General features: G+C 47.0%; 1 protein-coding gene and 1 pseudogene across 1 annotated transcript; both read left to right on the top strand.

The window, feature by feature from the left end:
- Nucleotides 1–40164: 40164 nt before the first annotated feature.
- Nucleotides 40165–133522, top strand: ANKRD33B (ankyrin repeat domain 33B). Its single transcript, XM_032625798.1, has 4 exons — nucleotides 40165–40707; nucleotides 86751–86880; nucleotides 110851–110991; nucleotides 126704–133522. The coding sequence occupies exons 1-4, from the start codon at nucleotides 40342–40344 to the stop codon at nucleotides 127534–127536; spliced, it is 1470 nt and encodes a 489-aa protein (XP_032481689.1). The 5' UTR covers nucleotides 40165–40341; the 3' UTR covers nucleotides 127537–133522.
- Nucleotides 111006–121072, top strand: LOC116750747 (annotated as a pseudogene).
- Nucleotides 133523–143702: the final 10180 nt, after the last annotated feature.

Below are 143702 nucleotides of genomic sequence, written 5' to 3'. Positions count from 1 at the left end.
TTGCTATGTGGATGAGACGTGCTACTGTATGAACAGTGCCTGGCTCACGGGAACGCCCTGTTAAGTGTTGGCAATCATTTCCAATTTGCACAGGCCTCGGTCCAAAAGCGATCACGGGAGGATTTAGTTCTGGTCTAGAAGGCGCTTATGCTTGGAAAGCAATTCTAACTCTGTCTCAGAGGCTGATGGGGGAAGAAAGACAGGCTAGCTGCTCTCATTGTCTGTGTTCTGGGAACTCGAGGCATAAAGAAAGATGCTATGTTCTGAGGGGGAGGGCCTGGCGGGATCCTAGGGGAAAGCACGCTAGAATTGAGAATAAAGTCAGGCAGGAGAGAAGCAGGTGAAGAGACTGGAGAAAGAGCTGGGCCTGGGCCAGTGGGTGGTGCCGTTTTAGTGGTGTGTGCGTGCGTGCGTGCGTGCGTGCGTGTGTGTGTGTAGGGGGGTCACCCCGGGGATGTGATCCGAGTTGAGCCAGTGAAGGGCCATGTAGGGCATGCTGCATGTTAGGGGTGCACTCTGGACTTGAGGAGTAAAGGGATTTTAAGTTAGGCTGTGGCTGGAATCATGATGGAAGTCCCGCTAGGAAGGGTCTCTGGCAGCAGGGCCGGGGAGACCCGGGAAGGGCCTAGAGCCCAGCAGAGGCAGGACACCCCAGCTGGTTCCACATCATCTGCCCTCACCAGGAGAACCCTCTCCTGTGTCCTCTAAGATGGAGCGACAGAATCCAATTCTCTGCATTTGAATATACACAGACACGGGTCCCAGTTCCCGGGTTAATTTTTCGCTTGGCCTCTCTCCTCCTTGGTGAGTGAGCCAGCTTCACTTTTCCTGGCTGCCAAATGATAACAGTTTCCTCGTAGCCGGGTCCCCCTTTAACACCTGCTGAGGGCTGACTGCATTGGACAGAAAGCAAACGTTATTCAGGTGTGTGAAACGCTGAACAGGTCCCCAGGGGACCTGTTACAATAGTTTTAAAGACCTTGAAATTACTTTGGTGAAAGTGATACTTAAACTCCTATCACGCCTGCAAATCTGTGTGTGCCATCTGCCTTTATTAAAGACGATGATTTGACAGTTTTCCCATAAAGGATCCCAGCCACTGCTCTTGGGCTCAGCCAAAGAAGGAGAATTATGTTATAATCACTTTGGGTTCCCAAACGGTTGAGCGTCATTGCGCCAGCAGTTGGCACATAGCGGGTACTTAATAAATGTTTGTGGGATGAGCGTCAATGCGTAACTGAATAAAAGACACTGGCAGTGATGATGACTGAATTACAATTTTATTCCCAGCCCGGAGCAGCCGTGGTCGCTAATACCACCCATGTGAGGGGCATGCTTGCTCAGTGCCTGGATTTTACAAACAGGATGGAAAAAACCAGAACAAGGGACAGAGGACTGCCTCCTGCCCCCTCAGCAACGGGACCGGCCTGTCCTGGCAGCACCTGCCACCCGGGCCCCGCTCAGCGTCCTTACTGCCAGGTCCCCCACGGGTGGGCCAAGGGATCCCACGTCTCAGGATGTGATAGTGGAACAACTCGTTCCCCTGGAAACAGCACAAAAGTGGCTGAGTTGGCCTGTTGGGGACAATTCTGAGCTTGACCTTACCCTGGCAGCTCCCGACGCCAGATGTGCCCCGGCGCCCAGCCAGGGATGGCTTGTCCAGTTTAGCGAGTTAGTACATCATTTTCTGCACCTCAGCACATTCCAGGACCCAGCCTGCCCCTCACTTCTTTCGATTTGCATTTGGGAATTCTTTTGAGCCTCAAGACACCGGTTCGTCCTCTGAGTGCTTCTCCTGTGGGAGTGCAGACTCCACAGGACGGCCAGCCCCGGGGCAGGTGCGTAGAGCCTCCTCCTCAGCCCGGGAGGATGCATCATGGTCACGCAGCAGATTCCTCCCCCCCTGCAGAAGCAGGGACCTCATCAGGAGTCACCTTGAGAAGCGACAGGCATATTTCAGTGTCTCTAACACTCGAACTGCTTTCAAATCTTATGGCAAATTGTCTAAAATACATTCTTATTAAAAACAACCACACAATTTCAAATGCTGAGGGTTGATCTGAATTCTAGAAAAAGGCGAGTCATTCAGAGCAGAGCCTAGGAGCAAGGGGATTGATCAAATCTGGATAAATAAGGCATTTTTAGGTGAAAAAGGAGGACTGCTTTTAAAGCAATCAAACTGGTTTTTCATATGTGACTCTTAACCTGGATTTTGTAAGCATCAGGTAGATGTCTTGTCAAAGGCAGCTGTATTATTTAAAAGTATCATGGAGGGCTTCCCTGGTGGTGCAGTGGTTGAGTCCCCCTGCCGATGCGCAGGGGACATGGGTTTGTGCCCCGGTCCGGGAGGATCCCACATGCCGCGGAGCGGCTGGGCCCGTGAGCCATGGCCGCTAAGCCTGCGCGTCCGGAGCCTGTGCTCCGCAACGGGAGAGGTCACAAGAGTGAGAGGCCCGCGTACCGCAAAAAAAAAAAAAAAAAAGGATCATGGAGCCCATGACGACCGCCATTTAGATGGGCAAATCTAGGCATGTTTTTCAAAAGCTAGTCCTATTTATTTATTGGGACAAGCTGTGTTTACAAAACAGATATGAATATACCAGAATGATCAAGGCAATGCCTCCCCGCAAAGCATTAGACCATATTGTAAAAATGTCCTTGCTTTAAAAAGTAATAGATTTTAGTGTGTGTGTGTATGCTGATCATTTCCCACTTGCTTTTCTCTCTGTCTTCACAAAAATAACAGAGGCCCCTGAGTAACAAGGCTTCTAGTACAGGACTAGCCTTAGTTTCTGTCATCCCAGAAAGGCACCCAGTTAGGTTGTTTACCAGCCTCTCTCCTAAATGGCTGCACTCAGAACATTCTGAGTTTCTAGGGCAGACCTGTTAGCAATCCATCCAAAATCCAACCCTCCCCTCTGCCTTGTTAGCAGAGAACCACTGCTTGACCCGGCTAAATACATGCCCTTGCAGGGGGAGGACCACTCAACAAAAGCAGAAGTCACCTGGCTTTTGCAAAATCTTTGGCTTTCCTGACAAAAGACACAGACACGGCCAGAGCCTCTGCTTCTCCTGCTTCTTGCTGTCTTGAAGGAAGACATGATGTCTAGAGCTGCAGCAGCCCTTTTGAAATCAAGAGGCAACAAGACTGAGGATGAAAAGTGAACTGGACAAGACAAGGATAAGCCTGGGTCCCTGATGGCCTCGGCCGATAGCAGGAGCAAGGCCAGCAGTCTTAGACATCTGGGCTTCTCAGCACACGGGAACAACAAGGCCGTCTGCTTTGGTGGTCAGGCTCTCTGCTCCCAGCAGCAGACACAGCCCGATCTCCACACCGGCCACTCCTTTACTTAAGGAACACATGGCAAGCACAGCTGTGTGGCCGGCAGGGAGATAGGAAGGCATGGGCATCAGAAGCATTGCCAAACCTGAGCTGAGTCTGTTTGTTTATAGGAAGGGTGAGAAGAACCACAGATCTTCAAGGCTGATAATTCTTGTCTTGACAGAATTCCGGAATCAATAGTTCTAACATAATTACGAGGTCCTCATTTAAAATGCATTATAGCAGTTGTACATGAACATTTTATATTTGCAAGTGACTCATGTGCTTGGGAGGCCGTACTTTTCTTGTGGGTAACAGGGAGGGGATCAGATGATGGTTAAGACCCCTGCTCAGGGGAGGGGCAAACAAAAGGGATCTGGTGTTTAGAGCGTGCCTGTTTTCTGCCCACATTGCCGTGCAAGAGACTCCACCTATACCACTTCATTTAATTCCCACACCCACCATGACAAGGAGGTCTTATTCCCTCTTTTTTCTACATGTTGAACACAAGTCTCAGAGAGGTTGAGCAATTTGCCCAAAGTCACACAGCTGGTGGAACAGATCTCTCCCACAGCCCCAACCTCATGCCTCGTGCCCAACTAGATTTGAGTCACAAGTTTTTGATGGAAATCTATCAGAGAAGAGCCCAGTTCCAACCTCAGAAGCATACGATTTCTCTGGGGGTGGGTGGGTAACGGGGGGCAAAATTGATAACTTTAGAGGCTCCTGAATTTCTCCTTTGGTGTATTAGCTTAAGAAAATTACTGTGTTGCTCTCTGGAATATTTATGGAGAATGTGAATTGGGAACTGTTGAAAGAGACATTAATAGATGTGAGATTTTTATCATGATTAAACTAATACTATGTCCATAAGGAACAGACTGAAGGGGCCATCTGTCTAATCCTCCTCTCTTCTTGAGAGGATTTAGCAGAATTAGGATTAAGTAACCCCAAAGACAGTTACAGCATAGTCTTTCTCAGGTCAGATGTGTGGAAAGAGAGCTCAAGGTTGGAGTCTCAAGTATGGTATAGAAATATCCATTACCTTAAAGTTTTTTAAATTAGCTTCATTTCTACCAAAAGAATCATGAAAGGGCTTCCCTGGTGGCACAGTGGTTGGGAATCCGCCTGCCAATGCAGGGGACACGGGTTTGAGCCCTGGTCTGGGAGGATTCCACATGTTGTGGAGCAACTAAGCCCGTGTGCCACAACTACTGAGCCTGTGCTCTAGAGCCTGTGAGCCACAACTACTGAGCATGGGTGCCACAACTACTGAAGCCCGTGCACCTAGAGCCTGTGTTCTGCAACTGAGAGAAGCCACAATGAGAGGCCCACGCACTGCAGCGAGGAGTGGCCCCCGCTCGCTGCAACTAGAGAGAGCTGACATGCAGCAACGAAGACCCAATGCAGCCAAAAGGAAAAAAAAAAAAAAAAAGAATCATGAAGGCTGTATTGTGGCCCAGTGAATGGATTTAGGGTATTTGTAGGAAAGTTGGTGAACAGATAAAGGTGAGCAAGTCCACAGAGGCATCTTCTGTGTCATTGTCTCAAATGGCCCAGCCAGGAGGAAACAGCAGAGGAGAAAGAAGGTGGGATGCTGCATGCTATGGGCTGAATTGTGTCCCCCGTTCCAAATTCATACGTTGAAGTCCTAACGTCCAGTACCTGAGAATGTGACTTTATTCAGAGATGGGGCTGTTGCAGATGTGATTAGTTAAGATGCGGTGATACTGGAGTAGGGTGGGTCCCTAATCCAATAAGACCGCTGCCCTTACAAAAAGGGGAAATCTGGACACAGACACACACATGGGGAGAATGTCATGTGAACGTGAAAACAGATATTGGGGCAAGGTGTCTACAAGCCAAGGAACACCAAAATGGCCAGCAAACCCCCAGAAGCCAGGAGAGAGACATGGACCAGATTTTCCCTCACAGCCTCAGAAGGAACCAGCCCTGCCCACTGCTGGATCTCGGACTTCTGCCTCCAGACCTGGAAGATGATACACTTCTGTTGTTCAAGTCATCAGGTCTCTGGTGTTTTGTTACAGCAGCACGAGTTAACTAACACACCCCACGAGGAAACAGGTCTTGATAACTAAGATGTCACAAGGAGTTTTCTAAGTCTGAGATACGTTTGCTCATTTCTTCACCTTCAACAAAGAACAGTCATTGGGCCCTTTGTGCAAGTCGGGCACCTTGCTGAGACCTTTAGGAAACTGATCACGGCTTCCCTGCCCCCAGAAGTCCTTATTCTTGGGGAGAGAAAGAGCCCCCAAACCTGGTGTGCCATTAAGGCTGCCTCCATGCTGATTGTTGGGTGATTGGAGAAGTGTGTGTGTGTGTGTGTGTGTGTGTGTGTGTGTGGTGTATGCGTATACATGTGCAAGTGTGTATGGGGGAGCAGATGAGTATATGCAGGTGTATAAGTGTGTGTCCGTTTGTATGTGTTTGTGTGTGCACAGATGTGTGACTGTGTGTGTGAGCAGTGAGAATGGTGTGTGAGTGTGCCTGTGTTTGTGAGTGTGTGTGAATATGTGTGTTAGCATGTGTGTGTGTGAGAGCATGAGAGTGTCATGTGTGCGAATATTATGCCCGTGGGAATGTGTATGTGTGTGGGGGGGAATGTGTGCCAGTGAGTCGAGTGGCGGCTCTCACACTGAATCTGTCGCAGGTTTTGTCCTTGTCACTCTAGAAATAGAGACTGAATTAACCATTGAAGAAAAAGAAACTTGCAGAAGCGTCTCTGGGCTACGCTCAGCCGGGGCTGGGGTCTTGTTCTCTCTGGAGAAGATCTGGGTCTGCAGAGGGGTGGAGTGTTTCTGAGGCCTCTGCAGCCTGACCCCAGGGGCCTGCTGACGAGGGTGGTCCTTGGGGGACGGACCCCCCAGGACATGAACTGTGAAGGAAGGAGAGAGGCTGGTTAATGCATTTCTTTTTTTTTTTAAGAAGGTGTTGGGGGTAGGAGTTTATTAATTAATTAATTAATTTTTGTTGTGTTGGGTCTTCGTTTCTGTGCGAAGGCTTTCTCTAGTTGTGGCAAGCGGGGGCCACTTTTCATCATGGTGCGCGGGCCTCTCACTATCACGGCCTCTCTTGTTGCGGAGCACAGGCTCCAGACGCGCACGCTCAGTAGTTGTAGCTCACGGGCCTAGTTGCTCCACGGCATGTGGGATCTTCCCAGACCAGGGCTCGAACCCGTGTCCCCTGCATTAGCAGGCAGATTCTAAACCACTGCGCCACCAGGGAAGCCCTTGGTTAATGCATTTCTGTAAGAAAAACATCAAAAATGACCTCATTGTTCCACAACTGGGAATAATTTAATTAACTGCTGAACGTCCATATACCAGAATTTTATGCAGCCACTGGAAGTTCCATTCTGAGGAATTTTTTGTTTTGTTTTGTTGTTGTTGTTGTACGCGGGCCTCTCACTCTTGTGGCCTCTCCCGCTGCGGAGCACAGGCTCCGGACGTGCAGGCTCAGCGTCCATGGCTCACGGGCCCAGCCGCTCCGCGGCATGTGGGATCTTCCCGGACCGGAGCACGAACCCGTGTCCCCTGCATCGGCAGGCGGACTCTCAACCACTGCGCCACCAGGGAAGCCCATTCTGAGGAATTTTTAACGCCTGGGGAAGCTGCCTGTGATGGGTGGGAGACACCAGGGTGCAAACAGTGGCTGTGGTGTCGTGAGGCTTGGCCGCCTTCTTGGGGTTAAATTCAGGCTCGCCATTTGCTGGCTGTGTGACCTTGGCAGGCACCTCGGTTTCTTCCTTTGTAAGACAGGAACAGCAGATCACCTACCCCATCGGCAGTGGCGTGAGGTTAAGGGGCTCTTGATACAAGAAGCCCTGATCTGTGGCATTTGCTGATTCCCATGGAGGTAAATACTTCTGTGATGACTAATTTCAAGCTCCCAATGGTTTAATAACTGACACAAAATTCCTGAGAACTTAACGATCACCCTCACAAGCCAGTCGGTGTGTGACGGGGTGCTGGTCGAACGTACCACGGCCGGGGTTACCAGGGGGAGTACGTGAATATGTGCACGAAACACTTGGAGCAATGCCCAACACGAAAGACAAACATTAGCAACCATTGCCATTCTGTTATATTATGAGACACATGGCAAAAATAAAGTAGCGAAAGCAGCTCACGATGATGAGGTGTGAGGAACCGAGGGTGATGATTAACTCAACTCTGTACATTCGAGGTCCAAAAAGTAATTTTTTAATTTTTATATTTTATTGAAGTATAGTTGATTTATAATGTCTTGTTAATTTCGGCTGTACAGCAAAGTGATTCAGTTATACATATATATATATTTAAATTTATTTATTTATTTTTGGCTGCGTTGGGTCTTCGTTGCTGTGCGCGGGCGTTCTCTAGCTGCGGCGAGCGGGGGTTACTCTTTCTTGCGGTGCGTGGGCTTCTCATTGCAGTGGCTTCTCTTGTTGTGGAGTGTGGGCTCTAGGTGCACAGGCTTCAGTAGTTGTGGCGCACGGGCTCAGTAGTTGCGGTGCGTGGGCTCAGTAGCTGTGGAGTGCAGGCTCTACAGCGCAGGCTCTGTCCGTAGTTGTGGTGCACGGGCTTAGTTGCTCCACAGCATGTGGGATATTCCCAGACCAGGGCTCAAACCCATGCGCCCTGCATTGGCAGGCAGATTCCCAACCACTGCACTGCCAGGGAAGCCCCCATATATATATATATTCTTTTTCATGCTCTTTTCCATTATGGCTTATCCCAGGATACTGAATATAGTTTCTGGGGCTATACAGTAGGACCTTGTCGTTTATCCATTCTATGTATATGAGTTTGCATCTGCTAATCCCAAACTCCCACTCCTTTCCTCCCCTCCCCCCCTTGGCAGCCACAAGTCTGTCTTCTATGTCTGTGAGCCTTTCTGTTTTGTAGATAGGTTCATTTGCGTTGTACCAAAAAATAATTTTAAAATATGTATGTGTCTAAAATGGAGCTCACCAAAATGCTGAGTGGTGGGGTTGCAGGCTATGTGTGGAGGTTTGAGAATTTCTCCAAGCTTTGCCCGATGAGCACATAGAATGATGCAATCATTTCACTTAATTTAAAGGTGGGAGGAGTTCTGAAGATGTGGATGCCATCTCTTGGGAGGGGGGACAGGGAATTGAGCCCCGAGGGTGTTGGGGAGGCCCGGTCAGAGGAGGGAGGGCTGCCCAGGGTGAGGGACCTTGGCGGCTGGAGCACCCGGCCCCTGACACTGGCCTTTAGGTGGCTCAGCTTTCATGACACCTCCATCTCCTTGGATCTCAAGGGGAGACTTTCTCTAGGCACATCCTGCCAAAGGAAAGGAGCCACCTTTCTGTTTGGGGCTGTGGGTGTTCTGTTGGGTGTATGGAGTTGAATAATGTCCTCCCTACCCGAATTCATGTCCACCTGGAACCTCAGAATGTTACCTTATTTGGAAATAGAGTCTTTGCAGATGTAATTAAGTTGAGATCGTAGGAGGTCATGCTGAATTAGGGAGGGCCCCTCACCCAATATGACCAGTGTCTTTGTAAGAAGATGGCCATGTGAAGACAGAGCGACACAGAAGAGAAGGCCATGTGATGATGGAGGCCGAGATTGGGGTGATGCAACTGCAAGCCCGGGAACCCCAAGGATTGCCAGCAGCCACCAGAGGCCAGGAAAGAGTCAGGGAACAGGTTCTCCCTCAGAGCCTCTGAAGGGGATCAACCCTGCCGACATCCTCATCTTGGGCTTCTGGCCTCCAGAACTATGAGAATTCACTTCTGTTCTTTTAAGCCACCAAGTGTGGGGCACTTTGTTACAGCGCTCAGGAGACGAATACACTGGGCCAAGGCCAAGAAAGCTCCCATGTGGGCGCTGGTCCTGGCCTGGCCCCCAGGGCGGCGCTGGAGAGCAGCGGCCCCAGCTCAAGGCTGCTCTGAAGCAGCCCTGTGAGTGCTACCCGAGGCCCGGGCAGGGGTGGACCACAGCTTTCTGAGAACATTACCACTTTCTTCAGAAACCTTCTGATTTGCATGGAAAACAAATCCTTCCTGACCAACGCGATGCCCTGCCTGCTTGATCCTAGGTGATCCACCAACGATGCACAAAAGAGAAAGAGAGGAAAGAGAGATGCCTCAGTGTGAGGACCACGATGCTGACTTGGCAGGTCTTTCCCTGGGACAGTGAGGGGATGGGGCGCAGGGTGTGCTGGAGCCCAGGCTGGTGGCTGACAGTGCCTGGCGCAGGTCACCCCCTTCGGCTGCACCTTTCCGGCTCCCACGGGCTCCTCAGAGGCTGAGTGGCACCTCCCTAAGCTCTGGCCCGTACCTTTCCTTTCCTCGCCCTGCTCATCAGGGATGATCGTCCTAACACAGCAGCTTAATAGTCACTTCAGAACTAGATCGGTGGAAGATTAAGGGTTGCTAAGTTGGAACCAGGGACTGATGTTCTATAAAAAGCAGAGGCTTTGGGATCGGTTTAGTTTTTTAAAAGTAAGCCATTTTAGAAACTCTTCCTACACAAAAATGATGCAGTGGAATTTGTCCCTTTCCACACCCGCTTCTTCTTCTGTGCACCCCCTCTTTTCCAGCTTCTCCAACCCCTTTACATCCCCCCTAGGCCCCTGCCCCAAGCCCTGCCCCTCCACACACACCCAGGCCCCTCCAGACAGGTCAGCGCCTTTAAAGAGATAAGCCACATCCTTCCAGGAGTCTAGTGTCAGAGAGGAAGAGATGGGAGGAGGGGACCCCTGACCGTGCTGGGGTAGGGGGACAGTTGACAGAGGGGGTGACCGTCCCAAGGGCAGTGTGACTCACGAAGGCCCTCCCAGGAGTGGCTGCATTTCAGAAAAGCGCTGCAGGGAGAGGAACACTCGGGAATGAGTTGCTCCCGTTGAGCCCAGATGAACCGTGCGGGGAAGGGGAGGCCTTCCCTGACCCCTTGGATTAGCTGTAGGTCCTGGGAAATCGCCCTGAGTACTTGCTCAGGGCTGGCACGAGTCATATCTTTCTCCATGCTGATGCTGGGGTGAGCGGGGACAGGGAACCATCAGGTGTCTCTCTGCCTGCCACCCGAATCTAAAGACGAGGTGGCTCTGTGTTGCAAAAATGAAGAATGCTGAAGCTGGCTAGGAAAAGGAACTTGACTTACTTTTTTATCTCTATGCATTAGAGAGCAACTGGGCAAGCAAAGTAACTGCAAAGCAGCTGTGTGAACACACACACACACACACACACACACACACACACACACACACCCTGAACAGAAAATTTCTGGTTTTCTCAGCTCCACAGTCAGCAAGTTATGTAGAATCTGGGAGGCTTGAGTGAACCAATTTCAGCTCCACTCTGGGACCAGAAAATATGTAGTTTTTTTTGTTTTTTTCTTTTTTTGTCTGCGCTGTGTGATATACAGGATCTTAGTGGAACTCAGTTCCCCAGAGAAGGACCGACCCCGGGCCCCCTGCAGTGGAAGCTCAGAGTCTTAACCACTGGATTACCAGGGAAGACCGGCTTTTTATTTTTGAGATTCACCCTCAACTTGTTTTTCTGCCCCATCATAAGCCTTTTAATGTATCAGCCAAGCCGGTCCTCCCTGGAAAGCTCACTCACTGCCAGGAGGCCTCCACTTTCTCCGTGGTAAATTCCAGGACATTCGTTTGGGGGCATAACATCTTCTGTGTAGCTACTGAGTAAAATTATGATGTTATGAAAAGCCCTTAGGGCAGGAGGAAACAGTGACAGAGCGAGGGGAGCAGAGGTACAGAATTGCCCACAGGTCTGGCAATGATTAGCCGTCCACATCATAATTAGGAGTTGGGACTCCTGGGCTGGGGGAGCCTCTTTGCCTGAAGACCTCCTTGTGGAGGAAACACAGCCTCGGGACAGCCCTGCCCCTGGTCAGCAGAGACTTGAGGCCGCTTTGTCCTCTCAGACACAGGCCTGGGAGGGTCCCCAGCCAGGGGAGAACAGGAGGGGACAGAACCAGATGGATACCTTGGCCAGGGAGACACTTGAGGGTATGGTTGTATTCCAACATCCTTTTATTCCAACTGCGGGGGGGCGGTCAAGTTGTCCAGAGGTAAGTCCAGGGCTAATGCAGATCGTGTGGGTGGGTAGACGGGTGGCAGCTCCACCTTGAGCGACCCTCCCTCCACTTCTGATGTTTTCTTTTTCTAAGGCAGTTCGTTGAAGTGTAAAACCATTTCTACTTTACAGAATATAATTTATAGAATTATATATTATAATTGTTTTGTCTATGCTGTCATAATTATCTAGTATAATTTATAAATACATAATGCATATTTATATATAGTATTTTACAGAGTAAAATGTAATTTATAATATTAGGTCATTTATACCACATACTGGTGAATGATTTTTGACAAATGTGTAAAATTATGTAACGACCATCACAGTTAAGATACAGCACAGACCCATCACTCCCTGCATAATGATGCCCCTTTGGAGGGTGGCCTTCCCTGACCCTCAGGACCTCACAACCCCCATCTGTCTTCTGCCCCATCCCAACGTCCTCCCAAGCCTTGCTTCCCTCAGAGCCGTTGTTGCAGGCACTGAGTCACTGGAACTCCGTGTGCAGGTTTCTCAGGGATCCTATCACCCCCCTCCACCGTTGGTTTTTGAAGCTTAAATATATTATTTATACCCAAACCAGACTTTGTTTTAATTTTGCTTTCCAGACTTTAAGGGAAGCAAATGCAGCCATAATATTTGAAAATATACTTCTTAGCTTATCTCGTTTTTGGCTGGGAGAATTGCCACGTTTGAAACCCAGTCAAGACCTAGTGATGATCTTGAATCGTTTTTAATTCACTTCAGCTTTCTGAAATGCGCTTTGCAGGACCTCACTGTGGCTGGCGTGATTAAAAACAAAACAAACACAAAATAAATGAATAAATACAACATAAAACAAAAAAACCCAAAAATATCGACGTCCACTTCCAAATTTAGACCCGATCACCCTAAGCAAAATTCCTGCAGTGTCTGTTGTCGTTTCATCCTACAGCTGACCTAGAACCAGTACTATGACTGAACGGCTCCCCTCCCCAGAGAAGGGCCCACGGGCCCCTAAACCACGTGGCCGATGCTCTGCCTCTGAAAGGAATGAGGCTCTCATTACTGCTAATTAAAGATTTCACATGTTCCACCGAACTGTAACCGGAAAGCCTGGCACATCCATCCCTGCTGGTGCCTCTCTCCTTGACTTTTTTAAGCAAACGCTTACATAACGCAGCGCTGGCTCTGTGCCGGCTCTGCTCACACACAGCTCCCATCAGAGGAGCCGGGTGACGGCTCCCTGGGGCTCCACGAGTGACAGAGGAAGGCAAACGTCTCTGGAAGGACGCCTGGCCACCAGCTACTGCGGTCCCCTACAACGGTCCCAGCAGGAAGTTCTCTTTTTAGTCCAGTGGAAATCTCCTCCTGGGCACCCCCCCTTCTCGCTGTCCCCAGGCCTGGGGGAGTTAACAGTTTTAGGGTGAAGCCAAGTCCCTCCCCTTAAGGAGGGCCCAGCCTGGGCTATATTTGCAGGGGTCCTGGAGCCAGCAGGGTGCAGAGGGGGTCCTGGGGGACCCCGGTCTCCGGCTCTGTGCTGCTGCTCTAGGTGAGGACAGCCGCATCCTGGGGACTGTCCCTGAGCCCCTCCCACAGCGCCACCCCCATCCCTCCTAGAGGTCCTACTGTCCTTCGCAATGAAACACATGCAAAGCTGGGCTCAGCCCCCTTTGCCCCCTGGGCGCCCGCCCTGGGCGGTGTGGTCTGGGCTCAGAGGAGGGTGGGATTTGGGGCAGCCGAGCCTAGAAGGAGAAAATTCAAGGTGAGAGGAAGGGCACACACCGGGGCGGGAAGAAGAGAGACACGAGGTGTTCAGATGCTTGTGACTCAGGAAGCTTGGCTGTGGCAGCATCAGCGTCGTGAGGAGAAGGAAGCGGGGGAGAGGGAGTGAGGGGAGAGGTGGGGAGAGGAGGGAGGGAGGGGACGGGAGGGGTGAATGGGGAGGGAGGGAGAGAGGGGAGAGGTGGGAGGGAGGGGAGGGAAGGGCTGAAGTGGGGAGAGGAGGGGCGGCAGGCCTGGTAGCTGGGCCAGGTTGGAGGAGGTCTGTGGCCCAGCTGAGGCGCTGGGGGGTGACCACGTGTGTCCCCACCTCCCGTCCCTTCCTTGCATCCTGGCCGCCTGAGGACTAGATGAAGATTTCAGGATGGGGGAGGGGAAAGGGGAGGGGGAGGGAGTACGGACTCGCAGCCCCGCCCGCGAGGAAGCGCTGGTTCTAAGACAGGCATAAAGTACTTTCTCGAAGAACGCGCTGTGCGAGTGGAAAGGAGCAAACCGGCGCTCCCACGCGGCCGCCCGCGCCCCGGGGGCTGCTGGCAGCGAAAGGGGCCGAGCCCGGCTGGGGAAGGCGGTCCCGCACGGCCCTGCATGCTCTTCATCAATGTGGCTGCCTATTACTGTTTACGTCGTGCTGGTTCCAAGGAGTCTCTGTAAACATTAGCTTAAGCATTGCTTGTGTGCCCCGCCCCCCCTCCCTTAACACACACAATACATGCCAAGAGGCTCCTTGAAAAACAGTCTGAGAAAATCCCATCTGGAGGAGCACGCGGCTGACAGCTTAGGTGGATTGTATAAAAGCAGATTCTGGTGAAATAGGTTGAACCCAGGCTAACTCTGCACGGGGAGGGTGACGGTGGATGGTGCCCAGATTGGAGGCGTTCTTGGGCAGGGCCTCCTCCTGGACCGCCGTGCTGGTTGCCCCCGACCCTTCCAACTTCTCTGGATGAGTCTGAAACCTTCCTGGTTTCAGCTGCAAATTAGGCCAGGCTGTTTCCAGGTCTTTGGATGATGTGTAAGCCCGGCTGCTGGGCAGCCCCCAGCCCTGTCTTGGGGAACTTGACCACCTCCCAAGCCCTGCTGGCCACCTTCTGGACCTCAGCTGAGTTGGCCGAGGATGAGTGGGCTGCTGACCCAAGAGGAATCCCTACGGTAGCCTGCAAAAGGCCTGGCACAGAGAGCCTTGACAGTGAGGGGAGCCCTGGGCCCATCAGCTTCCTGGTTTCTGGAATCCATCGGGCAGGAGCTAAAGGCATCACGGGCTGGTGGAGGGGGGCCACGGTGGTCCCAGGCCCATCAGAGTGCTGTGAGTGGGGCCATGGGACGAGCAGGGAAGGATGTGGGGTGTGCGGTAAGGAAGCCAGCATTGCGGACAGCGATAGAGAGACGGGGCAGAGGTGGCCTGACCTGTGGCAGACACCCCCCAAGTCCAGTTCCAGTGAAGCTAAGGCCCAGCCCAGCACAGGTCCTGGCCTTGGACTTTCAGAAGATCCTACTGACATAGAACCTCTATGACAATAAACTCCAACCGCTGACTTGAGGGGCCTGAGAGAGCCTCCACCCCCTGGGGAAAGAAAATAAGTAAAACCCATGTACTTAAATCAGCCTCTTCCAAGTAGGTTGTTTAAATGCAGAATGGAACGGGGTCAGTCGAGATCAGAGCCCCAGCACCTGGCCACTCCTGTGCGAGCGTATTCACTGGCCAAGCCGATCTCAGCTCCTGCAGCTCTTACCCTCACACACCTACCAGCACCCCCTGAGTGGTTTTTCTTAACTGTCAGGTGAAATCCAATTCTATTCCAAGCCTTGAAAGATTCATCAAGCGCCTACTGTGTGCAGGGCACTGGGCAGGGCCTATGAGGGCTGCACGGGTGATGGAGCTACGGTGCTAACCTTCCATCGGGAGAAGCGGGAGAAGCGCAGGAAGGAGGCTGCAGGGGACGCAGGCAGCGGGGGGGTTTCTGAAGGCTGTGTTAGGGATCGTTATCACTGACAGTTCTCTATCTCTGGAAGCAGACTGAATAACAGCCCTGTGGTGCAGAGTGGAAAGGGGGACAGGGGAAGAGCAGCATTACAGTAGAAAAACTTGACAGAGGCTTCCTTGGCCAAACAACCAAGGTCCACGTCAACAGGGATAAATCATGTTGAGAGTGTGGACCTTTGGATGTAAGGAAAATGGAATTTACCTCTACGGCCTTCTTCCCCAAACCCATCCTCCCTATCTAATCATGAGGAAAACATCAGGCAGATTCTGATAGGAGAGCATCCTACAGTATGCCTGACGAACCCCTCAAAACTCTCAAGGTCATCAACAACAAGGAAAGCCTGAGAAACTGTCAGACCCAAGAGGAGCCTGAGGAGACGTGACAACTCAATGCAATGTGGGATCCTGGATGGGATTTTTCATTTTTTTAAGGTAGTTTTTATTTTTAAATTTTATTTATTTTTTGGCTGCATTGGGTCTTCCTTGCTGTGCGCGGGCTTTCTCTACTTGCAGCAAGGTGGAGCTACTCTTTGTTGTGGTGGGCGGGCTTCTCATCCTGATGGCTTCTCTTGTTGCGGAGCACGGGCTCTAGTCTCACGGGCTTCAGCAGTTGCAGCACGTGGGCCCAGTAGTTGTGGCGCATGGGCTTAGTTGCTCCATGGCATGTGGGATCTTCCTGGACCAGGGATCAAACCCGTGTCCCCTACATTGGCAGGCGGATTCTTAATCACTGTGCCAACAGAAAGTGAATATTAGGTAAAAACTTCAGAAATCTGAATAATCTACAGTCATCAGTTAATAATAAGGTATCAATATCGGTTCATTATTTGTAACAAATGTACCACATTAATGTTAGATTTTATTAATAGGGGAAATGGTGCAGGGCTTATCGGAACTCTACACTTTCTGCTCAGCATTTCTATAGATCTAAAACTGTTTTAAAAAATAAAGTCTAGGGCTTCCCTGGTGGCGCAGTGGTTGAGAGTCCGCCTGCCGATGCAGGGGACACGGGTTCATGCCCCGGTCCGGGAAGATCCCACATGCCGCGGAGCGGCTGGGCCCATGAGCCATGGCTGCTGAGCCTGCGCGTCCGGAGCCTGTGCTCCGCAACGGGAGAGGCCACAACAGTGAGAGGCCCACGTACCGCAAAAAAAAAAAAGAAAAAGAAATAAAGTCTATTAAAAAGAACCCTGCGGGAATGAGGTTTGGGATGGCCAGTCTGTGAACCAGGACCTCTGCCGTCCAGGCATTTTGGTGAGCTATTCAGTATCTTTTAATAAAGCCCTTTTCTGCTTAAACTAGCTGCAGTGGGAGTTTGGTTGTTTGCAACCAACAACCTAGAATAATACACACGTTTACCTACTTACGGCATTTGAGAAAAGAGCTGCAGGAGATTTGGTGTCATTTTCCATTTTGAGTTTGACAGTCACTTTACAAAGGCAGGTTAATGTGCATAAAGTGTCTGGGGATAGAATCGGGACAAATGAGATCATATTTGCAAGATGCTTTGAGCTCCCTGGAGCTACTGAAAGGCAAGGTACAGGTATTATCATCATGAGAAAAAAACAAGCTTTGAGAACTTTGGCAGGGAGGCGGCTATAAGTGGAAATCAGTTCACTTACTCTCTCCTTTTAAAACAGACAAGTTCTATAAAAGTTAAAGATAAGTGATTTTTTTTTTTTTTTTTTTTGTAAATCGAATTCCTCCTGACTTCTTCAGTCAAACATTGCTGCCTGTTCTATGATCTTTCAGTTGTTTTTGGTTTTGGGCTCCCTCTGACAATATTTGCAAGCAGCTTGAGTTTCTCTGCTTCTAGATTCTCCAGCAGAATATCCTCAAACTTCAAAACCAAGCTCCGTTTTGAGGGGGAAAAAAATCATATGCTTTCCTTTAATGTTATTGGAAATTTCAAGACAAATAACATGCTAAAAAAAAAACCAACCAATACCAATGGTAATAGTAGAAGAAAATGATATATATTTTTAAAATTTATTTTTATTTATTTATTTTTGGCTGCATTGGGTCTTTGTTGCTGCGCATAGGCTTTCTCCAGTTGTGGCGAGTGGTGGCTTCTCTTGTTGCAGAGCACGAGCTGTACGTGCATGGGCTTCAGTAATTGTGGCACACAGGCTCATTAGTTGTGGCTCGTGGGCTCTAGAGCGCAGGCTCAGTAGTTGTGGCGCATGGGCTTAGTTGCTCCATGGCATGTGGAACCTTCCCAGACCAGGGCTCAAACCCGTGTCCCCTGCATTGGCAGGTGGATTCTTTTTTTTTTTTTTTTGGCAGGTGGATTCTTAACCACTGCGTCCTCAGGGAAGCTGAAAATGATATTTTTGTCTCTAAAGATACATTTTAAAAATTGTCGGCTCTTACAAACGTTGCAGTTTTTGTGCCTCTACAGAAGAGGAGCCCGGGGCTCAGCATGGCCCTTTCGACATCAGGTTTGTTGTGTTGTTTTGTTTTTAAAGTCCATAGTAAGGAAAAAAATCAGATACATGTGGGTAAAAAATGAGATCTCAATAGGAATGTTTTCTCCGTTTTTTTTTTTTGCGGTACACGGGTCTCTCACTGTTGTGGCCTCTCCCGTTGCGGAGCACAGGCTCCGGACGCGCAGGCTCCGGACGCGCAGGCTCAGCAGCCATGGCTCACGGGCCCAGCCGCTCCGCGGCGTGTGGGATCTTCCCGGACCGGGGCACGAACCCGTGTCCCCTGCATCGGCAGGTGGACTCTCAACCACTGTGCCACCAGGGAAGCCCTCTCCCTTTCTTTAAGGAGAAGTATTTTACCTCCAAATGTTCAAAGTCATCATGTCGGTGGACTGTCATGATTAACAGGGATTATTGGCTCTCATTCCTCCTCGGCCACCTTCAACCCAAGTTGTGTTTCTTGTTTTTCCTTTTAAAACCTTACAAGAGGCTATGAAAATTGGCCAACACATTCCAGAACATTTCCTACCAAGTTCCCTGATACTATCTTGGTGGACACATGGCCTGTTTCCCAAGATGTAAATGAAGACAGTTTTACCATTTTGCAAACATGTAGCAAGAGCCGCTAGTTTCAAAACTGGGCAAAAGACCGCTGTACCCTTCTCCAGGCAGTTTTGGTGTCTTAGGGTTTCTTGATTTGCCACACCTGCCTCCTGGCACGAGATTCAGATTTAGCAAAGATTCCTTATGTGACAAGTAATTAGAAATCCAACTCAAACGACAAAGGGGATGCTGTGGCTCCCATAATGGAAGTCCGGAGGTGGACAGATTTCCCTGGAGGTTGATGTGGTGACTCAGGTACGTGATGTGGGAACCCTAGCTGTCTTCCTCTCGTAGAGACAGTTTTATCCTGAGGCCTGTCCCCCTCGTGGACCTGTAGAAGTCAAAGCCAGCTACTTTCTCCTTCATGTCCAATAGGAGACAGAGTGGGTCTGTCTGCAAACCCCCAAGAAGTCAGAGGGTCATGTGATTGGACAGTTTCCATTATATGATCATTGATGGATCCATGATGTGACCAGGATGCTGTGCTGTGCTGTGCTGTGCTGATGGGCAGAAGTCCACCACAGCCCGACCCCTGGAACTAGAGATGGTACCCACACCCCACTCCCCAACACTGGGCTTCCCCAGGGCAGAGGGCGTGCACCTGAATGAAATCTGTTGCCCTTAGAAAGGAGGAAAGGTCAACGGCTGCTCTCAGCAGGCCCCCTGCAAGGACCTCTGTTGTGATTTTCTGGAAATTACCTTTGGCAAAAGCCAGAACTTCAAAATTTCTTCTTGGAGATGTTTTCCAGCACAGATGGTATATTAGGGGAAAAGGGAGTTTCTTGATAAGCTCTGAAATGAGATTTTTCAGCCATGACATCTAGAAAGTAGATCCTGAATTCAGCATATATACGTACTAGATACACATTTATTTTTTTCATGGAATACTTTTCAATAACCTTGTCTTTGAAAGTTTTAGGTTGGAAAAGTATAAAAAGACAGTTTTAGCAATGATTCTCAACATCCATGACTTGGTTTGGGCACTAAGTATTTTCATAAGGGGAAGTTTCTATTCAAACTTTCAAGTATAATTGTCAAATAGGACAAGATTTGCTGAAAGATAATCATTTTAAGAAGTTTACGGCTGTATGTTTTTACCCTAGTATTCCACAAATACGACACCTCCCCCTCCAGCATGTAAAAGTGTTTATTTCCCTTTGCCGATCATCAAACCCCAGCGGAGAACTTTCTGACTGACATTCAGATCTTCATACAGAGCAAAATGAATCATCTGAGGCAGCCCTCAGATGCATAGCTTTTCATGTAGTTGATTACCATTGGTTGAGGTTTTCTTATCAATTCCTGGGCAGAATTTTGAAAGGTAACACTGATGATGCATGATACAGCACACTCCAGAAATGAGTGTTTTCCTTTGATTTTTGCTCGGTATCTGCAAATCCCAGCATTTCAGGAGCATCACCAGGGCAGAACACCATTGATGTTTTTTTTTTCTATTTGACTAATTTACTTTGAAGGATGTTCACATGGCTTCAAAACTGTCATCAGCTTTCACGACGATGTGTAAGACCTGAGAAAACCACATTTCTTTTCCAACAGTATCTTGAGCCATTGGGCCTAATGAAATTATTAAGCTCAATTTCCTCTATTGGTTTATTCAGCACACATAGGGAAAAGAGGGACATTAAATCAGTCTTTTGCAAAACTTGAAGTTTGATGTCCTAAGCTAATTCAGTTAATGATTGTTTGATTGAAAAATTGGACTGGCTTGAACAGCAATCTGAATTTTTTTCTTAGATTCTTCTCCAAAGGAAACTTGAGCAGCTCTCAGAATGCAAATTTTCACATGAGTTTCTCCACTATGAAAGGTTGGTTTTGTTGTTATTGTTGTTTTAATCTTAGTAATGGAAAAAGCTGAATCATACAAAACCTTCTGCACTTTGTTGATTCCTGATATTATGTTCTAGTTCTGTCCAATCTTACGTGCAGCCGAAAATTCTCCTTTGCAGGAAAAGCAAATGTATAAACATAAATGTCCTCTTAAAATATTTTGGCTGAAATATCTTTTAAATCAATAATTTCTGTCAGGGACTTTCCTGGTGGCACAGTGGTTAAGAATCTGCCTGCCAATGCAGGGAACACGGGTTCGAGCCCCGGTCTGGGGAGATCCCACATGCTGCGGAGCACCTAAGCCCATGAGCCACAGCTACTGAGCCTGCGCTCTAGAGCCCGCGAGCCACAACTACTGAGCCCACGTGCCACAACTACTGAAGCCCACGCGCCTAGAGCCCGTGCTCTGCAACAAGAGAGGCCACAGTAACAAGCCCGCGCACCGCAATGAAGAGTAGCCTCCTCTTGCCAAAGCTAGAGAAAGCCCACGCGCAGCAACGAAGACCCAACACAGCCAAAAATAAATAAATTAAATAAAATTTAAAAATATTAAATGTGTTGGCATCTCTTAAAGAAAAAAAGAATTTCTGTCATAGTTACACAATTCTGGAACTCCAACATACTGGAAAAAAAGTACTCCATCCTGCGTGAATCCATATATGACAATAAACATTGCCACAAATTGTTGATGCCATCTTCAGCCACCCAAAGGAAAAAGAAGAGTAAGCAAAAATGAAAGGTTTGATGGAAATACCTGGTCCCATACTTGTAGAGTGATGAGGGGTGTCCAGTGGTGGTGGGTCCAGACACCCAGGCATGTCTGAAAATTGGAATGCTGAGACCCCTTTCAGGTTCCAAGACTGTGTCCTTGGTCTAAGCCCACCACATTTAATGGCTCCATGGCAAGATTTAAATAATCTTTCTGGACAGTAGTCTAATGTTGCCAACTCAAGTTCAAGGATAAGTGCTAACTTACACAAACAGAAGACGGTCCCAGAATCTACTTTTATACTTTATTACAGTATCTATAAAATCCAATGTTATTTTAAAAATATATGCATACTTATATTTAAACAGCAAGCTCACGTACTGTGCAGTAGGAAGCAGCAGAAAAAAATTGGATTTTATAATCCAGGTGAATAGGGCACATTGTGTTAACACGTGAGCTTCCTCTAAAGCCTTTCTTGCTTTATTTTCTGCCTATATGCACCATTCAGGGGACTTATTTGTTCTCTGTAGTTTGTATTATAAAATAAACATCTGTTTTTAATTTTCCAAGTATAACATTAAAATGCTTAATATGTTTCCCCCAATTTCCCATACCTGCCGGCCATATTCTGCCAGACCCCACTCCTACTAAATACTTCCAAAGAAAGAGTGCTTGGGAATTCCCTGGCGATCCAGTGGTTAGGACTCTGTGCCTCCATTGCCGGGGGCCGGGTTCGATCCCTGGTCAGGGAGCTAAGATCCCACGAGCCCTGTGGTGAAGCCAAAAAAAAGAGTGCTTAACATGGAATGACACAGCAATGAATCCCAGAGAAGCAAGAGTTATTTTGTGAATCTCAACTACTCTGATTTTTTTATATGGATATAAAACCAAATTTTAAAGTAGGCAGCCCTCATGTTAGGAACAGAGATGTGTATTAAAATGCTATTTGTCAGGCTTTTTATTTGGCATGGAGAATTATGCCTGCATTAAACAAAATGTTATAAAGGGTGCCTCACCAGTGTCCTATATCCATGTGAAATGAATTATACTAATCAAGGACTTCGGACATATGTGGACTCAGGTAGATTGAAAGCGGGCCCTCCACAGGTTTGGATGCTGAGAACAAGGAGATTTAATGAGGAGTAGGAAAACATCGTCTACCAACAGTACAACCTTCCAGGTTGTCTGATTCTAGTCTTTCATTGTCTTTGAGCTGTTTTCTGTCTCAGTAAGTTGTAGGTACCTGTGTTAGTTTCTTAGGGCTATCATAACAAAGTGCCACCAGCTAAGTGGTTTAGAACAGAAATGGATTGTTTCACAGCTCTGGAGCCTAGAAGTCTGAAGTCAGGGTGTCAGCAGGTCCATTCTCTCACTGAAGGCTCTGGGGGATCCCTCCCCACCTCTTCCAGATTCTCATTCCCGCTGCTAGCCATGCTTGGGCTTCTTGGTTCATAGACGCATCACTACAATCTCCACTCTTGTCTTCATATGATCTCCCCGTGCGTGTGTCTGTGTCCAAACTTCCATCTTCTTCTAAGGACATCAGTCGTATTGCATTTGGTCTCACCCTCATCCATGATGACCTCATCTTAACTTGATTACATTGCAAAGACCGTATTTCCAAATAAGGTCCCATTCACAGGTTCTCGGATGGATGTGAATTTTCGGTGGACGTTATTCAACCAGGTACAGTAACTAATAGCAGTGCAAAGGATTCATGTTTGTAGACATGCACAGTCTGTCCTGTTCAGGAGAGGTGTAATTACCTTCTCTCTCTCCCGGCACCTGGAACAACCAGTGTTTCCTTCATCTGCACGTTCATTTAAATATTCCTGATCTGTAAGTGGGTCTGCTCTTTGGACTCTCTTTTAAACAGATTGGCATGTGTGCCTGATTCCTTCATTTGTTGAATAAAATCTTTAACAAGCATTTATTTTTATATGTATGTGAGAGTCATGATTTTACCTTTCTAAAAAAAACTACTTTTTAACAGTGAAAAGAGGAGGAATAAGAAAGCACAAGGGAATTCCCTTCCCCTTCCATGGACCCTACTCTAGCCCTGAGCCAAAGGCTGAAGTAGGTCAAGGGTGCCTTGAACCCCCTCTATCTTCCACTCAGCACCTGCTCCAGCCTCCCGGAGACGTCTCCTCAGGTTCTCTGTCCTTCATCCCAAGTGGGTGGAGCCCTCACCTGGAGCCCGAGCACCTGATACCAATGCTTCCTCCTGAATCCAACTCACTTCGCCCCATCCAAAGGCCCTGTCCTCAGCGGCTCCCTTGTGAATTGCAACTGGGAGAAGCTGATCCCCTTTTCCCACTGAACTCCCACCTTTTAAAAAGACAGTGCTTGTTGACCCATTTTCACCAATATTCAGCCTGATTTCAAAGAATGTAACTGAGATTCTGCTCCTACTTTTCCCAGATTCTTCTTCTTTTGCCTCCGAATTCACAAAACGTCTAAATCTGCTTCTTTTTTTAAATTTACAATTGCGTCCTATGGCATAGCAATGTGTAGATAGTTAGCAAATCAGCTTTTATAAATTGAGGAAGTTTTCAGATACGTTATTTTTATTTTCAAATTGTTATTTTGGGGGAAATGGGCAGTTTGTTTAGAATTGTTCTTATTTATACATTTTTCTGTTTACCTCTTTGGGAGGTGATTTGGTCTAAATATATTTATGGTTGGAGCCAGAGAGGTGGATTTGGGGTCTGGAAGGTTTCAAAGATGTAAATACTCACTAGAGACTGGGGAATATCGGTGGTTGTACCTTGGGTGGCTTTTCCATCTTCAGGGTTGGGAAGCAGCCCCTCTGGAGGGAGAGATGAGGTCTGCCCCGGGAAGGGATTGGCAGGGCGGTGGAGGAAGGTTCTAGGAGACCAATGTACCCCACTAAAAGCCAAGAGTAGGAATTCAGTGGGCCTTCCAGGTTTCACGGTTGAAGGGAGCTGGTAACTCCAGATCAGGTCTGTGGTTGCAGAACTCTGTAAGGTTTTCCATGTTATTTGTGTGCTCCTGTCCTGGGCCACAAGGAGAGAAGGCAGGCAGACTGGAGGTGACTGTGTCCCACTGCACAGCTGTGGAAGGGCAACTAGGGTTGTGTTAAAGAGGGAACTGCTTAAAGAAGGTGACACTGCTGCCACAGATGCTGGGATGCTGGGTGGTGGCCATGGGCTCCCTGGAGATGTAATAGGGAAAAACCTTTGGATTTTGGGGGTTTTATTGGCTGCTCGACGCAGCTTGTGGGATCTTAGTTCCCCAACCAAGGATTGAACCCACGCCTTCGGCAGTGAAAGCATGGAGTCCTAACCACTGGACCACCAGGGAATTCCTGGGAAGAATCTTTGTATTCTATTACAAGTTAATCACTAAGGGGATATTACCTGTAAGCTTAAGTTATACATAATGGCCCATCTCTGGGAACCCTGACTCCCAGGTAATGAGTGTTAAGCTAAAATACCTTTGTTTAGCTCACAGGAAACGACATGACCAGGCCCACCTGTGAATGACTGCAGGAAGGAAGAAATGAACACATCCCCTCTGAGGGCTGACCAGAACCAAGAAATGTTTGACTTTGTTCCCTCCCCTTTTAGTATAAAAGAAGCCTGAGTTCTAACTCAGGGGAGATGGTTCTTTGGGACATAAGTCCACCATCTTCTTGGTTCCTAGCCTTCCGAATAAAGTCACTATTCCTCGCCCCAATGACTTGTCTCCCGGTTTACTGGCCTGTTGTGCAGCGAGCAGTATAGCTTGGGCTCAGTAAAAGAGATGGCCCAAGGTGGGTCCACCTCGATTTTGTGGCACCTGATGGCACTGGAGGTTTGGAGAGTATGGCAATGACATCCCTGCCTAATCTGTTGACCATCTTTCACTGCTTCCATTTTCAATCTTCCCTAATTATACCTGGGTCTCAGGTGGCTGGTACCCTCTGTGAGCTCCACTCTGCTTCTCCAATTCCTTCTTCTGGAATCTGGTATAACTGGAGGTATTTGGAGCAGAGGAAGACCACAGCTCTCCCTTCAGGACAGTTAAACTGGAGGAGCCATGTGCTTGTGTTCTAAAGAACAACAGTAATCCCAGTACTAACATATGTAAAGCTTATTATGTGCCAGGTACTGTTTTAAGCATTTTACACAAATTAACTCATTTACTCCTCATTAACAAAACTATGAAGAAGGTGCTATTACTATTCCCATCTTTACAGACAGAGAAACTGAAGCCCAAAGAGGTTAAACAGTAGCTGAAAGACTATCCTACTTGCCAAGGGAAGCTCATTGCTTCCTTACGTAGGGCGTTAATAATGTCCCCCTAACAAGGCTGGAACAATGTTTATTTCTAGTGGGCTTCTTGGGGATTGGTAGCTACTGGGCACATTCTTCACCTCGGTGTTATTTTGGGGTTAAAAGGAGCAGCAGTAGGTCCAAGGGACACACAGAGCGAGCGTCCCCGCCATCGCTGATCTGGCCGTGGGGAGTTGGGGGTAAGCAATGATATGAGTAATGGTTAAGCTTCCAAGCCAAAGAGAAATGCCTGAACCATGAGTAGTACTAGAAAGAGTCCTGAATTCCAGATCCCCAGAAGATCTGGAGCTGGGAGAGGCCCTCCTCACACCACAGAGTGGGGTGGAAGCAGGAATTCCATTCTCAGCGGGGGGCTAGAGGAGGGTGGGCTCTACCCCAGAGGGTTCCTAGGAGGCCTTCTGTAGGGGGACAGCCTCCAGCTACAGGGATAAAAGGAATTTCTGGGGTGGGGAGAGAGCTGGGGCTCTGGGTTTATCCTTCCTCTCACAAACCTTTACTGAGTGCTAATCATAGGATATTAGCTATTAATGCAGGGCTCATTCAGTTGCACTTTCCATGTTAAACCTTTCCCATGTATTGCTTTTCTCAATCATCTCTTACAACCTTGTAAGGGAGGTGTTACCAGCTGTAGAGAGGGATATTTAGCCCTACAGCGTTTAAATAACTTGCCCAAGCCAAAAAGAGCTGAGCTTTTAGAAAATTTATTGAGGTATAGCATACATTTGGAAAAGCCCTAAGTGTATAGATTGATGAATTATCTCAAAGTGAACCCATCTGTGCAGCCACCTCTCAGGATCACAAGTAGGACATGACATTCCAAGGGCCCTAAACACCTCTCTGTACCCTTCCCAGCCACTACGCCCCCTCCTCCCCAAAGGTAAACACTATCCACATTTCATACAACAGAGCTTAGTTTTGCCTGATTTTAAGCTTTCTATAAATGGAATCATATGGCATGTGCTCTTTTTTGCGTTTGCCTTCTTTTGGCCAGCAGCACGTCGGTGATATTCACCCATGTTCACTGCAGTACAGTGTTCCACTGGGTGAATACGCCACAACCAATGTATCCAGTCTCCTGTTGGCGAACATTTGTTTCCTTCTAGTCCTTGTAGTTTTGTTTCTCGCCTCATTCTCCTCCTTCCTCCTCTTTCCCGTGATGAAGGAAGCTACCGTGAAGAGCCCAGTCTCTGTCGCATTGGAAGTATGTACACATTTGTGCTGGGTCCGTAACCAGGAGTGGAATTACCGAGTCACAGGGTTGATGCTAAGTAGGATTTTGAACGCTGATGTGCCAAATCTCGACTTAACAACCATGCCATGTGCCCCCAGGTGCAATGGACAGTACCAGGCTGGGGATATGGACCTAAAACCCCAGACAGGCGTCCTGAGGAGACATCTGATGTGGCAGGGGACACAGAGAGAGGGGTGGGGAAAACAAGCAATGCTAGGGGAGGTCTGGAAGTCAGGAGGACGACTGAGGCTCTGGCTTGGGTTTCTGGGCAGGTGGTGGTGTCACTAAACATAAGAAGGGCAGAAGGAGAGCCAATTTGTGGGAGAAGAATGTGAGTTCAGTCTGGCCCAGGAAGACTCCTAAGACGCCTAAGGGACCTCCAGGAGGTGCTACCCAGAGTACATCAGGCTCTGTGTGTTTGTAAAGCTTACCTCAGGAGCCCTGTGTATGGGGGAAAGCCAGGGAGAAGGTGAGATTGCCCAGGGAAGATGAGCCCGGAGTGAAAAGCTTTGTGGACCACTGACGCTGGAGAGTCAGGGTGCCTGGTAAGACCAAGCCGGGGAAAAAGTGGCGAGTGTCTAGAGTGGCAAGAACCAAGAATGCACACAGAATTGTTGAGGGGCTCGAAGACTGGCCCCCACTCAATGTGCAGACCACACCCACATTGTCAGGACCCCTGGTGGGTACGGTACTCAACAGCCTCGGGGATGTTCCAGCAGGGGGGTGGTAGGCGTGACCCCAGGGAAGGGGTTCTCTTGTTGTGGGTGGTGGAAAGTCAAGGGTAAGTTCTGGAGGCAGAGTCTGATATGAGAAGAATTTAGGTGAGACCTTGTAGAATTAACCTGCAACAGGGAAAGAAGAAAGAGCAGGAACGAGGGTGTGGAGCTGAGTGATCGAAGAAGGGGTTGGAGGGTTCTGGGACGTGGCAAGGCCTAGCAACAAGGTCAAGTGAGGCACTAAGAGTCGGGTTAGAGGCGGGGTGGGAAATGAGGCCACCAGAGGGTCCGCAGCTAGAACAAAACAAAGGCAGTCTCTCCCAGATTCGCAGAAAATGAATTCCACTCGATGTGTAGAATTCTACCATCTCAGTGTCAAGGGTCATTTACACAAAATTTTAACTCTACTCTCTAGTGTCTGATTCTGCTGAGGGGCAAGTGTTCACAGATGACCCCACGGCAGAACTAGTGGAAGTAAATGTTACTAGAAGTGATCCCGCTTCATTTGAGAACTCTGAGACCCGAGCACACATTGGCTGCGGCGAGGGACACGTTTTGATTTTCTGTTGTGTGGGTACAGCCCTATTTCCTGCTGCCAAGAGGGATCCCAGGTCATGTGGTGGGATTCAGTGGATGCTTCATCAACAGTGTCCCAGTGAGCACACCTGAAGTCTGGAGAGTCAGAGACATAAAGACAGGAGGTGGGACAGGGGCACTGATAGGATGCCCAGAGCAAAGAGTCCGAGGCGGACTGGTGTGGGACAAACAGAAACGAAGTTCAGTTCGAGAAATTTGGGAGATTTTAGGGAAAACATTTTTAAACATAGACTGGGGACTTCCCTGGTGGTCCAGTGGTTAGGACTCCGCGCTTTCACTGCAGGGGGCATGGGTTCAATCCCTGGTTGGGGAACTAAGATCCCACAAGCTGCACGGTGGAGCCAAAAATAAAAATAAATTAAAAAATAGACTGATATAGTTCAGACATCTTCAAAGGCTAGAATATCTGAGATTCTCCAGATGGAGAGCGATTTGGTTTCATTCCTCTGACAATCTAGTGAAGGGCAATCTGGGTCCAAGAACTGGGACTCAAAGAGAGAGTGGGGATTGACATGATGAGCAGTGAAAAGTCATCCACAATAGAGAGCAAGAGAAGCATTAAGTCAAAACTGCTGTGATCTCTGTCCTCTACGGTACGTGTGTTCCCGCCAGTTCAGCGCCAAAGCTCTTCTGGTTGAGACTGGAGGGTTTGGGGCAGGGAGTGCGGGGACAACCAGAGCCCGTCAGCCTACAAGACACAAAGGAGCCAGGTTCCCTTTAGTGCACCCAGCACCCAGACACACTCACGGTAAGGCTCCACTGAGGTTGAAGTGAGATGAAGTATTGACTTCTTTACATTATTCCGGGTCTAATGCCTGCACATTCAATCAACTGGCAAGGCAGCCACTGTCTGTCTACTCTGCCTCTGGCTGGGGTCACAAAGACTCTGGTCGGGCTGCTCCCCTCGAGACAAGTATCCACTGGGCTCCACTATTGGAATCCAAGACAGTCTGAGAGAGATTTGCCATGGTGTCCTTTTTCAGTAGTGCTTGGAGCATCTGGCCCTCCTCCCCAACCCCAGCGGGCCCCTCAGAGCCAGATCTCCACCACCAGCTCCTCGGGCCCTCAGACCCCCCAGGCCTTGCTGCCACCTCCAGGACACCTGCATCCCCCCGGCAAAGCCAGCAGGACTCTGGGCAGCCATCAACCTCCAGATCAACCTGGAACTCTGTGCCTCGACCTACCCGTGCCTTGACGACCTTGACCCGGTGATGTTGCTTCGAAGAACTTTGCAAAGTCTTTTCTTCACTGATCTCGTGAGGAGAGTGAGAAACCGATGAAGTTGCAGAACCAACGAGGTGGCCGAATCTTCCTTGAGGAGATCAAGAAACCGGGCCATGACGCCTGGGAGAACAGGCTGAATCTGCCAGGGTGTGCATTTTACGTGGATGAAAGCATGAATCTGTTATTACCAGAACCGCACAAACTGGCCACTCACAAAATGACCCCCATTTGGGTGACTTCATTGAGACTCATGACCTGAATGAGCAGGTGAAATCCATCAAAGAACTGGGCGACCACATAACGAACTTGTGCAAGATGGGGGTCCCAACTCTGGCCAGCAGACTGCCACTTTGACAAGTGCATCCTGGGAGACAGTGACGACAAGAGCTAAGCCTCGGGCTGGCTTCCATAGCCACAGGGGTGACGTCCTGGTCACCAAGGAAGTGCATGCATGCTGGGGTTACCTTTACCTTTTCTAGAAGTTGCACCAAAACATCTTCTTAAGTTCCTTTCTTATACCATTCCTTCAAATAAAGTAATTTGGTACCTCCCCCTGCCAAAAAAATAATAAATTTGAGAACTTTATTAAGGTCCTTCTCTCTTTGTGACATTGTTCAGCCCTTCCAATCTGAGCCATCTACAGCCCCAGCGGTTGGTAGCTGTCAGGGGACCCTAGCTGCGTGTGTCGTGAGCACACGGGCAGGTACAGGCATCTCATCGTCGGGAGCAAGTGCAAGCTTGCAGAGCAGACCCGTGCTGAGACGTTTTCTGTTCCACCCATTCCATCAATGCTTACTTAAGAAATTCTGTCAAGGAGAATGTTTGTGAGGGGTAGGAGGGGAAGAGAGAGGTCTGTGCTAACAGAGAAGAAACCAGAAACCAGGTCTCAAAGGGGAGCTGATCCCTAAAGCAGCCTTGCCGTCTGGTAAGGGGGACTCAGAAGCCAACTGCTGCTGTGGGGAATGTGGGCGTGAGTCACCAGCAGGGAGGATTCTGTGGAGGAATCTGTGGTAAAATGTGCAAATTGAGATGCTGGCTGTGCATCTGCTTCCTCCAGAAACCAGGTGACTGAATAACTGCCGATTAGGAGAGGGAAGAACAGAATTGGGGGATTTTTATTGTCGTAAACTGGGGATATTTCTGGTCCAAGGATAAAATGCCAAAATGTTCTGGTGAATTCTCGAGACAATCTATACCATGGGACCAGAGGCAGTCGTAGTCAAGTGTAAAAATATGTCAAAAAAAAGTCATAACTGTGGGCTCACCACAGTTAATGTGGTAAGAGGTGGGTGTAGATCCCACAATCTTTGTACCCGGGGTTGTTTGTCTTTGGAACTGACGAGCTAATGTCTTCCGGGTTGGGTAGGATACTCCAGGTTGGGCAAGGGTGAGTGAGTTGCTTTAGGTTTAGGATCTCAAGAAAGCTGGGATTGCTCAGACATCTTTTATTTACTCAATCAGGAACGTTTCCTGAGCGTCGTCCGGGCCACGTGCTGCTTTAGGATACAGCTGGACAGCTCTCTGTTCTTGAAATTCACAATCTGGTTCACACCCCTTGAGCCTTGCCCCTCGGCAGTCCCACATGGGCAAAACTCCCACCTCCTTCCCGTTCCTGGAGCCTCAGGAAGGACAGGGGCTTTGGAATATGGTGCGGGGGAGGCTTCTCACTTCCCAGCTTTGGACTAGAGAGCTGGGCGACTACCGTGCGAGCAGCCAGCGTGAGTCCAAGTGACGGCGTCTGTGTCTGCTGTAGATGGTCACTGTTCAGGCAGAGTATGGGGCTCGTGCTGACGTCAGATTTGGGTGAGGCTGGGAATGTCCATTGAATTTAAAAGAAAAGAAGCTCCTGCAGGACCCTTGGGAAAGGAGAGGAGGGGCAGAAGCACATGACAGTGATTCAAATAGTAACAGGGAGAACAGAGACGGGAGACGTCTTTACTTTATACACTCAGAGTGTTGGGGGTGGAGGCGCGGAGTGTTTCCAAAAAGCACATACTACTTTTGCAATTTGCAAAGAAACATTATATATATATATTTTTAATGAGTAAATAAAAGATGGAAAGTGGAGCTTGTTGAAGGAGATCTTTCTTGCAGAAGATTTGGCTGGGATGGTGAGGCAGGTGGGACTGAGGTGGGTGGAGAAGGGTTGGGGGAAGGAGCAGAGTCTGGTTTAAGATGCAGAGCTGAGCGGGGTTGTGGATTGCAGAGGACAGCTGCCCCAGGATGACATGAGGACCGTGGGGGGTTGGTTGGTGGTAGTATCCAGAATCCCCAGGGAGGAAGGCTCCAGGTTTAGCTGTAGGGGAGAGGTCTTTTCCAACTGAGAAGTCACAAAGGTCAGGGATGAAGATAAATCTTAGCTGGGAGAGGGGTGTCTGGAGCGCTCCGTCTGGAAGAGATTGCTCCCGTTTCTCTGTAGAGCAGGAGGTGAGAGCTTTGGAGGAGGGTCGTGGCTTAGGCTTGGGGGAAGTCGGGGAAGATCTGAGGCCACCGTGGGGACTGAAGGAAGGATAGGGTGGCGGGTCCAGCACCCTGGGGAGTCCAAATTGCTGGAGCCGGGATTGGGGCAGGGAGAGGACGAGGCTCAAGCTCCTGGTGCAGGTAGGACAGGGATCACAGGACCCTCTCCGAGGGGAGGGATATGCAGACAGGAGACAGGGATGCATGGGGACCCCACCACCTGCATGGCTCACTCCCCCACTTCCTTTAAGTCTTAGCTCCAAAGCCCCTTCCTCAGCGGGACCTTCTCTAGCCCCCTCAACTAAAACTCTAACCTCAGAATCCTTCCCATTCTCTGTCCCTACTTTATCTTTGTTTCTTGGCACGTAATACTATTTCACATGCAGTGCATTTCACGTATTTGTATTCCCAATAGAATGGAAGCCCTCCAAGGGCAGGGGTTATGGATTGAAATGTATACCCCTAAAATTCATATGTTGAAGTCCTAATCCCCCAGAACCTCAGAATGTGACCTTACTTAAAAATATTGTTGTGGCAGATGTAATTAGTTAAGATGAGGTCATTAGGATGGGCCCTAATCCAGTATGACTGGTGTCCTAAAAACAAGGGGAGATTTGGATACAGAGACACACACAGATGGAGGTAGACATGGGGTGATGCTTCTACAAGCCAAAGAAAGCCAAAGATATCCAGCAAATCAACAGAAGACAGGGGAAAGAGCACGGACCAGATCCTTTCTCTCAGCCTCAAAAGAAACTAACCCTGCTGACACCTTGATCTCAGAGAAACTAACCCTGCTGACACCTTGATCTCAGGTCTCTAGCCTCCTGAATTGTGAGAGAACACATTCCGAGTGTTTAAGCCACCCACGTTGTGATGTTTTGTTACAACAGTACTAGTAAACCTATATGGCAGGGAATTAAATTTTACTTCATTTTTAAAATATTTGCCCAGTGAACCTCTCATCATGCACGGCACGTTCAGCCCAAATTCTCTCTGCCCTTAGCTTTGACCCCCTGAGAACATTTTGGCGTGAAATCCAGCCAAGAGAATTAGGCCAAGAATAGGTGTAAGCCAAACTGAATGATTCATCATAGTAATTTTAAAATTCTGATTTAGTCTTTGCTTTGATTACTGAATTTCTGCTCAGTTAGGGAGAGTGATGGGGCCTGAAAGCCCTGCCCTAAAGACACGTGGGTCCAGGCTCAGAGCCGTGCATGTCGCCCCATCCGTCCTGTTTCACGAGATGCCCCTCTAGAAGCAGGACCACCAGCATTGGTTGAGACCCGAGTCTCCTTAGTGTGTGCCCCCAGCAGTCTGATTGGTTGTTACACGTGGCAAGATATTAATCCAGCTTTATAGGGAGCCGCTGATGGTCAGAAGCTGGTACAGAATGCAGACATCCCCAGGGTCCTATGTCTTCCTACCTTTGATAATGTGTTGTTTTTTTTTTCTTTTCTTTTGTTTGTTTTTAATTCCTGAAGATCCAAAGACTTAGATGTACAAGTGGCTAAAGAAAATTCAGTTTCCTGATCTGTGCTTGATCTTGTCTAAACTCAGAAGGTCCTGACAGACATCTGGGCCCTGGTTTAGGATGCCGTATCTTCTCTTTCATTTAATAGAGATCTACTGAGCATCAATCAAGATGCTGAGACGCCCTCTTAGATGCTGGAGATTAAATAAATTAATAATAAACAACAAGGTCCTGCTGTAGAGCACAGGGAGCTATATTCAATATCCTGTGATAAACCATAATGGAAAAGAAAATGAAAAATAATGTATATATATATGTATATATATATATGTATAACTGAATCACTTTGTAGTACAGTAGAAATTAACACAACACTGTAAATCAACTATACCTCAATTAAAAAAAAAAAAAACCCCAAAACCAATAAGACCTGGTCCTTGAATTTGGTGAATTCTCAGTTTATGAGAAGGAAAATAGTTTTGCAAACATTTTTTGGAAAACAGGGTAATAGGAACTATTACAGGTGCATGAACAAATGGGCGGTGATGGGGAAAAAGAGTGTTTGCCCTGTACCAGGGTGGGAGGCCAGGGTGGGTCGTGGAGAAGCCTTCTGTTCAGTAGGTCCTTTAATAGCTTTTCACATCACATATGACTTCCTAAATTGGCCTTAAAAATCCAGCCACTTTTATTCAGATGAGGATCCAAGGCCTTTTGTCCTTGGAGTAAACATGGCTTCCCTAGTGATACCCTTTTATCGCTAACTCCCATCAAGAACAGGAAAGAGGCAGAAGAACTGCCAGTTAGGTGCACACATGCATATACTTCTTCCAAATATTTAACCACAAAGGCAGAAATCCTTCCTAAAAGAAAATGAAGTTCTTACATGTTTACGCCAGTCCAGATTACAATAGCAGGGATCTCGTAGCTGTCCACTGAATCGAGTTAGCACCAAAGACCTGCTAATCTCTTTAACAGGGAGACCCAGAAATACACAGGAGACTTTTTCTTGTATTTTTAAGTAGGTCAGAAGGGTAATCTGGCCCAGCCATTCTGTAGATGGACTTCAGGACGCTTTTAATTTACTTCTATTTACTACAAAAAACTCAAGGAAATTTGCAAAAATTCCCAACCAAAAAAGTTTGGTTTGCTTAAACTGTTTTTTTAAAGAAGAGTGACTAAGAAAAGTCCCATCCCCCATGCACTTCTACTTCTCACGTGAGCAGGGGGAGAACTGGAGGAGCCTGCTGCCAACTTCAGGAGGTGATGAGCTTCTCTGAACTCCATCCTTGAAGATGATTTATAAGAGGAAGGTGAGAGCAAGAAAGTAGAGCGTCTCAGCCTTCAAGCGTAGGGTCTCCCCAAGCCCCCATTTTCTTCCTTGACACCAACCCCAGGCACTGAGCTAGTTTTCTTTGCTTTTAACTGCAGCCATCACTCAGTCTAGACCCTAAGCCTGCCTGGGGTGCCCTCGTCCACAGCCACTGTAACCGAGCAGGACCTTGTGGGGTTCCTGCGTACGGAATTCTTTCTGTCCCCCATTTTCTCATTTAGAGGGAACGGACCCCAACCTCCGTGACCTTCCGTGAGTTCCAAAGGGCAGACTCAACAGGTGCTAATCAAGGGAAGAGAAGCCAAGAAACCAACTGAGGCTACATGAAAAGAACCAGAGAAGCTCATCAAGAAGATTACCTGAGACCAAGTAATTAGAGGAGTGCAGGCCCTGTACACACCTTAATCTTATCAGCGACCCCACCCTTGAACCTTTGCTATCAAACTCCTCATCAAATCCTTCTGGGTTGGGACACATAGTTTTTTCGGGGCCGGAGCCCGATGTATCCTCCTTTCACCCAAAATTCTATCTCTGAGATCTGATTCGGCACCGGTGCACAGAGGCCCAGCTTTCAGCATCACCACCCAAAGCAAGAAACAGGCCTTTTCATTTTGGCAAGCTATATTGTCACTCACCAGGGTTAACAAAACGGATAGATACGCCCAGTGCTTTCTTCTTGATTTGCAGGCAATCTCCCTATATTCCAGCCATCAACCACTTGTCACAGGTGGCACAATGAATGTTTTTCCTACAGTTAATTTTTTCCCCCATTTGGCGTTTTTTGTTGTTTTGTTTATTTTTATTTTTTTAAATTGAAGTACAGTTGATTTACGGTATTGTGTTAGTTTCAGGTGTACAGCAAAGTGATTCAGTTATACATACATATATATCTATTCTTTTTCAGATTCTTTTCCCTCATAGGTTATTACAAAATATTGAGCAGAGTTCCCTGTGCTATACAGTAGGTCCTTGTTGGTTATCTATTTTATGTATAGTAGTGTGTATATGTTAGTCCCAAACTCCTCTTTTATCCCTCACCCCTGTTGTTGATTCAAATATGCTTTATTTATTTATTTTTGCAGAATTAAAGTGCTTTTAGTTGCTGTTATGGAAACCAGCTCTGGAAGCTTAAAGAACAACAAAGGAAATTATTAGATGTGTATTATCTCATGAGATCTGCTTTAATTTGGTTGTGTCTACACCACCCCCAGCCCATGAATTTCCACTGGAATTTGGTGGTTTCTAGAACAGTAGGAGAACAGCAGGTTCTGAAACCAAGCAGGACCCTGTGAGGCTCCCAGGCACAAATCCTTTCTGCGTCCCCCATTTCTTGTTTGTAGGAAATAGGCTTCATTCAGCCTCCTTGACCTTCCCTGAGTCCCAAAGGGCGGGTTCGGACAGTTGCTAATTAGGGAAGGGAGGGGAGGCAGAAACAAAGGAGGAGCCGTCAAGAAAAAACAGTGCAGCTTTGGAGCAGGGTCCTAGGAACTCCTCAAGGAATATATGTAGCAACACCTCTGAGTTTTTCTGCAGAACAAGGCCCTCACCTAGGCGCAGGATGGCAACTTCAGGCTGAGCACAAGATTCCTGGATAACTGCTCTGTTACCTCACCACCAGCTGATCAGAGAAAGTCACATACCCTTCAGCCCTCACCCCAAATTTTGCCTATACAAACTTTTCCCCCAAAACCATCAGGCAGTTCAGGTTTTTGGAGTATGTGCCACCTGTTCTCCTTGCTTGGCCCTGCCGTAAACCTCTCTCTGCTCCAAACTCGGACATTTCGGTTTACTTGGCCTCACTCTGTGCTGGGCACATGAACTTTGTTCAGTAACAATTTTCTTTTCATTCGAGATTTCCCATCTAAGATCATGGTATGGCTCTCCATTGAGTCATGTCTCTTTCCTTGAGAACAGTTTTTATACATTTCTTGAATTTTTTTCCCAGTAGTCTAGACTTTGGGTTACCATTTTGAACACAGCAGTTAAGAAAATATTGAAGTTTAAGATGCTCAAGTCACCTGATGTGGGAGGTTCTCTCAAGAAAATACCAAGTAAGGATGCATTTGGATGTGTTGACTGAAATAAAAACACACAACATAAAAGTTGCAAGTGAAGTTTTATTCGGGGATCTTACTGAGGACTACAGTCTGGGAAACAGCCTCTCAGATAGCTCCAAGGTACTGCTTTGAAAGAGGTAAGGGTGGAGACTGAATATATACGAATTTTTTGCTGGAAAAGAAAATGGAGTCGAACATCAAAAGATCACCGCTAATCACAAAGAACAGCCTCCTAAAATTAATGATTTTAGTGCTTTTCTCTGTATGGGAAGGTGCAAGAATCTGGGATCATTGCAATTTTTCTTTAGATGTGTATTTTAACTATCTAGGGGCAGGTATCCGAAGAACAGAATGCTTCCTCTTCCCCCCCACCCCATCCTGAATTTCCCTGTCAGTGGGTGACTGCAGTGGCTTATGACTTGATTTTTGTAGAACTGGAATGGCAAGCAACATTTTTTTTCTTTACAGATACAGTAATAAAAATGCTGGGAACGTCCTAAATATCAAGACTAGGAAATTGGTCAAATACACACTGGTATACCCAGTAATAGTCAAAATTTAGAACTATTATGGCTGCAACTCAGCAGTGGAGGAGACGGAATTGGAAGACAGTTCTGTCTGATATCACAATCTGCTCTTTATCCCCAGCTACACTGCCTTGCAAAAGAAAAAATAAAAAGCATTACTCATTCACCTCACGTGAGCTACTTCTCCGGCAAATAGAGCAACACATTTGGAGAAGCAGCTCCTGCAGAGCAGTTTATATGATAAGTCGAATGGATACTTTAAATTTAATAATAATGAAAGCTAACAGTCATTTGTGTGCTAAATTCCAGACAATGTGAAGTGTTTAAAATCACTCTGCCATTGGATCCAGGGGTGGGGTGTTATCTGGTGAGCAGTGGGGAGGGTTTGAGTTTGCTCCACCATTAGGTCCCCCATCCCGCCCCCCCAGCACTTTGCCTTCTAAACATATTTGTGGGAGGAGGCCATTACAGGTGCATTTGGTTTTCAAGCTTTAAATACACTGCTTGTAATTTTGAAAGATCTTCCTGGTGTTACAGGTGTTACAGTTAGGTGGTCTCTTTGAGAACTATAAAGTAGTGAATCTTTTTTTTAATGGCTCAAAGTATTCAACTAAATCAATATAGGTTGCTTAATTGCCATACATATACAACACTTAAAAAATCATAAATTAAAATAGTTCATTGAAATTGAACAGTTCTGGATAAAATACAGTTTTGCACAATGTTACTCATTTAAGAGTTATTCTAAAAAAAAGAGTTATCCTGAGTGTGTTGGCAGTTTTGATAAGCTACTTTCACCTTCTTATGTAGATTTTGTACATATAATATGCAACGTTGGCTTTACAAAAAAATCTAAATGCCTAATTTTATGTTCTTTTACAACACTGAGAATCTCTTGTCTTTGTGGTAAAAGGGGTGCATTAGAAAAAATTTTATTTATTTATTTATTTTTGGGTGCGTTGGGCCTTCGTTGCTGCGCACGGGCTTTCTCTAGTTGCGGCGAGCGGGGGCTTCTCATTGCAGTGGCTTCTCATTGTGGCGCACACGCGGGCTTCAGTATTTGTGGCATGCGGGCTCAGTAGTTGTGGCTCATAGGTTCTAGAGCGCAGGCTCAGTAGCTGTGGCACAAGGGCTTAGTTGCTCCGCGGCATGTGGGGTCTTCCCGGACCAGGGATGAACCCGTGTCCTCTGCATTGGCAGGCGGATTCTCAACCACTGCGCCACCAGGGAAGCCCCAAGGGGTGCATTTTTGAAAGAGAAAATAATCAGTTTACATTTGGAGTCCAATCACTCACAAATGACGAGCCCTTATTTGGAGCAGGCTGTTTCAGAAGTTTACCTTTAAAGGCTAAACCATTTAGTGCTATTTGCACCCAAATTTCTGAGGAAGGAAAGGAGGAAGTGGTGAACTCTAAAAATAGAGCTTGAATTTTGTTGCTAAGTGACCAGGGATGAGGACCTAGGTGCTGCCCACTCCAGAAGAGGGTGCCCTGTGCTCCACTCCAGGACTGCAGCCAGGAAGGCCACTGCCCCAACTCCGCCGGGACCCTGTCACAGGCCACTGGGGTTCTTTCTTTAATACCACACGGTACCCTGCACTGGCTGGGGGAAAAAGAGGGCCAGCAAACCCAACCCACCTTGGGGGTGAGGGGGTGTTGGTCACTTCAACTTGTAAATCCCCTGACTTCATTTAACAGGCCTCTGGAAACACCAAAACAGGCATCAACTTTGAAAGGGGGAAATTCCAAGTGGGAATGTGCGTAAATACGGCTAGTTACAGGAAAAGGTAAATAGCAAACAACGATCTGGGGTATTTTGGGCTTCGGAGAGAAAGCCCCGGACTACAGAAGGAGGCCAGTGCACGCAAGTTCACTTCTGGCTCAGGGCTCGCTGAGGCGTCCAACTGTCTTCACGAGAAGTTGCTGTCCTCCGGCCGCGGCCCTCCCTGCCTCAGGAAGCCACGTTAGCCGGTCCCGAGGACACTGGAGGCCGGCGCGATCACCACCGCAGTTGCGGCCCAGCTAAGGGTAACGCCAGGGGCTCAGATCAAGCGGCCTTCGGCAGGCAGTTCAAACTTCACTCTGGCCTCCACCGCCCACCCCGGGTATTTCTGACCGCGTTCCCCACTGTGGCCCTCAGCTTGCCCGCCCGGGGCCTGGGGTCTTCTAGTTTGTCCCCAGTGCCTGCGGCGGCCCGGTTTGCTTCACCTTTGCACCCCGAGCGTCTCTCACGCGCTGGCACCCGGCAGGCACGCTGTTAAGAGCGGTGGAAAGAAAAGAAGGAAAGGAGGGAGAGGGGACAGAGAGAAAGAGGTGGTGTTTGCCTTGTGGTCTCCGCATCCTCCCCTGGATCTGCGATGCTTTCTGTCAAAGATGCAACACCGCCTACCCAGGCTCGGCGCGCCCTCACACCGCGCCTCCACGCAAAGACTTTCCAACGAGGATTTGGCCCACGGTGCATCCTCCTCCAGGAGGTCAGGGGCTCCCCGCAGCTAATCCTCAACCCCTGCACCGGGACCGACGGGGAGAGGCCAAGCGCCGGCCAGGGAGAGTCCGGGGATGGGACCACGGCCGTCGCCTGCAGGCCTGCTCTCTGGGTTTGGCGGCCAGCTGCGAGGTCAGCGCCCCGTCTCGGCTTCACGCAGTTAATCCGTTTCGACTCCGCAGATCCAGGGCACGGTGACATTGGCCAGGGGTGAAGGAGGAGGGAACCCTTCTGGCCTGGAGCCGCCCTTTCCCACCCAAATGTTACCCCCAGAGGCTCCTGGACACCTGCCCAGGGACGCTCTTCTAGGAGTAACCTGAAAGCGACAGCTGGTCCGGGTTCTGAGTGACCTGGGGACTCCGCGAATCCTTCCCCCGCGCCCCACGCCCCGCCCCGGGTTGGGACAACCCCGTGGCAGCACGGAGCTCCCAGTTCAGAGGGGCACCGGGGTGGACACCACCTCCCACGCATCCACTTGTCCTCCGTGCCCAGTGCGCCCCGGGGATGCCCGGGTCTGAAGCCGAGAGTGAAGTTGGCCCCGGAGCCCAGACTCCTGGGAAGATGCAAAAACGGGCTCCGAGCCTCGGACGCTGAGAAACTTCCCCCACCCCAGCCCGGAGGCCTGACGCCCTGGGCGGCTCCGGGCCTCGGGGATCTGGGCGTTCCCGACGCCAGGGCAGGCTCAGCCCGCGGCGTCCTCCGACCCCTACCTTCGCCCTCATCCCCCGGGCCGCCGGAGGGGAGGGGCGGGGCCGCCCGCCACAAGGTCGTTCGGGTTCTGTAGTTATTGCTTCTGGTTCTCCCGCGCGTGCATTTCTCCGCTCCCCGGCAAAGCAGCCGGGTGCGCTGTCCCCGCGGGGCCGAGGAGCAGCTGCTTCGCTCTTAACTTTTGCCAGGATCGGGCCTGCGGGCTCGGGACCCGGGGCGCGCGCCTCCTCCTGCGCGGCCGCCCCGCCGGGTCCCCGCCCCCCACCCCACCCCCAGCCAGCCGGCCGCGCTCAGAAAGCCCCCGCGGCTCCGCCCACTCCTTAGGGGCTTTCTTCAGCCTCCAGCGACGGGAGTCCTGGAGCGCAGCCGCCGGGCGCGCGTTTCCGCCGAGCTGGGGCGCGCAGAGCATTGCTTTTCTGGGGCCACCAGAGACAAGAGGCGGTGACCTCGGTGCGCGCCCCGCGTCCCCGGCTCCTGGCCAGCTCCCCGGCCCCCGGCCCGCGACCCGGCCGCCAGCATGGTGCTGCTGGCCGGGCCCGGGCCGGAGGGCGGCGGGGCGCGCCGCGTGTCCCCGCAGTCGCCGTCCCCACCCCGGGACGCGCAGGCCGGGGAGGACCCAGCTGACTTCGAGGAGTACGAGGACTTCTCGAGTCTGCCCGACACCCGCAGCATCGCCTCGGACGACTCCTTCTACCCTTTTGGAGGCGAGGAGGAGTACAGCTCCGTGAGCGCGGAGAGCGTCCCGGAGGCCGTCCCGGAGGCCGTCCCGGAGGCGGCGACCCTCCTGCGCGCCGCCTGCGCCAACGATGTGGGGCTGCTGAGGGCGCTGGTGCGGCGGGGGCCCAGCGCCGAGGAGGTGCAGGAGACCGACCGCAACGGCCGGGTAAGCGGGCGTCCCCGCAGGTTTCGGGTGCCCTCCGCGTACCTCCTATTGCCCGCGCCACCGGATCCTGACTCTGTCCAGCGCCCGCGGTGAACCCTTTTCCTCGCTCTCTGGGCGTGGGGCACGTGTGGAGCCCTGGGTGGCCTGCCCATCCCGGGCTGGGGGTGGGGCGGCACGATTGATCTGCCTGAGGTCACAGCGCCGCGGGGGCCAACGCTAGTCCCGGCGTGCTCACCGCAGCCCCCTCTCGTTTCCCGCCCCCGGAGTCCTCTTACTCCTGCCTGGGGCCCGCGCCGGGATCCGGGTTGGAAGCCTCTCGCCGGTTCCCTTCACCCTCAGTCCCCTCTGACCGTCATCCTTGCTCGCCTGCCGGGGAGAGCCCTTCTGCCCAGAGCCCCACTTGTCCCCAGTCCTCGGCCCTCGCGCTGCCCCTGCACTTTCCCTTCCACGCCCGAGCGCGGATCGGCTTGTTCCTGCCCCCCGGGTTCGGAGTTTCCTCTGGGACCCGCTGCTTACCCGTACCCCTCCCCCCTCCCACGCCCGGCCGCTCCTGGTGACCCACGCGGTGACCTGCCAGCGTGATGTCTGACTTGGCTGTCTGCACGGTCACCGCGGAGAGCCAGGCCCCGGGGAGGGCCGCGGAGGGGCGCGCGCCCAGTAGGTAAGGCAGGCGGGCGTGGAGGCGGGGAGAGGCACGGGGTACGCATCAGTCAGGGCGAGACTCAGAGACGATGAGAAACACTTAGAAAAAGTTGGCTTGAGAGGAACTGGCTCTCACAACACAACCCACCAAAGCAGCTGGAGGGGAAAACCAAAGGGTGCCCACGGTGGCCAAGTGCCCGTGGTCTGTGCTGTGTGCCTACTGGCAGAGATCTCACCTGATTGTCACATTCCCCGGTCCCCGGGGGATCCGCAGCCTCAGCTTGGCACAGATCGGGAGGGAAAGTGCTTTTGCTCGGGAGCCCACGCCTGATAAGAAAGATGTGCATTTCCTTGGGAACTGGTGGGACCCTGTGCCTTTGGTTTATCTCAGGGGGCCGGCTGGTTCGCCCCCGACTGTGGTCTGGGCCCGGTTTAGGCAGACAGGAGCCCTTAGGCAGACAGGAGCCCCGGGGAGGGTCATTTTCTGCTGCTCCACGTATGGTCTAACTTGACACAGCATTTGAACTTGGGGAAGGTTCTGCACTTGGTGTGATGTGTCAGGTGGTGCCGGCCCTGAGGCCCCTAGGGCTGGGGGAGCTAACCTGGGGTCTTCGTGGGCAGATCACCCTGGTGGCGCTGGGACACCCGGCAATGACTGCACCTCAGCCCTCCCTCTGGTGGCCAGGCAGTGGGTGCTGTTTCTGCTGGCTCTGCTTTCACTTTTACTGAGGTGGCTTTTCACAAACAGATGCTTATGTGAGACCTCACTTTGCTGAAGCAGGTACCCAGGGCTGCTTTAAAGGAGGCCCGCTAAGCATCAGGAAGAACACGGGTGGGGTAGGTCTCTCCCGGGTTTCAGGCAGCCTGGGGTCTCCAGTGGGCAGGGGTGGGTCTGGCTCACCCAGCCCCCACTCTGAGGCTCCACTGGGCTGGGCTTTGTTTTTTCCTTTGGGGCCAAAAAATAAAAGTTGGAAAACAGCTGCATTGGAGACCACTGAGAACAGCGTAAACCATCCCCAAGGGGCTTGAGTTTCTGGGCCACTTTGAAAGCCCCTCCCTCAGTGCAGAGTCAGAGGAGGCTGGCTCCATCTTCTGAGTACCCCTCTGCCTCAGTTTACCCGTTGTGATGTAGGGCTGACAGCAGTTCCAACCTCCCGGGGTTGTGAGCATGAGATGCCCTAACACACAGCACTCTGACATGGCCGTGTTTACTGTCTTGTCCTGTTTTTCACTCACCTACCTTCTCCTTGCTCGGAAGAGCCATCCTCCAGCTTTTTATCTTTTTTCCTTCGGCCAGGCAAAGCTCTTTTTCTCTCTGCTTTTGCCCTTGATGAAAGAGCCTCCCTTTGTTTTTCTGCTTTGAGTCTCCTTTCTGCTCCCCACCAAATCTGGATGGAGAAATGGCACTCGGCCCACCAACAGCAAGACCCCCAGTTCTTTTATCTTCTGATCAGAAGGAGAGCGTCCTGGGTTCTGGGCTTTGAAGGCGTGAGGCGAGAGCTTCTGTTCTTCCCAGTGGCTTCTTGATGCTATTATCAAACAGCCTCTGTCTATTCTGAAACACTTTGAAAGAATAAAGTGTCTCAAGGTCCAAAACGTGACCCTGTAGCGAATGGGAAAATGAGTGGTTATTGCAGACCTACTGTGTGCAAAGCACCGTTTGGCGCTGCAGGAGACTCCAAGGTGAATCAAACAGTCTCTGCCTTTTAGTTGAGGAAGAACTCAGAGTAACAGTACCCAGTGCTTAGATAGTAATAGTACTCAGTGCTTATTGCCAAAGGCAGGATGTGAGAGGGACCCTATAATGATGCAGAGCAAATGTCTTGGAAGCAGGGAGCTGAGGACAATTCTGGAAGCCCAGCAAGGGGAGCCTTTTGGAGATGGTGGTGGGAAGACATTCTAGCCAGACAGATGGAACGAAGGGGGTGGTGGCAAGTGCCGTGTGGTTGGTCGCAGTGCAGGATGATGTGGGTGCTAAAGCCCGAGAGGCTTCCCGGGGCTAGCTGATGAGAGGCTGGCCTGGAGCAGCCGGCTAAGAAACAGGAAATCAGGACACAATGTGGTTTCAGCGTGCCAGGGTCTGGCCTTGGGGCTGTGGTGTGCCTCCCCAGATGGCCATTCGGCTCATTCACTCACTGCCTTCAGGTTCTGGTCTTAAGGGCATCTCCTCAGGGAGACCTTTCCTCCCATGCCTAGCTAAGCCAGTGGCACTGGGAGCTGGGGAGCACAATCCAGGTGTTCAGAGACTAAGGGCTGAAATTGTATATAGGTAGGGTGGTCATCTGAGAGGACACGTGACATTCAAGTAAAAATGTAGAGAAGATAACTCGGGAAGAGCACTCCAGACAGAGGGCACAGCATGTGCAAAGGCCCTGAGGCAGGAGCCCTTTGGGACTGGTCTATGATTAGTAGCAGTAAAAAAGCTTACAGAGAGCCCAAGAGCTTTTGCTGGAGGAGCGAGGTAATTGCATTAACTATAGAATTACAGGTGCTGCCGGCAGCAGCTTCGCAGAAGAAAAATGTCTCTAAATGTTTTTTTTGGGGGGGCGGTGTTTTTGTTGAGCTGTTTATCTCTGGTCAGTTAAGAAGAGAATTTTCCTGAGCTGACAGAGGTTTCATTTGGTTGGAGTAACTAAGGATCATGTTTGTTTTAAGGTGTGTTCTTTCCTGGCTCCTGAGGTTTGTAGAATTTCGGGCGTGGCTCAGCACAGTCTTCTAAAATATTTATTGCTCTAAAAGGATGGCGCAACTGAATATGCAACCTGTAAATATCTGTCAAACAATTCTTCAGCAATATTCAAAGTGTGCTCTGCTGTCTCGTACATTTATGCCTGTTTTGTTCCCACTGACACTGGGGCAATGGAAGCTACCACACTTCTTCTTAATTCTTCACTTCTCTCTCAAGGTTCAGCCTTACAGCCCTGACAGCTCTGCAGACAGTACTGAAACCAAAGGAAGTGTCTGTGCTGTGTTCACTGTTACAGAACGGCAGTTTGAATGTCAGGCAGCTGCTCTTGAACCAAATTAGGCCCAATTATGCTAAATTTAAAATATTGTACTCCTCTCTTTTCTTTTTAATTTATTTTTATTTATTGATTTTTGGCCATGCCCCGAGGCTTGCAGGATTTTAGTTTCCCTACCAGGGATTGAGCCCTGGCCCCCGGCAGTGGAAGCGTGGAGTCCTAACCACTGGACCGCCAGGGAATTCCCACTCCTTTCTTGATGTAATTCTTCTCGTGCATGTTTAAATTCCAGGGCCTCTTGCTGAAGTCTTTTGAAGGCCTCTCCAGCCATTTGCTCTATGGCTCAGGAAGGCCCACACTGCAGACCCAGTATGGGGGTGTCTCCCTTTGCTCCTGGGGGGCTTAAATGTTTCATAGATTTGTAGCAGTGACTGGGACCTTTAACTTGACATATACGTGAGAAATGTTTTATTTCTGTTTTTGTTGGTTTTTTGAATGCCATAGTAAGATTTATAAACTTTGGAATCACCTTTCCCTAAAATGAGAATCAAGTTTGAACTCACACCCGCTTCTGCATTTACCAGGCCTCAGTATTCATGGGCTTGCATGCGCTTAGAACTGGCTAGTTGGTACTGAAAGTGAATTCTGGCCTCAGGCCTCCATACGTCTGTCGAGGGTCATCCAGCAGAGAAGGAGCCTGGCTTTGCTGTTGAGGGATGTATCAGTATGTTAGTGTGTTAGCTGCACATTCTGAAGTGTGGGAAGGGGGGTGAGAAGGGAGAATAAGCAGATTAGACTGGGAGCCCAGGGGGCCAGACCAGGGAAGCTGGAGTGAGCCTGGGAAAGCCTGGGCTTGGATCGGGCAGGCTGACAGGTGTTGGCCTCTTCCTTTCTCCACTGACCAAGATGGCCGCTCTGGGCCCAGAAGCAGTTGAGAGGCTCATTTGTTTTGTTTTTTTCATTTTTTTAAAAAAAAGGACACAGTTTTTTAAAGAGCAGTTTGAAGTTCACAGCAAAATTGAGAGGAGGGCACAGAGATTTCCCATATACCCCCTTACCCAGCCCCCCAGGCACATCCTGCCCCGTGCCCCCATTGTCAACATCCCCCGTCAGAGTGGTACATTTGTTAGAACTGATGAACCTACGCTGACACATCCTAATAGCCAAAGTCCACAGCTTACATTAGGGTTCACCGTTAGTGTTGGACATTCTGTGGGTTTGGACAATGCGTAATGATGCTTATCCATCACTGTAGTATCATATATTGTCCCATGTGTTCTTCATGTAAGTGTATCAGTTATCTATGGCCACAGCAATGCTGCATAACAAATAACTGTGAAACCTCATGGGTGTATACACTGGTCACATTTTGCTAAGGGTGGCCCAGCTCAGCCAGTCTCAGCTGGATTTGCTTTTAGCTGGGGTTGGCTGCAGATGGCAGGACTGGGAAGGTCTTGGCTGGGGTGGCTGGTCTCTGCTGCATGTGATTTCTTGTCCTCCAGCAGGCTGGCCCAGGCTTGTTCTCCGCGGCAGGGGCAGGGCTCCCAGGAAGCAAGCAGAGCAAATAAGGTTCAGCGTCAATTCTGCTGAAGGAAGTTACAAAGCCAAGCCCAGGTTTACCCTCTAAGTGTGAATTTGCTTTTGTTTGTAATGAATGCTATTCACTAACCCTAAGCATTTCTGTTTACCTAAAATTTATTTTTATTGAAAAACATTTCAGATAGGTGCCCAAGAAGAGGATATCAAGACCCTCCCATGTCCTAATCATTCAGCATCAACAAGCGTCAGCCCCTGAAGGCCGGTTTTAATTTTGATGGAAAGGGTTATATAGGATTTAATGCTGCTTTTGGGGTGTGTGTGTGTATGAAGGTTTCAGGAACCTAGGAGGACCACTGTCAGGGGGTTTTGAAGCTGGAATGGATTTTAGAGGCTAGTGGTTCCCATCATTTTGTAGTAGAAGAAAGTGGGGCTCAGAGAAGAGGGCAGCTAGATGTATCAGGGGAGCTGGGTTCTAGAATGACCCAGAAGCTATTCATGATCCTTCTTTTGATCCCCCATGGGCCTCTCCAAGGGGCTTCTGAGCTTCCCCCCTTTACCTCCTGGCTGCCCATGAGGAATGGGCTACCTAGAAATTCTGTGAGGTGGTTTGGGTGATTTTGAACATTTGATTTCTTTTCCACCCTATGCTTGTAAAGGAGACTAAGGCAGGTGTTATAAAAATCTAAAACAATAAGAGAGCTTAGGGACCCTTTTGGAACCTCATTTATTCATCTAACATTCATATCAATATAATATGTGAGCTATTATTCAAAGCTATTTTGAATGACAACTTCTAGTAGATACGGCTACAGTTTAGGAAAAGCTTTAAATGTTATTTAGCTAATTGTAAGTTCAATTCCTCCAGTCAGACCTTTAGATCGGTAACTAATGGTTATAGAATTGTTCAGATTTTCTCTTTCTTCCTGAATCCACTATGGTAACCTCTATTTTTCTAGGAAACTGTTCCATTTTTTTTTTCCCTGAGTTTTAAAGGTTAATAGTATGAAGTTTTTACAGAGTTCTCTTTTTAATCTCTGCTATAACATTATTATATCCTGTTTTTCTACATTTTTGAATTTATGCTGTTTCTCTTTTGTGACATATTGTCAAAAATATTTTATTAGTCTTTTCAGAGAATCAACTTTTGTTCTGGATCTGTTTCCTTCCTCACTATTTCATCAATTTCTGCTTTTCTTTTTATTCCTTCCTTCAGGTTTGTTCTACATGTAACTTTCAAAGTATCACTTCCATTTTTTTTCCCCACAAGTTTTGATATGTAATATTTTATTATTGTTGTGTTCTCATTTACGTTATGATTTCCTCTTTTTCTGACCTAGAAGTTATTTAGAATGGTGTTTAAATTTTTTAAATACATATTGTTAAGCTTTATTAAAATATTTATTTATTTATTTTGGCTGTGTTGGGTCTTCGTTTCTGCACGTGGGCTTTCTCTAGTTGCGGCGAGCGGGGGCCACTCTTCATTGCGGTGCACGGGCTTCTCATTGTGGTGGCATCTCTTGTTGCGGAGCACGGGCTCTAGGCGCACCGGCTTCAGTAGTTGTGGCGCGTGGGCTCAGTAGTTGTGGCTCATGGGCCCTAGAGCGCAGGCTCAGTAGCTGTGGCGCACGGGCTTAGTTGCTCCGTGGCATGTGGGATCTTCCTGGACCAGGGATCGAACCCGTGTTGCCTGCAATGGCCCGCAGATTCTTAACCACTGCGCCACCAGGGAAGTCCCTAAAGTAATTTTTAAAACTTGATTCAGAGACTATGGTCTGCATGATATTTTGAAATTTCTTGAGACTGGCTTTACAGCCTACTGGGCCAGTAATTCTAAATCATAACCATGTGACATTTTATGATTTCTCCAAATTAACTCAAAACAGTTCCATATGTAAAACAATATGTAATTCCCTTTAATTAAAGGAAATAAGAAGGATGTAGAGAAGTGTTAAAATATGTGAACAAAGGAAATAGGCTTCATTCCAGATGGTTGGGAAGTAATTCTTTTAGACAGCTGGTCGAATGAAGGTGTATATATGGCTCTGTGTGTGTGTGTGTGTTCTTACGAGGTCGGATTTTATGATGAAGTAGGATGTTAAGAATCCTTGATGTCACTCAGTGTGTGTGTACAAAAAGAATAGAGACTGTTTTTAATGGTGTTCCTGAATTTGAAAGACAGTTGAAGGTGGCATTTACTTATTTATTTCTTCTAAGTCAGAGACACAGAAATTCGGGTAGACGTGAAATCCCGAGCGACAGTTGGCTTGGTGGCAAAATGGGATTAGAGTGGTGGGATTTGAGAGCAATTTCAAAGTAACAGAAAAGCAATGTGTGCTTACAAAGGCACATCTACATCAGCTCCGAGGAAGTTCACTCCCAAAGTAGGCATGTGATACGGCGGAGAACCAAGCATTTCCCTCTGGCTTCTGTTTCTGAAACTTAACTGACTCTTGGGTTAGAGGCCACCCCTGGTGAGGGACATCCAGCAGAGGGGGGTGTGGAGATGAGGCTGCCGAAGAGGCACGAGCCCTGCTCAGGGGCAGTGCCTGCCCAGTAAAGGGTGTTAAATTCACAGTAGTACATTTTCCGGAACAAGGGAAGACACGTGAAGTCAGTTTAAAAATAAAGGAAGTTGGAGAAATTAGGCTGAGTGAAAAAGAGTCCATCTCTAAGGATTATATGCTGTACGGTTCCGTTTATGTAACCTTCGCAAAGTAATGCAGTTGGAGGGATGGAGAACAGATTAGAGGTTGCTGAGGTTAGAGCTTTGGGGAGAGGAGTGGGTGGTACTCTAACCGGGACAGGCCTGCTTCTAGATTGTGTTGGTGGTGGTTATGGGGAGCTGCACGAGGGTTAAAATGGCAGAGAACCCCCCCCGCCCCCCCCCCCCCACACACACACGTGACTGGGGACACCTGAACAAGCTCTGTGGATTTCAGCCACGGCCATTTCATGATGTTCTTGTACTGTAGTTATGCAAGGTGCTGGTATTGGGGAAGAACGCCCAAGGGGGCAACTTCCTGCCAGTCTATCACTATTTCAAAATCAAAAGTTTAGTAAAAATGAAGGAAGGCATGCATTACCTTTAATCTGCAGCCCTATTGCACGAATACACTGGATTTTGGAAGCTAAAGCAGGATCAGAGCTGGTTAGTACGGCGGAAGTGGGACCAACTGGGAATATTGGGTGTTTGAACTACTGCTACTCGAGTGTGGTAAAACGAGTTAGCAGCATGGCTTCCTCTGGGCGTTTTTCCCAAATGCAGGATCCCAGGTCCTCCCTAGACATACAGAACCAGAATCGACGCTCACTTTAAGCTGGTCTTGGTGATTGGTATGTACGCTTGTTGGAAGAGCTCTAGAACTTTATCCTGAGAGTAGAAAACAAGTGTGGTGGCCAAAGATAGCAGGCTTAGGTTGGTCACGTGATCCTGGACAAATCACATGATCTTTCCATCCTCAATTTCCTCTAGATCCCCATCTAGAAAACGGGGATGCTTTTTACGAGGCTAACAACACCTCACAGAGGTTCTAGGGCCTAAAAAAGTGACTTGCACGTACAGTGGGTACCACGTCATGGGCGCCTAGTGAGTGCAGCTGTTGTTTCTATGGGTGAGTTAGCCTCAAGATGCGTTTCCAGTCCTGCTGTTTCAATTTCAGCCAAGGGAAGAGATGGGAGCACATGAAACCTCTAGCCAAAGAGGAGTGGTTGAGAAAATGGTGTGTCCGCTTGGTAAGGACCCCTTTGTAAATGTAGACATTAGTTAAGAGGGTCGATCTCCTGTTACGTGTTCATACCGCAAGGAAAGTGGCAATTGGAGCCATGGGTGCAGGTGAAGCAGGGCGGGAGCGGGCGGAGGGGCAGGGCAGGGGCTGGGGCCACATCTGGGCACATCTGGGGAGCACCTGTGATTGCGGGTGCGGGGAGGCAGAGGCTTGGAGGCGAATGAGCGGGCTCCAGACTGATGACCAACAAGGAAGCAGAGCACCCCAAGCAGGGCAGAGATAACCATTGTGCCAGGGACGGTCACGAGCCCTTGTCCTTTCTTCAGCATTTCCCGTGAGTTCAAGTTAGGGCAGAGCTCCGGATGGGAGCCCTCGTGCATCCCGGGACTTTCAGGGCCTGATTCCGTCGTGATGTCCTGCCGTGAGCAAGCAGCTGCTATGGGTCCCCAAAGTTTCCTTCCATTTCTGCTTCTCCTCCACTTTGTCAAGACAGGCATCCCCAAGGGGCTGGCCCTGCCCACTCCGATCAGGAGGGCCAGGCTGCATCGCTGCCTTCTAGACCTTCCAGCTCTTGTATTTGGAAAACACAGTAGTCGTGCGCTAAAAATAGCAGTGGTGACACAGCTGCCGGGAAGGTTTCGCGGAGCTGTGAGTCAGGCCTCCTTTCCTTGGTCATAGGAAATGGGTGGGTTTCTAGGAAGTGAATTCCATGTACAGCGGCGCCGGGATGGCCCGATGGCCAGCTGGGGCTGAGCAGTCCTTGTGTCACCTGACGACGCTTCTCCCTGCTGACCGTCGTGCTTCAGATGATCCAGTGCTTTGGGGAGCCAGTTCATCCACAGTGAAAAGGGACACAGGAGACACTGCAGAGCAGGGGAAAGAGTGACTCAGGTGTGTCTTGTCACCTACACGTTCCTCCTCTTTTGAGGTCCCCAGGCTCAACCTCCATGTGCTGTGATGTCCTGCCGTGAACAAGCGGCTGCTATGGGTCCCCATATGGTGGGAGGCATCCACTGGCCCTACAGAGGGATCAACTTGCTCTGGTCTGCCCAGGATTTTCTCATGTTGGCACAGAAAGTCCCACATCCTGGGAAACCCCTGTGCCCCTGGCCAGCTGGGGTGGTTGGTCACCTACCTAGGAAAGCTACTCCCGTGTTGGGGCCACACATAGTGTCACCTCAGAGAAGCTGAAAGGCCCACTGAATGCAGAATTCCTCCTTTAGCGGAATCTGGAAACCCTACTTTGGAGGAAACCTGCTGCATTAAGCTATGGTATCTGGGGCACACCCACTGGGAGGGAAGCTTTTGCCTAAATGCAATCGCTTAGACTGGGTTCTTTGATCACAGGACAGAGCTGTCTCCCAAGGGAGACATTATCTTGGGAGGCTTTGGGGAGACAGCAGAGCCCTTGATCGGGGGGCGCGGGGGGGGGCATGGCGGGAGGGCCTGGAGCGGGGTTAAGTCTCCACTGCCATACATGAAAAGTAGAATAAATACATTTTTCTAAGAAATTCAGCTACTTAAAATGCACCAGGGAATCTCTGGTGAATTTGTTTTTGATAGAAATAATTATTTAAAAATGTTGTTCGGTGTAAACAAATCTAAATCCTTTGGGTTTGTTTAGAATGAGGTACAAGTGTATGGCGTTAACTCGTTTCATTTGTGAAAGGCAGTGAGTTACGATGATTCTGCTAATAATACTGTTGGGTCCAAGAATACTTAAGATACTGTTACATTGTTTTTTTTTAAATAACCTAAGGTTAATTTGGTTGAGGGGCCTTTGAAAATAACTGAAAACTCCTCAACATTCTGTTTGCACCTGGCAAGTTCCATCTGTCAATCTGCAAATGGCTTGATTTCAGCATAAGTGTTTTAGCAAATGCGTGGAGTCTGTCTTTCCTTATCAATAGCATGCATACTTTAGAAAAAAGTCAAAGTAAGAAGAAAAAAGACTTGTTTTTCAAAGAAGTGGATATTCCTGAACGTCGAGTATTAAAACAGGTTTTAGTGCATTTGGGCTGCTGTGACAGTATACCACAGACTGGGGGGCTTATGAAAATCAGACATTTATTTCTTACAGTTCTGGAGGCCGAAGTCAAAGGTCAGGGCCCTGCGGATTCCGTGTCTGGTGAGGGCCCGATATTCCTGGTTCGTAGATGGCCGTCTTCTGTCTGTGTCCTCACCGGACAGAGCAGGGGAAGGAGGTCTGTGGGGTCTCTGTAGGGACAGTCATCCACCCTCATGACCTAATCACCTCCCAAAGGCCCCATCTCCTAGGACCATCACACCTGGGGGTTAGGATTTCAGCATATGAATTTCGGGGGGACACAAACATTCAGTCGAGAGCAAAACACATCAACTACTGAAGGAATCAGTAAAAAAAAAAAAAAAAAAAAAAGCATTTAAAGTGTCTTTCCACTTGAAGAAGAGGTACATAATTTTTCAAAATTTGCTATGTGTATGACTTTCATTCAGAAAATTCCAGAGTCCCTATGTGGAAAATTGGATGGGTTTACATAAAGAGAATCTCCACATCTAAAAATAGGGAATCCTGCTATTCTGTGATTTAAAACAAAAGTTCAGATGAATAAAATGAAATCATTGAAAATTAAGTAGTCACAAGATGCTTAGAAATAGAAAAAAAAAAAAGATTCTCAAAGAAAACAGAGCCTTTGAAGTTCTAAGTGATGGGAAATCCCCAAAATGCCAAATAAAAGGAAATAATCTAAAAAGGAAAGTGAAGAAAATGGATTGTTTTTAAAAAAGCAGTATTGATATATAATTCACATACTATACAATTCACCCATTTAAAACCGTACAATTAAGTGATTTTTTTAGTATATTCACAGATACGGGCAGGCATCACTGCAGTCCATTTTAGGACATTTTCATCACCTCAGAAAGAAAACTTGTACCCTTCGGCTGTCACTCCTCTATTCCCCATTCCCTCCAGCCCTAAGCAACCATTAGCTCCTTTCTTTGTTTACATTACTTATAAAAGGGTTTTTATGAAAGATGAACTATATGCCAACATATCTTGACAGTTTTCTCAGCAAAGGAATACAACGTCCATCTCCACAAGAGGTGCCTGCCAGACAGGGTGACGTGTGTGGGTTCTGCCTTCAGGGTCTTAACTGTAAGTTTCCTATAAATTACGGTGTATGATAAAAAATTACGTTTTTTACAAAGTATGCAAAGCCCCAAACTTGAACCATTTCACGGTGAGCCTTGGGCCGAGCTGTCCTTTTGTTCACCTCTACTTGGGCTTGCTGACCTGTCGCTGAGGTCCTCAAAGTGTGGCCTCCGTTCAGCAGTGTTGGTGGCACCTGGGGCCTCGTGACTCGGGAACTCTGTTGAACAGGTCAGCACTCTGTTCAACAACCTCCCAGGGGATTCTCACGCGCACATTGGGTACCACTGCTCGACTGCATTTCCATCTTCTGTTTAATGTTTCTGCCAGCTCTGCCTAGGATGCTCTCTTTCCACCTGGGCACGGCCTGGCCGTCTAAATATTTTGAAGAGACGATGGAGGGCCAGCCTGGCTTTGCCCTTGTCCGGGTTTTCGGGGCAGGAGACGTGGGAAGTGCCCAGTGAAGGCCGTGGATGGACTGTCACCGCCGTCCCTGCCCCTCTGAGTGCAAACCCCTCCCCCAGTGGGCTTGGTCCCCACTTGCCCCTGACCCGGCCACTGTCCACTGCCGCCTCTCACGGCCTCTTCCCTCTCTTTCCCGTCTTACATCTTTGGATCTCTTCTGTCATAAAAAAGAACACACACGCACAAACTCCGGACAAGCCCAAGACTCACTTGTCTGCAGGCTCCTGAAGTTCTCTGCTTCCCAAGGCCAAGGGTGTGCGGGGCTGGCGGGTGCCTGCCCGGTGCCCAGTCTTGACCCGGGGGCTCGGGGGCTCTCCTGCCCCAGCTCGCTCTGTTCCGGCACCTTCTCTGGCTGCCCCTGCAGCTCAGTCTTCAGCTTCATCGTTGGGGGTTGTGAAAGCGTCCCTTCCTGGATCCCGGCCTCACCCTCTTGATCTCTGATTTCTTCCCTCCCAGCCCACCCCTTGGACCTGCTCATGGCCGTGGCAGGGCTGCCTGCCTCCCCTCCCCCCCAGCATTTTGGGCACTGTTGTCTGCATGATCTTGACTGTGGCCTGACTGGGGGTGAAAGCATCCACTCCCTGCAGCTGGGATCATGCCTCCAGAAGCCACTTCCTGGGACTCCATAGGTCTCCCACACATTGCCCACTTCCGGTTTCCCCTGGGCCTTCTGGTTGCCACTTCTTTGCCCTGAGGCTTTCTTAACCCGCTTCTCTCTTTACTCCCTGTGGTGGCTATTTTTAAGTGTCAGCTTGGTTAAGCTATAACACCTGGTTATTCAACCAGACTAGTGCCATGAAAGTATTCTGTGCATGTGGTTAACAGCCACAGTCAGTTGACTTGAACTCAAGATGACCACGGACAGTCTGGGTGGGCCTCATCCAATCAGTTGAAGGCCTTAAGAGCAAAAGCAGGTTTCTTGGGAAGAAGGAATTCTGCCTCCAGACAGCGGCATCAGCTCCTGCCTGAGTTTCCAGCCTGCCAACCCCACCATCGTGTGAGCCAGTTCCTTAAGTGTCTGTATCCCCTGTTGGTTCTGTCTCTGCAGAAGGCTGACTCGCGTATTTCTTGGGAATCTCACTTGCTTGGCAGAGCCCCCCGGGCTTGTACAGCTGATGCCAGCTCTCAGCCCTCGACTGCTCTCCTAAGAGTCACACTTGCATTCGAGATCAACTGCAGGGTTTCTCCCGCCAACCTCCCAGCATCTTGTACTTTTCTGTGAAGTCATCCCAACGCCCCAGCCCCAACTTTGGGGCACCGTTTCTGTTGCCAAGACTTTGTGGGGATGTAACCTGTGCAGCTCCAGCGCTCTGTGTGTGAGAGGGCCTGTGTTTGGTGTGCTGCTCTGCTGTTGCTGTCTTGACATTCTTAATGACTTTGAACCTCGGGTCCCCTGTTTTCACTTGGCACTGAGGCTACAAATTATGTAGCTGACTCTGATTACCCCATGCTGTGGCTGTTCACATTTGCAACCCTGGAGGTGACCCAGCCTCGCTCAGCTCCCATTTCCAGTCGTGTTCTAAGCACTGCGCAGTCTCCAGTGATGGTCCCCACTTTTCACTGGAGTCTCACCACCTCTCTAGCTTGAGGCTTTGAGACATCTCACTTTAACAAATGTGGTACCTCCTCTCCAGTCTCCCCACTGCATCTCACCACTTTGCGGTCTGTTGTGTGACTACTGGATTTATTTTCATTTGTGTGGCTCGTGTTACAACAGCATCATCTTCAGAAGCCCTTCCTTGAAGGCCCCTGACAATAGTGTTTCAAATGCCTGCCTGATTTTCCACGGTTTCCTTTTGTGTCACAGAAGTGGGTGACTTTCTGTCCCCACAGCCATGGTAGATCCTTATTCTCCCTGGGAAACACACATCGTTCCCTTCTCTCTACTGCAAGGCAGTGTCACCTTCCCCATGAACTCCTGTGCCCCTCTCTGACTTTGGAATCTCATCACAATTTGCAATTTGTTTATGAAACTCCTTTCTTTCTGCTTAGTTTTATAACTATTTGTTGATGATTGCTGTCTCTGAGCTTGATGAGCTCCCTGAGGGAAAGTCCTCAGCATCATTCATTCAGCTTGTGTTCTCTTCAGTCAAACAGAGTTTGCTGCACATAGTAGGTGATTTGTATCTGCTTATTGGATAAAATTGGGCTAAAATTGTCTTTCTGCCAGTTATATAATCTTGATTTGAAAATACTTAAACAGATAGTTTGGGGTCTTACATTTAAGCCATTAATCATTTTGAGTTGATTTTTGTGGTTGGTGTAAGATAAGGGTCCAATTTCATTCTTTTGCAAATGGATACAGTTTTTCCAATACCATTTACTGAAGAGATTATCCTTTTTCCATTGTGTATTCTTGGTGTCTTTGTCTAAAATTAGTTGACCATACATGGTTGGGTTTATTTCTGGGCTCTCTCTTCTGTTCCATTGTTCCATGTGTCTGTTTTTGTGCCAATACTATACTGTTTTGATTACTATAGCTTTGTAATATAATTTGAAATCAGGAAGTGTGATGCTTTCAACTTTGTTCTTCTTTCTCAAGATTGCTTTGGCTAGTTGGGGTCTTTTGTGGTTCCATATGGATTTTAGGATTCTTTTTCCTATTTCTGTGAAAAATGCCATTAGAATTTTGATAGGGATTGTGTTGAATCTGTATACCTCTTTGGATAGCATGGACATTTTAACAATATTAATTCTTCTATATCTTTCCATTTATTTGTGTCTTCTTCAGTTTCTTTCGCCAATGTTTTATAGTTTTCAGTGTAAAGATCTTCACCCCCTTGGTTAAATTTATTCCTAGGCATTTTATTCTTTTTGACACCATCATAAATGGGATTGTTTTCTTGATGTCCTTCTTTGGATAGATCTTGGTTGGTGTAAAGAAATGCAGTTGATTTTTGCGTGTAGATTTTGTATCCTGCAACTTTACTGGACTTGTTTATTCTAACAGTTTTGTTTTTGGTGGAGTCTTTAGGGTTTTCTCTATATAGGATCATACCATTTGCAAACAGATAATTTTACTTCTTCCTTTCTTATTTGGATGCCTTTTATTTCTTTTTCTTGTCTGATAGCTCTGGCTAGTACTTCCAGTACTGTGTTGAATAGATATGGTGAGAGTGGTCATCCTTGCCTTGTATCAGAAGTTAGAGGAAAGACTTTCAGTTTTGCCCCATTGATTATGATGTTAGCAGTGGGCTTGCTATAATTGGCCTTTATTGTGTTGAGACTTCTCAACCTTGGCACTGCTGACATTTGGGGCTGAATAATTCTTTGTTGTGGGAGCTTTCCCGTGCATTGTAGGATGTTGAGCAGCTGCCCTGGCCTCCACCCACTGCATGCCAGTAGCACACCCGCCCTGCCCCAGTGTGACAACCAAAAATGTCCCCAGACATTGCCAAACGTCCCTGAGTGGGTGGGGGGAGCAACACCACTCCCTGCTTGAAAATTACTGAAATAGAGAATAAAGGCAGCAAAATTGTTTGAGTTGTGGACAAGAGTGCCTTTTACATGGAGAAATTCCCGAGGTTGTAGAAGGATCTAGAGTATTTGTCAAGCCTGGTTGCTCTCTCCTCCCTCTTCTCAGTGAAAGTGTGGTCAGGTGTTTTTTAAAGTGAAAGAATTCACATGGCTTAGCAGAAAATTATATCCACCAGCTCCTCCGAGTCCACAAAATGAGAGAAACCTATGATTAGAATTGCCAGCACTTGTAAACACTCCTCAGTTTCTTATTTGGAGTATTTCTGGTTAGAATCTTAACATTTGACTGTATTTTCCTTTTGAAAAATACTCGTAATTGGACAAGTTGTGCTTTTAAAAATGTAATACGAGGAGGTTAGCCCCAGGAGGCATGACACATCCACTCCAAATTTCAGAGTCTGCCTTTCACGATGATCACTCCATCTTTATCCAGACCCAGGAGGACCTTGGGGGCAGCCACTACATGCTCAGTGGACATTTAATTGATAATGAAGCTTATGAGGAGCCAGAGATGACCATTTCATGCCTAGCAAGATGGTGTGCGGTGCATTCTACCAGGAAAACTATCAAACGCTGTGCAGCAGTTCCTCCTTTAAAAAGAAATATCACAAAAAAGTGTGTACCCTGCACCAGGCACTGTTCTAGGGAACAGAGCGCTGAGCAAAGGGGGAAATTCCCATTCAGATGGGGCTCACATGCTTTTGGGGAGGAGGAGAGGTAGACCAGGCAGGGCATGGGTTATGCAGTGATGGGTGGATGCTGAAATTCTCCCTGAGGAGAGAAACTTTGAGTAAAAACACTGTGGAGGGGAGAGTCTCCCTGCATGGTTGTAGAGGAAGATTGGTCCAGGCAGATGGAGCATCAAGAACAAAGGCTGTGAGGTGGAGGACATGGAATGTTCTGGAACAGCCAGGAGGCCAGAGGGGCTAGTGGAGAATGAAGTGTGGGGGAGCCGGCAGGAGCAGTGGTCTCGTGATACTACTCAAGAGACAGACTTGGGCAACCAGTTAGAGCAGAAGAAAAAAGACCCACTTCCACTCGGATGTGAAAGTTTTAGTAATGTCTCACTGAGATCTGGTGCTCTTTCAGGAGGACGGAGTGTTCCAGGCCAGAAATTTTTTAGGATTGGTGTGGTGAACTTGCCTCTTGCATCATACCTAACTGGACTGATGCCTTTTCAATATTCATGTAATTAGATCATCAACTATTTCACGGATGCACATGGCATTTGAAACTGAGCTCCCCAAACACTGTCCTTAGAGTGACAGATCTGTTTTGGGGCTTGTCATCCGGTGTCCTTAAGCTTTGCTTTTTATTATTTGTTTGTTTGTTTGTTTATTTATGTTTTTTGGCCGCGCCGCACAGCATGCAGGATCTTAGTTCCCGGACCAGGGATTGAACCTGCGCTCCTTACAATGGAAGTGCAGTGTCTTAACCACTGGACCTCCAGCCAAGTCCCAAGCTTTGGCTTTTTAGATCTGACTTCAAGTCTGGGGGATCATTTCTTGAACAGGAAATTTAAGAATGTGATTATGTGAGTCTGTGGAGCACGAGGCTTCCCTCTTATGAAAGGAAACCCCGAGAAAAACCCCTAAAACCAAAAAACACTTCCTGGGGGCTTGTGGCTTCCCCTGTTGGCCCGTGGCCTGGCTGCCCAGAGGCCTGTCTGTCTGAGAGGTGTGCTGTGTGCCCGGTCGGAAGAGGAGGTGCTGGGCCGTGGGGTTTGACGGGTTTCCACCCGGGTTTGAGGACACCACATGGGGCATGCATCAAACAGAGAGATGCGAGGTTCTGGGGTCAGAGATTCAGGACGGCACCTCTGAGCCCTGCTAGGCCCCTCCCACATCCTTCCTCACCTGCGTGGAGGCACCCATCCATCCTCCACCCTTTCCAGATCTTCCCTGGTGCCTTCTCAGTGCCCAGGGATGATGCCTTCCGCATGCCAGGCCCTGGGCAGGAGCCTGGAGGCCCAGAGAGCTACAAGGCCTGGGGCCCCGTGCTCAAGGAACCGACAAACGGCAACATGGTCTTGAGGGTTCCTCCATGAGCTCAGTGCCACACTGAGTAGCACAGTTGACCGTTGAACAATGGGGGGTTAGCGGCTCCACCCTCCTGTGCGGTGGAAAACCCACACAACTGCCATCTCTGTCTGAAAAACAAAGGAATTGATAAGTGACTCACCCAAGGGCAGGAAGCAGAAACAGTTTGGACAGTCTGGACTCAAACCCTAGTTGTTTTGTATTCATATGTTGTGATCTCTAATCGGACAGAAACTTTCCCTCACACTTAGTTGATTTCAAGATCTGTAAAATGAAAATACATACTATATTTATTGAAAAAAGTACATGTGTAAGTGGACCTGTACAGTTCAGACCCATGGTGTTAGAGGGTCGGCTGTATTTCTTTTTTCCATTATGTGATAGTAGGAAATCATGCAACTCTACAGGAAGGAGAAAGAGCCAGGGGGTCTTTACCTGGTTGGAAGTCATTGTTTGAATCTGATACACTGTGAAAACACCATGTGTATGGGTTCCTGTAATTCAGTGTGTTTGTGTGTGTGTGTTTACATATGTGTATAATGTTTTCTTATCTCTATTTTCCATCTAGTTCATTACAACATTAGACCAACAGAATGGTTCTTGTCTGGTTTTTTCATGCTTAATTTTTTGGTGTGCTCTCTTTTGTGTGTGTGTGTGTGTGTCTGTGCTCTCTTAATGCGTAATTGAGGAAATTACTGTTGGTCTCCTGTAGTCAGAGCTGATTCAAACGGGAAAAGATTTTTCCAGTGCAAATGTGAGCCTTTTCCACTACATTTACATTTCTCTGGTCATTATCATGTGTTTTCTGGCTCTCAACAGCAGTATGTGCTTGGCTAAGAGGTTGGGAGACCCTTTTGCTTGCTGAATTTCAAGGGGCAATGAAGTTGGGGTACACGAAGGTTTCATTGGGCAGACGTTTCTGATGTTAGTGATTTGTGAAACTCCTTCTGGATAGAGCTTGATTTTTTGCCGTGAATGAATGATCACACCACCCTCTGATCCTTGCTCCTTTACTCTGACATTTAACAGTAATATTTATTAGATATTTCTTTCTGCTTCCAATAGAAATATTTAGGTGTGGAAAATGGAAAAAAAAAAAGTACAAAGGAGAAAATAAAAACAAGTGACCAGTACCTGGAGATAATGAAGTTAACATTTGGTATGATCTGTTCATCTGTTTATCTATCTCTAAAGTTTATCTTATAAATACAATTTTGGATCCTGCTTTTTTCACTTATAAGCATACTCTGAGCTCATTTCTATATTAAAAGTGCTTTAGAATCTTGATTTTTTTCAAAACCCATTTCTGTACACATCATAGTTTAGTTGATCATTTTTGGGCATTTTGGTTGTTTCTGAGATTTTGCTCTGTGAATAATGCTCTGATGAATGGATGTCTTAGTATATCTTTTATTGGCACTTGGGGCATTCCTTTTCAGATCAATTCTTAGAACGTATATTAGCTTTACGAGTATGAGCCTTTTAAAGGCCATTTTACTTTCTAGGAAGATTGTACTAATTTCTCCTTCCACCAGCAGGCAATAAAACTGCCTGTTTTGCTGTATCCTCATCATGTAGCACATTAATTATTAAAAATGTTGAAATGGCTTATTGGTCTTTGCAACATTAAAAATCATACATGCTTATTGTAAATATTCAGATAACATAGATAGGTAAAATGCCAAATATGAAAATCGCTGATCTAGAGATAATTAAATTTTTTCGATATAAGTTGAGTCCTTTCTTACGCCACATGTAATCTAACTTTTTTCCTTAGCAACTTATTGAGGCAATGTTTCCATTTCTGCACGTACACATCATTATTTTTAATTACTGCAATCTATTCTGTATTTTGGATATTTTCATTTTTTTAAACTTTTGACTTCCTGATGGACATTGAGGTTATTTCGAGTTTGTCATTTATGAGCACTACAGCAATTTGCATATATCTTTGCACACTGATCTAATTATTTTTAAGGAATTGTTGGGTCTTGAGTGTGGATCCACGTGGTGGGTCCTGTTACTGTCGCAAAGACTTCTGCCTCTCCCTGGAGCGGTAGACTTCTCTCTCTGTAGCAGCATGTTTGGCTGGGCCTCTTGCTCTGGCAGATTCAGTGTGAGAAGTGACTTGAGTAGCTTTGCTCATGGTTTTTAAGACCCAGCATATGATCTGCCGTACCCTCTTTTCCCTCAGTGATGAAACTCGTGACATCCCAGGTAGAGAGAAAACAACATGGGAAAGAGCTGCAGCCCACTTATAGTGGACATGTCATGTGGGAAAGTATACTTTTGTCATAGCCATTGAAATTTGGGGGTTGCTTGTTACTGCCACATGACCTGCTTATCCTGACTGGCTATAACACATGGTAACAAATCGCCCTTTAGGAAGAGTGAACCTGCTTGCGCTCACCAGCACGATAAGAGAGTGCCTTTCCTTCCACTTTGCCAAAGCTAGTTATTTTAACTCTTTTTAATCTTTTCTAACTCATGGTCAAAAAATGATAACTCACTTTAACGTGTGTGTCTTTGATGACTAGTGAGGTTAAAACATGTTTCCTATAACATGTTTACTAGCCGTTTAGCTTTCTTCTTTCTTTGATTTACTTCTTCATATCCCTTGCTCTCTCTCTTTTTTTTTTTGGGTTAATCTGTCTTTTCTTCCTGAGTTCTAAGAACTTAAAAAATATGCTTAAGATATTATTCTTTGTCTAGCACATGTTCCACATTGTTTTTCAAGTTGGCATGTATTTATTTTTATTTTTATTTTTGGCGGTACGTGGGCCTCTCACTGTGGTGGCCTCTCCCGTTGTGGAGCACAGGCTCCGGACGCGCAGGCTCAGCGGCCATGGCTCACGGGCCCAGCCGCTCCACGGCATGTGGGATCCTCCCGGACCGGGGCATGAACCCGCGTCCCCTGCATCGGCAGGCGGACTCTCAACCACTGCACCACCAGGGAAGCCCTGGCATGTATTTTTTAAATCTTATTTGGGGTTTGTAGAATTTCTTGAATTTTTGGCTTGATATCTTCTGTCAGTTTGGGAAGATACTTTGCCACAATCTTGTCAAATATTGTTTTGTCTCATTCTTTCCCGCCCACCCCCCATTCTATGACACCACATTCCCATATATTAGACCTTTCTACCATGCTCCATGTATCTCTTACGGGTTTTTTTTCCCCCTATCTTTTCCATCCTTTTTTTCCCTGTCTGGGCATTTTTGGTCAACTCATCTTCCAGTTTACTAATTCTCTCTTTAGCTTAATCTGCTTCTTAATTCCTTTTAAAATTCTTAGTTTTAGTTATTATATACTTTATTTCTAAAACTTTTGATTCTTCTTTAGATTTCAGTTCTCTGCTAAAATTCTCCTTTTGTCATTACATGTGAATTATGGTCTCATACCTTCAGTATCTGTGTCTCCTGGAGATGTTTTCTATTGTCTGTCTGTTTTTCTCTTGGTCCTTTCTCCTGATATCTCTGGTAATTTGTTGTTTTTAATGATAGACACTATATGAAAAATTGAAGTAGTTCTAGATAGTGTTGTCTTTCCCCAGAGAAGATTTAATTTGCTTCTGGCAGCCAGAGTGGGGCAGATGATAGTAGGCTACATAGGTCTTGGTAAGGTCTGTCCTGTCTCTGGCTTGCCTTACTTGTGGGCCTAGCCCTTTGGGCTTCCCACAGAAAACGTGGGGTGTTCAGCAGGCCTGTCACCCTTGGCGAGGCATGAACTCCCACTCTGTCTCCTTAACCCTTGAGACTGTGGTCGACTCTGCCTGAGGCCTCTGATCATTGCTGCTGCTCTCTGCTTGGTTTCTCAGCCTCTTAGCCTTTATGAATCAGCAAATACCATGATGGGAAAAGGGATGAGAGTGGAAGCTTATCTCAGGGCGTTCACCTTCTTTCTTGGACATTGGGCCCTCAAGTCCTGGTTGTCTGGGAAGTCTGACGCCACCAAATAGATTTAAAAACAAATGGTTCAGTCTTACTCACTGTTCTCAGTGGGAGAATGGATCAATCAAAGCTGGTTTTTCATAGCTGAATGGGGAAGTTCCTATCATTTGCCATCTTACTTTCTTTATACTATTTTGCTGAGAAGGAATAGATTTTTGTTTAGTCAGATTTATCTGTCCTTTTCTTTATGGTTTCTGGCTTTGCTATCATGCTTTGAAATGCTTTTTTAAAGCAAATTTAATAGTTATCTAACTTTTCTTGCAGCATTTTTACGGTTGTATGTTATTTAATGATTCATTTTGGCATAAAACGTGAGGTAAAGATCCAACCTTCTTGTTTCCCAAATGGCTAGGGCATTTGTCCAGCACCGTTAACTGAGTAATCCATCTTCTGTGAATATCTGAAGTACCATCTTTTTTGTTAGGTATGTGGTGTCTCATTACTATTTTAATTTGTTTACTAGTGATTTTTCTGTTATTTGTCCATTTAAAATATTGTACTCAGTATATTTACGCTGATATTTAATATATTTCTATGATTACTTAAATAATCCTGTATATGTCATTAATTTTGGTTGCTGCTTTTAAATGTCCTTTTAATTTTGCTTATGATTTTTTATATAAATGGAAATTATGTTTTCATGTACAGTAAAATTTTTATTTGTTCTTTTATTCATTGTTATCACACTATTGAAACCCTTCCTTGTCTCATGATCAGTTAACTATTTTAGGATGTAAATATGTATGTATATATTTATTTTTGCTCTTAATTTTCTTTGATCTGTATTTTGATATATGGAATGTGTGTGTGTGTGTGTGTGTGTATTTTTCCTGCATAATTGTCAACTTTTCAACAATGTTGGTTAAATAACCCATCTGTTTTCCAGATTCTTCTTTAAACACACCTTGACCTTTAATGACAAGGGTCTTATTTGCTTAATTTTTTCCCATTTAATATACCTTTTTTATCCTTCTTAGTATTTTGCTCTCCTCTTCCCATTTTTAAAAAACTGAGGTATAATTGACATATAACATTATATTAGTTTCAGGTGTACAAGATAATGATTACATATTTGTATATACAGTCGCCCTTCTGTATCCACGGGTTCAGCACCTGCAGATCTGCATCCATAGATCAAAAATATTTGGAAAAAAAAATTCTGGAAAGTTCCCAAAAGCAAAACTTGAACTTGTTGCCAGCTGGCAACTATTTCCATAGCATTTACATTGTATTTATAGCTATTAACATAGCATTTACGTTGTATTTATAGCTATTAACATAGCATTTACGGTGTATTTATAGCTGTTTCCATAGCATTTACATTGTATTTATAGCTATTAACATAGCATTTACGTTGTATTTATAGCTATTAACATAGCATTTACGTTGTATTTATAGCTATTAACATAGCATTTACGTTGTATTTATAGCTATTAACATAGCATTTACGTTGTATTTATAGCTATTAACATAGCATTTACGTTGTATTTATAGCTATTAACATAGCATTTACGTTGTATTTATAGCTATTAACATAGCATTTACGGTGTATTTATAGCTGTTTCCATAGCATTTACATTGTATTTATAGCTACTAACATAGCATTTACGTTGTATTTATAGCTATTAACATAGCATTTACGTTGTATTAGGTATTATAAGGAATCTAGAGATGATTTAAAGTATATAGGACAATGTGTGTGGGTGATGTGCAAATACCATGCCATTTTTATATAAGGGACTTGAGAGTCTGCTGATTTTAGTATCCGTGGGTGTCTTGGAACCGATTCCCTGGGGATACCAAGGGCCGACTGTCTTGTGAAATGACCACCACAAGTCCAGTTAACATCCATCACCACCCATTAGCACATTTTTTTTTCCTTCTGATGATAATGTTTAACATCTTCTCTCGTAGCAACTTTCAAATATAAAATACCGTATTGTTAACTATAGTAACCATGCTGTACATTACATCCTCACAGCTCATTTATTTCATAACTGGACGTTTGTACCTTTGAACATCTTCCTCCTTTTCAGTTAAAGTCACGCACGTACATGGTAGAAAAGAGGCTCTTACAGATAGTCTCGTATGAACAGCCTCAGCTACTCACCCCAGACCGTTCCCTGTCCTGTCTGCTTCCCAGAACTGATAACCACCCCCACTTCCATTTCTTCTGGCAGCCACTCCCTGCTGATGTACAACTTGTTCATAATGGGCATATTGATTTATCCATTTGGGAGAATACCATTGACTCCCTGCAGTGACAGATGGAGATTTTGTTGAACTGCACTCTTCTATCTCCCCATCTCTCCAATCAGACACACCCACCCAGAATTCTTCATATTTATGGTTCTAATGCCTTGTTGCTTTGTGTGTTCTCAGCCTATTGACAGTGATGCTGTAGGCTAGGCCTGCCTGGGGCACTCACCTGGGCCCACTCTACCTGTGACAGCCTCCACAGACATTTCCCCACCAGAGCCAGGGTCATGCCTGGACCAGCCCTTGTGGTTCTTAGTAGGACTGTAAGACACACGTCAGCCACAATCAGCAGCAAACTTTGAAAGAACAAGTTTTATTACTTTCAGGACCTGTAGGGCACACGGCATGCTTGGGGCCACACAGCAGAGGGGGTGAGGGTCGTCGGGGTGTGGGGGGAGAGAGAGAGGGAAAACGAACACCTGGGGTTCTGCCTTTATTGGCAGGGTGAGGGCCTAGGGTTCACTCTTTATGGGTGAATTTAAAACGAAAGAGTGGGAGTTCAAGTGCAGGAAGGGAAGCTGTCTGTCCACAGCTATCTAGATCACCTGGAGGTTTCTAAAAAGAGGAACATTATGTGCGGGGGCCGCCTGCCTCTTTCTGTAGTCGAATAGCTGGCAATGTGTTTATTCGAGATGGGTGTCTTTGAAGTGGATGCCTCAGCAGTCAAAAGCTTAATGTCAGGCACTTACATTACAGATCACAAAAGCTAATCGTCAGGCACCTACACATGTATTTTATTTCACCCTTCATTTCCTTTCCATCCGCTCTAGTCAGTACTTCTGGATTTCTCCTTTAGGGAAGGACATTCCTGGCCTTTCCCTGCCTCCTCTGCTCCCATCACCTCTTGTTGTGCCCTCCTTATCTTTTTACTGACAAGATTAATGACATTTTTTTCCCTTTAATCTGTAATTAAGCTTATGTACACCTCGATTTTATCTGTTGGTTGATTCTAACAGTTGGAAACAAGTGACATTTATATTACTATTATAACAATGAAACTCTTGTTAACTGAAGAATTGAGTGTGCTCAGACCACCTTTCCTTTTCTATGCAATCCCCCATTTTAAACTACGACACGTATTTACTCTATATTTCTTTTTCATTTCTTTTTTGTAAAGCTTTAGTGTTAACCTGTTACACTCTTAAAAAAATAATAATATAAATACAAGGCTAATCTTAGCTTTTATAGCTGCACTGTTGAAATTTGAATGTAGCATAGGACTTCCTTTGCTCTGAACATCATTTCAGGTATCAAAACTTTATAGCCAGGGAGCGCTTCCCTGGTGGCACAGTGGTTGAGAGTCTGCCTACCGATGCAGGGGACATGGGTTCAAGCCCTGGTCTGGGAGGACCCCACATGCCTCGGAGCAGCTGGGCCCTGTGAGCCACGACTACTGAGCCCGCGCACCTAGAGCCTGTGCTCTGCAGCAGGAGAAGGTACCACAACGGGAGGCCCGTGCACCACAATGAAGAGTAGCCCCTGCTCTCTGCAACTGGAGGGAGCCCACGTGCAGCAGCGAAGACCCAGTACATTTAAAAATGAATAAATAAAATAAATAAATTTATTTAAAAAAACAACCAAACAAAAACCAAACATTACAGACAGGGAAATCTTTGCACCTTCCATCCAGTTTTGCTGTGAACCTAAAACTGCTCTATTTTTATTTTTTTGGCCGTGCAGCATGGTCTGTGGGATTTTAGTTCCCTGACCAGAGATGGAACCCGGGCCCTTGGCAGTGAGAGCACGGAGTCCTAACCATTGGACCGCCAGGGAATTCCCTAAAACTGTTCTAAAAAAATAAAGTCTGTTGCAACAGCAGCGACAAAATGTTGAGGGTGTGTGTTTGGAGCATTTGATCAACTTACATGCTGATTTTGGAAGGACCCAAGGCACATGTCACTCTTAAGTAAGAGACCGGAAACCAGAACGAATTAGAGGCATCAGGGGAGCATCAGTGTTCGCTGTTCATTAGTCTGTGACTTACAGGTGTGTTCCATGCCAGGGCACCATCTTCCCGTGGGTAAATAATTCTTGTGAATGTAAAATTCTCCTTAGTTGGGAATTAGGAACTTGGTGTAGTGAGTGGGCTGAAAGCTGACGGGCTCTGCTCAGAACTCGTGTTCCAGAGAACCGTAAGCTCAGGCAGGCCTGGGGTCTCCCTGCTGTCGATGTGGGATGATGCACTTTGATGGTGCCAGTGGCCCAGGTGGTTTGTTCTCTTTGCATTCAGCCACTTTGAAGGAACGGCATTCATGTCACAGGGCTCTATTTACAGAGTATTCGTTCTGTTCATTTCCCTAATCAGCCACATTTTTCCGTTTATTAAAAGTTGAGGTTACCAGTGGCTGGAGGAATAAAAACACTGAGCAAATTACCAGGCATTTTGAGTATTTTACTGCACAGCATGGTTGGATCTTTTTTTTTGCAAATGCACCAAACAATACTTGCTTCTACCACAAAGGTGTCTCCGACATTCATGGTGCCCTTTAAGGCTGGGGATGGGGGCAGGGGCCAACCTGGGCTTTTCTTCCTGAGGGTAACCAGGGATTTGCAGGAATTGACTTTTTTTTTTGTGGTACGTGGGCCTCTCACTGCTGTGGCTTCTCCCGTTGCGGAGCACAGGCTCCGGACGCGCAGGCTCAGCGGCCATGGCTCACGGGCCCAGCCACTCCACAGCATGTGGGATCTTCCCGGACCGGGGCATGAACCCGTGTCCCCTGCATCGGCAGGCGGACTCTCAACCACTGCGCCACCAGGGAAGCCCAGGAATTGACTTTTTTGAGCTGGGCGAACACAGGAGTGTAGAGGGTGGAGGAGAGTGAGGCAGGTGATCTGATGGGGGCTTCTTGCTGCCATTGCAGGTGGGTGAGGCTGGACCCACAGGTGTCATCCTGAGCGGGAGAGGAGGGGGAAGGTCAGGTGGAAGAGGTGCTCCGAGGATGCAGGGTGATTGTGGTGCTGGAGCATCGATGTGTCAGTTTCCTAGGGCTGTCGTAACAACTTACCGCAAATTGGGTGCTTTAAACAACAGAAATTCATCGTCTCCCAGATCCAAAGGCTAGAAATCCAGAATCAAGGTGCCAGCAGGTGCGTGCTCCCTCCGAAGACTCTAGGGGAGGATCCTTCCTCGCCTCTTCCAGCCTCTGATGGCCCCAGGCATTCTTGGCCTTTAGCTGCATCACTCCTATCTCTGGCCATCTTCACATGGCCTCTCTCCTCTGTGTGTCTGTGTCTCAAATCTCCAGAATGATCTCATCTCAAGATTCTTAATCTAATTCCATCTGCAAAGACTCTATTTCCAAATGAGGTCACATTTGCAGGTCCCAGGGGATATACTTGGGACCTGTGATATACTTGGTATCTCTTGGGTATACTTGGGTATATCTTTTCGGGGGGACACAATTCGTCCCAGGACAGGCGGTTAGTGAGTAGGTGAGGGAGAGAGGTCATGGCTCGGATGCCTGAGGGGAAGGATATGTCTCAGGAGAGGGCTCTGGGAGGCAGGATGGACCAAGGGTGGGGGCGTCCTGACGGGCGCCTCCGCAGGTGGAAGGGATCCTCAGAGGTTCATCACTGCCTGCGATGCCGCCTTCCTGGGCTCGTCCCTGTACCCCCAGTAGATGTTTTGTCCCGTTTTTTCTAGCTTCCGCCATCCGGATGATTATGACGCTGGAAATCTGCCCATTGTTCATTTTTCCCCCTTCTTACCGGACGGGCAGGTATGAGGTATGAAACGAGGACGGAGGGGGTGGAGGCTGCCAGGGCAGGGGAGGAGGGTCCCGAGATCTGTGCCTCGGTACAAAAGGAACTGTGTTCACTGACTCATGGGAGAGTCTGCGGTGATCCTATTTCGCATGTACCTGGGGAACACATTGTTTTTGGCATAAGTCAGGCCACTTGTTCCTGGGCAGAAGAAAACAAATTGAAACACGCCAACAAAACGACTTCATATGCACCAGTACCCTTGGAAATTATACTTTCTACTGTGAACCTCTGATTCAAGTTGAATGTATCTTGTGTGTCCCTGTGATGCTTCTTTTAGTTGGCCGCAGATTTCTGGGCCTTCATTAGTTTACCAAGAGCCCTGGATTTTCTTGCCGTGTTTCTTTGCTTGGCAGATGACTGACATTTTCTTAGGCCCCCAAGTCAGAAGCCATTCCCCTGTCCTTTCGTCCCCTCCCACATCCATGCATCTATTCTGCCTCATGAGTTCGGGGTCGGCTTCCCTCTCAGCCTCCCGAGGCCCTCACCTTACTCAGTGGAGCCATGTCTACCTGGGGGACTGAGAGGACGCTTGTAATTGGTTTCCCATCTCTGGCCCTGCTTTTCCTTCGCCACACCCTTCCCAGCGCTATCAATGCCTTATTGCTTTTTAACCATATTTTGTGGTCATAGCTGTTTAGTGAGGTACAATTTGCATACATAAAGCGCATAATAGATTCTAAATGGACACCTGGATGATTTTTTGACAAATTCATGCACTTGCGTAATCATCCCCCAGCTCAAGATAAAAAGCATTTTTATCACCATGGTTAAATTTCTTCTTAGTCTTTCTCCCCAGGCCCCACCCTTCAGATTTCTATCACCGTGAACTAGTTTCATGTGTAAAGTATACAACGTAAAATCCCTGTTTTAACCATTGTAACCCACTTACAATTCAGTGGCATGAATTACATTCACGATCTTGTGCAATTGTCACTGCTATTTCCAAAACTTGGTTATCACCCCAAGCAGAAACTCTATAACCATTAAGCAGGAACTCCCGATGCCCTCCTCCCCCTAGTTTTGGTAGCCTCTAATCTACTTTTTGTCTTTATGAATTTGCCTAATCTAGATATTTCACACAAATGGACTCATACAATATTCGTCTTTCATGTCTGGCTTCTTTCGCTTAGCATAATGTCTTCAAGGTTCATCCGTGTTGTGGCATGTTTCAGAATTTCATTACTTAATTTAAAGGAATAATAGTCCATTATATGGATGTGTTGTTTATCCATTCATCTGTTAGTGGACACTTGGGTTGTTTCTGACTTTTGGCTATTGTGAATAATGTTGCCACGAGCACAGGTGTACAAATATCCGTTTGAGCCCCTGCTTTAAATTCCTTTGGGTGTACACCTAGGAGTGGAATTGCTGGGTCATATGATAATTCTATGTTTAGCTCTCTGAGTAATGACCAAGCTGTTTTCCACAGTGGCTGCACTATTTTACATTCCTATCAGCAGTGCCCAAGGGTTCCAATTTCTCCACGGCTTTCCCTGTGGAGAAATAACACTTGTTATTTTCTGTTTGTTGTTGTTTTATTTTTAATTGTAGCCATCCTAGTAGGCTTCTAGGATGTAAAGTGGTATCTCATGGTGGTTTTGGCCATTTGTACATCTTTGGTGAAGTTGTGTTTTATGAGATACAGTTTACACACGGAGAAATGCATAACTCTTAAGGGTACGGCTCAATGAATTTTGACAGGTGAATATAAACATATAAATATCACCCAGATCAATATATATGATGTTTCCATTACCCTAGAAATTTCTCACCTATAGTAATCCCCTTCACTGTTTTTTTGTTTTTTTATCACCATAGATCAATTTTGTCCATCATTGGATTTCATTAAATGGAATCAAATAGCATGTACTTTTTTGTGTCTGGCTTATTTTGTTCCATGTAATGAGTTTGAGATCTGTTTGTATTGTTGCCTGTATCAGGATTTTGTTCTTTTTGGTTGCTGAGTGGTATTTCTAAGTTTGAATATAGCAGAGTTTGCTTATCCGGTCTCTTGATGTCGAATATTTGGGTTGTTTGCAATTTAAAGCTTCCCTAAACATCCTTGTACACACCTGTATGTGGATATAGACTTTATCTGTCTTGGGAATATACCTGTGAGTGGAATTGCTGGATCGTAAGGTAGGCGTGTGGTATGTTTTATTAGAAACTGCCAGTTTTCCAATATGGTTGTTCCACTTTACACTCCCACCTGCGGGGAGCCCCGAACCATCACCAGCATTGGGTATTGTCAGTCTTTTTAATTTTAGTCATTTTGGTGGGTGTATCTCAGTGTGGGTTTAACTTGCATCTCCCTGATGACTAATGATATCAAGAACCTTCACATTTGGAAAGGTTATAATTAAAATTTTTACATTAAAGAGAAAATCAAGTTGCAAGACATTAAGGAACACCTGAAGCACAGACATCCCTAAGCCCAGAATGTTCTGTTGAAGCTGTCCGCCCTGACAGCCATGAGTCAGACAGACAGATGTCAGTTTCAATTACATCTTAAATCACAAAGGAGTTGCCAAATCAGTTTAAAAAGGCGAGTGGGGAGGGCACATATTTAATGACTATTTTGGAAATAGAAAGAAGAAAATGGGGAGGCTCCCCCCTTCCACCTCTCCTCTCACCTGAGAAGCAGCATTTTAGAAGGAAAGTCTGCTCATGACACATCTCGCTTAAGACCTTGAGTGGTTCTCCATTATTTTCAGGTGAATTCAGACTTCTTAGCCCATGTCAACCCTTAGGACTTTGTGAGCTATCTTCCCCTCCTGTGTGGGCAGCCAGGTGAATCTACTTGTAACTTCCCCAATTCCCCAGGAGCTCTCAGCTCCCAGCCTTTGCTTGTCTGACACTTGGACCACCGTCGCCGTCCTCCCTGGCACCCTGGGATTCCTGCCTTTGTTTGTCTGACCAGGCCCAGCTGGGTGGGTGCCTTCCCCCAGCCTGGACCTGTTTCCAGTCCTCTGTCCTCTGTCCCCTGCGGGAAGGCTTGTCATCACTGTTGACTTTCCTGTCTCTTTCCTCAGGCTGAATGTCCTAAGGGGTAGGACTGTCTGATTCCAAAGTTCATCTTTGTCTTCTCAACACCCAGCGCAGGTACCTGTGGACCATCTGTACCAGCTTGTTGGATGGAGACCGAATGCTCGGTTGGGGGAGAGGCAGTTCTGGAAGCAGTGCCACCCCCCTCCCCTGGGACCCTGCTTTCCATTGCGTTTGTTCTGTTACATACATTGTAGGGCTAAGAGTCAATCTGTAAGGCAAATTACAAACCACAAAATCTTGCTATCTCACATTATCTCTGTGACTTCTCCATCCCAGCCCAGACAAGAGGATGCGATTCACACTGGTGAGACCAGGGGTGACTCAGGGTGAGGGATCAGGGAACAGGTGGCAGACAAGACCGCTCATGGGGCATTTGAGAGGGTACATTTGGCACCTGGGCCAGGACCAGGTGAAAATCTGATACATGTATGACAGGAACTGGGCATGACAAGAAAGTGGACACACCTCCCCGTGAAAAGGAAAACCAATCAAAACTAAAATTAACAGGAAAAGCAAGCTGAGCTCTGTTTCTGAGATCCCGGAAGATGTGCCCGAGAAGTCTGTACCCTAGGCTCCCAGGCGTGGTGATAGCAACCATCACCGTCCATCGGAGAGCCCCAGCCTGTGCCCCAGGGGCCCTCATACTTTATGTCCTATAGACCAGCTGTGGGCTTGTGAAAATGTAGGCTCTGATTCACTAGGTCTGGGCTGGGGCCCAAGGGTCTGCATTCCTAACAAGCTCCCAGGCGATGCTGCTTACTGCTGGTCCAGCAACCCCCACTTTGAGTGGCCAGGGTCGACCCCGAACCAATCAGAACACAGTAGGTAGATGGTTTGGGGGAATAATTACCCAGGTTGTTTATCCTCCATCGATTGGATTGGATTGTACTAAGTGATGCCACCTTCTGTGTGACCCAACCCAGTACCTGTGCATTACAGACCTAATATCTGAGGAAGAAGTGGCCTTGAAAAAACAGTTGTAGAGTTTTATTATCACGAGTAGAACGTACCGTTGTCTGAGAGCCTACGGCAGAGCAGCTGGATGGGAGCTTTGGGGTGAGAAGCACTTGGAGTAAGTTAAACATCAACAAGGGTTTCAATTCTTTGAGGCCAACAGAATAGACAACTTGGATTTCTTTCCTGAAACTTTATGGAGGGTTTTTGTAAGAAATTCATAAAGCTGATCATAATCTACAGATCCTGAAACGTCCAATTTGTTTTTCATTTATTGATTGCTTGCTGGACGGTCAACTTATTTAAACCCTCCCCATTTCTTTCCGGAAGGGGATAAGCAGCTTCCTCTTGTTTGTACTGTTTCCTCCCAGCCTGTGAACTTGCCATTTACTGCGAGCAGGAGATTGCGAATCTTTATCAGAACTTTGCTTCCTTGAAAATTTAAAATTTTCTGATTATTGAATAGAAGTAAGTTCATGACAGGAAAAATGGGACTTTTTACTACAGAAAAGTATAAAGAAAAAGATGTCACCTATATGTCATCAGCCAGAATCAATCTCTACTGAAATCTTGGTGCATTTCTTGCTAGTTTTTTTTTTTCATGCATTGTTGATGCAGAATTTTGCAGGCTAGTTTAAGTATATATATTTTTCATTTTTTAAGTTAAGCCTTTCCTCATGACTCAGATTCTTTATATACCTCATTTTTACTAATGTTTGATAACATATAAGATTATATAATAAAAACATGTTCTTTAACTTTTTTAAATTTCAAAAGGAGAACATTTTTGAAAGAAGGAAAAAATAGCATTGTTCTCACATCTTCTGAGGATGTAATGAGTCTTGATTTAAGCCCAAAAGGAAAGTTTCCTTAGCTGCTTTGTAGCATTAATTATATCTCTCTTGTAACTAGCATAATATCTAGTAGTAGCTCTTCAATGGCTGAGTATTAATGAAATACTAGTACATTTTATTTAATTATGTATTTCTTTATATAAGCTTATATTCAACCTGAATCCAAGGATCCAGTTCTCAGGATGAATTTATTAACATAAATTGTCGCAGACCAGCTAGAGAATGGACTTGAGGATATGGGGAGGGGGAAGGGTAAGCTGGGACAAAGTGAGACAGTGGCATGGACATATATACACTACCAAACGTAAAACAGATAGCTAGTGGGAAGCAGCCGCATAGCACAAGGAGATCAGCTCGGTGCTTTGTGACCACCTGGAGGGGTGGGAGGGAGGGAGACGCAGGAAGGAAGAGATATGGGGACATACGTATATGTATAACTGATTCACTTTGTTATACAGCAGAAACTAACACACCATTGTAAAGCAGTTATACTCCAGTAAAGATGTTAAATAAATAAATAACTTGTCTCAGTACCTGTGGGCTTCAGAAGACTGTGACTGGATTTTGGATAGTCTATCCTTGGGACTTGTTGGTGTTTGTATTAACTTATCTAATGCGGCATGGCATCACCCCCAAATATAGTGGCTTAAAAGAACAATTAGCATTTATTTTCACTCACAGTTCCCGAGGCTCAGGAGTTCAGGGGCAGCTTGGCTGGGCAGTTTTGACCCAAGGTCTCTACGTGAGGTTGCTGTCAGATGTTGGCTGGGGCTGTATGAGCTGAAGGCTTGACTAGGGTTGGAAGACCAGGCCGCTGGTGTGTGGATAGGTGCTAGGGCAGCACACCCCGTGGAGCTCGTTCTCATCGGGGAGGGTGGTTTCTGCTCCATTTGGTTTTCTACATTTTGCTCTTCCAACTGTTCTCTCTCTCTTCAATGGTCTCTGTTGAGCTTTGTGTATCCATTGTAAAAATTCCAAGGCTGACTTCAAAAAGATTAAGTAAATAAATGGTGAGAGGAACGTGTTATTATTGATGACAATTGACCTGCCTTCAGGTCAGCTGTTAGTTAACAGGTGTGGTTTTCTAGCACTGAATACTTGTAAGGGGACTATCTGAAACTCACAGTCATTATTGGGAAAATTAGACAATCTTCTGAGATATATACCCTTTGCATTAGGAGTATATAAATGAATTAGAATTAGAAGTATTTGGAGATGTGTGTGTGTGTGTGTGTGTGTGTGTGTGGGTGTGTGTGTGTATAAAAAACTGGATTTGAAAAGAGACTATAGTTGAACAAAGTAGTTTCCTAAAATCACTAACAATCTAAGATTATAAATCTAGTGATAGTAAAATTCACATTTTATGCAAAATTTAATCCATAGGGAAATTATTTTGAATTATGACAACCTTGAATTTATTCTACTTCTAATCTAAAGATAAGCCCTGCTGCTGAAAGAATTCTGCTGATAGAATTGTATATGTTTTATCTTTAGTAATGTTTATTTCTTTATTTAAAACAGTTTATTAGGCATCTCTTTATTTAAAGTAGGAAAGCATGAATAAAAATTAAATATCCCCTGTAACCTCACTGCCAATATTACTTTATTTGTATAATGAAAATAAGTGAGTGCCTCGAAAGGACGTTGAAACAGATCCCAAATACATAATACAACTTTGAAGGCTCCTCTCTCACAGTTCGTGGATTGAAGGTGGCCAGTTAAATTTCTTATATCCTCTTTCAGAAAAATAAAAGATCTTTTATGAACAGTGCCATTGCAAGAGCCATGCACACATTTTAGAAGTTCACACAAAAAGAGGTCATATCATACACAGTTGTCCCTTGGTATCCGAGGGGTACTGGTTTCAGGACCGCCCCCCGCATACCAAAATCCATGGATGCTCAAGTCCCTTATATGAAATCATGTAGTATTTGCATAGAACCTACACAATCCTCCTATGTACTTTATTTTTTTTTAATTAATTAATTTACTTATGGCTGCGTTGGGTCATCGTTGCTGAGCGCGGGCTTTCTCTAGTTGCAGCGACCGGGGGCTACTCTTCATTGTGGCACGCGGGCTTCTCACTGTGGTGGCTTCTCTTGTTGTGGAGCACGGGCTCTAGCCACCTGGGCTCCAGTAGTTGTGGCACACGGGCTCAGTAGTTGAGGCTCACGGGCTCTAGAGCACAGGCTCAGTAATTGTGGCGCACGGGCTTAGTTGCTCCGCGGCATGTGGGATCTTCCTGGACCAGGGATCGAACCCGTGTCCCCTGCATTGGCAGGCGGATTCTTAACCACTGCCCCACCAGGGAAGTCCCCCTCCTATATACTTTAAATCATCTCTAGATTATGTATAATATCTAAGTCAACGTAAATGCTATGTAAATAGTTGCCAGAACACAGCAATTCAGGTTTTCCTTTTGGAACTTTCTGGAATTTTTTCCCAAATATTTTCCATCCGCAGTTGGTTGAATCCAAGGATGTGGAACCCGTGGATACGAAAGGCTGAATGTACACTGTTCTGACCTGTGGTTATTATTATTTTTACTTAATGCTACCCTGTGAAGATCTTTCCACATCAGCTCATGAATTTTAGCCTCATTCCTATTGGGGGTGACATAGTGCCACATAGAGTGTGTGTTTCATTAGCCCGTCATCTCCATGTATAGTATATTTGGGTTGTTTTCAGGCTTTTGCAGGTACAGATCCCTTGATGTACTTTTGATGTCCCTAAAATGAATCCTTCCAACGGCTTTCATTTTCTTTGAATGTAGCTGTTGTTTTCATGCCTATTATTATTCAGTCCCAAATCAAAAGCACCAGCTTAGAGCGATACTTACCACACTAAAGGCAACTGTCTTCTTTGAGGTTTTCTTGGGACCTCAGGTCATTTCCTTACTTGAAGGTGGAAGTAAGATAAAAAGCCCGGAGCTCATGTCATTGTGTGTCAGCACCTCGGTTGAGAGTAAGTTGAGTACTTGCTCGAGGTGGGAGGTTCTGACACATCTCAGGGGCGTTTCATTCATTCAGTAAATGCTTATTGAGTGTCTTGCAGACATGGGGCACTGGGGAAAAGTTAAAAAGATGTGGTCTTTCTCCACTTGGAGCTTACTTCCCAGTGAGGAATGGAGTGTGCAGGAAAGCCCAATGAGAGCATCAGAAGATGGGTAGAAAAGGGGTGAACCAAGATGTGGAGGAGAATCGGACGTGCGACAGGCAGGCTGGGTGATGGGGGCTGGAGGGTGGGAGGAAGGGCACCCCAGGCAGAGGTGCCTGCACGACCTGCAGAGGCTTGGAGGCAAGGAAACTGAGGTAGGGGTAGGGACAAGGGATGGCTCTGGGGAGAACCCAACCATAGGGACTTAGTTCAGAAGCCCTGGGTGGCACCACGCTCAGGCACTAAATGGTACCCATGGAACAGTGGTTCCCCGGTTGGTGGACTGGCCTCGTGTAAGATGTTTTTGGAATATGTGGCATGACATGGTTACCAAATTTTTATTTTTCAAACTAAGAAGGAAATTAAAAAGATAACCCTAAAGTTCCTATCCCTGTCATTTTTACAAAGGAAAGTAAGTTTTATGCCCAATCAAGTAGCAAAGACATAATCTTAAAGAACAGTTCTTTCCAAGGAAAAAATAAAGAGTAACTATTGACATATTTATAAATGTACACTACTATGCATATTATATAATAAGTTATGTTTGGATAGGGTATGTTAACTGTGATAACATACAGCCCCAAATCTCTGGCGTTTAAAATAACCAAATCCTGCTTCTTGTTCATTCACGCTCTTGAGGGTTGGCTGGAGGTGATGGTGGGGCTCTGGGCTCTGTGCCTGCACACACCAAGGCTCCTGAGACATTCTGGCTCTCAGCTTCAGGGAGAGTCAAGGCAGAAAAAGAAAAGGGAACGTGGCAGGTCCTGCAGTGTTCCTTAAAACTTGTGCCTGGAACTGACACATGCCATTTTGCTTGCATTTCACCAGCCGATCAGAGAGTCCAGTCGGAGGTCCAAAAGGAGTGATAAACGCAATTCTACCACGTGGCGGGAGGAGTAGATAATGTGGGAACAGTTAGTAATGACCACAACCAGTTGTCCTTGTGTTTTTGTTGTGTATCTAGTTTTTGTTGCGTGCCTTCACCGGCTCCTTCCTGGCCCATCACATACTTGGGTGGGTATGCACCCTCTACATGCCAACAATAGCACAGGTGAAAGAGAATGGAGAATGTCCATAATGACATTTTGGAAGGATCCTAAGGCTTACTCAGGACAGCAGAACACACGAGGTGGTGAGCTTCCCGCTATTTATTTTGCTGCTAGACTCTGAGTTCATTTATTATTTATAGCTTGACATTATTGAGGCAACAACTCTCCACAGCAGTTCCCTTTGCCCCTTTCTAGGCGACAAAAACCTATTCCTGGCAATTTAAGCACGTCTTAGGGCATCTTCTTAGGACCTATTGTTTCATTAATGTCTCATGAAAAATTGTAATGTCGATTACATGTTAAAATCATAATATTTTGGCCATGTTGGGTTAAATAAAATATTACATTATTAAAATAAATTTCACCCATTTCTTTTTGCTTTTCTTAACATGGCCACCAGAAAGTTTTAACTATGTGGCTTACATTTGTGGCTCCCGTTATATTTCTGTTGGTTAGTGCTGACCGCAAATATATAAAGAACTCAGGCTGATCAATAAGAAAAAGAAGCCAATAGGAATTGGGCAGAGGACATAAATTATTCACTGAAGATGGCCAATACACATATTGATTAGATCTGCAATCTGACTGCTAGTCAGGAGAATGCAAGTCAAAAACACAATAACAACGTATACGCATGCAGTTGGTGAAGGTTGAAAAGTCGCTGTTTACTCACAGTACTGGGTATTGATGAGAAAGAAGAGAATTGTAACTTTCACACACTGAAGGGGGCGTTTAGGTAGTTGCAGTCACTTTGGAGAGCATTTTGGTACATGTTCTACCCACAGCTAGTCCACTTATCACAGGGGTTCTCACCAGAGAGGCGATTTTGCCCCCCAGGGGACATTTGGCAATGTCTGGAGACATTTTTGGTCGTCATAAATGAGAGTGAGGGATACTACTGGCCTTTAGTGAGTAGAGGCCAGGGATGCAGCTAAACATCTCACGTTACAGGGGACCGCCACTCAAACTCAAGAGCTATCAAAGGCCCCCAAAGGAAAATAGTTCTGTGGTCCAGAAACTCTGACCTAGGCACGGATTCCAAGGTTGCCCTAGCCTAGGTGCATCAGGAGATACAGATCAAAGTTTTCATTCCAGGGCTCCATATTTACAATTGGGGGAATTTGGAAGCAACTTAAGTGTCCGTAAGTTTAAGGGATAAATGACTAGTGAGGGACCCACCTCTGGAGGTACTATACTAGTCACGATGTGGAAAGATCACCCATCCGGCACTGAATAATTCAAGTTGCAGGCTCACATGTACGTGGAAATACTATTTTCCATAAATACTTAAAATACAAAATAGTACTTTACGTTTTATGTATTGTGTATAGGTGTATGCATGCAGAGTAAAAAATCAAAAGCAAAATCAGGAAGGTTAACCCATCAGCACCAAATAGTGGTTGCTTCTGGGGAGAAAGGTACATAAGGGAATTACTTCTGGAATGTTGACTTTGGACAGAAGTTTGAAGAAATTATGACAAAATATTAGCTTTTGTTACTGTAGCCGATGAGACATGGGTGTTTGTTATATTACTTTCTGTTTTAGTTTTTTTCAGTATTGGATTTTTTTTTTTTCCACGATGAACACGCCTGCGTACTTGCTGAAGTGCGCCGTGGGGTCGGTAGTATCCGGTGCCAGCCGGTGATTAGGTGTTGTGCCTGGTTCTGTTTGGTTCCCCAGTGTCGACATGGGCCCTGGCACAGCTCAGCCCATGGTAAGTGTTTGCTGCACAAGGTGTACATGGGACGCTCCGTGGGGTTCTTCGCTGTGAGCTGTCTGCTGAGAGGTGCTTGGCCACACCCTGCAGTGCGATGACCCCCTCGGGACCTGCCTGCTGGCCAAGTGGTCACCCCCAGGCCCAACCGCTCCGCACCAGACCTGGACATGCCCTTCACCCTCTGAACTTCTAATGGCATAGTGCAGAGAGTAATCCAGCTGAAGATACTAAAAATCACACCTCCAAGAGTCTTGTGTGTGTTCAAAGGGAAATAGATGTCATAGCATGTAAATTGCATGCAAATCTGAATGCCTGGGGAGACACTGCAGAGGGGAAGTCTGCTGTTTGGGCTTTGCTGTTGGGTTCATTCGACAACCCTGACTCAGCCGGGAAGGGTTTCACAACACCATTTCATAGTTCAGTGAGATGTTGAAGAGCAGCAACGGTGGGCTTCCTCACAAGCCGCGTGTTTTAGGATTCTCCACCTTACAGGGGGCGCCCTCTCTCACGATCATTCGAGGTTAGGCCCATGGAAAGGATTTCCGCCTGTGGAGCTGGGCTTGTAGCCTCATTACCCACTATTTTTTCTGTAATACATTGAAATAATGAACTGATGTCATGGGAAAATAGAATTATTAAGGCTTTTATAAGATACCCCTTCCCTTTAGAATCTCAGTGGGAGAACAGCTTAATTAGATGGTCGGAAGGTATTTTCAAAAGACTTTCAGAATGGAAAATCCAAGCCAGTCTTGCACTGGTCTGTGTGTCTGCATCACAGAGCAAGGCTGAACCAGGAATCCAGTCCCTCATGGGGACCTCATCCCTCTTACTGTGACCAAATGGTATAATTGTACCATTGTATTTGCCGTGATCAGATGGTATAATTTATTTTCATGCTGGATTCGCATCTTCATCCCCCAGTGGAATATCCTTTTCTTAAGTCCCGGTATTAATTTGCATCGCCTTTAAAGTTAACAGAGGGAAACTTTGCTGCAGCCTTAGTACTAGAAGGCCAGCCTAGTAGCTGTTTTATTATGTCCGTCTGACAGATTTTCAGGCTCATCAACAGTCCTCCTGAGATTATGGGCTTTGCTGACTACCTCCCAGCAGCCCCTTGACCTCATCAGCTATCCCAGTTGTAAACATGTCTCAAGGAACCCGGAAACAATCCTCAGAGTAAAACGTCCTGTCACACACATCTGCAGAAGTGTTTTTGTTGGTTTGTTTGTTTTGTTTGTTGGGTTTTCTTTGGCCGCACTGTGCGGCACTGTGGGAATCTTAGTTCCCTGACCAGGGATGGAACCGGGGTCCCCTGCAGTGGAAGCGTGGAGTCCTTAACCACTGGACCACCAGGGAACTCCCTGCAAAATGTTTTATGAGATACATAACACCAAAGCCACGTTTACAGAGTGATAGTTTCGATGAGAATTATTTAAAGTCCGCAAGTTCAGGCATTGTTACTGTGATAGTTGCTGGGCTCTTTTGCCTTCCACCAAATGTGCAGGAGTGGTGCCCGTAAGTGTACGTGCCAGGCTGGGGTTGGGCAGTGCCTGCTGCCCAGAGGGTCCCGGCCATGCCCTCGCCATTGAATGCGATGGTGCAAAGTTCAGATCCACTTACCATCTAGGAAGAAACTTTACCAAAGCTCTAGTCCTCGTTCATTTATTCAACAAGTATATATCACCTAGGCTATGTTCTCAGAGCTGGGGACCTGGCAGTAACCAACATAGATCAAATTTTCATCCTGGAATTTTACTTTCTTGTCATGGTGGTCAATCATAAATGAGATTATTGAAACAATGGCTAACACATTTTACCCAACAAATTATGCCCACAGTAGCGGTGACGCATGGTCACCTTTTAGAAACATAGTGTAGCTTAAGAAGACCAGAATTCTCAGGTTCTTTCATAAAGTCACATAAACTTTTCCCTGCCCCCGTCGGTGGTATTATTATGGAGAAAGGCATAGAAATCAATTTTCAAGTAGCTGAGTGTACTCTCGGTTCTGAACCTAAAAGTTGTACAATGAATGGTAGAGTTTTTCCTTACAGTTGGAAATGCCCACTGTCCTGTTTCTTCTGTATGGTCAGGGGAATTACTCCGTTATTGTGCCATATGGCTGTGGGGTTTGTACGTGCATCTGGGTGCCGCAGTCTCCCCCTGGTTTGTCACAATCTGTTTCTTTTGCCCACTGCCCCCCTCCCCTCTTCGCAGATGGTTCTTTTTTTTAGTTGTTTACAGTTGTTGTTATAAAACTGTATTTCCTCATGAGACTCTTGTTAAACACCGTGTTTTCTTTCTTGTTTTTCATTGTGAAGTAAAATCGTGTAAGTTCCTCACGAATATGGCTTTGCTTTAAAGAATTCTAATGGTACCGAAATGGAGTGAAAAGTGAAATTAGTTCTCTGAAGTGTTCCTTCCCCAACTACCCTGTATTAATCAGGGGTCACCAGAGAGCTAGAACCAGTAGAGAGTGTTTGTGTGGTGTGTATCTATAGACATATAGAGATATACATGGTTAGATAGATGCATGTATACATATATTGATTCTTAGAGAGATACAGCTAGTTAGTGAGATTTATCCATAGCTGTCCATTTATATCTGTATCTCTGTATATAGGGGGATAGAGACATTTATTTTAAGGAATTGGTTCACACAATTGTGGAAGCTTGGGCGAGTCCAAAATCGGCAGGGTGGCTGGCAGGCTGGAGACCCAGGGGAGAGGTGTAGTTTGAGTCCAAGGGCAGTCTGCCAGGAGAATTCCTTCCTGGTTGCGGGGGCGGGGGGGGGTGTCATTCTTTTTCAGTTCAGGCCTTCAACTGAGTGGATGAGGCCCACGCACGTCATGGAGGGTAATCTGCTTTAGTCAGCATCTACTGATTTAAATGTTAATATCATCCCAAAAATACTGTCACAGAAACACCTGGAGTAACGTTTGACCAAATATCTGGGTACACATAAAACTAACAGACCTCTATTCCCCTTTCTTCTACAGAGGATGCTAATTCAGTATTTTGGTGCAATCCTTCCAGATGTTTCTGTGCATTTGCTAGTGTGTGTGTCTGTGTGTGTGTGTATTGAGAGGTTTAACACACTTAGACGATGATCTTCTTTCTTCACCCTCCCCTTTAATCTGTTAATGTAATAAATGATGTTGTTTGAATCCTAGTGTTATATCATCCTTTCTTCCTACAAGGAATAGGGCTTTGGTTTGTTTATCTTTGGTTTTTCATGTACAAATGCTTACAATTTTGAAGCAGAAACATCTCAACTTTATTCTGTTATCATTGCTCTGACTTTTCCACTGTATGTAGGCTTTGAAAATTAGGGCTGTATTTCGAGGGCCTAGAGTTTCTAGCTGACCTCTAAATGGGGGCTTCCACTTATAGGTACCTTACTTTTTTTTTCCCTTAATAATAATATTTTGTTCTCATGAATGCTTTGTTTGTAATTTAAAAAATAAGCTGTCTGTGGCTTCAGGGAACCACGTGCTAGTGGGTTTCTGATGATTCGGCGGGTGGACAGTACTTTCCTTTGTGACAGGTCCTTTGTTGAATGGTCTTGGGAGGCCATGGTCAGGGGTTGCTAAAGATTGTAGCTCCCCTCCCAGCTTCCCGTCGGGGGCACCAAGATGACCCAGCCAAAACAGAGTTTAAGTTATAGCTAAACACCAGTGTTAAAAATGGAAATGTCAGGGCTTCCCTGGTGACACAGTGGTTGGGAGTCCGCCTGCCAATGCAGGGGACACGGGTTCGTGCCCCGGTCTGGGAGGGTCCCGCATGCCGCGGAGCGGCTGGGCCCGTGAGCCATGGGCGCTGAGCCTGCGCATCCGGAGCCTGTGCTCCGCAACGGGAGAGGCCACAACAGTGAGAGGCCCGTGTACCGCAAAAAAAAAAAAAAAAGGAAATGTCAGCCGTTTGGAACAGATTCCCAGAAAATAGGTAATAAAGGTAATGATTTTTAGTAGTAATGGAAGTCTCTGTGGAGACTAGAGCTGCTACTTCTGTGTTCAATACCATTTTATCCTGAGTCCTTAAATTGCATTATCTATGTTTTTTTCCTGATAATCTTCATTTCTGACCTAAGGTTATGCTAAGATTTCCAAGGCCACCATCAGAAGGGGCTTACTTCACATTTAGGGAAGGCTTACCTTAGGGGCTGGAAGGGGCTGTGGTTCTAGAAACAGATCCCCTTTTGATTGGGATAGGAAGAAGTGGAGGTGAGGCTGATTCCAAAAGAACCAGGAACTTCAGGAGCCCCGGAGAGCATCCCTTTATTTATTACCTGCCAAAGGGAAGTCTTCCTTTTAACCGGAATCCTTTTTTTTTTTGGCTATACCACGTGGCTTGCAGGACCTTATTTCCCTGACCAGGCATTGAATCTGGGCCCTCAGCAGTGAAAGTGCACTGGACCACCAGGGAATTCCCTGGAATCCGTAACTAATGGTTGGGTTGGCAGGATTGGTGAAAGTAGATGTCCTTTGAGATGTTTCTGTAGGGTGAGTTTGAAATATGTGTTAAAAAACTTTCAGAATAACTCTTTCCTTTAATCCAGAAATACAGCTTCTAAGAATGTCCTCTGAGAAAATAAGAAATGATATGCACACAGCCTCAGCTCTAGGAATTTTCATTGCAGGTTTGACTCATAATAGAGAAAAACAGGAAAAAAATCTCAGAGTCCAAGAATAGGGATCCATTAAATAACTAAGATTCTGCAATATGTATGATACCCCACAGCCGCTGGAAATGTTGACACAGAATTACTTTTATTGGTAGATGTTGCTGTATATTCCTGACAAACATATAGGAAATAATCCTGTGTTTTGGTTTAAAATTTTTTTTAAAAGTGTGTGTGTGTGTGTGTGTGTGTGTGTGTGTGTGTGTGAGATTGTGTGTCTGGACTGAAAATTTTTTTTCTAATATATGTTTCTGGATTTGTTTTCTGTAGTAACTATGAGCTCCTTGTGGAAATATATAAAAAGGAAGTGGCTACATTTTGTACAACATGCCTCATTTATAAGTCAGGAGATGATTGTAGAATATTCGAGAAATACTGTCATCCAAAGAAACTCAGAGTGAGACTGCAGCATTTACGATGCGGGGAATCCCAAGTTTTCTGGACCATGTATGTAGCAGTGAGCTGACAAGTTAGCTGGGAGGATGCAGGTGTTGGTGGCAGTGACCTCTGGTTATCAGAGACACTGAAAACTTAGAAGTAGAGCCTGCCTGGGCTGACTCCATGCTTGTTTCTCCTTAAAATTAAATTATTGTGAAACATTTCATTCTGTAGATAGAATGACCTATTTCAAAGAATGCACAGGCAGGAAGGTATTAGATAGCCTTTACTATAGTCACAGAATTATACAGTTCACTTTGCTGTAGTATGTATGTCAGTGTTAAAAAATGAATGGTATTCTCTAAAACTTTAAAAATTCTATTATTTGACATTTAATATATTGGGCAGGCAACTGGGAGCCTTATTGAGATAAGCGTGAGGGGTTGCCCATGCCCTCTCCTCATTCCATGAACAATTACATTCTTATTAAAAATCTGGTAAAAATAGAGCTGGGCCACTGTGGGATTGCCCTAAACTTAAGGTTTGCGTCCCCGAGCGCTGGTGGGTGCAGCTGGCAGGGCTCAGAGTCTCTTGATCATTAACTCTGGATCTTGAATTCTTACCCTGGGTTGAATTTTAGGATCTCACCGAATCCTTTGTGACAAGGTGACTTAATCAGCTTGGGATGCTATAACAAAATACCGTAAAATGGGCAGCTTAACAACAGAAATTTATTTCTCACAGTTCTGGAGGCTAGAAATCTGTGGTCAGGGTGCCAGCACGTGGGGTTCTCGTCCTGCTTCCTGGTGCATGATGACCACTGTCATCGCCTGTCCAGCATCTGCAGAAAAAAACACCCTGTGGTGTTTTCTTTTTCCTGATGTCAAGCGTTGGGGTTTTCTGTGACACCAAATCCATGTCGTTTTTCCACACCAGTTCTCCGACACCAGCAGGGTGTCTAAAAATTCAGTTAAATTCTGACACTATCTAGAGTCAGCAAGGACCCCATGGGTTAAGGGCTCAGTCCCCCAAGACTGCCCCCAGCTCAGATGCTAGTCACAGGACCCACGGGCCACCTTCTGCCTGACTGGCTATAAATCTGGGATTTCCCGCAGCCCCCCCTCGGGTTCAGTAATTTGCTAGAACGACTCACAGAACTTGGGAAAGTGCTTTACATCCTGCTGCTGCTTTATTATAAGGTCTGTAACTCAGGAACAGCCAGATGAAAGAGAAGCACGGGACCAGGCATGGGGGAGGGGTGCGGGGCTTCCATGCTCTCTCCTGGCACCTCTGTATGTTCACCAACCCAGCAGCTTTCTGAACCCCCTTGTTTAGGATGTTATGGGGGTTTCATCAAGTAGGTATGATTTGCTCAGCTATTACATCATTGGCCATTAGTCCTTGGACTCAGTTTTCCACCCTCTCCTCCCCACCCCAGAGGTAGGAGTAGGGGTGGGAGGGGCAGTGGAGCTTAAAGATCTAACCTTCTAATAAGCTCTCCTAGAGACCAGCCCCCATCCTGAAGCCACCAAGAGTCATCTCGTTAGCATCCAAAAAGCAAACTCTGAGGGTTTTAGGGGCTGTGTGCCAGGAAAGGGGGTCACCACCGCCCCACCTGGTCTCCGTACTCCCACTCTTAGAGTCTGTTTTCCACCCAGCAGCCAGAATTGATGCAAACTATTGACAGCGGACTGCCCCAAACGTTCCCCATCTCGCTCAGAGCAAACTCCAGTCCTGCTCTGGCCACTGAGGCCACCTGTGGTCACCAGCCTCCAGGCTGGTCCCTGGGCAGCCAGGCGTGGCCTTCTGCCTGCCCCTCCCCCTCCAGGTCCCCTTGGCGTCTTCCCCCACCTCCTTGGTCTGTGCCCAGCGCCCCATCTCAGTGAGCCCGCCCCAGCACCTGTTCCAGACTGAGCCGCGTGGCCCCGGGGCTCACAACTGCCCTGATCCAGTCTACTTTATAAAACACTTACACCTTAGGTCTGTAGTTGATGCCTCTTCCTCCCGTTAGAATGGAACACCCCGAGGGCGGGGTCTTTGTCCCTGAATTTCCAAGCATAGCACCTCGCTCTTCGCAGCGCTCAGCACACACCTGCGAATGGACCATGGCCAGCTGCTCTAACCTGGTGCTGAGCACCCGGACTGGGTCCTCACCTCACTCCTGCCCGTCGTGCCCAGCAGGGCAGGGGATGCATGCTGCTGTTGGGTGGTGATGCTTGCTCTTGCCCTCTGACCTGCTTCCCTCTTCATTTTTAGACCGGCCTCATTGTCGCCTGCTACCACGGCTTTGTGGATACTGTGGTGGTCTTAGCAGACTGCCCCCACGTTGACGTCAACTGGCAGGACAGCGAGGGCAACACGGCCCTAATCACAGCTGCACAGGCAGGTAAGACCCAGCTTCTCTTCCCTCCCAGGCAGTGGTGCTGGGGGCTGCACTTGACCTCGCTCCTGAGATTGACGGCAGAAGGATGTAGTTGATCAGAGGTCGTGCTTTACTGCTAAGAGGGACAAGGAAAGGGCTGAAGGTGGGTGACATTCTCTCTGTGTGTTTGGGACAGTGTGTTGCTGAGTCCAAGCTCATACTGCTCTCTGCATGACAGGCCGGTCAACCCAGAGGTGAGGTGTTAGGGTGAGGAACAGTGACTTTATTCAGAAAACCAGCAGACCAAGAGGACGGTGCAGGTGGACTAGTGTCCCAAAGAACCGTCTTCCGTGAGTTAGAATTCAGGCTTCTTTTATACTAAAAGGGGAGGGAGTGTGGCTGGTTGTTGGAAACTTCTTCCTGCCAGAATCCTTTGTCCTTGCAGCTGTCTGAGCAGGTCTGGTCACAATGTTCCTATAAACCTCCAACAAGACAGTTGTTGTTTTCTGTTTTGCAACTTTTTATCTCTACGTGGTTGGGAAAGTGTCACACCTTTAAAGGTCAGGGCCTGGAGAATGAGCTATCCTGTATATTTCAGGCTGTAGGCAACATTCTTTTACAAAAGGTGCAGAGCCAGCATGACTAAGCACAGGCGACAGAGCACAAAGGTGAGAGCAAAAGGAATAGACCTAGTAGGGAGTCAGGTCTGCTGTCTGTTCCAAGTGCAGTTTACGCACTAGTGCAGGACTCAGCGTGGGGCAGAGCTAGCTCTGAAACTGCCCGAAGTCTTTGAACGTGAAGCTGCACCAGAAAGCCAGCTCCACGTCCCCTACCCCAGAGCACTGCACCCCACCCTGTGCTCCCGGGATCTGGGAGATGCTGGTGAACTCATGAGTGGAAGAGGCACTAGTGACAGTGAATGTATAAAAGTGGACATGTTTATGAGGTAACCTTGCACTTGGCTTGGGGATGTAAAGGAAACCAGGGGCTTCTTGCGGAGAGTGTATCAGTGTAACAAGGTGAGGCTGGTAGTGAGAGCACCTTGTAAAGGGTAGGTGAACTTCGTCCTGGGATGTTCATCTCCAGAGGTGGTCCTTATGCCAGCATTGCCAAGTGCCCTGTGCACAGCTCTCCTCTTCTGGAATTGTACTCGGACATTTTGGGGACAAACATGAAACTCTGCTTGTCCCTTCAGAACTGCACTTCCTTTGTAACCATGGTACTAACCGGGTTTGTAATAGACCACTTTTAAAATTCTTGGCCGTCAAGATTACGTCTGTTGCATCACTCAGGTTCTCAGTTTCCAGCAGAGAAGCTACTCCTGGCTGAGTTAGGAAGAAAAGGCGTTTGTTTATTAAAGAATGTGGGTCACCGTTGCTGAGAGTTGTTGAGAACCAGACTCAGGGCCGGGACGCTGCAGAAAATGCCCCAAACCACACAGCGTGTTGATTGTGGAAAGGGAATTTCTGCCGCTGCCACCCAAGGGGGACTTCCCTGTCCTGTCTTGCATCACAGGCCCCTGTGTCTAATCCAGCGTGGGTGACTGATTGCGGAGCCCAGGGGAAGCAGAGACTCAGCATCTTGCAGTTTTGTCCCCATAACGGGAAGTAGTCTGTGCTCACCTGCTTTTCAATCGAGAAGCCTAAGGCAGAAAACCCCCCAAACTTAGCCAGGTGTCAGGGCTGTGCTCACACACGTCCACCTCGTCAGGTGTCAGGGCGTGAAGCTTTCCCTGCATGGAGGCACTCCAGACTTTGAAAGCCCAGGTGCACAACGTCCTGAACAGCAAAAGAGTAAAAGGATATTGTGAGAGGCGTTCAGTGACCGTGACCTTATCACTCATTACCCCCACTGGCCAAGAACCTGGGCAGGGACCAGGGGTGGTGAAGTGAAGGGCACTGCTGCCCTTGAGTAATTGTCCAGCTAAATGGCCATCTGATGGGGCTCTGATGAACGGGTGCACTGAGAGCCTTGGCGTGAGAACACCCCGTCTAGCCTGGTGGTTTGGGACACGGGTCGTGGAGGGGGTGGGCATTGAGCTGGGCATTGCAGAGGTCAGAGCGAGGCCATGCCAGCCGATGCACCACAGAGCTTCAGGACCAATAGGGAGCCAGGCATGTCTTAGGAAGAGCCAAGGACCATGTGTGTCTAGGATGGGGGAGGGGTGGCCCCACGAGGAGGCAGGGGACCAGGTCATCAAGAGTCTAGATACAATGCGAGGGAATGCATTTGAGTGGCGTGAGGCTGGGTGTGTGGTGATGGGCGAGATGATCCTGGTGGGCACAGAGGCTGTTTCAGAGAGCAGAGAGGGAGCAGAAGCTGAGTGGCAGAAGGCTCAGGTTCTGGTGGTCGTGATGGGGGGCTGTAGGGGAGAGGTGGGTCTGGGCTGGCTTTCAGCCTTTGGAACGCCAGCTCAGAGGGGTGTACATGAAAGGAGCGGTGGTCGGAGAAACGTTGCCTCCACTCGGTCCCCAGGCCTTTGAAATGCTGAGCCATCTAAGTAAGAGGTCTTCACGGCAGGAGGAAAGTGTGGAGTGTCAGACTCCAGTCCCTGCCGGAATACAGAAGGGATGCCAGGCGTTCCTGAGCAGCAGGGCCAAGGCATGGACGAGAGCACGAGTCTCATCCCGGAGTATGAGAAAGTACAGGAAGGCGAGGTTACTTATTGATTTGCGAGGGCTCTTTATGTGTGTAGGGATATTAGTGGTTGTTTAATACCCATGAGGCACTTTCTGAATTCTTGCCTATTTGAAAATGTTTTTATTTTGTTTTCATTCAGAAAATAACAACTTGTCTTTTGCTTTTTTTTAAAAAAAAATTTCGTGTTGCAGAGGAATAGTCTGAGTCCAGCCTAATTTTTGTCTTTGTTGATACCCTGTTTCTCAGCGTATAAAGATCTCCTGCCCCCTATCCTTGAGAAGAACCCAACCAACCACCACCAACAAAAAAAACCCCCAACTGTCATTATCGTATATTTCCATTCCTGCTCTCTGTGTTTGACTTATATTAGGCATATTTTTACTTCAGGGAACACTTATCTGTTATCTCTTTGAACACTGCATCTGCCTTGCTTTGTTTTTGCTTTCTGGGGTTCCCTCTTAGGTGTAGGTTAGGTCCTCACGTCACAGCTTTCTCTCATCATTGTTTTTTTCTTTTCTATCTTTTACTCCAGGATCTGTGGAAATGCTTCATATTTCTTCATCAGTTTGTTTTTATGCTATTCTTTGGGTTAAATTTATTTTTTTCTTCATGAGAATATTTATGTCTTAGCCCGTTTGGGCTGCTATTACCAAAATACCATAAATTGGGAGCTTAAACAACAGAAATTTATTTCTTACAGTTTTGGACGCTGGAAGTCCAAGGTCAAGGTGCTGGACCATTTGGTTCCTGGCAAGCATGTGACATCTTCCTGCTGTGTTCTTGTACGGTGGAGAGAGCAAGATCCAGGTCTCTGGTGTCTCCTTTTATGAGGACACCAGTCCTATTGGATCAGGCACCAGTCTTCTGACCTCATTTAACCTTAAGTTACCCGCTCAAAGGCTCCATCTCGAAGTACAGTCACGTTGGGGGCTCGGGGCTTCAACATAGGAATTTGGAGGAATACAACGTGTAGTCCATAACGCTCATCTTTAAGCAGAGCCTGTGCTTCCCTGAACTGGTTTATTTAAGTCAAAGATGACACAGGTCCTTTCAGGGTTAGAGAGAGGCCCAGCAAAGGGAGAAGGAAAGGGCTGCATGTGCTTTCCAGGCTCTGGGTCTGAGGCCTGGGGTGCAGAGGGAGAAATCCAGGTGGGGCTGAGGGCAGTCACAGCGGCGGCTCCCGTCCCTGGGCTGCAGGCGTGCGGTGGGGCAGCGGTCTATGCCGGCCAAGGTTGAGCACCACACACCCCTACCTGGTGTCATTTCTGCTGGCCGCAGGAGCTGGGCGTGGGAGCACCTGAGGTCTCCTGCTTGGCTCATGTGCCTGGGCATTGGAAATGGCATCAGTGGGTCTCTGTGCATCCCCGCAGCCCCCCTTTTTCCCTGGGACACTGCTGGAGTTGCCCCAGGTCTACTCAAACACATGTAATGCACAGACTCATGGACTTTGAGAACGAACTTATAGCTACCAGGGGGGAAGGGTGGGGAGAAGGGACAGTTAGGGAGTTTGGGATTGACACGTACACACTGCTATATTTAAGATGGATAACCAACAAGGACCTACTGTACAGCACAGGGAACTCTGCTCGATGTTATCTGGTAGCTTGGGTGGGAGGGGAGTTTGGGAGAGAATGGATACATGTATATGTATGGCTGAGTCACCTGAAACTATCACAACATAATCGGCTATGCCCTAATATAAAATTAAAAGTTAAAAACAGAAACAAAATCAGAACCCTGTAATGCCCCATCCTTCCCTACAGCTGGCTCCTGTCTCCACTGCCTCTGACAGAAATTCCTTTCTGGAATTCTGGCCAGTGGATGGTGTCCTTCTGTGGTTTCTAGTACCGACAAGGCTTCTCCCTATTGCTTTGGTCATGGGCGGGAAACTCGACAGGGGACAAGACTCCTGTGTTCATGGCCCTCCTGCTGTGACCTCAAGAGCACTGGTGGTCCCCGGTGGAGCCTCCCCTCCAGACAGAGTTAGACTGGAGGGCAGTTGGCAGGACTCACATGGCTGGGGTGTGTTTAAGTATATGGGTACCAGAGGTGAGGGCGTGGCAGGGGGGTGGGGATGTGACCCAGACCGGATCGTGCAGGAGGCTGGCAACGTGGTGGCCGTCCTGGGTGCTTTCTCCACTCAGCCTTGCTGATGTTCTTATAAGCTGATCGTAGAAAACGATACACGATGTTTGGAAAAAAACAACACGTAAGCAGTTAAACACATAAAGCAATTAAACTTAAGGGTGAAGATCTCTTACCTCCTCACTCTTAGTTCTTTCCCATTTTACTTTCTAGAGGTAATAACCATTGTTAACGACTGGATGCGTAGATAAGTTCCTTTCCATCTTCTTTTATAGAAACAAAATACTGTAACGTATTTTCTCTTTTTCCTGGCTTCCACGATCCTCGGCCTATTGACTGATTCGTCCAAGTTCTGTCTGTAGTGTCTGCTTCTTAACCACTCTCACCTCTGCGTGGTCCCCGCTCCCTCCACGGGGGCTCTGAGCCCTGGGACACCCACCCAGGGCTTTGGGGGTGGGGAGGCCTCCTGGCTCTGCCCACCGGAGCTTTAGGATTGAATGTTTAGGGGGAGGGGAAGGAGGGGGAGTATGGTTCTTGTACTACTTTAGAAGAAGTCCAATTAGAAAGCTTGTCCTTCTTTCTCTTAATTGCCTCCGTGTAAGGAAGCGATTTTTCCCTAATTTATTGCCGCAGGTGGAGGTCGTGACCTCACGGGGCTGCTTCCCTCTCTGAGAGCACAGCCTTGAGCTTGTTACTGAACCAAACTTGGGTCTACTCGCCCGCAGTCAGTAAGGCCAGTGTCCTGACACCAGGTGTGGTGGAGGAGAGGGCAGCGTTTATTGCAGGCACCCAGCAAGGAGTCCAGGCAGCTAGTGCTTAAAAGGCCCGAACTCCCCAGAGGCCTTCAGGGAGAGGTTTTTAAAGACAGGGTGAGGGAAGGGGCTGTGGGGTGTGTGATCAGCTCGTGTACGCTCTTCTGATTGGCTGGTGGGAAGAAACTGGGAGTCAACATCATCAACCTTCTGGATCCGACCCATCTGGGGGTCTACATGCCTGTGGGTAGCATACGGTTAACTTCTCCCACCTGGTGGGGACTTAGGTATCTGCAAAATAGCTTAAAGGACGTGGCTCAGATTCTATCGTCTGTAGCCCTTGAGGAGGAACTCAAGGGCCTTGACTTTGTTTAATGGCGAAACCATTATTAATTTGTCTTGCTTGCCTGTTTTCCTTTGTTTCTGCATTTTCTCACTTCTCTGATTAAATTTGTTCTTTGGAACTCGGGGGAGGACCCCGAGGCTAAAGTTTTTCTACCAACAAGAGGAAGGCAGAGGACACAGGGGGTGGTGGTCTGTCCCGTGAAGGCCTCATAGGGTCCTGCTCGGTTACAAGCGGGATCGCTGTCACCCACAGGTGGGTAATCTATGTTTTAACCCAGATTTGGTTAAAACACGGATTTCTGGGCCCCACCCCAGGAGTTCTGGATTGTGTAGGTCTGGGGTGGGGCTCGAGACTGTGCCTTTCAGTGAGTTCCCCGGTGATGCTGATGCCGCTGGTCTGGGGACCTCACTCTGAGAACTGGGGCTTTCCATGTTCCTATACCGAATGATGACCCAGGGTGCCTGTCAGTGGGTATAAGAGCCAGGGGTGGGGTGGGGTAGGGGTAGTTCATGGACCTGGGTGAGATGTCGGAGGGACACAGAGCTGTCACTAAATCAAAGGGGGAGTAAAGGAAAGCAGCTGAACATCTGCTCATGACTTTCATGTACTGTTTGACCAAAGAGAGGCTGTTCGGGCTTTCAGCTGATAGAATCAAATGATGTCCCGTTTTAATCCAGTTCCATAACCAGCTTTATTTATTTGATGATGTCTTAATTCCAAAAGATGTCTAGTAATACATGCTGACAGTGAAAAATCACCACAGAAGTATTATTATATAAAAAAAAGAAGTCCCTTTTCACTCTCCCCAATTCTCTCATTGACTGACCACGTTCCAGCTGGTTACGTTTCCAGAACTCTCTCTCCTTTTAAGCACAAAGGGTGTGCACGCACCTTTTATTTCCGTGAATGGGGTAATTCTGTAGAGACTGTGACTCTAATTTTTTTCACTCAGTCTATCTAGGGGATCTTTCCATGTAGACTTGTGTACACGAGATTTCCCTGCCTCTTACAGCGGCACACCCGAGTGATGGTGTGTTCGGGGCCGTGTCCCCCGAGTCCAGTAACTGAGACAGTTCGGTAATCCATTCTGTACAAGATCCTCTTTTTTTTTTTTTTTTTTTTTTTGCGGTACGCGGGCCTCTCACTGTTGTGGCCTCTCCCGTTGCAGAGCACAGGCTCCGGACGCTCAGGCTCAGCGGCCATGGCTCACAGGCCCAGCCGCTCCACGGCGTGTGGGATCCTCCCGGACCGGGGCACAAACCCGTGTCCCCTGCATCAGCAGGTGGACTCTCAGCCACTGTGCCACCAGGGAAGCCCCACAAGATCCTCTTTTAAAACAAATATTTATTCAGCAGTCACTTCATGTCCAAGGGCTGTGCTAAGTGCTGGGTCTACAGGGCGGGCAAGGGCACACGTAACCCCGTCTCCCAAATTTAAAGTCTAGTGTGCACGGGTTTCTGAATGAGGCTGTTTCAGACCATGCTGGAGTGGAGCCCTTTGTGTTGACGGGCTGGGGACGAGGGGCGCATCTCTGAGGAGGGTGTACCTGTCAGCATCCCGGCCGGAAACAGGCGGAGCGGCAGGTGCGCTCAGAGTCTAAGCTGAGGAATGGGTAAGGGGGCTGTGAGTAGAGGTGGCAGCAGAGCTCAGGGGCAGGCCCTGGGGAGGGAGAGAGCCCGGGAAGGCTGCCCCCAGGAGCTGGGACCTGGGACACCTGAGCCACTCGAGGAGGGAGGTAGGCAGGGGACAGGGGCTCATACCCGCCCTCCTTCCACCGGGCCCCTGCTCAGTCACACCTGAGACTTCAGGGCTAAGGAACCCGGCAGGTGTGGTCTGTGGCGGTCAGAACAGGGCAGAGAAGGAAAGAGAAGAAATGCACAGATAGATTCTTAGAACTCAACCGCTTCATCAAAGGACGCCCACCTTTTAAATGTGCACATTTACGTAGCCCCTGCCGAGTGGCCTTTAGGAAAAGCTGTACCAATTTATATTTCCCACCACGTTCCCAAGGGTTGAGAGTTTGTCAACTCAAAATGGACTTCGCTTGCTCTTTGTGTTTCCCTGATTCTTATTGGAGCCTAGGATCTGCTACGGTGCTTTTGGGTGCCGTCTACTGAATACCCAACAAAACAAGCTTCAACGATGAGGAAACAGTCTTCTCTTGCAACATGATGTGTCTGAAGGCAACAGTTGGGGGGTTGCTTCATTGCATGGCTTCCTGATGTCAGGACCTGGAGCCGGCTTCTCAGAAATGCTCCTGACCTTTTGCCTCATGGTCCCAAGATGGCCTGGCAGCTCCAAGCAGCGTGGCTTCACGTTACAGCACAGGAGGCTTCAGGAAGGAGGAACAAATCCCTGTCTAAGACGGGAAAACATCTCCAGAAGCCTCCAGCACAGCTTCAGTTACAGGGCAGGGTTGCATCACACACCCTGCCCCAGGCAAAACAAATCGCTGGCCAGGGCGGTGGAGTGACCTCAGTCACCTTTGGCCCCCGCAGAATCTGTGTGGTTAAGGAAAACTGTAAAGTGACCACATGTTTCTATTATTTGATATCGCAGCTGTGTAGCTCGTCTGAGAGTCGGGAGTGTAAATGAGGATGCAGATGCCTGGGTCTGCCTGGCCGTGTTCTCTGCGAAGTCTCACCTTCTCAGGTCCTTATGCAGAATAAAGATACAGCTGAATCTAAACTAGGCCTTTACCATGGAGAGGATATATGAAAATAAAGCCTCAAATAATCCCTAAATCTCATTCAGCCAGTAATTTCAATTTCTACCTTACTTCCCCTAACAAAAGTATAAAGTAGGATATAACCAAAGAAATGAATTACACGCCCCAGGGATGGCGTTAGGTGTTTACTTTCTCCGTTTCTTCTTCCCCTTGAACAGAAGAGCAGGAGTAAGATGAAGTGAGAGAACTGCAGGGGTCCTTCCGAACTGGTGATAATATCAAGCTGGTTCAGTACAAGTAACCTCTGGTGCATCCTTAAAACTTGTTATTCCTTGAACTTATCTTTAAGATTTTGGAAGAAATGCACTGAGAGCCAGCCTGGCATTATTCATGTCACTTGTTTGCTGGGGACAGGGTGGCGGTGAGGCTCCCAGGAGTGGCTGGCAGGCTCAGGCTGCCTGTGTGTGTTCTGAATTGTGAACTGGATTTGGGGAGTGTCCCGCTTCCGAGGAGAACGTATGACTTGGCCTGAGGCAGGCCAACGCCTCTTCATTGTATTTATCTTATTATCACTACAGCCGATCAAGATTTCTAGTCTGACTTCATTGCGATTTTTATGGATTTTTGGTGTTTTCCTTTTACTCGGTTTCTACTGTTTTAAGTACATTAGAACTTGGCACGTCTCTGAGGTTTCCTAGCATCACCTCGCCTTTTCCCATAAACTCCGTTTTTTGGAGCCTTTCTGACTGAGCACAGCAATGCCACCTCCTTCGCAGCAGCTGGCCCTGCTCCTCGGTCAGACTAGAGGAAAGCCTGTCTGTGCTGCCTGCCCTCTTCTCCCCTTGTGCATTTTCCCCTCCTCTGGATGGGGACGAAGAATCTGTTCTCTTCCTCAGTGCTGCTGGGACCTGATATTTCCAATCAACAGTTCCCTCTACTGGCTGGTTTGGAAAAGTGTATTTTGAGTACCTGGTGTCAGACCACAGCCCTAACTCCATTTTTAGGTCTGCACAGGTTTATTGTCTGTTTCCTTTCCTTGAATAAAGGAATAAACAAGACGTTTAGCCCATCATTGGTACCCAATTACATGTTGAATTAATAATTGTGATGGCCATGTAATCTTAGTTAATGTGGGTTATGGCTTGAAAATTAGCAACCTTTTTGATAAGTGAATTTTTTCAAGGGAGAAGTAGGAATCCTTCTGCCCTTTTACTTACTAAATATTTATTGAGCTTGCAGTCAGTTGGAAGTTTTGAACTTCTGAGCAAGCGTGGTGGCTGTGGGAATCCACAGCCACATGGAAATGTGGACCATGAGATGAGGCATGATGGTTCAGGTGCCTAATCCAGGCTTGGGGGACCAGGGCAGAGCTTCCAGTGGAAGGGAAGGCTCATCAGGTAATTGGGTAGAAGGCAAAGAAAGAGTATACCAGGTGGGGAACTAGCCTGGTGGGAAGGCCACCAGATTAGAGAAAGTGTGGTACACGGCTGAATTAAAAAGAGAGTTATGATTAAAGAGTCGAGGAGAAGGGCATTGGTGCAAGAGCTAAGGATGAAGCGGGGATATAGGGGAGGAAAAATAACCTTCTCTCTACCCTTCTGGGTTCCCAACTGAGACCCCTGTAATAAAAGACTAACAAGAGAGGACCAGACATCTATAAACATGCATGTGTAAATGGGGGACACCCAGGGAAAAGTGAATAACTCAAGGAAGTGGCTTAGAACTCTGGCTTATACGTCATCTTCCATAAAGAGCAATACATTTGTGGAGAAATGACAGGACAAGGGAAAGCAGTTTTTGAAGAGTTCTCATCACAAAGAAGAAAAACCATCCCCCCCCCCCTTTTGGTACCTATATGAGATGATGGATGTTAACTAAACTTACTATGGTAATGTGTCACAATATATGTAAGTCAAATCATTATGCTGTACACCTTAATTTAACACAGTGATATATGTTAATTATATCTCAGTAAAACTGGGGAAACATAAAGCAATAAAATAAGAAAATGTATGTCCTGCTTTTAGGCAAATGGGGGAGGACAGGGAACTTTTCTTGTAATTGCTTCTTCTCAGTTGCCTTCAGCTCAAAATAAATGTCAAGGTTGCATGTTTTGAGGTGGCATATTCTGCTGGCCTTCAGAGAGCAGGGTCAGATAAAAAAGGAGCTAGCTGGTTAAAGAGTTGAGACTTCATCTAAAGAGTAGAAACCATGAAGGGTTTTAAGTAGCAGTTGTGCTGGTCAGAAGAGTTTCTTGCTGATAGTGTGGAGAATGGGGCAGAAATCGGACCAGGAAGTCCAGGTGGGAGAGGGGTGGACCCCAGGAAGGATGTGGTGGCCCTCATCTAGGTTAGAAGTGGGAATGGAGAAACACGGACAGGTTTGGAAGATGTTTAAGAGGTGGCTTTGGCAGAATTCCATGATACTTGGATGGGGAAGGGGTTAGGGGAGGGCTGAAGAGAAAGCCCAGATTTCTGTCTTGGGCACCTCTGTTAGTTATTGGTGGTATTCATCATTGAATAAGGAATGTGGGTGAGAGGAGCAGGTTTGGAAGAAACATGTTTTGGGTTTGATGTGTTGAGTTTGCTTTGTTGGTGGGATGCCCAAGATGAAATATCCAGTAGACAGATATTTAGGTAAGAAACTCAGAAAGAGAGATTAGCTAGCAATAAGTGATCTGGAAGTTTTAGGATGAGAGGGGATAGGATCACCAAGGGGGCGTGTAGGGGATGAGAAGAGGGCTTAGTCATACGTCTGAGGAACAGTGGCATTTCAGAAAGCAGAGAACAGAAGAATTCACAAAGAAAATTGAGTGGCTGGAGAGAGAGGAAGAAAAAGCAGAAGGGTGAGCTATCAGGACATTTGCAGAAAGAGTTTCAAAAGGATGGAACAAGCAAGTGGTAAATGCTACACAGATGTCTAGTAAGATGGGAACTGACTAGTAACCTTTGGATATTGCTACAAGACAGTCATTGGGGAATGATGGAAGACGGTTTCAGGAGAATTGGTGGGGGGTATAAGTAGCAAGAGTGAGAGTAGAAGACTCTGGAAGTTGGCCTGAAAAGGAGTCAGATGATTGGTGGTGGGTGGCGGGAATACAAAGACAGGTCCTGGGGATTATTGTTGGTCACTGCAATGAACTGGATGTTTATGTCTTCCCTCCAAATTAATATGTTGAATCCTAATCCCCAAGTGATGGTAATAGGAGGTGGGGCTTTGGGGAGGTAATTAGGTCATGAGGGTGTAGCCCTCATGAATAGAGTTAGTGCTTTAATACAAGAGACTCCAGAGAGCTCCCTCACCCTTTTTTCCATGTGAGGACACAGCAAGAAGATACCCTATGAACCAGGAAGCGGGCTCTCACCAGACACTGAATCTGCTGGCATCTTGATCTTGAACTTCCCAGCCTCCAGAACTGTGAGAAATAAATGTTTGTTGTTTAACCCACTCAGTCAATGGCAGTTTCTTACAGCAGCTTGAATGGACTAAGACAGTCATATATATTTTAAGATGGGAGACCCTTGAGCATATATACCAGCTTACTGCTGCATGACCACCCCCAAACTCTAGTTTAAAATATGTTTATAGTTGATGCATCTGCGATGGGCTGGGGATCGGCTGATCTAGACTGCCTTTGCTCGTGTGTCTGTGGGTGAGCCGGACCATTTAGCCGGGTCTGCTCTGCTCCGTGCATTTCTCATCCTCTACCTGGGACCATTGTATCAGCCTGGCACGTTCTTCTTAGGGAGATAGCTGAGGCACAAGTGTAGAAGGAGTCCCATCAGTGAGTGTGTTTCAAGCTTCTGTTGGCATCATGCCTGTAGATGTCCTGTGAGCCAATGTTCTTCTTGACAGAAGAACTTAGAAGCCATGTGGCAGAAGGCAAGGTGAGGAATTTAGGCTGTTAATACAATCTGGTGGGAATGAATTTGCAAGGCGGGAGAGGTTGAAGAGAAAGAGGAAGTAGTTTGTAGCACAGATATATTCCCCAGAAGTAGATGGGGAATGGCTTTAAAGCACTGCAAGGGGAGGAGAGATTGGCATCTTTAAATAGGAGAAGAAACACCCTCCTTTTCACTAAGAGGGATGTGGGGAAGTTTTGGGAGTGATGGGGGAAACTTGAGGGGGTTCCCTTGTGGTTTCAGTTCCCTCTATGAAGTAGGAGGTGTGTCATCTCCTGGGAGAGGGGTTTGCTGTGAGGTAGGTGACTTAAGAGTTGGAAAGTTTAAAATTCCCCCCTTGGGGTTTGGGGGATTGTTGCTCAGTGGAAATCAAGAGTGGATATGATGCTTCTAAGAACATATAGATATTAACCTTTTTTCTTTAAAACCATGACAATGAACTGAAGGGAGCTTTCCTTTTCTTTGGTAACACAGATAGCTTGAAAGATAGTCCAGCTTGGCTACCATGGACTTCTATCCCCCGTACACTTACAGAGAAAATGCCATTGGCCATCCAAAGCGAAGCCAGAACCCTGGGGCTGGGGTGGTACCAGGAGTCATCTTTGACTTTTCTCTTTCTGTTACTTGGCTCAGCCCAATAATCACCAAGACCTGTCCATTCACTTCGCTCTGAGTCAACAACTCCTCTCTACCCTCCGGCCCTCCCCGGGGGCTGGCCACCATCTCCTCTGTCCATTGCACACCCACTTGGTAAGCACCCCGCCCCCCCCACCGCTGGTGAGGCTTGTGGACTGTGTGGACGGGATCCACACCCGGCAGCCAGTCAAGAACCATCGTCCCTACCTTGCAGTCTTATCGAGTGGCCCTAGCCTAGATCTCCCTTTCAGAAGATGAACTTTTGATTACAGAAAAACTGTAAAGATTGTGCAGAGAATTTCCGTATACCCCACACCTGGTTTCCCCTTTCGTTAGGCTCTTACACTAGGATGATACCTTGCACAAAACAAATAAACCCATATCGATGCATTTTTTTGAATTTTATTTTACTTTTTTTATACAGCAGGTTCTAATTAGTTAACTATTTTATACATATTAGCATATACATGTCAATCCCAATCTCCCAATTCGTCACACCACCACCACCACCCCTGCTTCCCCCCTTGGTATCCATACATTTGTTCTGTACATCTATGTCTCTATTTCTGCCTTGCAAACCGGTTCATCTGTACCTTTCTTCTAGATTCCACATATATGTGTTAATATACGATATTTGTTTTTCTCTTTCTGACTGACTTCATTCTGTATGACAGTCTCTAGGTCCATCCACGTCTCTACAAATGACCCAATTTCGTTCCTTTTTATGGCTGAGTAATATTCCATTGTATATATGTACCACATCTCCTTTACTCATTCATCTGTCAATGGGCATTTAGGTGGCTTCCATGACCTGGCTATTGTAAATAGTGCTGCAACAAACATTGGGGTGCATGTATCATTTGGAATTATGGTTTTCTCTGGGTATATGCCTAGTAGTGGGATTGCTGGGTCATATGGTAGTTCTGTTTTTAGTGTTTTGAGGAACCTCCATACTGTTCTCCACAGTGGCTGTATCAATTTACATTCCTGCCAACAGTGCAAGACGGTTCCCTTTTCTCCACACCTTCTCCGGCATCTGTTGTTTGTAGATTTTCTGATGATGCCCATTCTAACTGGTGTGAGGTGATACTTCATTGTAGTTTTGATTTGCATTTTCCTAATAATTAGTGATGTTGAGCAGCTTTTCATGTGCCTCATGGCCATCTGTAGGTCTTCTTTGGAGAAATGTCTATTTAGGTCTTCTGCCCATTTTTGGATTGGGTTGTTTGTTTTTTTAATATTGAGCTGCATGAGCTGTTTATATTTTTTGGAGATTAATCCTTTGTCCATTGCTTGGTTTGCAAATATTTTCTCCCATTCTGAGGGTTGTCTTTTCATCTTGTTTATAGTTTCCTTTGCTGTGCAAAAACTTTTAAGTTTCATTAGGTCCCATTTGTTTATTTTTGTTTTTATTTCCATTATTCTAGGAGGTGGGTCAAAAAAGATCTTGCTGTGATTTATGTCAAAGTGTGTTCTTCCTATGTTTTCCTCTAAGAGTTTTATAGTGTCTGGTCTTAAATTTAGGTCTCTAATCCATTTTGAGGGGTTTTTTTTTTGTGTATAGTGTTAGGGAGTGTTCTAATTTCATTCTTTTACATGTAGCTGTCCAGTTTTCCCAGCACCACTTATTGAAGAGGCTGTCTTTTCTCCATTGTATATTCTTGCCTCCTTTGTCAGATTAGTTGACCATAGGTGCGTGGGTTTATCTCTGGGCTTTCTATCCTGTTCCATTGATCTATATTTCTGTTTTTGTGCCAGTACCATACTGTTTTGAGGACTGTAGCTTTGTAGTATAGTCTGAAGTCTGGGAGCCTGATTTCTCAAGCTCCGTTTCTCTTTCTCAAGATTGCTTTGACTATTCAGGGTCTTTTGTGTTTCTACACAAATTGTAAAATTCTTTGTTCTAGTCCTGTGAAAAATGCCATTGGTAATTTGATAGGGATTGTATTGAATCTGTAGATTGCTTTGGGTAGTATAGTCATTTTCACAATATTGATTCTTCCAATCCAAGAACGTGGTATATCTCTCCATCTGTGTCATCTCTGATTTCTTTCATCAGTGTCTTAAAGTTTTCTGAGAACAGGTCTTTTACCTCCTTAGGTAGGTTTATTCCTAGGTATCTTATTCTTTTTGTTGCAATAATGAATGGGTTTCTTTCCCTAATTTCTCTTTCTGATCTTTCGTTGTTAGTGTATAGGAATGCAAGAGATTTCTGTGCATTATTTTGTATCCTGCAACTTTACCAAATTCATTGATTAGCTCTAGTAGTTTTCTGGTGGCATCATTAGGATTCTCTATGTATAGTACCATGTCAAACAGTGACAGCTTTAATTCTTCTTTTCCAATTTGTATTCCTTTTATTTCTTTTTCTTCTCTGGTTGCCATGGCTAGGACTTCCAAAACTATGTTGAATAATAGTGGTGAGAGTGGACATCCTTGTCTTGTTCCTGATCTTAGAGGAAATGCTTTCAGTTTTTCACCCTTGAGAATGATGTTTGCTGTGGGTTTGTCATATATAGCCTTTATTATGCTGAGTTAGGTTCCCTCTGTGCCCACTTTCTGGAGAGTTTTTATCATAAATCAGTGTTGAATTTTGTGAAAAGCTTTTTCTCCATCTACCGAGATGATCATATGGTTTTTCTTCTTCAGTTTGTTAATATGGTATATTACATTGATTGATTTGCATATATTGAAGAATCCTTGCATCCCTGGGATAAATCCCACTTGATCATGGTGTATGATCCTTTTAGTGTGTTGTCAGATTCTGCTTGCTAGTATTTTGTTGAGGATTTTTGAGTCTATATTCATCAGTGATATTGGTCTGTAATTTTCTTCTTTTGTAGTATCTTTGTCTGGTTTAGGTATCAGGGTGATGGTGGCCTTGTAGAATGAGTTTGGGAGTGTTCCTTCCTCTGCAAGTTTTTGGAAGAGTTTGAGAAGGATGGGTGTTAGCTCTTCTCTAAATGTTTCATAGAATTCACCTGTGAAGCCATCTGGTCCTGGACTTCTGTTTGCAGGAAGGTTTTTAACCACAGGTTCAATTTCATTACTTGTGATTGGTCTGTTCATGTTTTCTATTTCATCCTGGTTCAGTCTTGGCAGGTTATAGCTTTCTAAGAATTTGTCCATTTCTTCCAGGTTGTTCATTTTATTGGCATAGAGTTGCTTGTAGTAGTCTCTTAGGATGCTTTGTATTTGTGTGGTGTCTGTTGTAACTTCTCCTGTTTCATTTCTAATTTTATTGATTTGAGTCCTTTCCCTCTTTTTCTTGATGAGTCTGGCTAATGGTTTATCAATTTTGTTTATCTTCTCAAGGAACCAGGTTTTAGCTTTATGATCTTTGCTATTTTCTTTGTTTCTATTTCATTTATTTCTGCTTTGATCTTTATGGTTTCTTTCCTCTTACTAACTTTGGGTTTTGTTTGTTCTACCTTCTCTAGTTCCATTAGGTGTAAGGTTAGATTGTTTATTTGAAATTTTTCTTGTTTCTTGAGATAGGATTGTATTGCTATAAACTTCCTTCTTAGAACAGCTTTTGCTGCATCCCAGAGGTTTTGGATTGTCGTGTTTTCATTGTCATTTGTCTCTAGGTATTTTTTGATTTCCTCTTTGATTTCTTCAGTGATCTCTTGGTTATTTAGTAACGTATTGTTTAGCCTCCATGTGTTTGTGTTTTTTTTACTCTTTTCCCCCTGTAATTGATTTCTAATCTCATAGAGTTGTGGTGGGAAAAGATGCTTGATATGATTTCAATTTTCTTAAATTTACTGAGGCTTGATTTGTGACCCAAGATGTGATCTATTCTGGAGAATGTTCCATGTGCACTTGAGAAGAAAATGTAATCTGTTGTTTTCAGATGGAATGTCCTATAAATGTCAATTAAATCTATCTGGTCTATTGTGTCATTTAAAGCTTGTGTTTCCTTATTAATTTTCTGTCTGGATGATCTGTCCATTGGTGCAAGTGAGGTGTTAAAGTTCCCCACTATTGTGTTACTGTCCATTTCCTCCTTCATAGCTGTTAGCATTTGCCTTATGTACTGAGGTGCTCCTATGTTGGGTGCATATGTATTTATAATTGTTATATCTTCTTCTTGGATTGATCCCTTGATCATTACGTAGTGTCCTTCCTTGTGTCTTGTAACATTCTTTATTTTAATGTCTATTTTATCTGATATGCGAATTGCTACTCCAGCTTTCTTTTGATTTCCATTTGCATGGAATATGTTTTTCCATCCCCTCACTTTCAGTCTGTATGTGTCCTTAGGTTTGAAGTGGGTGTCTTGTAGACAGCATATATATGGGTTTTGCTTTTATATCCATTCAGCAAGCCTGTGTCTTTTGGTTGAAGCATTTAATCCGTTTACGTTTAAGGTAATTATCGATATGTATGTTCCTATTACCATTTTCTTAATTGTTTTGGGTTTGTTTTTGTAGGTCTTTTTCTTCTCTTGTGTTTCCTGCCTAGAGAAGTTCCTTTAGCATTTGTTGTAGAGCTAGTTTGGTGGTGCTGAATTCTCTTAGCTTTTGCTTGTCTGTAAAGCTTTTGATTTCTCTGTCAAATCTGAATGAGATCCTTGCTGGGTAGAGTGATCTTGGTTGTAGTTTCTTCCCTTTCATCACTTTAAATATATTGTGCCAGTCCCTTCTGGCTTGTAGAGTTTCTGTTGAGAAATCAGTCAGCTGTTAACCTTATGGGAGTTCCCTTGCATGTTATTTGTTGTTTTTCCCTTGTTGCTTTTAATAATTTTTCTTTGTCTTTAATTTTTGTCAGTTTGATTGCTATGTGTCTCAGCATGTTTCTCCTTGGGTTTATCCTGCCTGGGACTCTGTGCTTCCTGTACTTGAGTGGCTATTTCTTTTCCCATGTTAGGGAAATTTTCTACTATAATCTCTAAATGTTTTCTCGGGTCCTTTCTCTCTGTCTTCTCCTCTGGGACCCCTATAATGCGGATGTCACTGTGTTTAATGTTATCCTAGAGGTCTCTTAGGCTGTCTTCATTTCTTCTCTTTCTTTTTTCTTTATTCTGTTCTGTGACAGTGAATTCTACCATTCTGTCTTCCAGGTCAGTTATCCATTCTTCTGCCTCAGTTATTCTGCTATTGATTCCTTCTAGTGTATTTTTGATTTCAGTTACTGTATTATTCATCTGTGTTTGTTTGTCCTTTAATTCTTCTAGGTGTTTGTTCTTTAATTCTTGTGGGTCTTTGTTCAACATTTCTTGCATCTTCTCAATCTTTGCCTCCATTTTTTTTCTGAGGTCCTGGATCATTTTCACTATCATTATTCTGACTTCTTTTTCTGGAAGGTTGCCTATCTCCATTTCATTTAGTTGTTTTTCTGGGGTTATATCTTGTTCCTTCATCTTGTACATAGCCCTCTGCCTTTTCATTTTGTCTCTCTTTCTGTGAATGTGGTTTTCATTCCACAGGCTGCAGGACTGTAGTTGTTCTTGCTTCTGCTATTTGCCCTGTGGTGGATGAGGCTGTCTAAGAGGCTTGTGCAAGCTTCCTGATGGGAGGGACTGGTGGTGGGTAGAGCTGGGTGTTGCTCTGGTGGGCAGAGCTCAGTAAAACTTTAATCTGCTTGTCTGCTGATTCGTGGGGCTGAGTTCCCTCCCTGTTGGTTGTTTGGCCTGAGGTGACTCAGCACTGGAGCCTACCCGGCTCTTTGTTGGGGCTAATGGTGGACTCTGGGAGGGCTCACGCCAAGGAGTACTTCCCAGAACTTCTGCTGCCAGTGTCCTTGTCCCCATGGTGAGCCACAGCCACCCCTCGCCTCTGCAGGAGACCCTCCAACACTAGCAGGTAGGTCTGGTTCAGTCTCCCCTGGGGTTACTTCTCCTTCCCCTGGGTCCCGACGCGCACACTATTTTATGTGGGCCCTCCAAGAGTGGGGCCTCTGTTTCCCCCAGTCCTGTCGAAGTCCTGCAGTCAAATCCTGCTAGCCTTCAAAGTCTGATGCTCTGGAAATTCCTCCTCCTGTTTCCAGACCCCCAGGTTGGGAAGCCTGACGTGGGGCTCAGAACCTTCACTCCAGTGGGAGGACTTCTGTGGTATAAGTGTTCTCCAGTCTGTGAGTCACCCACCCAGCGGTTACGGGATTTGATTTTATTGTGATTGCGCCCCTCCTACCATCTCACTGTGGCTTCTCCTTTGTCTTTGGATGTGGGGGATCTTTTTTGGTGAGTTCCAGTGGCTTCCTGTCAATGATTGTTGAGCCGTTGTTGAGCCTCTGTGGTGCCCCCGCAGAGGGAGTGAGCACATGTCCTTGTACTCTGCTATCTTGAACCAATCTCCTCAATGCATTTTTTTTTTATTAACTAAAGTCCATTTTTTAAATTCAGACTTCCTCAGTTTTTCCCTAATGTCCTTTTTCTGTTCCAAGATCCCAGCTAGGATCCCATGTGACATTCTGTTGTCATGTCCCCTCATGCTCCTTTTGGTTGTGACAGTTTCTCAGACTTTATGACTTTCACAGTCTGGGGAGTGCTTGTTAGGCACTCGTCAGGTAGAGTGTCCCTCAGTTTGTGTGTGTCTGGTGTTTTTTGCATGATTAGAGTGGAGTTGCGGGTTTTTCAAAGGAGGACTACAGAGGAAAGTGCCGTTTGCGTGACATCATATGAAGGGATTTGTTAAAGAAAAATTCAATGACACCTGTTAGAGATGGTCAGACAGACTTTATTCAAAAATCATCTCGATAGGTATGAGGGCCATCACAATGGGATTTTGCACCAGGGGAGAGGGTAGGCTCAACTCCGACTGCAGCATGGATATGTGGGTGTTTATAGACAAGGAGCAGGGTGGGGGGTCTGGGGTGGGAAATGACTAAGAGGGAACGTCAGGGAGATTCCGGCCAAACCGACCTAACAAGATTCTTGCTAAAGACAGGCCAGGGTGATCGGATGTCACCTGGGGGCTGGTGGAGGATGAAGAATGACCAGATAGCATGGTGGGGATGAGGGTGGTTCTCGTTAAACTGACTTATTAGCAGGGTTATTGCTAAAATGAGATTTTACAAGGAAGGGCACAGATGGGCCTGGGGAGAAGATTCAGGGGCCTGAGTGAAGTTTGACCAGGCAGAGAATCTGTCGGCAGAGGCTCTGGACATGACCGTTGACCCTGATCACCAGGCTGAGGTCATGTCGGCCACACTTCTCTCTTGTGAGATTACCGCTCCACCGCCATCCCCAACACAGTCTACTCTTTGGAGGGGAGTCTCTGTGCACAGCCCACAAGAGAATGAGTGGGTGCTTATGTGTCACCTCCTTGGGAGTGGAGCAAGTGCATACGTTTTTTGGAGTTTTTCTGCCCAGAAATTTGTCTGTTAGGCCCTTTTTATACAACACCTTATCTCCTGTCATGTTCACAGTTGTGAGGTTGATATTATCTCCCATTTTCCAGATGTGGAAACAGAGACTCAGTGAAGTTGACCTACCTCCCCAGGCTCACCCAGATTTTAAGTGGCAGGCTGGGAGCTTGAATTTGAGTGTTCTCAGAGCCAGCGCTCTTAAGTACTCAGTTCTCTGTCTGCATGGCCATTTAGTTACTCCACTGAAGCTATGTCATCAAGAATTAACTTATTCCCTGGGCCGCTTAAGCCCTTCTCTTAGGCAGGGTAAGGCTCATGGGGTCGGCAGAGGACGTTCTTTAGCTCTGTGTGGTCAGCCCACTCGTTAAGTCCACTCTGAGGACTTCAGGAACCAAATCCTATACCATACGGTCAAAGTTGGACTAGGCTCAAACTAGATTTCCATGTGGGGCACATTCTGTTATGCAAGGAAGGCTGTGTTCTTCCTATCATCTATCTATCTATCTTACTGAAGAAAAAGAAAAAAGCTCCTTTTTGGTTAATTGGCATGATTTAAAGAAGAAAGGTTGGGCTTCCCTGGTGGCGCAGTGGTTGAGAGTCCGCCTGCCGAGGCAGGGGACACGGGTTCGTGCCCCGGTCCGGGAGGATCCCACATGCCGCGGAGCGGCTGGGCCCGTGAGCCATGGCCGCTGAGTCTGCGCGTCTGGAGCCTGTGCTCCGCAACGGGAGAGGCCACAACAGTGAGAGGCCCGCGTACCGCAAAAAAAAAAAAATAATAATAATAAAATAAAAATAAATAAATAAAGAAGAAAGGTTAATATCTATTCATTCTTAGCAGCACTGGGTCCATCCTTGATTTCAGTTGAGCGAGGTTGTTTCGTGATAACAGGTATTGTGCTGTCATTCTGGGAGAGCCAGTGGGGAGCTGAGAGTGATTTCACGGGTCACTGACAGCTCGAGCCTGTAGTCAGCAGTCAGAACGAGTGGACTGCACGTTGGTTTTTCTGATCTCTACGTAACATGCAGAACGGGTCTGTATAATGGGCCGTTTGTTTTGTGGATTGTCAGTTTTTTCTCTCCCCGCCTGTTCAGAGTGTTTAGGATATGTCAGTGCAAAGGACATCGTGCTGAAAGTACGGCGGCCACGCTCTTTCACGTTTTTAAAGAAACGGCTCCAAATGAATTGCAATTCGTTTCACTATGACCCTGGTTAAATCTAACTGACAGGTGCTGCGAAGTGTTTAGCTGGACGACAAACCCAACTGAGATCAAAGGACTCTCCTCCCCCGCCCCTGCTCCAACAGTTTAGAGCAGTTAAGCTGCTTTGGGCACCTGACAGCCAGCATCGTCCCCTGGCGGGGGGGTGGGGGGGGGGGTGGGGGGGGGTGTCAGCTGCCAGTTGGAACCTGTGAGTCACAGAGCGGGAAGGTCCCACCCATTTGCTTCTGGCTTGTTAACCCCCGGACACGATCATATTAGTCAGTGCTTATCTCAGAAAGTCAGAAAGCTACATGATCTTTGCGATGAGCTCAGGAGGTGGGCTGAGGTCCATGGTGAGGGGAAAACACTGCTTCTGGAGGAGCCCACACTCTAGTTTCTGTTGCTTGTTTCATTTTTAACTTGGAAGTTGAGGAGAAGGATGCACTGTTGCTTGGCCAGCAGCCTGCAGTGTCTGGGTGCCATTCAAGGAGGGTAACTGGGTCCCCGCCTGCACTCTGTCTCGGTCGGCGTGTGATGGGGGGTACGGAGCTCCCGCCGTGGGAGGAGTTACTGGTGGGCGTGCACAGCACTGGCAGGACCCGGAAGGAGGCCCAGGAGACGTTGCTGTGGCAGGGGAGGGGTCGGGTCTCCCCGCTGCTGTGCTGGAGGCCTCCGCTCCCTCGGCCTCCCAGTCTGCAGGGCAAGGGGGGCTGCATCTCGGGAGCACCTTGTGTCCCATGGCTGCCCGCCCTCCGGAGGAGGCCTCACCTCCTCTGCCATGTGTCCAGTCTCACCCATTGTGCTTCCTGATAGCAGCCGGGGACGGAGCCTCAGGGGTCCTGGCTTCTCCGTGGTGCAGAGGCCTCCCTGCGAGGAGCTAGTGGTGCCCAGTTAGCAGCAGAAGTCGCAGTGCAGTGTCCACCAGGCGTCACACCTGCAGCCCTGACAGTGGGGCTTCCGGGGGACATGTATGGGGTGGGGATGACGGCGGGATTTCCGAGCCAGTCCTCGGCGTGTAAGGATGGAGGCTGGGCCCCCAGGCCCTCCATCCAGGCTCAGGTGAGAGCTTCTGCAGACTGCCCACCCTCCCGAGGTGTGTTAGCCGTCACGATTAGGGCCAGGATGGAAATGGCAACCAAGAGGCAGGCTGGCGGGTCAGGGGTCAGGGAGAAGGTAAGCAGGAGAGGACGCCATCTCCCACCTTGGTCCTGAAATCTGAGCCTCTAGGAAGTGGCTCTCAACAGGGGTGATTTTGCCCCCATAGGGGATATTTGGCAACGTCTGGACACATTTTTGGTTGTCATACCTGGGAGGGAGGAGGGTTATGGTAGCTACTGGCATCTAGTGGGTAGAGCCCAGTGCTAACCGTCCCACACTGCACAGAACAGCCCTACAACAAAGAATAATCTGGCCCCAGGTGTCAGTAGTGCCAAGGTTGACACCCTGCTGTAAGGAACTAAAGAGTCGGGGGGGAGGGTGGCATGTCATTTCACTCGAGGACTTAATAGATGTGGCCAGTGGGCTTCGGGCAGCATGGGCATTTGACCCCAGAGCTCTTTATGTGGCACAAGAGTCGTTTGAGGATCTTTCTCTGGGTGAGCCAGGAGTATCCTGGGAACACTGCTTGTTACGTGATGTTCTCCTTATTCACCGCTATCCAAGAGTGCGTGGGCTTTTTGAAAACCTTCTGGGAGTGAGCAGAAAATCAGGCCCTTTTTTGGAAGTGCGAGACGATAAAGGGGAGAAATCTATATTCTGAAATGAATATTCTTACCTGCTTGGGTTTATGGATAAGGGTCTGGGTAGCAATACTCCCTGGGTTCCCTGCCTCTGTGTGTGTGTGTGTGTGTGTGTGTGTATGTGTGTGTGTGTGTGAGAGAGAGAGAGAGAGAGCCTTCTGAGCAGTGATAGGGTGGCAGTGTGCACTGGCATATCCTGTTGTTATGATGATGAGATGAAGACTTTCTCCTCCCTGAGGCTCTGGAGTTCTGGGAAATGGCTCTGAGGTTCATCTTCTGTTTTGCATCGGCGTCTCCTGCTGGGCGCCGACAGCATGCGGGGCCTCCCCACTGACCAGCCAGCGTCTGCGTCAGGCCAGCTCGGGTGTGCCCACGCCACCCCCACAGTGTCCCTGCTCCCCACATTCCTTCCTCAACAGGTTGATGGGACAGCTGAACTTCCAAGTGGCTTGGCAGGAGAGAATAATGAACCAGAGGCAGCAACGGCATGGCCGGGGCAGGGCCCTCTGTCTTCTCGTTTCCTGGACTCCTGAGAATTATTTTTTTGCGGCCTGAGAGGCAAACACACACACACACACACACACACACACACACACACACACACACACCAGAGCGGTGGACCATGCCACGTTTCCCTCTGTCTGTGTAGGAAGGCCGCTGGAATGCCCGCTCTTTGTGGAGTGTGGTCCATACATGTGTGCATTTCTCTTTGCAGGGCACGTCACCATCACCAACTACTTGTTGAACTATTTCCCCGGTCTTGACCTTGAAAGGAGGAACGTGTTTGGGTTCACGGCCCTGATGAAAGCCGCCATGCAGGGCCGGACGGAGTGCATCCGAGCCCTGATGCTAGCAGGTACGTCCCCACCTGTCCCATGCAGTCCCAGGGTCCCGGGAAATGCTGAGTTGGCTCCTTTAAAGATATGTGTTGAAGGGATGAATCCCCCCCATAGAAACCAAGCCTAGTGGATGCATCAAAGAAACGTTTCTTTGTTGAGATGTATGGCTGTCATCATCCGAGTTGAAACAAAAACAAAAGCTCCGGCCTGCTCCGCGGCGCGCATGCTCCGTGCGGGGCTGCTCCAGCTACACGGGGTAATGAGCGCGGGGCGGAGGGGGCTGGCCGAGCCGCGCTTGCCGGGGCCCGGGGCTTGGCGGCGGCCCTGGGGCCTTGTGCGCGGCTGCTGAAGGGGCGGCGGCGAAGGTGGTGGTGGCCAGCACTGTGCGCGCCAGTGTGGCTCTCTCGCCCGACGCGCGCGCCCGGTCTGTCCCCAGGGCCCTCTGGAGGTGACTTGGGTGGGCGGGGCAGGGCGGTGTTGCCGGTTGGGAGGGCGGAGATGAGGAGACAAGCCGCCGCCGCTCTCTGCCTGCCGCGTCCGTAGCGGGAGTCCGAGCAGGGGAGAGGCCAGCTGTACCCCCGCCGGGTTGCGAACCCAGACAGAGGAGGAGGAGCCGCCTGAGAAGCGGGCCAGCGCCGCGGGGAAAAGAGGCCGCACGGGTTCATGGGACGCAGCGCTTCCTCTGCGGACGCTGCACTAGGCGACGCCGCGGAGCCGAGGAAGCTGCCCCGGAGCCCCTGCCCGCCCGCCGGCGCCGTCTCCGTCTCCGAGCCAACTCGGCCGTAGCCGCGGCCCGGGCAGGAGGCGGCCGGCCAGGCTAGGCGGCCCACGCCCTTGCCTGTCAGGCCACCGGCCCGGCCTGTTTCGGCCCGCGGGCCGCCCCCGCTACGGAGGCGCTGCCGCCGGGGCCATGCCGCAGGCGCCGCATACGTACGAGTTTGTCAGCGAAGAGAACAGTCCGAAATGGCGGGGACTGTTGGTCTCGGCCCTGCGGAAGGTTCAGGAGCAAGTACATCCCAATCTCTCAGCTAATGAAGAGTCTCTCTATTATATTGAAGAGCTGATTTTTCAGCTGCTTAATAAATTATGCATGGCCCAACCAAGGACTGTTCAAGATGTGGAGGAGCGAGTTCAAAAGACCTTTCCTCACCCAATGGATAAGTGGGCTACTGCTGATGCATAGTCTGCCATAGAGAGACGAAAGCGAAGAAATCCTCTTACTGCCTGTGGACAAAATCCATCCTTCACTGAAGGATGTTTTAGGGTACAAAGTGGACTACCATGTGTCCCTGTATATTGTGGCTGTACTAGAGTATATCTCAGCTCATATTTTGAAATTGGCTGGTAATTATGTATTTAATATCCGACATTATGAAATATCCCAACAGGACATTAAAGTGTCAATGTGTGCAGATAAGGTTGTTTTTTATTTTTTTTATTTTTTGCGGTACGCGGGCCTCTCACTGTTGTGGCGTCTCCCGTTGCGGAGCACAGGCTCCGGACGCGCAGGCCCAGCGGCCGTGGCTCACGGGCCCAGCTGCTCCGCGGCACGTGGGATCTTCCCGGACCGGGGCACGAACCCGTGTCCCCTGCATCCGCAGGCGGACTCTCAACCACTGCGCCACCAGGGAAGCCCTGCAGATAAGGTTTTGATGGACATGTTGGATCAGGATGACATAGGCTTGGTTTCTCTTTGTGAAGATGAACCTGGTTCTTCAGGTGAATTAAACTACTATGACCTTGTCAGAACTGAAATTGCAGAAGAAAGACAGTATCTACGGGAACTAAATATGATCATAAAAGTGTTTTGAGAAGCTTTTATTTCTGACAGAAAGCTGTCTAAACTTTCTGATATTGAAAAGATTTTCAGTAACATTTTAGATAATACATGAATTGACCGTGAAACTTCTAGGTTTAATTGAAGACACAGTTGAAATGACTGATGAAAGCAGCCCTCGTCCCTTAGCTGGAAGCTGATTTGAAGATTTGGCAGAGGAACAAGCATTTGATCCTTATGAAACATTATCACAGGATATTCTTTCACCAAAATTTAATGAGCATTTCAGTAAGTTAATGGCCAGACCCGCAGTGGCTCTACACTTTCAGTCCACTGCTGATGGTTTTAAAGAGGCAGTTCGTTATGTCCTTCCACGCCTTATGCTGGTGCCAGTGTATCATTGTTGGCACTATTTTGAATTGTTAAAGCAATTGAAAGCATGTAGTGAAGAGCATGAAGACAGAGAATGTTTGAACCAAGCTGTTACTGCTCTCATGAATCTCCAAGGTAGTATGGACCGAATTTACAAGCAGTATTCACCTAGATGCTGACCTGGGGATCCTGTTTGCCTTTTTATAATCATCAATTAAGAAGCAAGCACCTGGCTATTAAAAAAATGAATGAAATTCAGAAAAACATAGATGGATGGGAAGGCAAAGATATTGGACAGTGTTGTAATCAATTTATTATGGAAGGCCCATTGACGAGAATTCGTGCTAAACACAAACGGCATATTTTTCTCTTTGATGGCTTAATGATTAGCCACAAACCCAGTCACAGCCAGTCACACCTTCCAGGATACAGTAGTACAGAATACAGATTATTAAAAGAAAAATTTGTCATGAGGAAAATACAAATATGTGGTAAAGAAGATACTTGTGAGTGCAAACATGCTTTTGAATTAGTATCCAAAGATGAAAACAGCATAATATTTGCTAAGTTTGCTGAAGAGAAAAATAATCGGATGGCAGCACTTATTTCTCTTCATTACCATAGTACTCTACATCGAATGCTAGATTCAGTATTATTGAAGGAAGAAAATGAGCAACCACTTCGATTACCGAGTCCTGAAGTGTATCGTTTTGTGGTAAAAGACTCTGAGGAAAACATTGTTTTTGAAGACAACTTGCAAAGTAGAAGTGGAATCCCCATTATTAAAGGAGGAACTGTGGTGAAATTAATTGAAAGGTTAACACATCACATGTATGCAGATCCCAATTTTGTTCGCACTTTTCTTGCTACGTATCGTTCATTTTGTAAACCACAGGAATTGCTAAGCTTACTGATCACACGATTTGAAATTCCAGAGCCAGAACCTAGTGAAGCAGATAAATTGGCAGTAGAGAAAGGCGAGCAGCCAATCAGTGCAGACCTTAAAAGGTTTTGCAAGGAATATGTCCAGCCAGTACAACTTAGGATCTTAAATGTGTTTCGGCACGGGGTTGAACACCATTTTTATGACTTTGAAAGAGACTTGGAGTTGCTTGAAAGACTAGAATCCTTCATTTCAAGTGTAAGAGGGAAAGCTCTGAAGAAATGGGTAGAGTCAATTGCTAAGATCATCAAGAGGAAGAAACAAGCTCAGGCAAATGGAATAAGCCATAATATTACCTTTGAAAGTCCACCTCCACCAACTGAATGGCATATCAGCAGACCAGGACAGTTTGAAACATTTGATCTCATGACACTTCATCCAATAGAAATTGCATATCAGCTGACACTTTTGGAATCTGATCTCTACAGGAAAGTTCAACCTTCTGAACTTGTAGGGAGTGTATGGACCAAAGAAGATAAATAAATTCTCCAAATTTATTAAAAATGATTCGCCACATCACAAATCTCACTCTCTGGTTTGAAAAGTGCATTGTGGAAGCAGAAAATTTTGAGGAATGGGTGGCAGTACTAAGTAGAATTATAGAAATTCTGCAAGTTTTTCAAGATTTGAATAATTTCAGTGGTGTATTAGAGATCGTCAGTGCAGTAAATTCAGTATGAGTCTGTAGACTAGATCATACCTTGAGGAAAGAAAAAGGAAAATTTTGGATGAAGCTGTGGAATTAAGTCAAGATCATTTTAAAAAATATCTAATGAAACTTAAGTCAATCAGTCCACCTTGTGTGTCTTTTTTTGGAATATATTTAACAAATATTCTGAAGACTGAAGAAGGGAATAATGATTTTTTAAAAAAGAAAGGGAAAGATTTAATCAATTTCAGTAAGAGGAAAAAAGTAGCTGAAATTACTGGAGAAATTCGTCAATATCAGAATCAGCCTTACTGTTTACGGATAGAACCAGAAATGAGGAGGTTCTTTGAAAACCTTAACCCCATGGGAAATGCTTCTGAAAACGAGTTTACACATTATTTGTTCAACAAGTCACTAGAAATTGAACCCCGAAACCGCAAACAGCCACCTCGATTTCCTAGGAAATCAACTTTCTCTTTAAAATCTCCTGGAATAAGGCCTAATACAGGCCGACATGGCTCTACCTCAGGTACTTTACGAGGTCATCCAACACCATTAGAAAGAGAACCACGTAAAATAAGCTTTAGTCGGATTGCTGAAACAGAGCTTGAATCAACGGTGTCAGCACCAACCTCTCCGAATACACCATCTCCTCCACCAGTATCTGCTTCTTCAGACCTTAGTGTGTTTTTAGATGTGGATCTCAACAGTTCCTGTGGAAGCAATAGCATCTTCGCTCCGGTCCTCTTGCCTCATTCAAAGTCTTTCTTTAGTTCGTGTGGTAGTTTACATAAACTAAGTGAAGGGCCACTGATTCCCCCTCCACTTCCTCCTCGAAAAAAATTTGATCAGGATGCTTCAGATTCCAAGGGGACTATGAAATCTGATGATGACCCCCCTGCTATTCTGCCAAGACAGCCTCCTCCTCCAAAGGTAAAACCCAGAGTTCCTGCTCCTTCTGGTGCATTTGACGGGCCTCTGCATAGTCCACCACCGCCGCCGCCGAGAGATCCTCTTCCCGATACCCCTCCACCAGTTCCCCTTCGGCCTCCAGAACACTTTATAAACTGTCCGTTTACTCTTCAGCCACCTGCACTGGGACATCTTCACAGAGATCCAGACTGGTTCAGAGACGATAGTACATGTCCCAATTCTCCAAACACTCCTCCTAGCGCACCCTCTCCAAGGGTACCACGTCGACGCTATGTGCTCAGTTCTAGTCAGAATAATCTTGCTCATCCTCAAGCGCCCCCTGTTCCACCAAGGCAGAATTCAAGCCCTCACCTACCAAAACTGCCACCAAAGACTTACAAACGGGAGCTTTTGCACCCCCCATTGTATAGACTGCCTTTGCTAGAAAATGCAGAAACTCCTCAATGACCCTAGCCATATGTAGTCATTGACACTGGAATGGTATTTGTACAGTTTTTTTTTAAATTTATTCCAAAAAGCCCTAGTATTTTAGTACTTTAAAAAAAATAATGTTCTTACAAAAATGCTACTGATCAAATAAGCTTTTAAAGATTGGAAAAATAAAAGTACAGAAGTCCTTTACCATTATCCTCAGTAGCATTGCCTTGTCTTGGATCCTCAGTGCTGCCCAAAGGCCAGTATAAAGAATTTATATTTGCACTGTAGACTCTGCTAAAATATGGTTTAAAGTGACAGTGATGGCACTGAAAGCGGATAGTGCATTTGTGGAATTTTTCAAATTTGAGTAGCAGATGACTTTTTAAGGCAGTGAATTTATACACATATAGGGGGTGTGTGGTGATACTGATTTTTAAGCCTCTTGGACCATCTTCTAGTTTTTACGTCCAGTTTTTACATTTCGGAAGATCGTGAATAACACCCACTGCTCTTAAACTCTTTAATGCCATGTCTTAAAAGCCAGAATTTGCTGCTGAAGACAAAAGTGAAAAATAGAACGAAAATAATAGAATGCACTGTGTTTATTGTTTTGTCGAAATGTAAACAGACTACCTAACCCAATCATAGAGGAGAAAAGGGCATATATCTTATACAGATGTGCCTTTTTGCAGACTGTGGTGTCTTTAGCTAACGAGTTGCCTGTTGTTTTGGAAAACAAAGTTAATATGCCATACATGTACAGTTTTGTTTATATTGTACATTTAAAGATAATGCTAATAACCTATATAAATTTATGTGACTCAAGGCCTATAGTACGGTCTGCTACTTTACTAATTCATAAAGCTGGAGGATAAGTTTCTTATGGCATAGGAACCAACTGCATTGCCTTCAAAACCAAGTAACTTTCTCTATAAATCTTGTGTTAACTAAAAATTTTTAAAGTATTTTTTTAGGTTGGTAATATTTAAACCAGCAGACACTTAAAGCTTTATTAAACTTTTTAATCAGAGACGTGATAAAAACTTTTATTTGCCATTTGTACTCCTTCACTCTAAGTGATGAAAAAGCGTGTTTTCCTCTTAGGTCCGTAGCAGCAGTTGTAAAGTAGCCAAAACCCACATTGTTTATTTACTGGTCTGTGGCCTTTTACTGTGCTTTGTATCAGAGTTCCTAACAAGATTAATAAATCACCCCAGTCTTAATTTTTAAAAGAAAAAAAAAAAAAAGCTCCTGCTTTCAGGGTGGGTTGGGAGGTCACAGCACTGGTCACCCCATAGGCCAGCCCTCCTGTTTCCTCACCCCCTAGCCTCATCCTGCCTGCATTTTTCTTCACAAACGTGTGCTCTGGTCTTGACGCCGGCAAGATGGTCCTATTGAAGGTGGGCAAAGGGATGGCAGGGTCTACCCAGGAGCCCTCCCAGGTGTCTGCTTGCTGGTGGGTGGAGTCACGTGGTCATATGATGTTGTAACTGAGCGAGGGCTCGTGTGCCTGCAGTGCAGAAAGCCATACTCTGACGGTGGTTGTTCACAGCAAAGTAAGGGTTTATTTGCAGGGCACCAAGCAAGGAGTACCGGCGGCTTAGGCTCAGAAGACCCGAACCTCCCGATGGCTTTTAGGCAACGGTTTTTAAAGATGGTGTTAGGGGAGAGGGTCAAAGGTTGCCTGACCAGCTTGTTGACCTTCTGATCAGCTGGTGGTGAGGTAACAGGGTGATGCTTCAGGAGTCTCAACCATCAACCTTTGGGTTCCAGCCGGTCTGGGATCTAGTGCTTGTGGTCAGTGTAGTCACCATCCGCCACTGGGAGGGGGTCTTAGTTTCTGCAGAACAGCTCAAAGATATGCACCAGATTGTCACCTGTATCCCTTCAGGAGGAACTAGGAGTCCTGTGACTCTGTTGTCCTGGTCATTAACTGCTCGAGTCTGCTCTTTGGAACTCGAGGAAGGCCTAGGAGACTAAAGCCTTTTTTCTACAAACAAGAAACGGGACACAGATGGGCTTTCGCACCCGGGAAGGCCTCACAGGGTCCTGCTCGGTTTCAATCCCCCCTTTTCTTTGATTTGCATCAATCCTGAGGAGAGCAGGAGTGGGACAAGAAAGGGATTAAAGTTTTGGGTAGAGAGGTTCATCATAAATTGCGGGAGTGGGACTCGGTTTTAGGGGTCTTGGTTTCTGTGTGGGGCAGCTTCTTTCTGCCTGGCATCACAGTGGAATGTTCTCAGGCTGGGCCAGCACGGCAGGCCCCCCTTGGCCCTTTTGGCCTCATCATCTTGAGGGAAGCCCCTCCTCTGAGCCTCTCTGTCCTCATCTGTGAAATGGGAGTAATGACTTCTTCCCCACCTCCCTGAGGATGAAATACATCACTTTGTAAACTCTGGGGCTATACATACTTAAGGAATTACTGAGCTGAATTCCTTGTGACTAATCTCTAGTTGTTTTCCCCCTCACTCTAAAATGGAATTAATGATCATTGTTAGGGCACAACCTCATTGGGTTATTCTGGCAATAAAATGAGAAAATGTATGTGAAGCACACACCCAGGGCCAGGCGCAGAGGGAGCATCTCACACGGGGAGATGCTGCTGTCGCCATTATTTAATTTCATGATCTTAGTTTATTTTGGTTTTGTTCTTGGCACTGGGTTCAGCCGGTCTTGCTTGGCCCTACGAGCTCCCAGAGAGGCGGCATCCCCTCCAGTCTCAGTATCTCGAGGACCACGTTAAAATTCTTCCAGGCATCAGCCTGGGCTAGTAGCTCTGTTTAGACAACTTGCTTCTTTTTGTAAATAAACCTTCATTTGGGGATAATCTTAGGTGTATGGAAAAGCGACAGAGGTAGTAGAGAGAGCACCCACAGAGCCCCGACTCAGCACCGCCCTCCCTCCCCCGACCATGTTAGCATCTTACCGAGAGGCAGAAACTGCACAGTACAAGTCACTAAAGTCCAGACTTTATCCAGATGTCACCAGTTCTTCCACAGATGGCCCCTTCTGTTCCAGCATCCCAGCCAGGCTCCCACACTGAGTTGTCACACGTCCCCAGTCTGTTCTGGTCCCCAGAGGTTGCTCAGTCTTCATGCCTTGTCCATGACTTGGTCTTGACACTGGCCAATGATCACTGGTCCCCCAACCTGAGCCCATCTGTCTTTTTCCTTGTGATTAGATTGGGGTTACAGGATTTGTTACAAACCTACTTTGGATTGTTTTTTTCTCCTGCTTTAGCTGAAGTGTTTTAGGGGATGCTGTAAGAAAAATAAACTCACTAAACGAAGACAGAGGCTTCGAAGATGAAAACCTTCTTGGAATTAAAAAAGATCCTAATTAAAATTAATCTCATTGGTTGTGCTTTTGACTCAGTGACAGTTTCATTTTTTTAAAGTGAGATAGCCGTTTCCACAGGGTTTATCAGTGACATCAGGGAGGGATGGTTCCTCCTAATTTAATGGTGATTAGGATGCTTTTGTGTTTTGGGGGGAGCTTCATCTGCTTTTACTGCTTCTGGATCTAGTTATAATTGAGTGTAAATTAGCAATTCCCTTTTACAACCAAAAACTTTCGATGTCAGTCGAGGCATTTTCCCCAATGAATTAATTTGAATTACAAACCCTCTTGTTTTCGGATTAATTGCCTTCTCATCAGTCTGGACCGTGCATGGGATTTGCTGTCATTTTTTCCCTGAGTCTGGTAGAGGTTTCAGGCATTTACAGATCACAGAACCTTTCAGATCTCGCGAGAGATGGGCCTGCTTGAGGGCAGTGTGTTCAATGCTAATGTGTTTCTTTTTCTTTTCCCTTAGTTATTTGGATAACAAATTTGGCCTTAGGTTTTATATACCCTACCTTTCCTGTTCCTGTCAACGTGAGCACAACCCCATCAAAGTCTAGAATAATCCACGTGAGTGCAGACCTCTAGTGCCTCTGTTCCTGAACTGTACCTGGTCAGAGCAGAATGGCCAATAGAACCAACTTGGAAATCAGGACCCCTGGTTTCAAATTCCAGCCCCACCATTCAGCCTCTCTATACCCAGGGCCAGTCACCTCCTGCTGTGGGCCTGTTTCTTCTGTAAAATTCGGTGAATGTCAGTAGTTACTGCAGGAGGTCATGACGTGTATTGAGTTCACACTTCACAGCTCTCAGGGGCTCGCCTGGCATGGAGGAAGCCATCAGTCATTGTTGGTTGTCATTGTTACTGGTGACTTTACGTGTTCACTATTATGTGTTAAATGAATGGAAAACTATGGTATATTTTTCCCTTTGAAAATATCCTTGTGATCAGATACTTAAACTTTCTATGGAGGGTAACTCAGGTTTCTTAATCTTGGCACTGTTGATGTTTGGGGCCAGATAATTCTTCGTGGTCGGGCTGTCCCGTGGGTTGTAGGGTGTTTAGCAGCGTCCCTGGCCTCTGCACACTAGGTGACTGTAGCACCCCCCAGCTGTGACGATCAAAAATATCTCCAGACGTTGCCAAACGTCCCCTAGTGGGAAAGTGGCCTCTTGTTGAAAACCACTGATATAACTAATGTAAATGGGAAATGAAGGGAAAAGTGAAAAGAAAATCTGACACCTTTTTCAGGGAGCTTTTGAGCTGCCCTCTAAGGCTTTTATTGTTTAACTTACAGAATATTTTCCTTTTTTACTATTGCCGCTAAGTTACCTTATACTTTTTCCCAGGAAAGTGGGTCACATTTTCTTCTTACAGATGAGTGTGTATGTTTTAAAAGAAAAAACAATACGTGATTGAATGCCTTTCCTGGGTTTGGTACATAGCAATAGGACACTTGTTGAAATGTTTAAACAATTTGCAACAGTATTTTAAAGTCTTCTTATTTCCGTTTGAAATTATCAATATTAAGAAAAACTAAGCCCGTAAAGATCCTAAAATCTGGGTATTTCTTTTGGATTGATGTTTACAGAATCAGGTCATCCTGTGATCATTTTAAAAGCAAAAGGCACGAGCATTACTACATATTAATAGTTAGGATAAAACTGTGTATCTCATTCTCATTTTTTCAAGTGCCGTGTTCTTCTGAACCTGAGTGTCTTTCTGCACCTGGGTTGAATTTCCGAGTTGCAGTTTCATAATATTCAATAAGAACTATTTCCTTTTGGAAATAATGAATCATTGAATTGAATGCCCCCCTAGACTGTTTAGATTTTCCAATAGTTCATAACCTGTTGGTGCATATCAGCTCTTATCTTACCTTGTTGGGCAGAACGAAATAGTGTCAGAATTACCAGAACTCAGGCTTTTAATAGAAATATAACCAAGTTCTCGGGCTTCCCTGGTGGTGCAGTGGTTAAGAATCCACCTGCCAATGCAGGGGACACGGGTTCGAGCCCTGGTCCTGGAGGATCCCACATGCCGCGGAGCAACTAAGCCCGTGGGCCACAGCTACTGAGCCTGTGCTCTAGAGCCTGCGAGTCACAACTACTGAGCCCACGCACCACAACTACTGAAGCCCGTGCGCCTAGAGCCCGTGCTCCCCAACAAGAGAAGCCATCGCAAGGAGCAGCCCGCGCACCGCAACGAAGAGTAGCCCCCGCTCGCCGCAACTAGAGAAAGCCCGCGCGCAGCAACGAAGACCCAGCGCAGCCAAGAATAAATAAATTAAATAAATAAATTTAAAAAATATATATATATATATATATATATATAACCAAGTTCTGAACAGCTGATATATTGGCTCCTTGGTTTTTGGCATCCCAAGGAGTAACGTCAGCTCTGCTGTTGAGATCCCAGGGGTTGGGGATAGGGTTGCGGAGCCTTGTTAATTCAGTGGAATATTAATGCCCCCAAGTGACAGGTGTATTTAATAAATGCTCTTAGAAGCCGTATGAGGGAAGCCGTGATCATCTCTGAAGAGAAGCAGAACCCGGTGGAGGTTGGCAGGTTCCAGACTGGCTTAAGAGAGCTGGCTTTCATACCTGAGGTGTTGGTGTCACTCCTGCGGCACTTGCGGAGCAAAAACAAGCAAACAGAAGCCTTGAATCTCCCTGGGATTCCGGGCAGCAAAGCAGATGGAAAGGAAGGTGTAGGAGGCCCGTTTACCGAACAGAGAGCAGAGGCACTCCCGCTGTACATCGTGTGCTCATCTTTGTCTTAGGCAAGCCCTGACTATGTGTTTCTGGAAAGCCGAAGGATATGATATCACCAGAGAGGTTTCTTTCTGTTTATAGAGGAAAACATGAATTTTCTGTGACTAAGTTGGAATAGTGTCAAGTAATTAGGCAGAGAAAGGGCTAAAAATAAGGCATTTCATATCACCAAGGGCACTGTCTTAGCCTGGGCACCCACGAGAGCCAACCGTGGGACAAGTGGTTGTTCTGGAAAGTCACCCTTGGAAGCTGGTCAGGGATAAGGAAGCCAGATTGGGAAGACTGGAAAATGAACCAGTGTGAGCTCATTAGCTGGCTACCCTGCGGGCTGTGGGCTTGAGCCCTGCTGAGACCCTCTGAGAGACTGAAATGCCTGAGGGTAGGGTGGGATCACCTGCCCCACCCCCTTCAAGGGCTCTTCCCTGTGACCCTGCGTCCTGCGTATACCCCAAGTGCCCAAGATACAGGCCACAGACAGCACAGGAGGAGGCCTGTAAGGACCGGTCCACAGTGGTCTTGTGGTGACTGTCACCGGCGGAAAAAGGCTCTTCCCTCGGTTCTCGTCCTCTCGAAGAGAAAGAATTCAGTCCAGAGACATAGAGCAGTTTTAAGTAGCAAGAGCTTTTTATTAAGCAAAGCAAAAGTACACTCCGGAGAGAGAGAAGGGGCGCGGGGTTGTTTGGAAACTGGAAGCAGCCCCGCGGTAGGGCTGGGGTTGGTTTTTCAGAGTGGTGGAAAGCCCCTCAGGTCCTGCATCATTTGACTGCCAAGCTGATCGACAGCTTTAGGTTATATAACTTCTTCCTTCTGCGCAGGCGCTTACCCACAGGCACCCGGGCAAAACCCACAGAAGGGTGATGGATGCAGAAACCACAATGCTAATTTATTACAAACACGGCGTGATGAACCCCGGGTTACTGAGTCACCTTTTAGGTCTTGGTATGCCTGCACCAACCTGTGCTGGTGGTTTTATCTTGTTTGGTCTTGATAAGGCTGGAGACTTAACAGTCCTTGACCACAAAAGGGAGGCTCTCTGGGCATGTTCTAATCACCAGTGTCCAGATGGGGGAGGGAGAGATGACCCCGTCCAGGATGGGGCAGGGACCTGCTCATGTCTAACTATCTGACATGACCAGCAGGGTCTCTCGGCAGGAGGGGGACCAGATTGGGGCTCTGAAGGGTAGATAACATGGGGATGGGGGCTTATAGATAAGATAACATGGGGATGGGGGCTTATAGATAAATAGGAAAGGAAGTGACGCACCCTGGGCTCTGCCTGCCTCCTGCTGGTCCCACATACCTGGCCTTGACTGTTGGAGGAAAGCGTCCTAAGAATGAGCAACGGAAGGTAGATTGTTTTCCTTTAGTCCCTTTTAGAATGCTTTCTGCTTCCAGTAACAGAAATCCTGACTTGACGGTGGCTTAAAGAAAGCAAGTGTCTGTCTGTCTCACCTCACTGGAAGTCACCATGCAGAGCTTGGCCCTGGACTCCATGAGGACATCACAGAGCCAGGTTTCTTCCTCTTGTCCGCTCAGCTCCACCCGGCCCCCCAACCACCTGCCAGTGTGTTGACTGGTCACCTCATGATTGCACGATGGTCACCAGAGCTCCAGGCCTCAGATTCATTGGTCCCTTCGATCAGGGTGCCGCAGCCTTCTCTTTGTGGCTCACTGACCAGCTGTAAGGGAGACTGGGAGAACGGGGAACAACGTGGCAGGTCATCGAGGTCAGAACCATAATCCTCAGTGGGGTGGGGATGTGTGTGATCCCCCAGGGGACATTTTTGGTTGTCACAACTGGTGGAATGCTACTGGCATCTAGTGCACAGAGAACAGGGATGCTGTTAAAAGCCCTACAATCCCCAGAACAAATAGTCATCTGGCCCCAAATGTCAGTATGGCCAAGTTTTGAAACTCAGGGATAGACCAGTCATGATGCATTGCCTAGAACTGAGTAGTTGCTGCCTTGAATAAAATAGAGGATTCTGTATAGACAGCTCACAGCACTTAACGTGGCAGCAGATGGACTCATTGGCAGGAGCCCAGCCTTTGCACGGCTGGACCCCTGGGCGAAACAACATGGGGTGGGAGGATGAGGATGCCGGGTGTCTCTGGGGCAGGCGATGGGTACTTTGGCCTGTCAGAGGTGCTCCGTATTTTCTAAAAAGATATAAGTATAACGTGCTAATCGTCAGTACTTGCCTTTCATGATTTAATGACTATGCCCAGGCCTTTAATATTACCCTTAATAGTACTTTCTTAAGGAAGTGAATCTCTAATTTATAGCATAGCTCAGATTCTTGAGCTGCATTACAGTCAGAATGGCCTCCGTTCTTTACAGTGTTTGTATTTTCCAAGGTGATTTTGAAAAGGAAGAGGTGCACTCAACTTTTGACAGCTGTTCCTTTAGTTTTCCATTAGCATTTGAAAAATGTCTCTTTCAAGCAGCGTTCATTAAGATTTTAATTTTTCAGTTTGCTCCTTTTTTAAGTGACGTGCAACGAATTAAGGTTTAATGTGTCAATCTATTTTTTGCAATGACATTTTTACTGCCCCCTTTTCATCTGAGTCCGTTTATAAATTGTACTGTAGCTAATGAGTTCCATCGTGATCTCCAGTTCCCAATAATTACCACTCTTCTGATATGTTCTTTAACGTGTCACAGAATTAAGAGCATTACCGGGCGAGCTCAGGTGAGCTGCGTCTGCCTCAGCCATGGGGCCGCTGAGGGCTATGGGGCAGGGAAGTCGCTGAGACCCCCTGCTGCTCTCGTTCATATTCACCAGCCGTCGCATGCCGGACACCCCGGTCTGTGTGGGATGTAGATGCAGAAGCTTCTGCTGGGCCTGGTCCCTGGGTAGACTAGATAACTGCCCTACTTCCCACATTGCTTTGCCAGTGGAAATATGACTAATGGGACTTGAAATGCTGAATGATTTTTAACTGTATATTTGGCTGAGATTGGCCCAAGATTAATTGAACAGCAATCCCTGGTTAATTTCTGTTTTACTACCGAGCTGAAACTTATGAACATTTTATCAAGTTGAGCTGAAGTTTAACTTTGCAGTATTAAGAGGGGGCAGTGGCTGGTACGGAGGAGATTTATTAAGGAAGTGACCAGTGTAAGGGAGACCGTGAGGATGTAGGAGATGCAGCCTCTGTCCTGCAGAAAGACAGAACCGATGGGAGATATATATTAAGAGATTTATTTTAGGGAATTGGCTCACGTGATTTAGGGGCTTGGTAAGCCTGGAATCTGTAGGACAGGCCAGTGGGCTGGAGACCTGGGCAGGAGTGGATGCTGCCGTCTTCAGGCTGAATTCTTTCTTCTCCAGGAAACTTCAACTTTTGCTCCTAAGACCTTGGACGAGGCTCACCCACATTTTGGGTGGTAATCTGGACTTAAAAGTCAACCAGTTGTGGATGCTAACCGCGCCTACAGAACAGCTTCACAGCGCACCTAGATTACTGTTGGATTAAGTCCCTGAGTACTAGGCCCTGGCCCTGTTGGCACAGGAAAGTGTCACAGAGGAAGAGCCCCCCAGCAGGGTGGTGGGAAGTGCAGGCAGCTGAGGGTCAGGACCCAGGTCTGAGCACTTCTCTCTTACCAGCTTCGAGGTCTCCAGCAGTGCCCTCAGCCACTGGGACCACCATCCATTCTGTAGCAAACATTTATTAAATGCATGCCTCCCACCAGCCAGAACTATGTGTGTTAAGGAAGCAAAAATGACTCAAGTGTTTGCTTAAACTGCCTCTGTCCTGGAGAAGCCCACGACCCACGACCAACTAACCACCAGCACGAAAAGTGAAGGACCACACGTTTCCTGTAAGATAAGAACCATAATCGTCCCCACAAGAGATCTTGGAGGAAAAAGGGAGATGATAAATAAATAGGACACTGAATGCTTTGCCCGTGAGTTACTGTTAGTATTTTTAGAACATTCTAGTATCATCTGCCAAGTGTTACAAAGCACCTTTGTGGTCTGATTGTGTCTCCATTGCTGGAAAGCCATGAAATCTTATTTCTATAAAAAAATTCCACGATTTAGGTGCTGAGTTTAGGGGGTTTTATTTAGGAAAGACAAACCATTAAGTGGAACACTTAAAGGTCGGTTGTGGGGCTTCCCTGGTGGCGCAGTGGTTGAGAGTCCGCCTGCCGATGCAGGGGACACGGGTTCATGCCCTGGTCCGGGAAGATCCCACATGCCGTGGAGTGGCTGGGCCCGTGAGCCATGGCCGCTGAGCCTGCGTGTCCAGAGCCTGTGCTCCGCAACGGGAGAGGCCACAACAGTGAGAGGCCTGCGTACCGCAAAAACAAAAGGTCGGTTGTGTTACAATAGTAAACGCAAGAGGTGACGGTCAGGTGTGGGTTCATCCAGGTGGCCCAGCTCCAGGGTAGGGTCTGTTAGAAGGTTTTGGAAGTTTCGCCTTTGATCCATTTCACTGTCTTTTCGTTTTCTGCCTGTGGAAGGGAGGTCTTATTGCATCCACCCATTCCTGTTTCTTCTTTGCGGTTTTCAGGGGCAGATGTCCACGCCAGGGACCCTCACCGTGGAATGTCGTCCCAGGAGTGGGCTACTTACACGGGAAGGTTCGAAGCGGTCCACGTCATCCAGAGGCTGCTGGAGCGACCCTGCCCAGAGCAGTTTGGGGAAAAGTACAAGCCAGAGCTGCCGCTGGCCCCCGAGGCGGGTCCGAAGCCTGCGGGCTCCAAGAACTGCTTGCAGAGGCTCACCGAGTTTGTGCGGTCCATGCTGACCTCCCGCTTGCGCCAAGGCCTGGAGGATGGGGGCGCCCTGGACCACATGGTCAGGATGACCACGAGCCTCTACAGCCCCGCCGTGGCCGTCGTCTGCCAGACCATGTGCCCCGAGAACCCCCCCTGTGTGGGGAAAAGGCGGCTGGCGGTGCAGGAAATCCTGGCGGCACGGGGGCACCCGGACACGCAAGCCCAAGAGAGGGACAAAGCGGAGGGCGCCGAGCAGCGATTCCGGACCTCGCAGACCGCGGGGGTCTCCAGAGAGGGGGCCCCCAGAGCCAGCTCCACGTCTTCTTCCCAGCTGCCAGCTGCCCCGCGGAAGGCCAGCCTCCTGTCCCTGCAGCTGCTGCGGCGGAGCAGCGTGCGGCCGGGCGTGGTCATCCCCAAGGTGCGCATCAGCAAGGCGCCCGCGCCCGCCTTCCAGCCCGAGCGCGCGGCGAAGGGCAGCACCAAGGACAGCACCCACCTGCAGCTCCCCAAGTGGCGGTACAAGGAGGCGAAGGAGGAAAGAAGGAAGGCGGAAGAGGCAGAGAAGCAGCGGCTGGCCACGGCGCACAAGGAGAAGCGGGCACCGTCCTGGAGGAAAAGGACGTGACGGGGGGGCACGGGGAGTGTCTGGGGGTGGGCGGGAGGAAGGACGCAGAACCTCCGCCCGGCCCTTGCCTTTTACGCACCACACGTCCCCGTGCCCGCAGGCTCCTTCGGCCAGAGAAAACGTTTGTGTTTGTTCAGCCTGCACCCAAGAGTGAATTGGGCATAGCACTAATCGATTTGCCTAAAACCAGTTCCCCCAGCAGTCAGTACACTTAGTGGGCGTTTTACCTAAAAGTTTATCTTTAGAACCTCCGTTAAGAAATTTTTAAGACCAGTTTGTCAGAAGGGCATTTTCTGTATAATTCTGTATTTTTAATCACAGTCAAACGTGCAGCACGTTACCAGCCCCATACAAAGATGGGGCTCTTCGTACGTAGGATGGTTTTAATGCATTTGTCTGAAGACCCTTTGTTTAAAGTACCGTTTCTAGCAATGACTACTTGTGATATCTCTATGATTTCACACAGAATTTGTGGCATTCTCCCCCCTTCTGCTGTTTGTTTGGGTCTTTGCCTTTCCATCTCACGTGGGTGCCCGTGAGCACTGCATGTTCTTAACTGGATTAAGTGATGCAGAATATTTCTTTCCATCTGATGGAGGCATTTACTTTACAGCAAAATGATCAAGTAAGATAGAGGAATCAGATTTCCTTGTGTCTTACTTTTTAAGCTCTCTTGTCCATCCAGTGCTAAAAAATGATGAAAAAACCCAGTTGTCAAAGTATGAGACTACGTAGAGAAGCATGTATTTATTGCTAGGACTAAACTCATTTTAAGCAAGGGATTTTAGATAAACTGTATACAAAGTCTTGAACATATTCAAAAATAGATATTGACTTAAGAAAAAAGAATTTAAGAAAATAGGGTCAAATCTAATAAATTATTACTAGAAATACAAAAGTAAGTTATGTGCTCTTGGATAAATTGAATTCAGATATCCTTAAAATGTAAAGAAGATGCAAAAAGCATAAGGAACCCAGTGTCCTGCAGACTGCTGAAATGGGGGCAGGCGTAAATTTTTTAGAGAAACAGGGATTACAATTGAATACTTAAGCAAACATGTTTTAGGCAAATTTGCCTGGAGTGAGCTGGGTTGCTTCCGCCTCCTGACTCAATTCCAAGGAATCCCTGGTGTGGAATTACTTTCATTTTTCCTTTGATGACTGCCCCTGATCTTCAGTTTACCCTTATGCCGACTTTGTAGAATTTCCAAGATGTTGGGACTTCGGCAGAGCATGTATGTGATTTGCCCCGGGCCCTGAGCTCTCCCAGGGAGTTATCTCCAAAGCACTGAGAAATTCTAATGAATCTCTGGCCATCTGGGTTGCAGAGTCTCTCTCACATATGCACTACCAACAGCACTTTATTTAAATATTATTCTGCTCAGAAGCCATAGATTTAAAATATTACAGACCAGTTTGGAAGCTCTTTATTATAACTCTAGATTCGCAGGGGAAATCGTGCTCCCTGGCTATGCGGTAATGAGCACGTGTCTGTCTCATTATGTGGGCGGGGTAGCGCCACTCTCCCTCTTCTGCCCCATCCTTCAGAGTTGAGCATCTCACACTCACCTTCCCCCAAATCTCAATAAACAGACCATCAGGCTGCACCCAGACTGGTGGGAGACAGGTGTGACGATAATACAGCTCTTAAAGTCAGATTTTAGTGAGTTCCTCTCTCATCCCAGAAGGGCACAAGAAGAAAGGCACAGAGGTCTGGACCCACTTTGAGCATCACTGATGTAGTTGGCTGTTGGGTCACTTTCGTGTCTAAGAGTTGAGGTTGGCCAAGTCCCCTTGGATGAGATGAAAGCTGGTCCCCGACGTGGAGAGAAACACCCGTTTCCCTGACAGTCCAATCCATATCCTTTGAGATCATTTTCGTGTTTATGTATTTTCGTTGCTTTGAATGGTTAGCTGCATTTTTCTCACCAAGGGTTCAGCCCTCCTCCCTCCCCTCCAGTGTCCTCCCTCCCCTCCAGATGCGGCACTGATGAGCAGTGTCCCCCCCCAGCTCCGTCACCACATACATTTCCTGCTGACCCCTTTGCCTCCTTTTTTCCTTATTTGCTTTTGCTTTGTTTTGCCTGTTTTCTGCTCCAGATTTAGCTAAATGCCTTGATCATCCCTGGCACCACTACTCTGAGATCTAAAAAGGGCGGAAAAGCAAGGCAATGCTGAGGGATCAACGGTGCCCCGTGGAATTATCATGTCGTGCCCTCCGAACACCCAAGAGTGAATGAACGGCAGATTCCGCCCGCTGCTTCTGTGCAGTGTTGGCACAATCCCCCCACCTCCACCGCGCACTTTCCCCCTTTTTTTTCTTTAGGGAGGGAGACTTGGTTTGCTCTCCTGGCAGGTGACAGCACCGCCCTGCTGTAGATCCAGTGTCTGCTTGCACTCCTGATGTCTGTTAACTGTAAATAGTGAATTTCAACTTGACAGGTACCCTCTCAGGGATTTATATATAAATACAGTTAGGGGAAAAGTTGAAGTATATTTTAATACTTTTTAATATCTGAGTGAGTTATGATTAAACTAGATAGAAGAAATATTTCTAAGACAATGTCAGTTTTGCTGTTTTCTGGGGAGATGCCTGGGAATCACCCCTCGTGTTGAGATTTCTTGATTATTAGAAACTCGGGACTCTGGCAGCTGAAATGGCTTTGGAGTGGATGTGAAGTCACTTCAGTGCCTCTCAGTTGCCTCTTGTGGATGTGAAGCCTTGTATTAAAAAAAAAAAATTGCAGCCTTCATGTACGTAGAGATGGCTGTGACAACACAGATGGACCATTCATCGCTTTTACCTCTACAACTGTTTCCTCCCCATCTGATCCAGGGGTGTGTGGTGTGACAGTGACTGTTTTCTATCTGCTTATGTGAATCGTGTTCTACAGCCAGTCGAGCGCCAAGCTTACCGCTGGGAGTGGGGAGGGAAAAGCTGGAATGACTGCGTCGTTCAGAGACCTTGCATGTCTTTGGCTACCTTTGAGAAATGCAACACGTGACATTATGGACCTTCGTGACTTTTTCTGCAGCACCTCCCCACGAGCTCCTGGTGGCACTAGATGCCTCAGAAATAGGATCGGAAATTGCAGTAGTTCGTCATCTCAACTTCGGGCACCCCTGCTACTCACTCATTCTGCAGTGGAGGATAGAGTTCGTGATGTCAGTTGGAAAGTGGGATTTGTGGATGCAGCGTGGCCAGTCCAGGCTGCCTCTGTCTGCTTCCTTCCGTGCTGTGGACGACCGGGTCTCTGGAAGTCTGCTGAGTGGAGATGAGGCTGTGAAACAATCCCGTGAGGTGGGCCACACCCCAATCCTGAAGTGGATGCAAAGCCTGCTGTCTCCAGGGAAGAACCATGGGTACCGAGTTATTATGAAGTAAAGCACCCCTGAGGGGCCAATAAATGAGCTAAGACTAAGAAGTAGGGACGATTTGACTCTTGCGGCCTCTGGCAGGATCACAGTATTTCCCCCCTTATCCACGCTGCATTAAGACGGAAGACTGTCTTTTCATCATTCACTTGAGCTCCGCTAAAGGAGTTCTAGCCCTGACGGATGTCAGGTGCAGTGCTTACCCCCAGGTTCACTTGGAGACATGTGCTCGCTCAGTTCCCATCCTGATACAATGCAGGTGTTCCCTGCAGTGCTAAGATTTATCAGGAACTATTGTAAGCTGCTAGTCGCAATCTATCTTTTATAGGATGAAGTGCTGACACACTTTTTCTTTTTCACAGTATTTGGGGAAATCCTAACGCGCTACCCAAGTATTCCCTTGCGAGCCTTTTCGTCCCACATGGGTAACTGTTTGGATTCTGCATTTGGCTGTGGGTGCCCGGCTCACAGGATCCCTCGGGGCCCTGGTCTGCGTCTGGTCCTCGGTTTCCTCGGCGGCAGGCTCATGCTGGGCCTCTTTCAGCTGGGCCTGCTGGACAGTGGTCTTCTAGGGAAGGAATGGCAGAAGACCCATCACGACTGATCCTTATAAAACAAAGTCCCCTTTGCGACAACAGCTGGCATTGGGTACATAATCATGGCAGCGGGAGGGAGGGCTGTTGCCATGAAGAACTTACAACAAAACAGCTCTTCCTGAAAACGCTGGTTGCTCTCCTCTCCATGCATTTAGACTTTGTTTCAAACGTCCTTGTAACTCTTGAATCAGCTACTCACGGCTGTGCCCTTGAATTCACATGTTTCTTCATTAACATTTAAAATAAGAGGCTAAAACAATTCCTCTGGAGGTTTTTTGCTTTATTTTAAAGAAATGGAAAAAAACAAAAAACCACCACTGCCTGGTTTGATTTAGCTCATTTTTGAGGGACTCAGTTGAATGCCAGGGCTGCGTGCAAAATCTCTCCTTACCCTGACCCAGCCTGAAATAAGGCTCATGTGAAAGGCACAGCCCTGCAGTGCTCTGATGGTAGGAGCTCCTGGGCGAGGTTGTGTAGCCGGGCCTGGGCCATCGCTCTGCTTTTGGCTGCGTCCTTGGCATGGAGGGGCAGAATCCAGAGGGGATGCTTGGGGAGCTCCACCAGGCATTCACCCCATGGCACCAGGCTAGCCACAGAGTCAGCATCTTACCCTGCGGAGGCACTGAGATGTTCCCAAGTCTGCCCAAGTATCAGTACTCTAATTAATCAACACTAACACAGTTTGGTTTTTGAGAGAATCATTTCATCATAATGGGACACCTTTATATTGTTTTTGAAGAAAATGAAGACGAGAAACAAAATGAAACCAGCGGCTGCAGGCACGGCAGTGGCCTGTGTTGGTTTGATGCTTTATGAGATTTTGGGAGGTCGCATTGAAGCACTTTAACACCAGTTTTTGAGCAGAAGTTCTAGAAGCTGGTTTGGAACCTCACAGCTCTGTCAAACAGGATGAAAACCAGAAAAGGATGCTATAAACCTGGCCATGTTACCAGCAGCCCTGTGAGCCTCTCGGCCATCCTAAGGAATTTGAATAACAGACCCCATTCAAACAAACAGGCAAAGCTAATCTCATTGGAATTCTCTTCATTCAAATCCTTGTTCTGACTCACATGTACTGGGTGTCTGAGAATGTGTGTTTTTAACCAGGGTGACTTAAGAACTGTATGGACTCTGCACAGGTGCCTGGTTTCAGGTTATGTCATGTTGGTATAAGCTCTGTTTTCTGAATGTAAAACTATTTTCATTGTCGTTTCTAAAAATCCCGTAGGTTTCCGGATATTGTAAAAATGTTGAATAAGGATATAGTTGTGTAAATTTCATAGTGTTTTATTTTGAGGTGAGAGTTTTGTTACAGTTTATAAAAGATATTTTTCTATTTAGACCTCAGGGCTATTTGGGGACCTACAAATAAATGTGGCCCCAGCAGTTTCAATTCTTGATACCCAAAAGGTTAATAATCATCTTTAAGTTGAATAGGATATGTTATTCAGCAGAAGGAATGTGTCTTTCCCTCTTAGCTTCTCTTTTAACAAACTCTGTATCTAAAGTTTAAAACATAGCAAAAAGGATGTGAGTCATGAAGTTGTGGCTACGGAATTTAAAATCACTTGTGAAATAAAGTCTTATGGTACAACGGTGTGATACTTGGATAAACCTAAGTGTGTGTAAATTAGAAAATGACACAATGATACCAGTGTTTTTAATGTTACTTATTTTGATAGAAATAGATGTGCACTTCCTTCATCTGACACACTTTTATTTTTCACATTTCAAAAGTAAGACTTTTAAATTCATGAGCTATCTGTGAATACCTCTCTGCACGTGTTAAAATAATCTCTTTACATTCTGCCTCTTCTCAGAAGTACCCACTGGTAGGGAGGCATCCTTCAGCTGTGTTTCTGTGGATTTATTTACCTGTGTATATAGAAACAAGTTTAGTTTTGTTATTTATTTATTATTATTATATATATTATATAATATGTTATATAATATATACATTTATAATATAATTTTTTTCATTTAGTTTATTTTTTATTAGTTGATTTACAATGTTGTATTAGTTTCAGGTGTACAGCAAAGTGATTCAGATACAGATATACTTTTTCAGTATAAAGTATATATATATACTTTTTCAGATTCTTTTCCATTATAGGTTATTACAAGATAACTGAGTACAGTTCCCTGTGCTAGACAGTAGGTCCTTGTTGTTCATCTGTTTTATATGTAGTAGTGTGTATCCGTTAATCCCAAGCTCCTAATTTCTCCCTTTGCCCCTTCCCCTTTAGTAACCGTGTTTGTCTTCCATGTCTGTGGGTCCATTTCTGTTCTGTAAATAAGTTCATTTGTATCATATTTTTTAGGTTCCACATATAAGTGATATCATGATATTTGTCTTTTCTCTGTTTGACATAGAAATATATTTTTGTTTTCTCCCCTTCGTGTGATGTACAGTGTGGTATATACGTTTTCACCCAGTGTTCTTGTTGATAGCTGTGTAGTGTTCCTCTGGAGAGCTGCACCGTGGTACATTTAACCATGACCTCATGATGGACCGTTACAGTCTTTTCAGTTCTTACCGCTTGTAAGTCATGAAGAGCCTTCATCTGACTTACCTATTTGTATACACAAGTGAATGTTTCTCTAAGACAAGCGTGTAGAAGTGGGACTTGCCGGTAGAAGGGAAGACGAATTTTCTTTCAGTAGTCACTGCTGTGTTGCCCTTTTCAAACCCTGCTGAATATTCACCTGTCGACAATGGACAAAAGAGGCCCCTTTCCCCCTGCAGCACACTTGCTGTTTGCCAGTCCGATGGTTAAGAAATTGTATCTCGTTTTAATTGCCTGAGTTACTGGTGAAGTAGAGCATCTTTTCATGTGTCTTTTGACCATTTTTATTTCCTGTTTAAAAATTTTGTTATATATATCTGTTTCTCATTTTTAAAAAACTACCCTTTGGTGTCATTTTTGCTGATTTATAGGAGTTTTCTATAAATTTTGAGTCAGTTCTTTGACACATCCTGCATTTTTTTCTCCCATTTTATCACTTATCTTTAAGGTATCGTGTGTAAGTCTTAAATTTTGATTTAGTCAAACTTGCCAAACTTTTTAGTTTATATTTGCATTTCTTATTTAAGAAGGCCTTTCCTACACCAAATCAACATTTTTTTAATAGTTTTATCTAATGATTTGTAGCTACTTTTTAAAAAGACATTCATACACAATTCATCTTTTCAGTAATTTTTGATGGGACTGAAGACAAACGGCTATTTATTTGGGAAGTTCTATTCAGCATTTGAGAAGTCTGACACGTTAAAAACCATAATTTTAGTCATTAAATTCTACTCATCCAGAATCATAATTATTAAGGACCTACATAGGATGTCAAATTTTAAATAAGGTTTTGTTCTAGGCCAAGATTGTTATTGGAGATTATTTGTATTTATTGTTGTGAAAGACAAATGATGTGAAGGTAATATACAAGGAACTGTCCTTATTAGAAAATCTGAGAACTAGGGACGTCCCTGTCGGTCCAGTGGTTAGGACTCCGCGCTTCCACAGCAGGGGGCCCAGGTTCGATCCCTGGTCGGGGAGCTAAGATCCTGCAGTCCAAGAGGCACGGCCAAAAAAAGAAAGAAAATCTGAGAACTGACATGAAAAGTGAGGGAGGTGGTCTTTATTCCCCCGACTGGACCTGCGTCGAGCTCTGAGGAGCACAGATGGACGGATGCTCTTCCCGTCCGGCGGCCCGGCCCCAAGAGCAGTGCATCTGCGCTGGGCAGTCGTGCACTCAAGAGCGTTGCCCCCCTGAGGACCTCGAGGGCTTCTGCAAGCAGCCCTTCACGTGGTCACTGGCTCCCAACAGGTCACTCCGGCTGTCTCCCTTGATGATAACCTAGCTGGTTTCCAGCCAGGGACGTGAAAGGTGGTCCGAAAACCCCCAGTCTGCCGACAAAACCAACTTTGATGTGCAGATTGCTCAGGTGAATTGTTAGCTCAACCGCAGCTCCCAGTGCCAGGGGGCCACTGCCCCTGCAGCAGGGACAGGCGATCACAAGCATGGGGCAGCCACCCTGCCCACTCGACACCACCCGCCTGGTCATCCCGCCCAAGCTCATTACTGCTCTCACTCAACCCCCAAACCTAACAAGATGTTAATACGTTTTCCTGGATAAGTATATAAATGACACTCAAATCCACCTTGCTATTTCAAAAGCGTGACACAAAATCAAGAAGTCAGGTAGCTGCAAGGATATGACACCAATTTTTCACGAGCTCTTAGAAGCTTTATTAGGGCCGAGAGCTGAGTGGAGAAGCTGGACCAGGAAGGCCCCTCTCTGGGCCATCAGAGACGAGAGGGTTTGGGCACATGGGTTGTGATGGGGAAGCTGTCACCCTACAGTGAGAAAGGTTGCAGAATGTCCCCGCTCCCCGGCAAAGGAGTCCCTTAGCCATCCCATGGCCCCTTCACGCCCTGCCCCTGGGGGGTGGGGGACCAGCTTTTACCTTCTAACCTGAGTGATCATTGAAAGGTGCAGACTCGATGTCCTTCCTGACCAAACTCCATTGGAATGGGCCTCCCTTGGTTGAAGTGCCTGATGCCCTCTGTAGGGTGAAAGGTCATAGGTTGGGGGTCGAAAAAGCCACCCCTGCCTGCCTTCCCTCCCACTGCTGTGCAGGCGCTGGGCCCGTCCTGAGCCCCAGCCTGTGGTTCTCTAACTCTACACATTCCTAATTCCGGACTCCGGCCAGGTGACTCTAGAGAGATTTGGGCAACCCTCGTGCTCTCCCTGAGCTGGCAGATGGCCCTCTGCGGTTGCATAAAGCAATGGTGCTTGAAGGGCCGGGGTTCCCGGGACAGGCAGCATCAGCACCACTTGGACAATCAGAAGTACACCTTCTCAGGCCGAACCTGTATTAGTTTCGTGTGATTGCTGTAACAAATTACCTGGATGGCTTCAAGCAACTGACATGTATTCCCTCGCAGTTCGGGCGGCCAGACGTTTGAAATCGCTGTGTCAGCAGGGCCACGCCCCCTCTGAAGCGTCCAGGGGAGGGCGCTTCCTCACCTCTTCCAGCTCCTGGTGGTTGCCCGCAATCCTTGGCATTCCTTGGCTTGTGGCAGCCTCCGTCTGCCTCTGTCACCACATGGCCGGCTTCCTTCTGTGTGTCTGTGTCCACACTTCCCACTTTTTTTTTTTTTTTTTTTTACCGTACGCGGGCCTCTCGCTGTTGTGGCCTCTCCCGTTGCAGAGCACAGGCTCCGGAGGCGCAGGCTCACAGGCCCAGCTGCTCCGCGGCATGTGGGATCTTCCCGGACCGGGGCACAAACCCGTGTCCTCTGCATCGGCAGGCGGACTCTCAACCACTGCGCCACCAGGGAAGCCCAACACACTTCCCACTTTTTATAAGGCCACCAGTCATTGGATTAGCGCCCACCCGTCACTGAATTGGCACCCGCCCACCCTAACCAAGTATGGCCTTGTTTTAACTTAATTACATGTGCAAAGACCCTGTTTCCAAATAAGGTCACATTCACAGGGACTTAGAGTAAAACCTTTTGGGGGACACAATTCCACCTACAACACCACGCCAAGCTACTGAGCCAGAGACGCTGCGAGTCTGGGCGTGCACCCTCCCTAACTCTGCACGCCCGCCGGGCTCCCACCCAACACTCACGCTCGCTCCCACCTTGCTGACCACGGGGGTCATGCCATTACCATCACTCCCCCCCCCCACCCAGGCCCCACCCTACCCCTGAGGGCTAGAAGCTGGTTCCATCCTGGGGACCCTTCTCTGCCTCCCTGCCTGGGCCATCTCTACAGCTCATGGCTTTAAATGCCAGCTAGAGGCTGCCGACCTTCAGCTGTGCCCTTGACCACCACTTCTAGGCCAGGGGCCCACAGCCCACGGTTCAAATCCAGCCACTGCCTGTTTCTGTCAATGCAATTGCATTGAAACACAGCCCTGCTCACTCAATGACATATTGTCTATGGTGGTTTTCACTCTCCAGGGCACATAGCTGTAACAGAGGCCGTATGCTCGCAAAGCCTAAAGTGCTGACTGTCTGAACCTTTACAGAGAAAGCTTGCTGACATCTGCCTGGGCACCAATCCCACAGGTGGTGGATGTTTCCATCTGGTGTGGAATAGGCACTGAAGACCTAATGTGCCCAGGCAGCTCTTTTTTTTTTTTTTTTTTTTAATAATTGAGATATAATGGACGTAAACATTATATTGGTTTCAGGTGTACAACCGACTGATTTGCTGTTTGTAGGTATCGCAGAACAATGGCCACAATGTCTAGTTCACATCCATCACTACACAGTTATAATGTTTTTCCTGGTGATGAGAATTTTTAAGATCTACTCTCCTTAGCAACTTTCAAATACGCAGCGCACGGTTATTAACTATAGTCCCCATGCTATCGGTTACATCCCATGACTTATTATTTTATAACGGGAAGTTTGTGGCTTTGGATCCCTTCACCTGTTTCACACCCTGCTCCACGTCTTGCCTCTGGCAACCGCCAGCCTGTTCTCTGTACCTGTGAGCTGGGTTTTTTGCTCTTCATTTGTTTTCTTAGATTCCTCATACAAGTGAGATTATACAGTATTGGGTTTTCTCTGACTTACTTCATTTAGCGTAATGGGTGGGACTCCCAGGTAAGTGAGTGGAGCTCTGAACACCGCCCCTTCCCCCGCCCCATCTCCGCACCTACCCAATCGCTTCCTGTCGGCTCTGAAATCTCCTTGACTTTACAGAGGCCACACCCATGACCTGCCAAACCTTTTCATCCTGAGACTGAAAGTATGGTTACAGCTGGTTCCTGCACCAAATGTACTTAGTGTCCTCCACACCAAAGCCCCTACACCCCATGGAGGCAGGACCAGAGAGAGAAGAGCCTCACTTCGCTCTCCGTTTCTGCCCTGGGACAGCCTTGCGGACTGAGGCTGAGCCTCCATCCACGAGTCATCCAGGGTATCAAGGGCCTCCCCGTTTGGGCTGCGCTGCCTTCTGTGCGTCTCTGGAGGTCATTCCTGGGACCCGAGCTCTGTTCCTGGGAGATGAGCAGGGGCTGGAGGAAGCTTGAAACACACCTGGGGCAGCAGTGCGGCCCTCACTTCATCTGCCCGGGAGTCATGGGACTGACTGGCCATCAGCTGCTTCCCACTGGCTGCGGGGGGTGATGGTAGCTGTCCTGCTACCAGATGCCTCTTGGGACACTGCTGATTAGATCCTGTTGATGAGGGCACTGGTGTTTAACTAGGAGAACATTAAATGACAGCGGAAACGAGCTAAATCGGCTCGGTAGAAGCAGCAGTGTGGAAAATACTCTGCTTTATCAGACTCAGCCTGTCTCTCCTCCCAGAAAAGCATACGGGGAAGAAGATGCTCGGCTTGCTTAATTAAACCAAATGACAGTAGGCATATTCAAAGCTGTGTGGGGAAGGGTCTCTGGAGACAGACAGACAAAGGTCTGGTCCTGGCTTTGCTACATGTTTTCTTTGTGATCCTGGCAGGGTAGTCATTTCCTTACAGAAGAATGGGTCTCTGTGTGAATGCTACACACCCTGCTTGGTGCCCGTCCTTGGCAGAGGGATGCTGGGGGCCACTCTGAGCACAGACTCCGTGCTCATGACCTTGATTGACTGTCCTCAAGGGTTCTCCATCTCTTCTCTGCCTCCATGCCCAGCAGGTGATCAGGAATGTCTCTCAAGAACCCCAGTGACTCCCTATGGAAGGTAGATCAGCATAATATGGCCTGCAGTGGGGATGAGGCAAGATGTGTGTTTGAAAGGCCTTCTGAGTGCTAGTATCCTCCCCAGGGAGAATCAGGCCAGAGCCCTTCAGCCCCAGACCCTGTGTGAGCCCCAGTTCTGGTGAGGTGCCTCAGACCACACATGGTCTCTGAGCAGGTGGAGAGGTGATCTCAGCTCACACTGCAATCACGGTCTAGTGGACTCTATGACTTGTGCTTGACTTAGTTGCTGTGGTGTCCTCAGTGCCCAGAACAGTGTCCCAGACTGTCTGGGTCAAGAGCTTTCCAACCACGGTGAGAAGGAAGAAGGGTAGCCCCAAGGATATATAATGGATTTCTCCCCAGAGCATAAGTGAAGCCTGGCTAAGAGGTCCATCCTCAGGAGGAGAACTTAGAGCTGGATTTCCATGCAGTGAAAGTGAAATCTAGTCTTTCAAGATATTTACCCTTTCCTAATCTGGCCCAATGAAGACCTTCAAGAGGAATGGGTTTCAAATTTCTCCTAGGGTTACCCATCCCGAGAACAGCACCTAGACGTCTCTGAGGTGCCCATCAGGGTTTGACAACCAGAGCACCTTACTGTTCCTCCAACTCTGGGGGCCCTACTCTCACCTGGGGTGACATTTGCTGGTTGATGGGAACTGTGTAAGCAGAGGGACCTCTGAACTCTTCTGTAAGGAGACAGAGGACACCAGAGATGGCCTGGTGGTCAGAGGGTGGCGATGGAAATCAGATGGGTGGGGGATGGATTAAGTGTGGAAATGACAGTGGAGTGTTCTGGTCTTTAAAGATTGGTGGTGGAAAGCATAGGAGTTGGTGTCAGATGGATCTTAGCTTTGCCATCTACTACTTACATAAATTATTTTTACCACGCTAGGCCTTAGTTTCCTCATCTGTATAATAGCAATAATAACAATGTCTACTAAGTAGAGTTGCTATGAGTTCCTGGTACATAGTAAATGCTCAATAAGGTGAGAAGGATGGCAGTGGTGGTGATGATGGTGATGATGACGGTGGTGATATGAAGATGTTGGTGGTAATGATGATGGTGATGGTGGTGTTGGTGATGGTGGTGGTGATGATGGTGGAGGTGGTGAAAGTGGTGAGAATTATGATAACAGTGATGATGATGGTGGTGGTCATGATGATGGTGGTGGTGGGGGCAGTGAAGGTGAGGAGGACGATGGTGATGGTGGTGGTGATGATGGTGATTTAGGCTCAGAATCTCTTCCTGTGGGTAATCTGTCTACTTGGATGCTTTTGTGATTCATGAAAATAGTCACTCTGGTTAAGTTTATATAGTTTAAACAAAGTGTTAATTAGTAAATGCCCATTTATCATGTCTTCTCATGTGCAGGTTATCTAATTGTCCTTGAAAACTACTTGTTTATCAAACTAACGCCAGTTCTCATTCTTAGATGTTGCAGTTTTGTGCCTGCAAATTAATAACCTTTGGTTTTGTTTCGTAGGAAAACTTTTTCTGGGAGATCCTTTTGATATGTTAAGAGCCTTTATGAGGATAGTTAAATGACTTATCCTATTAAGTTGAAAAAAATTAGTATTAAGTCAGAAAAAGCTTTAGCTGTGAAACCCAAACAATAAAAATATGAGGGACTTTATTACTTATTTTAACTGGCAAGGTGGGCCAAGAGATGTTAAGTATACATGACGTGACATTATATGTAATTTGAGGGGGTTCCCTTATTATGCTGTATGGAAAGCTCACTATGGTTACCCCAAACACTGTTTCTTAGGTTTTGTTTATGGTTGGGTTTTTTTTTTTGGTTATTGTTGTTTTTGTTCAGAGATCCTTTCTACTCTTAAAATCTCCCTTCTTAGGTCTAGTGTGTATTTGGCTGAGAGGTAGCACTTGTCAGGATGTGGGTTTCTCACACTGGTCCCATTAGGTGAGGATGGATGTTCACCCACAGCACTCTGGTTTCCAGTTTTCAGATAGACTGAGAAGGTCCGGGAACCACAAACACTTTAATAGCCTTTCTGGTTCTGATATGATACATCTGGTGCTTGTTAACTGGTGACGGGGATTGAGATGAGTCTTCCCCCAGCTGAAAGTACTGCTCATTTACACTAAATGGCTTGGGTAGTCCCACACGGCTTCCCCCATTAGTAATGGCACCCTGACAAATCATGCTTTTGGGAGGTGACTGAACCTGTCAGTTGCTAGCCAACTGACGTACAGAGGCGTCAGCAGCCTTGGCACCCAAGGTAGAGAATTTTGTGACAAAGCATGTGACTTTTGCAAACTTTTGTTCCATGAAATTTGTTTTTTATATGCCTTGTGATGTAATCTAGTGGTACATGGTGCAAGCTAAAAGTAGAACCAAGTCATTGAACATTTTCAGTACCGAGGGATGTCAGCCTCCCAGGTCTACAATTTAGGTAGTGTGGGCTTATGGGTAAGTTCCAGGGGAAAGAAATGGCCACATTCCCAAGAGTTCACAGCTAGCATCAGTCCTTCTGAGATAGAAACAAGGATTTGAGGAGGGGCAGCGGAGGGGTGGGAGTGGGAGCTATGCTAGGAGACAGGGATACAGGATGAGGACACAGACCCGGGCTGAAGGCAAGCTTCACCCACGCAAGGTTCCCCTCCCCCGAGTCAGGCTTAGCCGCTGGCTCTGCAGAGACTCATTTTCCTCTTCTGCTTCCTGCTCTGCCGCGCTTACTGATAGCTCTGAGGTTAATCAGCTTGAGACACACTCGGTCCATTTTGGAAAATAGGTTGCAATTGTTTGGAGTGGAGTTTCTATATAGATCTTCTCTGGAGAACATTAAAGTAGCTGAGCCAAAAGGCTGAGAGTCTGTCCCGCCTGTCCTGGGTGAGTGAAGCCACCCAGGGAAACTCATCTCTGCTCCTCTTTGTATCAGTGTCTGAGAAAACAATCATTATGCTGTAGATCTGTTGCACGCTCTCCCTGGAGGAAAAGACTTGCTTTATCTAGAATTTTCCATTGCATCCAGGAGCAAATCTGCATCATAGCAATTTGTTGTTTTCTGCTCCAGGGACTGAAAAGCATACACAAGCTTGAGCTACTTTAGCTGCTTCCATGAAATGTGCCCTTGTCACTGAAACACATGTAAAACTTTTTTCAAGATTCAAGGATGAGGGGAATTTGCCTTTAATTGTTTAATTGCATTACTATAAGAACAGGACCAATAGAATTCCTCAACCTCGGTACTGCTGACGTTTTGGTCTGGATACTTCTTTGTTGCAGGGGCAGTCCTGCACATGGTAGGATTTGTATGAGCATCCCTGGCCTCCACTCACTAGATGCTACCTGCTAGCATCCCCCTCCTCTCTAATCCCCAGCTGTGACAACCAAAGATGTCTTGAGACATCACCCGGTGTTCTCCAGGGCTAACATTGCCCACGCACCCCACCCTTCCGGTGGAAATCACTGCCCTAGAGATAATGAAGATCCTTACTAATACTCCAAGCGCATGACGTGCTCTCAATGCATCTCTATTTAAAGAATGACACAAAGAGGTTTCTGGTTAATTTGCACAGAAGCTGAGCCCTTGTGCTATAAAATGTTGAACTCTCTTTTTTAGGTGACCCTCGGCAACACAGAATGACAAAGCTGAAATGTAATCAAAAAGCTCGTTCAAGGCTCTGGGTAGAGTTCCAAATCCTCCAGATTATATGAGTTCATTATATTAGTTCATGTTGGGTCTCTTCTAGTGGACAAATTGGATTTTTTTTTTAAAGCATGGCAGTTGGATTTATAATAATATTTAGGATTAAAAGGGAGGATGAGGGAAAACCTATCTTCTCTTGTCATGAATGCCCTTAATCGAATTTTAGAATGTCTGTTTGGAAGAACAAGTTAAATGTTGCTCAGACAGAATGTAGTAAAGATGAGGACTTCCCCGGTGGTGCAGTGGTTAAGAATCTACCTGCCAATGCTGGGGACATGGGTTCGAGCCCTGGTCCGGGAAGATTCCACATGCCGCAGAGCAACTAAGCCTGTGCACCGCAACTACTGAGCCTGCACTCTAGAGCCCGTGCGCCACAACTACTGAAGCCCGCGCACCTAGAGCCTGTGCTTCGCAACAAGAGAAGCCACCACAATGAGAAGCCTGTGCATTGCAAACTAAGAGTAGCCCCCGCTCACCACAACTAGAGAAAGCCCACGTGCAGCAACGGAGACCCAACACAGCCACAAATTTAAAAAGATACAAAAAAAATTTAAAAAAAGAATGTAGTGAACATGTGCAGATGCTTCCACATGGTCAAAGTAAAAACAGATCCGAGATGCTCAAGGATCCCAAGAAAAATGAGCTACAGTGAACTCCTGTGATGGTTCATTTTATGTGTTAACTTGGCTGGGCCATGATGCCTAGATATTTGATCAAACACTATTCTGGATGTTTCTGTGAGGGTGTTTTTGGTTGAGATTCACATTTAAATCAGTGAACTCTGAGTGAAGCAGTTTACCTTCCATATTGTGGGTGGGCC

This window comes from Phocoena sinus, chromosome 3 (assembly GCF_008692025.1).
Source record: "Phocoena sinus isolate mPhoSin1 chromosome 3, mPhoSin1.pri, whole genome shotgun sequence".
Classification (NCBI taxonomy): domain Eukaryota; kingdom Metazoa; phylum Chordata; class Mammalia; order Artiodactyla; family Phocoenidae; genus Phocoena; species Phocoena sinus.
This window is presented reverse-complemented; position numbering and strand designations above follow the sequence as displayed.

Coding starts and splice junctions, on each gene's coding strand:
- ANKRD33B (XM_032625798.1), top strand. CDS start 40,342: ATGGTGCTGCTGGCCGGGCCCGGGCCGGAGGGCGGCGGGGCGCGCCGC. Junction 40,708..86,750: donor AGACCGACCGCAACGGCCGG/GTAAGCGGGCGT, acceptor CTTCATTTTTAG/ACCGGCCTCATTGTCGCCTG. Junction 110,992..126,703: donor CCGAGCCCTGATGCTAGCAG/GTACGTCCCCAC, acceptor TGCGGTTTTCAG/GGGCAGATGTCCACGCCAGG.